The sequence below is a fragment of the Crocuta crocuta genome, unplaced genomic scaffold, assembly GCF_008692635.1.
Source record: "Crocuta crocuta isolate KB4526 unplaced genomic scaffold, BGI_CrCroc_1.0 scaffold96, whole genome shotgun sequence".
Lineage (NCBI taxonomy): Eukaryota > Metazoa > Chordata > Mammalia > Carnivora > Hyaenidae > Crocuta > Crocuta crocuta.
This window is the reverse complement of record NW_027531522.1, coordinates 8176959-8311816: the sequence shown is the minus strand read 5'-3', so window position 1 is coordinate 8311816 and position 134858 is coordinate 8176959. Positions and strand designations below refer to the sequence as shown.

Genomic DNA, 134858 nt, shown 5'->3' with positions numbered 1-134858 from the left:
ATGGGGGAGATACAGAGAGAGAGAGAAGAATCTGAAGCAGGCTCCAAGCTCTGAGCTGTCAGCACAGAGCCCCATGTGGGGCTGGAACTCATGAACGGCAAGATCATGACCTGAACTGAGGTCAAACCCTTAAACAACTGAGCCACCCAGGTGCCCCAACATTAGAAGTTCAGGTTATGAATATAACAGCAAATGCATTAGTGTTATATGTGATGATATATATTGAATACCTTGATGTAAAATAATTGGATGCATAATTATATAATTTGCCTTCACTACTTGGTGACACTTTTGGATACTCAGAGGCCGGAATGATTTGAGAGGCTTATGTGTGCAAAGTAATGTGTCAAACCAGCCAGTCTCTTCAATGATCTGTGGCCACAAGTACAGTAAGAATGGATAACTGAGCGTGCATGCCAGCCCTTGTTTCCATCAAAGTCCCCAATCTTGCGGATCCCCTATGCTTTATGGATTTTCCTCACACTCTAAGAGATCTGTTTACAGTTCTTAAAAGCTTAGCTCCTGGCTTTATGGCTTTGGGCAAGTTCTTTGGCCACTGTAAACCCTAGGTTCCACATCTAAAACATGAGCATAGCAATCGTACCTTAATAGGTTAGAGTTGTATTTTAATAGCTTGAGAGGATTACTTGAGATAGGAAATGCTCTCATCATATTGTCTGGCAAAAAATAATGACTTGATAAACTCTAAGTATTTTAAATGTACCAAATCATAGTAAAGCAAGTAGCTAAATGCACTGTTTTCATTTTCCTGTTTCATTCTTTGCTGTATTCCTTCATACTATCTGGGAATAAAAATTTTCACAATGCATTTAGGAAAAATAATATGTAAAATCTTAAGGTCACCTTATAATTTTTCACCAAGTGGCATTAGGTTCAAAAACAAGCAATCTACTGAATATATGGATTAAAATTGATGTGAGTATTCACTCCTCAGGCATTTGACTGTCCCTCCTGAGTTCTATAGACCCTAATCATAGCACTCTACTAAGACTTTATTGAAAAGTGGGGTGCCTGGGTGGCTCAGTTGGTCAGGCGTCTGATTTCAACTCAGGTCATGATCTCACAGTTCGTGGGTTCGAGCCCCACGTCGGGTTCTGTGCTGACAGCTTGGAGCCTGGAGCCTGCCTCTGATTGATTCTGTGTGTGTCTCTCTCTGCCCCTCCCCAGCTCACAATCTCACTCTCTCTCTCTCACTCGCTCACTCCAAAATAAACATACATTAAAAAATTTTTTTAAAGACTTTATTTATGGATTTACTTTTCTAAGTTCCCCATTAATGCTTAAATTCCTTAAAGGAAGTCCTGACGGTATCTTGTACCCTCTCTCCTCATCTGTCAATCCAACAGGCACTTACAATACTAATAACTATTAAAAAAATGGAGAATTCAAAGAATTTATTTCATATTATGCCATGATAATGTTTTTTTAATTAAGAAAATCTTGTAGTGAAGTAGTTGATTTGTAATTTTCTTAAATATGAAAACATTTTACATACATTTATATTTATATTGGATTTTATAGAGTGAACAGTGCTCAGACAAACTTGAAAGTATTACTTACTGGCATTTAGAATGCACTTTGTGTTTAATATTTGAATATGGCTATACCTGACCTATTGAGAAGTCACAATACTTTATACAAATAGTAAAGGGATGTACGTGTAGAGGAAAATTATTGAGTAACGAATTTTTTATTTCAAGAGTATACACATGTTTTTTAAGTTCAAGTCTATGATTTTCTTTCATGTCAAAGCCTTTCAGTATTTTTTAATTAGAACCTTTTTAAATTGAAGACGACATACAGTATTAATTTTAGGTATATAACATGGTAATTTTATATTTTACATACATTAAAAAACTATCACTATAATGAGTCTAGTTACCATTTGTCACCATGAATACAATATTACTGACTATATTCTCTATGCTATACTTTATATCCCCGTGACTTACTTGTTTTATAACTGGGAGTTTGTGCTTCTTAAACCCCTTCACCTGTTTCATTTCTTCCCTGTGTCCCCCCCACCCCACCCCCGGCAACCCCCAGTTTGTTCTCTATACCTAAGAGTCTGTTTCTGTTTTGTTTTATATGTTCACTTGCCTTGTTTTTTAGATTCCGCCTATAAGTGAAATCATATGGTATTTGTCCTCTGACTTATATCACTTAACATAATGCTGTCAAGTCCATCCATGTTGTTGCGAATGGCAAGATTTCATTCTTTTTATGGCCGAGTAATATTCCATTGTGTACATATTACTTTTTTTAACATATGACTTTTAAAAAGTTTATTCGTGTATTGATGGCCACTTAGACTGCTTCGTACCTTGTCTATTGTAAACAGTGCAGCAATGAACATAGCGTGCTGTTTGAATCAGTGTTTTCATTTTCTTCTGATAAAATCTGAGATGGAATTGCTGGGTTGTAGGGTAGCTCTATTTTTAATTTTTCAAGGAACCGCCATACTGTTTTCCATAATGGCTGCACAATATTACCTTCCCACCAACAGACGTGTAGGCTCCTGGTTTTCTACATTCATAGCAACATTTGTTATTTCTTGTCCTTTTGATACTAACCATTCTGATTGGTGTGAGGTAATATCTTAGTGTAGCTTTGATTTGCATTTCCCTGGTTATGTTCCCTAGTGATGTTGAGCATCATTTCATGGGTTGGCTTTTCATCTGTTTGCCATCTTTGGAGAATGCCTCTTCACCTCCCTCCTCTGCTCATTTTTTCATTTTTTTTTTTTTTTCTTTAATGTTGAGTTGTATAGGTTCTCTATATATCTTGGATATTAACCCCTCATCAGATACATCATTTTCAAATATCTTCTCCAATTCAGTAAGTTGCCTTTTCTTTTGTTGATGGATTTGTCCAAAAGCTTTTTAATTTGATAAAGTCCCATTTGTTTAGTTTTCTTTCTGTTGCCCTTGCCTAGGGAACACCCAGTGCTCATCCCAACAAGTGCCCTCCTCAGTGTCCATCACCCATTTCCCCTTCTCCTCCACCATCCCCCATGGATCCTCAGTTTTTTCTCTGTATTTAAGAGTCTCTTATGGTTTGCCTCCCTTCCTCTCTGTTTGTAACTATTTTTCCCTTTCCCTTCCCCCATGGTCTTCTGTTAAGTTTCTCAAGTTCCACATATGAGTGAAAACATAGGATATCTGTCTTTCTCTGACTGACTTATTTCACTTAGCATAATACCTTCCAGTTCCATCCATGTTGCTGCAAATGGCATGATTTTATTCTTTCTCATTGCCATGTAGTATTCCATTGTATATATAAACCACATCTTCTTGATCCTTGTCAGTTGATGGACATTTGGGCTCTTTCCATGATTTGGCTATTGTTGAAAGCACTGCTGTAAACATTGGGGTACATGTGCCCCTATGCATCAGCACTCCTGTATCCCTTGAGTAAATTCCTAGTAGTGCTATTGGTGGGTCGTAGGATAGTTCTATTTTTAATTTTTTTGAGGAAACTCCACACTGTTTTCCAGAATGGCTTCACAAGTTTGCATTCCCACCCAACAGTGCAAGGGAGATCCCGTTTCTCCACATCCTCACCAGCATCTGTTGATGCTGACCTGAGTTGTTAATTTTAGCCACTCTGACCAGTGTGAGGTGGTATCTCAGTGTGGTTTTGATTCATATTTTTCTGATGTTGAGTGACGTTGAGCATTTTTTCACGTGTCTGTTGGCCATCTGGGTATCATCTTTGGAAAAGTGTCTATTCATGTCTTCTGCTAATTTCTTCACTGGATTATTTATTTTTTGGGTGCGTAGTTTGGTAAGTTCTTTATAGATTTTGGATATTAGACCTTCACCTCAGGTGATCTTTTCCCATTCCATTGGTTGCCTTTTAGTTTTGTTGATTGTTTCCTTTGAACTGTAGAAGCTGTTTATCTTGATGAACTTGTAATAGTTCATTCTTGCTTTTAATTCCCTTGCCTTTGGAGATGTGTTGAGTAAGAAATTCCTGCTCTTCAGGTAAAGGAGGTTGTTTCCTGCTTTCTCCTCTAAGGTTTTGATGGTTTTCTGTCTCACATTTAGGTCCTTCATCCATTTTGAGTTTACTTTTGTGTATGGTGAAGTAAAGTGTTCTAGCTTCATTCTTCTGCATGTTGCTGTCCAGGTCTCTCAGCACCATTTGCTAAAGAGACTGTGTCTGTTTTTGTGCCAATACCATACGGTCTTGCTGATTACGGCTTTGTAGTAGAGGCTAACGTCTGGGATTGTAACGCCTCCTGCTTTAGTTTTCTTTTTCAATATTTAGCTATTTGGGGTCTTTTGTGGTTCCATACAAATTTTAGGATTGTTTGTTCTAGCTTCGAAAAGAATGCTGGTGTAATTTTGATTGGGATTGCATTGAATGTGTAGATTCCTTTGGGTAGTATTAACATTTTAACAGCATTTATTCTTCCAATCCATAGGCATGGAATGTTTTTCCATTTCTTCATGTCTTCTTCAATTTCCTTCATACGTTTTCTACACCATATCTTTCTGTTTGCGTCATCTTCAATTACTTTCATCAACATCTTATACTTTTCCGAATAGAGGTCTTTCACTTCCTTGGTTAAATAGGTATTTAAAAAAACCTATTCCTCAGTATTTTATTCTTTTTGGTGTAATTGTAAATGGGATTATTTTTCTTAACTTATCTCTCTGATAATTTATTATTAGTGTACAGAAATGCAACAGATCTGTGTATATTAATTTCATATCCTGCAACTTTACTGAATTCATTTATTAGATCCAGTAATTTTTTGAGTAAGTTTTTAGAATTTTCTCTGTATACTGTTATGTCACCTGCAAATAGTGACAGTTACAGCTCTTTACCAATTGGGATGCCTTTTATTTCTTTTTCCCATTTCATTGCTGTGGGTAGGACTTCTAGTGCTCTGTTGAATAAAAGTTCAAAGACTGGGCATCCTTGTTTTGTTCTGATCTTAGAGGAAAAGGTTGCAACTTTTCACCTTATAGTATGATGTTAGCTGTGGGTTTGTCCTTTATTATGTTGACATATGTTCTCTCTACCCACTTTGTTGAGAGTTTGAACTCCTAAATGGATATTGAATTTGGCCAATAGATGACGATGATATGATTTTTATCATCATTTTTGATTGACTTGCAGATATTGAAACATTCTTGCATCTTGGGAAAAATCTACCTGATCATAGTAAGATCTTTTTAATTTATTGTTGAAATCAGTGTGCTAATATTTGTTGAGGATTTTTGCATCGACATTCATTAAGGATATTGGCCTGTGATTTTTTTTCATATTATCTTTGTCTGGTTTTGATTTCAGGGTAATGCTGGACTCCTAGCATAAATTTGGAAGCATTCCTTTCTTTTCAGTTTTTTGGAGTAGTTTCAGAAAAATAGATGTCAATTCCTTTTTCAGTAGAATTCACCTATGAAGCCTGGATTTTGGTTTGTTGGGAGTTTTTTGATACCAATTCAATTTCCTTATTAGTACTTGATCTGTTTCAGGTTTACTATTTCTTTCTGTTTCAGTCTTGGAAGATTATGTATTTCTAGGATTTATCCATTTTCTTTGTGTTGTCCAGTTTGTTGTACACTAATTGCTCATATTTTTCTTATAATCTTTTGTGTTTCTGTGTTGTCTCTTGTAACTTTTCTTTCTGATTTTAGTTGCATCCTCTTCCTTTTTTGTTCTTTGAGTCTTGCTAAATGTTTATCAATTTTGTTAATTTTTTCAAGGAACCAGCTCTTAGTTTCATTGATCTTTTTTATTGTCATTTAGTCTCTGTTTCATTTATTGTTGCTTTTATCTTTATTATTTTCTTCTTTCTGCAACTTTGGCTCTTTCCTTTTTTTCCAGGTTCTTTGGTTGTAAGCTTGGACTGTATTTGAGATTTTTCTTGTTTTTTGAGGTAGGCTTATATTACTGTAAACTTCCCTTCTAGAACTGCTTTTGCTGTATCCCACAGATTTTGTTATGTTTTATTTTCATTTTCATTTATTTCAGGTATTTTTAAATTTCCTCCTTGATTTATTAATTGATCTATTGGTTGTTTAATAGCTTGTTGTTTAGCCTCCATGTGTTTGTGTTTTGCTAGTATTTTTTTTTATTGTAAATGATATCTAGTCATGCCATTGTGATCACAAAAGATGCTGATGTGGTTTCAGTTTTCTTAAATGTATTGAGACTTATTTTCTGGCCTAACATGTGATCTCTCCTGGAGAATGTTCCATGTGTACGTAGAGAGAATGTGTACTCTGATGTTTTTGGATGGAGTGCTCCATACAGATCTGGTAAGTACATCTGATCTAATGTGTCATTTAAGGTCACTGTTTTCTTAAAAATTTTCTGTCTGGATGAACTATGTATTGATGTAAGTGGGGTGTTAAATTTCCTTACTGTTACTGTATTACCTCTTTGGTCTCTTACTCTTTGCTATTATATATTTTGGTGCCTCTTCCTGGGTGAATACATATTTACAAGTGATATTATATCTTCTTATTAGGCAGATCCCTTTATCATTATGTCAGTGTTCATCTTTGTTTCTTGATACAGTCTTTGTTTTATTACTATCCAAGTTTTCTGTTTTCATTGGCATGGAATATCGCTTCCCATCATTTCACTTTCGGTCTGTAAGTGTCTTTAGATCCGAAATGAATCTCTTATAGATAATATATTGATGGGTCTTTTTTTTTTTTTTTTCATTCAATCACCGTGTCTTTTGATTGGAACATTTTAGTCCATTTACCATTAAAGTGATTATTGATATATAGGTACTTATTGCCATTTAAAAAATTGTTTTCTGGTTGTTTTTGTAGTTATTCTCTGTTCTTCTTAATCTTTTCACTTTGTTTTGATGATTTTTCTGTCACATTATAGTTGAAATTCTCTTTTTTGAGTGTCTATTATAGGGTTTTGGCTTATTGTTACCATGAGATTTACATTTAGCACCCTTTATTTATACAAGTCTATTTAAGTTGACGGACACTTAAGTTTGAACACATTCAAAAACAGTTACATTTTTACACCCTCCCCAGTGTTTTATGTATTTGATGCCATATTTTATATCTTTATTTATTTTATATATCCCTTAACTAATTATTGTAAATGTAGCTGATTTGACTACTTTTGTATTTTAACATTTATGCCAGCTTTATAAGTGGTTTATCTACTACCCAAACTGTACGTTTGCTTTACCAGCAAGATTTTTTTCTTTCATAATTTTCTTTCTTCTAGTTATGACCTTTTCTTTTCCACCTAAAAAATTTCCTTTAACATTTCTTGAAAGGCCAGTTTAGTGGTGATAAATTTAACTTTTGTTTCTTTGGAAAACTCTTTATCTCTCTTTTAATTCTGAATGGTTGGGTAGAGTATTTTTGGTGATAGGTTTTTTTCCTTTTCAGCACTTTATAACATGCCAGTCCATTTTGGACTGTAAAGTTTCTGCCGAAATATCAGTTGATAGTCTTCCCTTGTAAATGACAAGATGTTTTTCTCTTGCTACATTTAAGATTCTTCCTTCATCCTTAACTTTTGACATTTTAATTATTACATGTCTTGGTGTGAAAATTTTTGGGTTCATCTTGTTTGGGGCTCTCTGCTTTATGAAACCGAATGTCTGTTTCCTTTCCAAGATTTGGGAAGTTCTCAGCTATTATTTCTTCAAATGAGTTTTCTGCCCTTTCTCTCATATTTTTCTGGAACCCCTATAATAAGAATGTTAGTGTGATTGATATTATCCCAGAAGTTACTTAAACTATCCTCATTTAAAAAAATGTTTTTTAACATTTATTTATTTTTGAGAGACAGAGAGAGACAGAGCGTGATTGGGGGAGGAGCAGAGAGAAGGAGACACAGAATCTGAAGGAGGCTCTAGGCTCTGAGCTGTCAGCACAGAGCCCGACGTGAGGCCTGAACCCACAAACCTGACCATGAGCTGAAGTTGATCATGACCTGAGCCGAAGTTGGACACCGAATGGACTGAGCCACCCAGGTGTCCCTAAACTCATTTTTAATTTTCTTTTTTCTTGTTTGCTGTTCAGTTTGGATGATTTCAGCTACCCTGTCTTCCAGCTTACTGATCTGTTCTTCTGCATCCTATACTCTAATGTTGATTCCCTCTAGTGTATTTTTCATTTCATTTATTGTATTCTTTAATTCTTGATTGTGTTTTACACTTTTTGTCTCTTTATTGAAATTTTCACTGTGCTCCTTCATTCTATCCCTAGTTCGTGATCATGTTTATTGAAACTACCTGGAACTCTTTCTCAGGGTGATTGCTTATCTTTATTTCATTTAGTACTCTTTCTGTGGTTTTGTATTGTTCATTTGGAACATATTCCTCCATTTCCTCCTTTTGCCTGACTCTCTTGTTTCTATGTATTCGTTAGGTCAGCTACATCTCTTAGAAGAAGTGGCCTAATGTAGGAGATGCCCTGTGGGGCTCAGAAGTACAACCCTCCCAGTCACCAGAACTAAGTGCTCCCAAAGTCTCCACTGTATGGTCTGTGTGTCCCCTCCTGTTATAGCTGTGCTATGACTGGTGATAAGGATGGCCCCAGTGTGGTTGACCAAGAAGCCAGCTGTGGCTACTGTGGGCAGACTTGTGTTTGAAGCTCACTCCTAGTGTGGCTGATGGCAAAATCCAGATGCAACTATTGTGGGCCCACCGGGGGGCGGGTCCCACTGCCCAACATGCATTAGTAAGGTGTTTCAGTGTTTCACAAGGAAACATTAATTCATGAATTCTAAATCATGCTGCTCCATGTATTTTTCAGGACTGCCATGTATCGTTGTGGTAGTCTATGGAAAGGGCACGCCTTCTGATTGAGCAGTGCACAACCTGAACATCATTATGCAATGGTTGTGAGAAAAGAAACTGTTACACCAAAATGGGTTCCCCCCTTGGTGAGTGTTGAGCCAAAAGACAGCCAAGCCAAAGAATCAGGGATGGAAGGTTTTTACTTGCAATGAGTAAGGACAACACCAGGGTATTCCCCAAACAGTGTCTCCTCAAACAATAAGACTGGAGAAGTTTTAAGTTAAGAGTGCCTACATATTTATGAAAGGGCTTGTGAAATGGGGAATATAGCGTGGAATTGGACAAACATCATCTAAAGGTGACAGAATCCAGGCTGAAGTTATGAGGGCCAGCAAGGGTCACAGCTATCAATTCCAGTTGGTCCAGCATCTGATTGCTCAAAGAGGCTCAGACCCTGCAAAGATAACCCAAGTGCATCAGGTGAATCTTTTTGAGTCACCGCTGGGAGTCCTGCTATTGATTTATTGTTGCTAATATAATTAAGGTATCCCCTGGTCTGATAGTGGATTCTTTTGTTCCCTTAAAATCATTAACTCTTGAGGACTATTCCTCTGCAATTTTGACATATTCTGGAATTTCTACCAGAAATGTGCTTTGGTGTCAGTCAGTCAAGTAGTGTCAGTCAGGCATAGTTCCCAAGGTGGCTGGAACCCTAAAATGATTTGTAGTATGTCAAGAAAGTCATGCCTTGTCTTTCTTTTTGAGGGGACTACTAACTTTCTGCTTACAAAGCCAAAGCTTACAGACTGGAGTAACTATTATATTGTATGTTGTATGGTTTTTATGATTAAGTAATGCACACACACACACACCAAAGCCTTGGTAAAACTGACAAAATTAAAGAGTAGTTTAGGCTCCTTCCCATTTCTAGTTCTGCATTCAAGGAGCTTGGAAGTTGCCCGTCTGTCCTAACAATAAGTAAAAAGATTAACAGACTGGGAAAACCAGCTCTTCTGGGATTCATAAGAGAGGACGAGGTACCTGGCAAAATGCTGCCCCCAAGACTGGAAACACAGACAGGAAGTCACAGCTTCCTGGAGGAGAGATTCACCAGCACCCAGGTAGGAAAGCCTCAAGTATAAATGATCAGTTGTTGGAAGTTCTATGTAGATAACTTAGTTAAAAGTTCCTGAGGGACTCAGTCATAAGGGGTTCCCCATAACAAGTAAGAGTGTCTCCAGGAGCTTGACCAAGTTTCCATAGTAAATACTGGAGAAAAATCCCCTCATGCTTCCACCAGGGGGAGGGGAAAGTGAACCGTTCTGAAATAAGTAGAGCACTGTATTCATAACGTGCTAAATAAAGTCTGCTCTCAGGGGGAACTAGTTAACAAGAGCCCAATGTGCTGGGGTATTATGAGAGCCTAGCTGACCTGGGGAAAGGGAAGTACCCAATTCCAGCCCATTCTGTCTCGTCAACCTACAGACAAGGGAAGAATATAATATAGAAACCCTTGTGAGGTTCACAGTCCAGAGACATAGGTCCACTAAAGATGGAGACCTGGTCATAAATTATAAAATGCTTTCCTTTCCCCTCCTCCACACCACCACCATATTACAAAAGGCCTATTTACAGAAGTTCCTTTTAGCTGGTCTATCACGCCCAGCTATAAAGAAAAAATTAAAAGGCATATCAAAAGGCAAAAAAAAAAAATGTTAAGAGATAGAAAAATCAAAACCGGACATGTCAGGGATGTTGGAATCATCAAGCCAGGGATTTAAGACAACTAGAGTTAATATGATGATGGCTCAAATGGATAAAGTAGGCAGCATGCAGGAATAGATGGGGAACGTAAACAGAAAAATGGAAGTCCCAAGGAGGAACAAAAAGAAGTTCTAGAAAGAACCGTGTAGCAGAAATGAAAACTGCATTCCTTGGGCTTTTTAGTAGACTGGATAATCTCTGCATGAAAGGATATAGTAATAGAATATTTGAAAACAAAGGCTGAAAAAAATGGAACAGAATACCCAAGAACTTTGGGACTACTGCAAAAGGCATTAATCATGAGTATCCGGAATACTAGAAGCAGAAGAAGAGAGAAAGGAACAGAAGAAATATTTGAAACAACAATGACTAAGAATTTCCCCCAAATTAATGTCAAACAACAAACCCACAGATTCAGGAAGCTCAGAACTCACCAAGTGGGATAAATGGCAAAAGAATTCCACCTCAGCATATCATTTTCAAATTACAGAAATTGATAGACAAAATATCCTTAAAGAAGCCAAAGAAGAAAAAGGCCTTACCTGTAACATTCAACTTCTCATAAACCATGTACACAAGAAGAGAGAGCTCTGAGATATTTAAAGGGTTAAGAGAAAAAACTACCAACCTAGAATTCTGTATCCTGTGAAATCATTCTTCAAAGGTGAGGAGAAATAAAGACCTTCTCAGACTTATAAAAATTGGAAGAAGTTTTTTTGCCTATAGTCTTGTCTTTGAAAGAAATTCCTTAGGGAGAAGGGGAAAAAATATAGGTCAGAAACTAGGATGCATACAGAAAGCAAATGACTAGATGAAGGTAGATTAAAAACTATAAAAAAAAACTTAACTGATCTAATAGATAACAAAATAATAATAGCAACAATGTATTCAATTATGTATACCTAGCATATACATACACATTATACAACTACACATAGTGAAATGAATGGCAGCACTGATGTAAATGATGGGAGGAAGGAATTAGGATTTTTTTTATTATAAGATACATTCCTGTGAAGTGGTATAGCATTATCTGCAACTGTACTTGGATTAGCTGCAAATGTATGTTGCAAACTCTAGGACAACCACCAAAAGATTAAAAAAGGAAGTATAACAGATATGCTGAGAAAGGAGACAAAATAAACTCAGAAAATGCTCAGTTAATACCATAGAGGACAGAAAAAGACTGAAAGACAAAAACAGCAACAAAGAAAACGGTAATGCATATGACAGAACTGCTAAGAGAAATAGAGGGATCTCCTGTTAGAGTGAAAGACTGCAACACCCCCTCTGAGAAATAGACAGTCTCAGCAGGCAGAAGATCAGTACGGATGTAGTTCAACTCAACAACACTATCAATGAACTGGATATGATTGACATCTATAGACTATTTCATCCAACAACAGCATAATACACATGCTTCTCAAGCTCACATGAAACATTCACCAAGATAAACCACATTCTGGGCCATAAAACACACTATAATAAATTTATGGGAACAAAAATCATAAAATGTTTGTTCTCATAACACAAATGGAATTAAAGTAGAAATCAGTAACGAAAGAATAATAGGAAAATCTCACAACACACAGACATTAAACACACTTCTAAATAACACAGAGGTCAAAAAAGAAATCTCAAGATAAATTAAAATATTTTGGAGTAAATAAAAATGAAAACAACTTATCAAAATTTGTAGGATGCAGTAAAAACAGCATTTAGAGGGAAATTTATATCATTGAATGCATCTCTTAGAAGAGAAGAAAGATCTAAAATTGATAGCCTAAGTTTTCACCTTAGGAAACTAGAAAATGCAGGGCATGTTAAGTCCCAAGTAAGTAGAAGAAAAGAAATAATAAAAATTAGAGCAGAAATCAATGAAATTGTAAACAAGAAATCAATAGAAAAAATAAAAAGCTATTTTTGAAAAGATCAACAAATTTGATAAGCCTGTAGCCAGGCTAATTAAAAAAGAGAGAGAGAGAAGGCACAAATTAGTAATAGCAGAAAGAAAAGTGGGGACATCATTTCATATCCCAACGGAAGTAAAAGAATACTAAGAACAAGTCTACACCCACAGAGTTGATAACCTAGATGAAACAGTCCAATTCCTTGGAGAAAACAGTCTGTCAAAGCTCACACAAGAAGAAATAAATGATCTCAATAATCCCGTATCAAAGAAATTAAATCTATAACTAAGAATCTTCCAAAACTGAGGGGCACCTGGGTGACTCGGTTGAGTGTCCAACTTCTGCTCAGGTCATGATCTCACAGGTCATGGGTTCGAGCCCTAAGTGGGCCTGAGCTCTGTGTTGACAGCTCAGAGCCTGCAGCCTGCTTTGGATGCTGTATCTCCCTCTCTCTCTCTCTGCCCCTCCTCTGTTTATGCTCTGTCTCTCAAAAATGAATAAATGTTAAAAAAAAATTTTTTACTAAAATAAAATAATAATCTTCCAAAACTGAAAGCACAAGGCAATGATAGGTTTGTTGGTGAATTCTACCAAATATTTAAGGAAGAAATTAAAGAGATTGCAGATAATTGGTATAATTTCTCTTCAAGAGAATAGAAGTAAAGAAGGGTGCCTGGGTGGTTCAGTCGGTTGAGCATTCAACACTTGATTTCCACACAGGCCATGTTCTCAGGGTTTCATGGGTTCGAGCCCTGTGTCAAGTTCTGTGCACTGACTGCGTGGAATCTGGTTGGGATTCTCTCTCTCTCCCTCTCTCTGTCTGTCCCTCCTCTGCTTGTGCACTCTGTGTCTCTCAAATTAAATAAATAAATTTTAAAAAGAGAGAGAATAGAAGAAAACAGAAGACTTTTAAAGTAGTTCCATGATGCCAGCATTAAATTAAATAAAGAAATTTTAAAAAGAGAATAGAAGAAAACAGAAGACTTTTAAAGTAGTTCCATGATGCCAGCATTACCTTAACATAAAACCGAACACAGTTTTAAATCATGAAAAAAATCCAACACCTGTTCATGATTTAAAAAGAAAAACAACTCAGAAAATTAGAAATGGACAGGAACTGTCTCAACCAGATAAGTATTATCTGCAAAAAACTACAACTAGCATTATACTTAGTAATGATATATTCAAAGTTTTCCACTAAGGTCATGTACAAGGCATAGATGTCCCTTCTACTCTTGAACATCAGGTGCAAGGCAGTGATGTTTTCACTACTTTTCAACATTGTATTGGAATTCCTTGCCAACTCAATAGGACAAGTAAAGGAAATAAAAGGTATACAGATTAGGAAGAAAGACATAAAAATGTCTTTGTTCACAGATAATATGATCATCTATGTAGAAAACCCATAAGAACTGATAAAAAAAAAAAACCCTGGAGATAACTGATTATAGCAAGACTGCAGGACACAAAGTTAATATACAGAAATCAATTGCTTTCTTATATATCAGGAGCAAACCAGTGGAATTTAAAATTTAAAAAAACATTAATATTCACATTAGCACCCACCAAAATGAAATACTTAAATATAAATTTAACAAAATACATACAAGATCTATATGTATCGTGTTCATGAATAGGAAGACTCAGTATTGTCAAGATGTCAGTTCTTCACAACTAGATCTGGCGATTCAATGCAATCCAATCAAAAGTTCAGCGAGTTATTTTGTGGATACTGACAAACTGATTCTAAAGTTTATAAGGAGAGATAAATGGTCCAGAATAGCACAATACTGAAGAGGAAACGCTGTTAGAGAACTGATGCTACCTGACTTCAAGACTTACTACAAAGCTACAGTATGGTATTGACAGAGCAATAGACAGACAGATGCACAGAACAGAATAGAGAGACCAGGCATAAACCCACATAAAAAAAAAGATCAACTGATCTTTGAGAAAGGAATAAAATTAATAAAATAGAGGAAAAACAGTCTTTTCAACAAATGGTGTTGGAACTACTAGATATCCACATGCAAAAACATAAATCTGTGCCTAGAACTTACACCCTTCACAAATTAAGTCAAGATGAGTCATAGATCTATTTATTTATTTATTTTTATTTACATTCAAAGTAGTTAGCATAGAGTAGAATAATGATTTCAGGAGTAGATTCCAGTGATTCATCCCCTACGTATAACACCCAGTGCTCATCCCAACAAGTGTCCTCCTTAATGCGCCTGACCCCTTTAGCCCATCCCTTCACCCCCAACCTCTCCAGCAACCCTCAGTTTGTTCTCTGTATTTAAGTATCTTTTATGTTTTGTTCCCCTCCTTGTTTTTATATTATTTTTACTTCCCTTTCCTTATGTTCATCTCTTTAGTATCTTAAATTCCTCATGTGAGTGAAGTCATATGATAAGATGGATCATAGATCTAAATGGAAAATACAAAACTATAAAACTCCTGGAAGATAACATAGGAGAAAATCTAGATGACCTTGGGTCATCTGGGTATAGAGATGCCTTTTTAGGTATAACACCAGACATGATCCATACAGAAATAATTGACAAACTTATTCAATTAAATTAAAAAGACTTCTTTGTGAAAGATAGTATCAAAATTAGAAGACAAGCCACAGAGTAGGAGAAGATATTAGCAAAAGACATATTGATAAAGACTGCTATCCCAAATATACAAAGAACATAAAACTCAACACTAAGAAAACAAGCAACCCAATTTAAAAATGGACAAAGGACCTCACCAGATGAACAGACACCTCACACATGATAAGTTAGCATACAAAGAGATGTCCAGATCATATGTCATCAGGGACATGCAAATTAAAACAACAGTGAGATACCACTACATATCAGTTAGAATGGACCAAATCAAAACACTGGCAACACCAAATGCTGGTGAGACTGTGGAGCAGAAGAAATTCTCATTCATTACTGGTGGGAATGCAAAATGGTATAGACACTTTTTAAAAATGTTTATTTCTTGGGAGAGAGAGAGCGTGTGTGTGCACACAAGTCGGGAAGGGACAATGAGAGAAGGGGATGGAGGATCTGAAGTGGGCTCTGTGCTGACAGCAGCTAGCCCGATGTGAGGCTCGAACTCATGAACCATAAGATCATGACCTGGGCTGAATTCAGACGCTTAACCAACTGAGCCTCCCAGGAGCTCTGGTATAGACACTTTGGAAGATAGAGAGATGATTTCTTAGAAAACTAAACATACTCCTACCATACCATGCAGCAGTCATGATCCTTGGCATTTACCCAAAGGAGTTGGAAACTCACATCAACGCAGAAGTTTGAAAATGGATGTTTTTAGCAGCTTCATTCATAGTTGTCAAAAATTAGAACCAAGAAAGATGTCCTTCTGTAGGTAAACCGATAAATAAACTGGTAATTGCGGCGATGGAATATTACTCAGCACTAAAGAGAAAAGAGCCATCAAAAGATATGGAAGAAGCTTCTCGAATATTACTAAGCGTAAAATGCCAGTTTGAGATTACATATGGTATGATTCAAACTATATCACCTTCTAGAAAATGCAACACTACAGAGACAATAAAAAAAGATGAATAGAGTACAGAGGATGATTATAATGGAGAAGGCTGTGCACATATGAGAACAAGAGAGTATATGGGAAATTTCTGTACATTCTTCTCAAGTTTATTGTAAATTTAGAAGTGTTCTAAAAAATAATCTTTTGAAAGAAGTAGTGTAGTCTCAAATTTATCAAAAATGATTTGATACGTTTTGGGAATAATATTTACTATAGTAATATTTCATGTGGAAGTTTGCATATATACACACACAAATCCTAATTTCTCATGCATTGAAATTAAAATATTAATAAATTTTTCAGAAATGCTTTCTTTCTCTATAATGTATTTCTTTCTTTTTAAAAAAGATTTAGATACCTTAGAGAACAGGGTTTTCTGAGTATTTCAGTGAAGAGATAAAACACTTACATTCTGAAGTGCTAAAATTTATACGTAACCTTACACAGTTTGTAGCTATGGGGAAGAAATCTAATGTTTTTGTGTCTTGACTTCCATGTATAAGGTCTCGGTCATCTTCAGACCATAGAGTATGTTTTTCATCTTCTTAAAATTTTTTTTCACTTATTAAATGGGTCATATAACCTTCTAGTGAAATTATTTGGCAAAGCGAAATAAGGATATTATAAAGATGTGAGCAGTGCTGAACAACACAGAACGTAACACCGACTGGAGAACTGTAAACCTCATAGGCCCCTCAAATAGTCTGCATATATAGATTTTATATTACAGTCAATCTAAATAATCTATCTAAGAGAATTACCATTAAAGTCAGATTTTTAAAAAGTTTTTTTAAGGTTATTTATTTATTTTGAGAGAGTTAGAAACAGCATGAGCAGGGGAGGGGCAGAGAGAGAAAGAATCCCAAGCAGACACCACTGTCAGCACAGAGCCTAATGCGGGGCTTGAACTCATGAAACTGAGATCTGGAGCTGACACCAAGAGTTGGATGCTTAACCGACTGAGCCACCCAGGTGCCCCTAAAGTCAATTTTTAGATAAAGAACCCAGTACGAAGATTGTTTTATTGTCATAAGTCAGTCGTTTTCTGTTAAACTGAAAATGCAATATTGATGTTTTGACATATTTTGGTAAAGACTGGAAAATGAGAAGAATAAGAATATGAAGAAACAGCCTTCCATCCTTTTAAACTTTTAAGTTTGTATTCAGTGGCATCATCATCTTTTTTCTTCTGGGTCGAAATTACTGTGATTTCCTTTGCACAAACTTGCCCATCAAGGGATAGGCTTGCTTAAGCAAAACCAGCTTCTGAATCAGTCGCCAGTTTTGACCATGAGAAATGATAGAAGAGGTTACAAAAAGAATGGGTTGAGCTAATTTTCTTGGAACTGCTTCAGAGCAAAAGAGTCACCAAGGTCATGTTTTGTGGAATTGAGTGGGTGTGAAGTACCCAATGCTTGAGAAAGAGAATGTCTAGGAGGAAATGAAATAGTTCGGTGATTATCTTGCCAATTAAAAAGTAAAGGTTTCCTTAGTTTCAGCTTAAAGGAACTGCTAGTTAAAAGTTACACCAGCATCAACAGCTAAGCAAAAACCAGAACCAAACTTAATAGTATGTGATTAACAGTTGGATTTTATTTTAATAAAAAAATATATCTTATAATATATAAATACATACGTTATGCACTATATACATAACATAAAAATTTCCCACTTTAGCCATTTTTATGTGTACAATTCACTAGCTTCAAGTATGGTCACGATGTTGTAGAAGTAGCACCACTATTTTTAGAACATTTCATCATCCCAAACAGGAACTCTGTACCCACTAAATAATAACATCACTCTCCTCTCCTCACCAGCCCTTTGTAACTTCTCTTCTTTCTGTCTCTATGAATATGTACATCATGTAAGTGGACTCATACAACATATGTCCTTTTGTGTCTGGATTATTTCACTTAGCATAATGTTTTCAAGGTTATACATGTAGCAGGTATCAGATTCCTTTTTGTGGCTGAATAATATTCCTATATGTGTGTGTGTGAGAGAGAGAAAGAGAGAGAGAGAGAGAGAGATTCAATACATTTGGTTTTTGCTTTCATCTGCTAATAGACACTTGGCTTGCCTCTACCTTTTGGCTACTGTGAATAATGTTGGTTATGAACATTGGAGTACAAATATTTGTTTGAGTGTCTATTTTCATTTCTTTTGGGTATATACCTAGAAGTAGAATTGCTGGATCATACGGCAATTATGTGTTCAACTTTTTGAGAAACAGCCAAACCATTTTCCGCAGTGGCTATATCATTTTACATTCCCTCCAACGGTGCACAAGGGTCCAATTTCTCCATGACCTCACCAATACTTGTTATTTTCTGTTTGTTGTTTTCTTATAGTAGCCGCCCTAATGGGTGTGAAGTGATACAGCATTATGGTTTTGTTTGCACTTCCCTGATGACTAGTGATGTTGAGCCTCTTCTCATGCTTATTGGCTATTTGTGTATCTTTTTTAGAGAATTGTCTGCTCAACTTCATTGCCCATTTTTTTAATTGATTGTGTTTTGTTGCTGTTGAGTTGTGCTTCTTTATATTTTATGGATATTAATCCCTTATTGGATATATGATTTATTTACAAATATTGTCTCCCATTTTGTGGATCGTCTTCTCACTCTTTTGCTTGTGTCCTTCGATGTACAAAATTTTTTAATTGGAGGAATCCCAGTTTATCTATATTTTCTTTTGTTGTCTGTGCTTTTAGTGTCATATCCACTCCACCCCCAAATCATTGCCAAATCCAACGGCATAAAAATGTTTCCTGGTGTTTTCTTCTAAAAGTTTTATAGTTTTAGCTCTTAAGTTTAGGTTTTTGATTCATTTTGAGTTACTTTTTGTATATGGTTTAAGGTAAAAGTCCAATTTCATTCTTTTGTAATGTAGATACCCAGTTTTCCCAGCACCATTTGTTGAAAAGACTATTCTTTCTCCATTGAATAGTCTTGGCACCCTTGTAAAAAGTCAGTTGATCTCATGTGTAAGAGTTTATTTCTGGGCTATCATTCTATTCTATTGGTCTTTATGTTTCCCCTCTGCCAGCTTTGTGGTAAATTTTGAAATCATAAAGTATGTGTTGAGTTCTCCAACTTTATTTTTTTTCCAAGAGTGTTTTGCCTACGTAGGTTCTCTTTGGAACTCATGTCATTTTATGAAGGGTTTTTAAAATTTATACAAAAAATATCATTGGGATTTTTATAGGAATTGCATTGAATCTATAGAACTCTTTGGATAGTATTGTCATCTTAATGATATTAAGTCTTCCATTCTATGAACATGGATATCTTCTTGTTTATTTAGGTCTTCTTTAATTTCTCTCAGCTGTGTCATGTGGCCTTCATTGCACAACTCTTTTGTCTCCTTGGTTAAATTTACTCCTAAGTATTTTATTCTTTTTGATGCTGTTGGAAATAAAAATGTTTTTGTGCTCACTTCAGCAGCACATATACTAAAATTGGAACGATACAGAGAAGATTAGCATGGCCCCTGTGCAAGGATGACACGGAAATAAAAATGTTTTCATAATTTCCTTTTCAGAGTTTTCATTAACAGTATTTAGAAATGTAACTGGTTTTTGTGTTTTGATTTTGTATCTTTCAACTTTGTTGCGTTTATTTATTAGCTCTAACAGGATTGTGCGTGTGTGTGTGCACGTGTGTGTGTGTATGTGTGTGTGTGTGTAAGCTTTAGGGTTTTCTACATATAAAATCATGCCATCTGTCAAAAGAGATAGTTTTACTTCTTCTTGAGATAGTTTTACTTCTTCTTTCCAGTTTGGTACTTTTAATTGTTTTTGTTTCTTTTTTTTTTTTTCTTGCCCAATTGCTCTGGCTGGAATGTCTAATACTATGTTGAATAAAAGCGATGAAAGCAAATAAAAGCAGCAATCGGCCTTCAGAACTCATCACTCTGATATTCCGGAGGACAAGGCCCTGGCTTTAGCAAGCTGCACCAGAAACTCAGTCTGCTGCCCTCACGCTTCCAGCCACAAAGGTTGGAGACGGAAGATGTTGCCACTGCCACCAGGGAAGGTTTCCCCTAGAGTCTGGAGATCCAGAGTAGTTACTTCAGACCATACCTGCCAGTTCTGCAGGTGTTTAGGTGAAATGATGGAGTCCTAGAGCTTCCTGTTTTATTGTCTTCTGTGATGTCACTCTCCCAAAAGCTAGATTGATTGATTGATTGATTGATTGATTGATTTTTGCCTTGTTCACTCCTTCTCGCCTGGTAAATCTTTTTTTCAATAAGGTCAAGGTCTTGGGGTAAATTCTTTGTGGGACAGCTGGCTTCCTTTTGTTTCAAAGTCTTAGATTTACCACTGATCTTGCTGGGCTCTGTGACACTTTTGTATAAATCAAAAAACCATAAGGGTGAGTGTAGAGAGACTTTAATTATGTTTTCTTTGCATCTGAAATTTATATATGTCCAAGTTAGGCCAATTTTTGTGAACTTATAGAAACTATTTTCATGTAAAAGCCATGAACAACTCATTTAAAATATCTTTTTTTCATGAGAAGTTAATGAAACAGTGTTTTAGAAAGAAACATTTTGTTTCATCTGTACTGTTTCATATGAAGTTTTTTTTTTATCAGTCAAGTCTTAGCCTAATGGGAAAAAACAAAACAAAAAAACCTTGTCCTGTGTCCTACATTTTTAGCACCTTTCACATTCTGTTAGAATAATCTTAAATTTAGAATGTTTTTAAAAAAATCAGTAAGGGGACTATATCACATTTCTTATTAGGAAGCGAAGTTTATAACTTTATCACAAAGATGGTCAATCTTGGGGCTTTCCACTTGATGATAAACTATTCGTTTAAAATTAAAGAAACAGTGCAATGTTTCCAGCAGCTTCGTTTTTGTTTTTTTGGTTTTTTTAAATGTTTTGTTTATTTTTGAGAAAGAGACTGAGCACAAGCGGGGGAGGGGCAGAGAAAGCGAAAGGGACACAGAATCCGAAGCAAGCGCCAGGCTGAGCTGTCAGCACAGAGCCCAGTGCGGGGCTCGAACTTATGAGCTATGAGACCATGACCTCAATCAAAGTTGTGCATTTACCCACTGAGCCACCCAGGCGTCCCAAGTGGCTTCATTTTTGAATTATTAATCTTTACCACACTCCAGGTGCGGGTTGGCTAGCTAATTACTGATATCTGCATCAAGATATTCCTCATTCATGTTTTGCTTTTGAAAGATAACAAAAATAGATATTTAGGGGTTAATATTGTGTTTAATGAACATTTTTGGTTTTAAAGAAAGACTTCCACCCATCATGTAACAAATATACATCCTTTTTACCAAATGAACAGATTTTCTCTGACCAAGAGGACCCTTCCAAAGTTGAAGAGGTCCAGCGTGGTTGAGACAAGGCATCAAGGCTTTATTGTAAATCTTCTGTCGCTGTTTTCTCTGTTTTTCTAGAGAACTTGCTAGAGAAAGGCTTCTAGAACTTTCCTCCTCCTCAGCCCTGCTGAGTCTCTCACTTTTCCTCTGGCTTTTAAACCAACAAAGCTCTGTGAGAACTGTGTCTTTTGAATCTAAGAAAAAAGAGACTCTAAGCAATGAATGTAGAGAATGAGGGGGGACCTATTTCAGCCCTTACGAAAATGTCTCCAGCATCCAACTGTCCTTTTAAGTGCCTGCCATTTCTGTCACTTTAGGGTGGGGTTGTCTGCTGAGAGACCATGGGTCCAGCTGCTCCCCAGAGGGACCCCCAGCTTTCCAGCCCAGGTAATGGCCTCCTACCTGCTCCGAACTAGCCCCATCTGAGCCCCTCCCCCACCCTCCCCAAGCTGTTTCACTTCTCCTCTTCCCAGCACGCCCGCCTGGCTCCGCTTTCTCACCATCACCCTTTCACTGGCCCCCCCTTCCTCACCCTTCTCCCCCACCCGTCTCCCCCCTGCGTCCCTTTCTTCCCTCCCTCTGTGTCTGCTCTTCTCAGAAGTTAGCTTACAAAGCAAAGTTGTAACTTTGAATTCCTGTTTTTCCAACTACCCTCATGTGACAGGATATCTCCTTATTGGAGGTTTTCCCTAATTTCAGAAGCCCTTTAAAAGTGCGAGTTTCCTCCACACGTCTTTTCAGCAGGGCTGAACTCTGAGAACACGGTAGGGGAAGGGGTCATCGGGAGCCGGCATTGCTTGGCTTCCTACTTACCCCTCCTCTCCATCAGTGGAAGGAAAGGAGAAACTCTGGGCCATGAGGCTGTCCCTGCTCCTGATTTTCCTCTGTCTCATTCCGGTTGCTGTGCAGCTGTTGGGTAAGTTGACCGAGTGGCAGCTTTCTGACTCGGGGCCTAGAGGCACACCTTCCTTTTGGGTCAAGGTTAATGGGCTCCTTTCAAGGCCTTCGGTGAGGAGGGACGCAAAAGTCCCCTGTGCCACCAGCTCTGGGAGACCCCGGTCGCCTGCTCCTGGCTGCCGGGCCTGGGACCTGAAGCCCAGAGGTGGCTTCTTAGGCCAGAGGTGCCACCTGGCTCCACAGACCGCCCTGTCTCCTCCTGACCTCTCTCAGCGACCATGGTCCCTTCCCCGCTCTGCTCTCACAGGGACTTCCTTTGTGGTTTGTGGAGTCTGGCTTGCAGTTCTCAGTATTTCTGTCTAACCTGCAAGGAACAATCTGTTGAGTGTTTTTCGCTACAAGGGGGGTGGTGGTGGTGGTCCTGGTGTCTTTCCTCGTTGGGGAGTCTAAGGACCAGATCGTAGATTCCGGAAGATTTTCACCCTGCGTCTTTTTGCCCGTGAACAAACATTTTAATCATCCATAGTTTTTATAGCTACAAATTTCGTCCTTATCAGTTTTCTAAGTTGTTCAAACTGATTTATACTTGTTTTCTTCCTCCCCTTTTTTTTTTTTTCCTGGAGACTGGTGATTACTTAGGAGGAAGAGATTCACGGCCTTTCAAATTCGCAAAAACATTATCAAGTCTCTTTTCTATCTCCCTAGGCTCAACCTGTCTAAACTTTGGAATGAGAGTGCCTGCCCCTTAGAATTTGCATTCTCAGTTCCCTTTGGATCACCTTTGAAGTTTCGGTTCCCGATCTCGCTCTTTCTCCCAAATCAGCACACACGTCTGTGCGCCTTCTATGCCAATGACGCTCATGTTCTCCATGTACCCATGGGGGCAGAACTGGGAACACACGGATAACATGGACGCCCCAGCTGCCAGGGAGAGTGCTGACCACAGAAAATGTGAAATCATAAAGAGCATTAAGTAGCAGTGATTATAAAAGCACTAGTGAAGGCACCCTGCCCCTGGCGGGAAGCTACTTAATTACTCTGTGTTCTAGTTTCCCTGTTTATAAGATGGGGAGCATAATGGTACTTGGCCCTATGTTGTTGTTTTTTTCATTCATTAAATTTTTGAAAAGACATTAATTAATTAAATTTTTATTTTAGAGAGAGTGCATACACACGTGGGGGAAAGGGGCAGAGGGAGAGGAAGACAGAGAAGGAAGGAGAGAGAGAGAGAGAGAGAGAGAGAGGGAATCTTAAGCAGTCTCCATGCTCAGCGTGGAGCCTAATGCAAGACTCACTCCTATGACTTTGAGATCATGACCTGGGCTGCAATCAAGAGTCAGACCCTCAAATGACTGAGCCACCCAAGAGCCCTGTTGTTGTTGTTTTTAAGTGTATTTGTTTATTTAAGTAATCTCTGCACCCAAAGTGGGACTCAAACCCACGACCCGGAGATCACATGCTCTTCTGACTGAGCTAGCTGGGAGCCCCTATCTACCCCATGTTTTTGCAAGGATTCAGTGAGTTGCAAAATGTAATTTGTTTATTTTAATTTTTCTTTTTTTTTTTTTAAGAGAGAAAGGGGAGAAGGGCAGAGGAGAGAGAGAGAGAAAGAGAGGAGAGAGAATCTCGAGCAAACTCCATGCATGGAGCCCGATGTGGGGCTCAGTCCCACAACCCTGGGATCATGACCTGAGCCAAAGTCAAAAGCTGGATGCTCAACCAACTGAGCCACCCCAGGCACCCTTAAAATGTCTAGAACCTAGGATGGCCCATAGGAATTGCTTTGTAAGTGCTAGCTATTAAAAGTAGTAACTTCTTATTCCCACAGTAGTAATTACTTATCCAATAAAAGCCGTATATTAAGCATCTAAGAGAGAAATAACCCAAGAAACAATGCTGAGAGAGAGACTTGGAGCTTAAGAAGTTACTCTGCCTTATTCCTGGCTACAAAGCATATCTCTCCATGTGTAAGGGATGCCGGAGGAGGACATGGTTTGCCTAAGGGAGAGAGCACTATGGGTTGGGGTTAGACATCGTCACAGTATTCATTTTGCAAATCTGTCTTGTGGAAGAGGATTCATGTGTTCTTCATGACCCCAAAGGTTAAAACTAAAACCAGTGAAAAGCTCTTAAGACTTGTGCTATCTCAAATAGGGTAGTCTGCTTGGGCGTAAGTTCCCTGTCTCTGAAGGTCTTCAGTCGGAATCTGGATGAACAATTCAAGGGCTCTGTGTGTGAACTGGATTGCGAACCCAGGGCAGTCCAACAGAAGCCTCATTAGGCACGTTATGTAGCCACACTAGAAAAAGTGAAAAAGAAACAGGTGACGTTGATTTCATGAAGATATTTAATTTAACCCAAGATGTCCAAAATAGTGAACATGAATTGGGATACAGCATATAGGAATAGTTTTACACTCATTTTTTAAAAGTTAAATTTTCAAAATCCAGTATTTTATACTTACAGCAATGCATCAATTTAGACTGGCCTCATTCAACGGTAGATAGACCCTTGGGGACAATCACTACCATATAGGGCAGCATAGATACTAGTTTTCTTTATACTGACTCTTTTTTTTTTTTTTTTACAAATAATTTATTGTCAAATTAGTTTCCACACAACACCCAGTGCTCATCCCCACAAGTGCCCTCCTCCATGCCCATCCCCCCCTCCCCCCCACATCCATCAGTCCTCAGTTTTTGTCAGCATTCAGGAGTCTCTCATGGTTTGCCTCTCTCCCTCTCCCCCACCATTTCCCCCCTTCTTCTCCCCCTTGTTCCTCAGTTAAGTTCCTCCTAATCCTCCTATACATGCCTCTTAATGCTTTGGGGCAAGAAATGTTTCTCAATTTGTTGATGAGTTTTCCCCTCCTTGAGACAGCAGGATGCCTCACTCTGATGAATGTCTTCCTCTTCAGAGGCACAAACACAGGGGAAACAGGGAGGTGCTGAAGATGATTACTCAGAGATTAAGAAACAAACAAAAACATGGGTAAGGGAGCCCCTTACAGAATTTTTTTTAAACTTGAGAACGTATAATTCTGATTTTACCTTTTCTTTTGGCTCAGGCAGCACATGAACAGAGGTTAGTTGCGTCTTAGTTAGCAATAGAACAAAGGGCATATGAATTCCCGGCACCCCTTTCTGTACATCCCCTGGTTCCCTACCCATTAAGAAAATCCATGGATAGGGCTCCCTACGTTCTGTGTTTAATTCTCTTTTTCACCCCTGAACGCTTTGTCCCACCTCTGGAGAGCAGCCCACATCGTCAGCACCATGAGCAACCACATCATACCTTGAGGGGCAGGAGGCCAAGCTTGAGGTGGGGGAAGTCCTTACCCTTCTTGCCCTGATACCCATTTAGCAGGAAGAATGGCATTCTGCACCAATGTTTAGATCTCGGTGGGGATATAGTCACAGTAGTGATAGAGTAAAAGAGAGATGCTCAGACATGAAGGTTGGACCTTAGCAGAGCAGCTTCGCTCAAAACGGGATGGTCTGACTCATAAGCAATGGTGTGTTGATAAACTTAACAACCAGTTCTCAGAAGAAAAGCCCTGGTTTGTGGCACTTACTAATTTCCATGGGATACCATTCCTGCCATGGTTGATTTCAAACTACTGATGTAATGGCACCAGAGACAGAGCTGGAAAAGATGCCAAAATAGGATCTCACTAGCCAATGAGTGTAAAAAAAAAAAAAAAAATGCAGTGAATTTGATCCCTGGCACAGCCTTGTGCTGCCTTCAACCTCCTTGTTTTATAGATAAGAAAACTGAAGTCCCAACATGTTAAGTGATCTTTCCAGACTCTCACAACTAGTTAATGGCAAAACCTGTTTAGTGCTTAAGACTCCTGACTCCTATTCTTTCTGTTAAACAGCAGCAATGCATTTTTTGCTGAGTGAATGATTGGTTTGATACCAGTCTAGGATTTTCTCAAGAAATAGTTCCCCACTATTTCTTGGAACCAAATGTTCCTTTGGTCATTTTAATTTTCATAAAATTTTCTTTATAATATTTCTACTTTTCTTTATTTCTAGCCTCTTCATTTCTTCCTTTACCTATGACTTCTTTTAGATGCCAGATTTAAGACATACTTTCTAAAGTTACTGAGCAAAACCAAGTCCTTGTCCTATTTTTTCAACCCTTCTTATATTTGTCTATTTTACCCATTAGTGTTCCAAACTTCATCTGATCTTTCTGAAATCGAAAGGTGGAAGTTTGGGTGTGTAACATATTGCAGATATAGGTAAGATGACAATTGCAGTGTTACATGACAGTTCAGTGCCTTATGAGAGTGTTGAACTAAATTTCTAGGTAGGAAGGGTCATCATTAGTTAAATGTGACTTTCACAGAGTCATGTGTGTTCAACCTCAGTTGAAGACAAAGAGCCCTGTCTTCAGAAGGGAACTAGAGGGACACCTGAGTGGCTCACTTAGTTGAGCATCTCAACTTTGACTCAGGTCATGATCTTGTGGTTCGTGAGTTCGAAGCCCACATCAGGCTCACTGCTGTCAGCCTATCAGCTCAGAGTCTGCTTTAGATCCTTTGTCCCCCTCTCTCTGCCCCTTCACCACTTGCCCTTTCTCAGAAATAAATAAACATTAAAAAAAAAAAGGAACTAAAGATCATGGGCATCCTTTGACACTCACATCTGGTCTCTGAGACTGAATCCCAAGCAGCTAAGGGAGAACTAGGAAGTCACAGAGGCCACAAAAGGAGTTGAACGAAAGCAACGTAGCTTCTACTTCCTATGTGTATCTACATGGTGAAAAGGGAGTCAAAATGAGAACGGTAGTGTTTTCTTGCCTCTTGGCCACCATCAAGCATTGTTGGATGGAAAAGTCTTATGGTTAGTTTGATCTAGAAGAGTGTGGGGGAAATCACACAGAACAAAAGTGAGAGTCAAGGAGGTAAGAAAGCAAGCTCCCTTTCAAAAAGAATTGACACTGATTGACACTGTCTTGGCAAAGAAAAGAAAGCATTCTAACCAAATTTGTCCAATTACAAATCAAGTTAAGGTCACTCAAGTTAAGAGCACTTTCAGATCCCTCATCACATTAATTAATCCCTTTCAGATCCCTAATCAGATCCTTACAACAGCCCTGAGGGGTAAGACGGGCAAAGGTCAGTGGCCACTTGTTACTACATGAGGAAACAGGCTCAGAAGTCATCTAGCCATGAGGGACCAGAGTGGATTCTACACTAGTGCCTTCTGACTCTGCGACTAAGAAGTCGCCAGAATTTACCAGCTAGAGTGTGTCGGCCAGGAAAGACATACATGTGCTCAAAACAACAGTGTGCCAAAGAAAGACTTAGTCCTTCTAGTTGTACCAATTGTTTAGACTTTTCACCTGGGGCGGGGGGACGGAGGGGGTTAACACTAGAGTGTTCACTCTATGCAAAATGACATGCTGAGTGTTTTACATAAATTACCTCATTTAGAAGTTCATAGCAGCTCCCTCAAGGAGCATTATTATCCCTATTTTACAGATGAGGAAATCGAGGCTGGAATGATTAATTTAACTGGGGCAACACAACTAGGGAATGGTGGAGCCAGAAGTTGATAGCAGGTGTAATGACCCCAAAGAATAAACCTTTCTCTACCATGTCATGTGTCTCTTGAGTTTGGAAACTCTGGAGTCTCCATCATTTCTGTTCTTCTGTTCCTTTCTCTGGGCTGCTGCCACAGCTCTGTTTTCTCTAGTCTCATCCTGCTCTGAGCCATTTTCACACTGTCTTCAAGACTGATTTTCCAGGGCGCCTGGGTGGTTCAATCACTTAAACATCTGACTTCAGCTCAGGTCACGATCTCACGGTTTGTGGGTTCGAACCCCACGTCGGGCTCTGTGCTGACAGCTCGGAGCCTGGAGCCTGCTTTGGATTCTGTGTCTCCCTCTCTCTCTGCCTCTACCCCTGCTTGCATTCTCTGTCTCTCTCTGTCTCTCTGTCTCTGTCTCTGTCTCTCTCTCTCTCTCAAAAATAAACATTAAAGTTAAAAAAAAAAATAAAAAGACTGATTTTCCCAAGGTAATGACAATAGTTACCACATATCTAGCAATTTCTGTGTCAGGAGCTGTTCCCAGTATGTAGATGATCTCACTGAATTCTCACAACAGCGAGCAGGTTCTGTTACTTTCCCCTCATTTTTCAGATGGGGAAAAGAAAGACCAGCGGAGTTTAGGAACTTGACCAAAGTCACACAGCCAGTGAGCATTAGAGCTCTGATTACGTCATGACCGATTGATATGATACATAAGAATTAAATACTTAGCAAGGCTGTGAGGGGAAGAAGAAAGAGTGGTATAGTGTCAATGTCTTCCCTCCGGATTTCATTTGTCTGTCTTAGAATTGGGGGAGAGGCTGGCGTTCTGAGGTGGAGGACCCAGGAGGGAAAGGAAAGGAGAACGTGTTGGGAGGCAGAAGGGGACAGAATCCAGTACGCAAGTAGAGAGATCAGCAGACCGAAGGAGGCTGAACTCCCAGGAAGGAACTAGAATGAACTAGCCCAGGAAGGGCAAAGATAATCGTTGTCTTTAGGATAGGAGATAAGAAGTTGGAGGAATGTCTCGCTCTTGGCCTCTTCTTTCTCCTTGAGGTCATAACCCATATTGGATTCCTAGCTGCACCTCCCCAAATGGCCGAATGCAGTGACTTAAATTATTAGATTCTCTGAGTATTTGGCGAATAAGTGAAGGATCGAAGTGAAAAATAAAATTATTCTCAATTTTTCTTTATCTTTTTATTAATTTATTTAAAACAAGCTTTAATGTTTATTTATTTAGTGAGAGAGAGTGCACGCATGCATGCATACGAGAGGAGGAGGGCAGAGAGAGAGGGGGAGAGAAAAAAATCCCAAGTAGGCTCCGTGCAGGTTGTCAGCGCTAGAGCCCAAAGGGGCCTCGAACTCACCAACTGGAGACCATGACGTGAGCCGAGATCAAGAGTCAGATTCCTAACCAATTGAGCCATTCAGGCATCCCTCCTTTATTCTTTTGTTGAATATTCCTAAACGTAACACTGTAATCCTTAGTCTCCTTCCTGCCCCCAGCCCGTGGCATATATTACATGCACGATACGTATTCGCTTTTCGCTTAACTTCAGTTCTGGGAGGATACATATGTAGGTTTTACATTCATTTACTGAGGCTAATGGACAGATTTCTTTGTTTGGGTCGCTCAAGACACTATGTCTGACGGTGATTTGAGTGAAGTAGTTTACTTGGGTGACAATCCCAGGAAGCACAGGCAGAGGAGTGGGGAGCTGAGACCAGAGGGGGAGGGGCCAGTGACCACTGTGGGTTCGGCCCTGGTGGGGTCCTCTGGGTGACAGTGTAGAGTATGTGCCTTAGAATCATCCCACCTGACATGCCAGGGATTTGGGGTGTTTCTTCACCCATTGCCATCAGTCACTGATGAAGGGCTCTTCCTGGGGACCTTACTTCTCTGACATTTCTTGTCCTTGCCGTTTGTAGGCAGAGGGGGCTCTGATGAGCAGAATACGCCCGCCAGGCTCACAGATGTCTGTTGTGCTGGCATTGGGGGACGGGGCTGCCATGCACTGAAACTGCAAAAGGCAAGAAGAAATAGTAGTATCTGTTGCAAAACATCCACTTCTTTTCTTCTTATCCAGCTTCTCTGTCTTGCAAAAGATTGCTTTTCATGTTTGCACATCAGCATTTGATTTATCGCTAGTGGGGAAAGTCTACAAAAGTCTAGGGAAACATAGGATTTAATAGTTACATCTCTGGATAGTCCCACTTAATAACCTAATTTTCTTTGACTAGTAAGTTCAGAAATTTAATTATTTGTTCAATGTTATGGAAAAATTTAAAACTGTTAAAATACGCTTGAAAGAATACTCATACTCGTGTTACTGGGTATCTCATTCTCAGTTATGTTGACTTGAGATATTGAATTGAAACTTATGACTTCTTTCCTAAGTATAGTTTGACCTTTGAGGTTTCTGCCTGTGGGTTAACGTCAGGCGACACAAGCTTACTGTGGTAGGGAACTTGTCTCTGGTTTGTCCTTCGCAATGTCCCTTGCACGGTACCTGGCACATGTGTTGTACAATTAATATGAGGTTAGACAGATCAAGTTCAAGATGGAAGGAGGGTCTCTTCAATTCTGGAAGGAAATGTCTGATGTGTAAGTATTTAAAATGCAAAAAGTATTTAAAATGCAAAAAGAGGGGCGCCTGGGGGTCTCAGTCAGTTAAGTATGTGACTTCAGCTCAGGTCATGATCTCCTGGTCTGTGGATTCGAGCCCCATGTCAGGTTTTGCGCTGACGGCTCAGAGCCTGGAACCTGCTTCGGATTCTGTGTCTCCCTCTTTCTCTGGCCCTCCCTTTCTGTCTGGCCCTCCCTGTCTCGTTCTCTGTCTCTGTCTCTGTCTGTCTGCCTGTCTGTCTCTCAAAAGTGAAAAAACATTTAAAAAAATTAAAAAGCAGCACCTGGACGGCTTAGTCAGTTAAGCAGCTGTTTGGCTCAGGTCATGATCTCGCAGTTTGTGAGTTTGCGTCCCACATTGGGTCCTGTGCTCACAACTCAGGGACTGCAGCCTGCTTCATATTCTGTGTCTCCCTCTCTCTCTCTCTCTCTGCTCCTCCCCAGATCGCGCTCTGGCTCTGTCTTTCTCAAAAATAAATAATGGTTAAAAAAAGTTAAAACGCAAAAAGAAAAATAATCGATCCCAAAATTGAGATGGCAAAGAAATGAATGCATCAGTTCAGCTGTCCTCATGTGTTAGCTCTGCAGTGTTTGCATTACAATAACATAATTACTCTAGACAGAAAAAAAAAAAAAAAGAAAGTTTATACATAGAAAACACTGGTGTGGTTGATAGTGGCCAGAATGGCACAAGATGCCTCTTGGTCAAGGCCTTGAATCACTGTCAGCGGAAGAAATGTGATATTTTAAATCAGAGACATTGCACATAGAACCATGATAAAAGTACTCTGTGTTGACTAGTTGGGGAGAGGAATAGTGTATGACTGTGAAATCCTAAAGTGATAATTTTACATTTCCTTATATTGTCTAGCAAAAGCAATATCAAACTTGCACTGCTCCCTACTGTCAAAGATAAATAAAGGAAATCAGAATAGATAAGTTTGAATTGAAATAGAAGCTTTTCATTTCCAAGTACTCCTTTAACATTTTTTTTAATGTTTATTTATTTTGGGGGGAGGGGGAGAGAGAGAGAGAGACAGAGAAAGGACACGCCCATGAGCAGGGAAGGGCAGAGAGAGAGGGAGATACAGAATCCGAAGCAGGCTCCAGGCTCTGAGCTGTCAGCACAGAATCCTACGCGGGGCTTGAACCCATGAGCCATAAAATCATGATATCTGAGCCGAAGTCAGAAGCTTGACTGACTGAGCCACCCAGGTGCCCCTCCAAGTACTCCTTTTATAAAAATTTACAAATTTCTCTCAGTAAAAATAAACTTTCAGGGGGAAAAGTCATATTAAATATTCTCGTCATCATTAGTCAATTATTAAATAAAATAACCTATAAAATTAAATAAAATTTACTAGTCAAAATGCTTTAGACTTAATTAATAATTCTTTCATTCCTTCAACTATTATTTGTTGAGAGGCTAGTATGCTCCAAAAAGAGAGGATAGAGTACTGAGCCAGAAAGTACTAAGTCTTTCTGCTTGTGAAATTTACATTTCAGTAGTGGGACACAGACAAATATAATTAAATGGAATTTTTAAGTTTATATATTTATTTTGAGGAAAAAAGCACGTGTGGGAGGGGCACAGTGAGGGGGAAAGAGAGAGAATCCCAAGCAGGCTCTGCACTGTGAGCCCAGAGCCTGATGTGGGGCTTGAACTCACAAACTGTGAGATCATGACTTGAGCCAAAAACAAGAGTTGGATGCTTAACCGACTGAGCCACCCTGGCGTCCTGATAATGAAATGGATTTTTTTTTTTAAAAAAAGAATGTATTTTAAGATGTTGTGAATATTATATAGAAAATAAAAGAGCAAAATTAGGATAGTCTGGTCACTAAGGAGTTGACGCTTGACCTGGAACCTCAATGAGCCTTCCAAGAATAGGGAACTTGAAATATGAAGCTTCCAAAGTGGACGCGAAGTGTTTGAGGAACGGAAAGGCCTGTGGCTGGAAGGTGGTGGGTGAGAGCAGGCGCGGCAGGGCTGGATCGTGCTTCTCCTGGTGAGCTGCGATGGGGACGTTGCAGGTTTTCTCCCGTGCGCAGCCGCACACTCTCAAAGGGTTTAAATGGTTGGGAAAATGTAATTAAAAACAAAATCTCCTCTCAACCTGGAAAACCTTTCCACAAAGGTAGAAGAAAAAGAACAATTGTATGACTGAAGGAGCATTCGGCCAGAATGCAATGCACATCACAGGCAATCTGCTCCGGAGGCTGCAGAAGCAGAAAGAAGCCTGACTCCTTTATAGGGTGAAGTGGGAACAACCCATTACTGTAGGTAGGTTTTGCGATTTTGAGTCAGGTGGCAAATTAGGCCCTTCTCACCCAGGAAATGGGCAGATCAGGTGTTATCTTCTTTGCTAATTGCGTTTCAAAGAGAGGAAGACCAGAGTTTAGACTATGGTGGCATGGTCTAGGGCGGTGGCCATGGAGACAGACAGAAAAGAATGGATGAGAGTGTATGTATTAGTCAGGGTTCTCTGGCATCACCAAAAGGGTGTGTGTGTGTGTGTGTGTGTGTATCTCTATCAATCTACCTCCCTACCTACCCACCTACCTACCTATTATCTCTCTCTCTATCATCTATCTACCTATTATCTATCTATCCATCCATCCACCTATTATCTATCTATCCACCTATTATCTATCTATCCACCTATTATCTATCTATCCACTGTCTATCTGTCTATCTCTCTATCATCATCATCTTCTACCTATCTTTTGAGAAATATCTAAGGAATTGCCTCATGCAGTTGCGAAGACTGTCAAGACCAGAATCTACAAAGGCAGGCTGCCAGGCTGGAAACTCAAAAAAGACTTGATATTGCAGTTCAAGTCCAAAGGCAGTCTGGAGGTAGAATTGTTTCTTCTTCAGGGACCTCAGCCTGTTATCTCTAAAGCTTTTCGACTGACTGGAAGAGACCCACCTACAGTTTGGAGGGTAATCTACTTTACCGATTCACATGTTATTCTTATCAATCCAGCAAACAAACTTTCGCAGCAACGCCCAGACTGGTGTTTGAACAAACTTCTAGGCTCTGTGACCTAGCCAAGCTGACACATAAAATTACCTATCACAGTATATTTTTGGGTAGAGCCAAGAGATTCTTATAATTGATGGTGAGTCCTAGGTTTTCGGCTTATAGATATAAATGGAAGATGGTGCCATTAATGAAAAACAGAAGATTGGATGTTTGCTCATTCAATGCCGCCATATGTAGAGAAAAATTAAGATGGACCCACAGATAAAAATTAATGACATAAAATAAAAGTCAAATAAAAACCTCTGAAGGAAGAACACCATCTGTGCATAAAGATGTTCAAGCGCCTTAAATGGCTGGTTAAAAGCTGGCTGGGTGACTGAATTTAGGTGGCTAATAAATGCTGGCTGTTCTATAATGCTGAAATATGAGGTGGAAGATATTGTTGATGAGATAGATGTTACTCAGCAAAACTGTCTGAAGAGTGGAAGATATGTCAAGATAGGAAAACAACAGGTGAGATAGAAAACACAATTAAAGGTAAAGGGGGTAGAGTTGAGCTCACAGATCTATATGATAGAATTTTCAGACTTCATTACCATTTTATTTTTTTATTAAAAATTTTTTTAAGTATTATTTACTTTTAAGAGAGAGAGAGACAGAGACAGAGCATGAGCAAGGGAGGGGCAGAGAGAAAGGGAGACACAGAATCCAAAGCAGTGTCAGCTGTGCTGACAGCTCAGAGCCTGACATGGGGCTTGAACCCACAAGCCCTGAGATCATGACCTGAGTCGAAGTCGGATGCCCAACCGACTGAGCTGCCCAGGCGCCCCCAGACTTTGTCACCATTTTCAATTAGAGGAGCCTAGATTTACATCTGGATATGGTAAATTATCATAGGGACTGATGTTTAAACCTTTTGTCTTCCTATCTCCTGTGCTTTACCGTGAACAAAACACCGTATTATGAGTATTTTCATTTTCTTGGCAATGCAGAAAATTCCTCGACTTGTCACATAAGGACACGGGCAGCGATTAGATGAGGTCGATTCTGGGAAGGAGTTCGGCTGGATGGGAGGGGCTGCGGTTTGGGCATCGCGAGTTCCGTTGACAGATGTCAACTCCGGAGAAGCTGGCAGAAGCAGGTGTTCTGAACTGAGACACTCTATTGAGTCCCAGTTCCAAGAAATCAAACCAGCAGAAATGAGAAACCCAGCCAAGGAACCCCAGCTAAGGTTCACAGTGGCACCAAATTAGGAACCCAGACGGATTAGAGGGAGGAGGTCTCTCACAAGTGCGGGACCAGAGCAGATACGGGAGGGCGGCAGGGAAAAGAATCTTTTAAGGCAAACATCCATTGTAAGCCCTAAGTTGATGGTCCAAGAACAGACCTCAGAATGTAAGTGGCTCTAACCCCCCGGGGGGGTTGAGGACAGTAAATAGAATATGGCTTGTGAAAATGTTTTGTAAACTGCGGAGGACTCTGCTAGTGGTACTTTTATTACTCTGCTATATTTCACAAACAGTTTGATTAAAAATAATGAGCTAATTTGGTCAGCCCCTCAAACATCTGCAATACTAACTGGCTCGTTTTGAAAGAACACTTAAGTAGGAGGAATTTAGTAACACTTCAGAAGTAGGGTTTGATACTTCTGTCGTAAAACGAAAAGTCACTTCTTTCCGTTTGTCTATTCTTAAAAAGATAAACAAAAAAGAAAACCCTTTACCTGAATTCAATTTTGATGTAAGGGGAAAAATATGCTTACCAGATCCTTTTTTTCTGTTTTCTTTTTCTTTTTCTTCTTCTTCTTTTTTTTTGGCAAGAGGAAGTTCAGTTTTGCCAGCTAGCAGCTCTGTACTATAAGTATAAAACATCTACACATACTAATTTCAATCATCAGCCCCAAACTACAAGTATAGAACAACACCGTTATATGCAGTTATCCTCATAAATATTGCCTTGAATGATATAAAAATTTACATCTATTTAACTTTTACTGCTAACTTGACAGTTACATTGATACTGTCACAGGTATATTTTTGTATCTTTTTTTATACAAAGGCCGCCTTGAGTATGCCAATAAAATGAAAGAACTGTATAATAGAGACTAACTCACCTCTGGTTGCTAGATCTCTAAGCTCCCTATTGTTGCAAGAGAAAACAAAACAAAATAAAACAAAGGTCTTCTCGAGTAGGGCTCTCCAGAAAGTGCTTTGTTCAAAAATTTGCTGGATATAAAGGCAAAAACTTCCTAAAATAAAATCAGTTACTAAGTTTCAATGAACCTCCCTAATGTTATAATTCAAATGATTAGAGTTTCCTCTATCTTGAACAGAGTAGCGATGAATCAGACTTCAAAATTCTATTCCAGGGTACCCATGCACTTAATTTTATAGCTTATTGTATTCATATCTAATTTTTCTTTTCTCAGATGGGTATTATTTGTTTCTCTGTTATCTACGTTTTATGTTTACCGCACTACCATTTATGTGCATTTAAGGCAGGCCTTTTTGCAGTGCTCCCCATAGTGAAAACCGTTGTCTTGAGGATTTCCAGTCGATTGCTGGGGGATGGGACTGCCTCCCCACCCCCATCTCTCTCTCTCTCTCTCTCTCTCTCTAGCTTCAAGGACCCCCCCTCCCCCACAAGAGAGCTGAGCTGTCTCAAGCAGAATCCATATCACCCCTTCTCCTGCGATCAGTTTTATGGAGGAGACATTGGGAATTTTGACCTAAAATATTCTGTCACATGTATCCACTTAAGCATCTTTTCTTTCTTCTTCTTTTTTTTTAAGCAGACACAAGGCAATTTTTAATATATAATGAAGACCACAAGCGCTGCGTGGAAGTAGTAAGTCCCAGTGCGGTCCAAACAGCCATTTGCAATCAGGACAACGAAGCGCAGAAGTTCCGATGGGTGTCTGATTCCCGGATTATGAGTGTGGCATTTAAGTTATGTCTGGGGGTCCCATCAAAGACGGACTGGGTTGCTGTCACTCTGTATGCCTGTGATCCGAGGAGTGAATTTCAGAAATGGGAGTGCAAAAATGACACGCTTTTGGGGATCAAGGGAGAAGATTTATTTTTTAACTATGGCAACAAACAAGAGAAGAATATTATGCTTTACAAGGGCTCTGGCTTGTGGAGCCGATGGAAAATCTATGGATCCACAGATGATTTATGCGCCAGGGGTTACGAAGGTAAGAATTACGGATTGGCTTGCCTTCTTTCTGTCACATTTTTCTCATCTTCTTTGTTGGAACCTAATTGAAGAAAATAGGCATATTCTTGTCTAGTTTGTGGTAGAATTATTAATTGATGTTTGTGTTTTGAACTATTCTGTGTTTTATGGGAACATGACAGTGGATAAATATGGTAAAAAGTCCGGAATGATACTTTAGTGATTTATAATTAATGGAAGGACTGTGCTATTTGTTTTTTAATTGGCTAAGGTTTTTTTTTAAATGATAGATTACACTTTTTAGAAGTTTATTTTCACTATAATCTTTGACCCAAAGCCTCCTGTGTGACATTATATGGTTCCAGTGATAAATGAATTTAACCACACATTTCTTATACTTTGGTTTAAGTTATCCTTGGAGAAATGATCCACGGAAGAACGTTCTTTACCAAGTCAGATTGCCTGAAATGAAATCTTGGCATTCCTTGACCTTTTAGATTTCTGAATGTTTCTTTGGCACCTTACAGGTAGGGTAGTAAAAGGCTATGGTAATCGAAAGATTAAAAAAGCTGAGGAATTGGCTTGTACATTGACATATGACATATTTAGTTAGCTATTTTAGAAAGTGGTGTCACATGTGGGACAGAAAAGGCTTTTTTATGAGGTTGGTTCCTTAAGCTCTTGAAGGTTCAATAAAATCAGAGTATTTCGCGTTCTGTGATCTTGGCCAAATTTCATTCTCTGGTGGTTGCAGAGAAACAAAAAAACAAAGATAAAGCAGAACTTGAAGCCGTTTACAAAGCCTTCTGGAGTCAGATGATGTTATCACCACATTCCAGGTTTGGACACTTGATTATTTGGGAGTGTTATCTACAACAGCCTCAAGGTCAGAGGAAGAGCCTGCCTTTGGGGATAAGAGATTACCTGTTTCCAAAATTACTATGTTACTGGGGCTGCAAAGATTGCTTGAACCTGGTTATCATAGCTAATCAGAGCTCAGGAGTTCAGTCTTTGTGAGGCCATAATATTTCAACTTTCCATTTTCCTACTTAAAAACATTTTTTTAATGTTTATTTATTTTTAAAGGGGAGGGGCAGAGAGAGACAGAGACAGAGAGAGAGAGAGACAGAAAGGCTCCAGGCTCTGAGCTGTCAGTACAGAGCTCAACACAGGGTTCGAACACAGGAACTGTCAGATCATGACCTGAGCTGAAGTTGGACGCTTAACCAACTGAGCCACCCAGGCGCCCCATCCATTTTCTTTCTTTATAAAGAAGAGGGAGAGTAGACATTGAAGAAAAATGAGAACAAGGGCTCAGAAAGAGACTCTTCTGAGGCTTGAGTGAACATACTGAAGGTTTAGAAGTTCTAAGGGAGATAACATTTCAGGAGAAACTTGAATGAAAACTACAGCCAGGCAAGAGTGAACCAAAGTTGACTGAGTCAAATTCCACAGACCAGACAAGAGTCCTAACTGAGGGGTTCCAAACATGGAAGATTGGTGCTGAGACATGGGACTTCTTATCTTATTTAAAAATACATCACTGAGATTACATAGACCTGCCCATTACCCACCACCACCCTTTGTCTTCAGCTCAGTTTGAGAAAAATATGCATAGGGTTTAGGATAGCAGGTCTCAAACTTTAAATATGCTTAAGAATCACCAGGAAGCTTGTTACAAGTGAAGATAACAAGGTTCCCCACCTACCCAGACTCTAAATTAGCACATGAGGGGAAATATCTAAGAATCTATTGAATTACTTTTATGAACACCTGAGTGCTTGGATGAAGGTGGTCCATAGACCACACTGTCTGCTTTCCAATTCTCCCTGAATACTTAGGATCTTCCTTCTGGGAGATCCAGCCTTTCAGAATGATCTTGGGATGGACTCACAGGAGTACACATTCGATCTAAAGACAAGGCAGAGAGGGGGTATAGGTAGAGCCCATCTCTCTAAAGAAAACTTGGGGGAGACAACTCGCCGAGGTCAGGAATTACTTTTAATAACAGAATCAGAATTACAGACTTAGAAGAATCAAAGTGTTGTGTGGGAGTTTGGACCACAGTGGAAGAAACATTGACCACCATAACATGGCTTGCCAGTGAAAGGTGGCTGGACTAGAATGTGGTTCTTTTGGCTGTATCAGGGCATTCTTAAATACAACTGGCTAGTCTTGAAAAGTCGATTTCTGACTGATCTCCACATCCAGTACTGACAATTTCTTGGCCAATTTAATGAACGGTACAACCATTCCTGAGGTAGTCTTAAGAGATTTTCTTCATATGAAGGAACAGGAACTCCAGTGGTTAAGAGTGGCATAATTGTATCTAAATCTAGCATGTTCCCTATACGAGATGTGATTTGGAAACCTGGTCCTGGAACTTAATGGCACAAAAGCCAGAAGTGCATTTTGCAGTGCCTAACTACTAGATAATCAGCAAAAAAGTAATTTTGAGGTAAATGAAAATAAACCTAGCTTTGTCAGAAGGACTGGATAAGTACAGTGAGTCAGGGGAAAGGAAAGAGGGTAAGGAACTTACATGCATCATGATTTTAAGATATGTTAGGTATTGTGCTATATGTTTTACAAACTTTATATTGTCTAAGTGAATTTTGAGATATCTTTTTTTAAGTTTATTTATTGAGAGAGAGAGAGGGAGAGAGGAGAGAGTCAGCAGGGGAGGGGCAGAGAGAGAGGGAGGGAAGGAGAGAGAATCCCGAGCAGGTTCCATGCTGTCAGTACAGAGCCTGAAGCAGGACTTGAACCCACAAATTGTGCGATCATGACCTAATCAAGAGTCAGATGCTTAACCAACTGAGCCACGAAGGTGCCCTGAGATGTCTTTGAAGAACTGCTTAAAGGCATAGAATCTATAGAACTTAATTAAGGAAGGAGTATTTTTATCTAGGACAAATTCTGAATAACAGCTGGTGGCAAAAGGCTGAATACGTCGCTATAGAAGGTTGTTATTTCCCCAAAAGGTGTCTGTGCAAAGATAGAGACATTAAACAGATTAGAGCATGTAACGAGGGGCATGGAGTGGTTGTCAATGGAGATATGAGCTTCTTGAATCCTTTGGTGTAAGCCAAACCATAATCAACATTGAATTTGTGTTTATTTCCGTTTTCTTTTCTAGGTAAACCCAGAACTTCCCACTACATTGTGTTTGAATTCAGTTTTAAGAAAGCAAATACTGATCGTAAATGGTTCGGAGTGCTTTCTTTCCGCGATGGGGATTAGAGAGTTATGCCCAAATTCCAACCCTTTCTCATAGTCATTGTTCAGGGACTCCCGGGGAGGCTGGCCTGACAGGAAGTCGTAGGGGGGCATTTAAGTTTTGACTGTGCGTTTGAGTCACACAGTTATAAGGTTCTTTTTTAATCGAGAGATTCAATAATTCTGTGATTCCAAGCAAGAGGAAGGATGGCCTCTTCTCTGTTTTGGAGGGAATGCAGAAATCCAAGTAGGTGTCAGTACAGCTGACTACTTTTGCCTCACATGGGGAAAGAGGAAAATCTGTCCTAAAAGAGCAGCAATGAAGTGGTCCTAGAGCTGTTCCTATTAGAGTTTGCTGTGCATACTCAGCAAGAAGCTGGGGTAGAGACGGAAGGGAAATAGAAAGAAATTCCCTGTGTGGGGACATCAAAGGGGATCTTCTTTCGGCATCCTTCTCATTGGAAAGTCCACATTCAGAAGACGGACTGACATTCTAAGTGCAAGTCATTCTGTCTCTTCTAGACATGTACACGCTGCTCGGCAATGCCAATGGAGCAACTTGTGCGTTTCCATTCAAGTTTGAAAACAAGTGGTATGCAGATTGTACCAGTGCTGGGCGATCAGATGGATGGCTCTGGTGTGGGACCACCCCAGACTACGATACAGACAAGCTCTTTGGATATTGTCCATTGAAATGTAAGTAATGCTCCCATCAAGAAAATTTGGCACGTTTTAACGGGGCGACATAACGAGCCGATGTTGTGCTTGTTGAGAATATTTTCCCTTCCTTTTGTGTGTGTGTGTGTGTAAGAAATTTATTTATTTATTTATTTATTTATTTAATGTTTTATTTATTTATTTTTTACAAATAGTTTATTGTCAAGTTGGTTTCCATATAACACCCAGTGCTCATCCCCACAGTGCCCTCCTCCATGCCCATCTCTCCCCCGCCCCACACCCATCAGTCCTCACTTTGTTGAATGTTTTCCCTTCCAAAGCGATTTCCCTGTTATTATCTTGTCACACTCCACCACAACCCTGTACAGACGTCATTGTCCCCATTTTATAATGGAGAAAGTGATCCATATCGGCTGAAGACCGGAACGCAGGTCTTCTGACCCTCAGCCCTGGGCGGCATCACATGGGATCTTTATTCCCGCCAATTGTTTCTTCCCTTCACCTTCTCCTGTTCCTGGAAGTTATTTGTTAAGACTTTAGGGCAAATTGTCCTATAGACGATGTAATGTATACTTAATACTACTCTGCTTTATTAACCTTCAGATCAAAAATAAGCTTAAACAATGCCATGAGCATGTGGTTTGATGGAGAGAGAGAGAGAGGTGAGGGCTTCCTGACTTTTGTGTCTCTTTTCTGTGAAAGTGATAGTAATCATAGTAAATTTAACTTCATTTAAAAAGAGTATCATTTAATTTAACATAGCTCTGAATCAAATGGAAGAGGCTTATTTTTATGCTCAAAGGATTTTTAAAATGAAAATATAAGTATTATTGCAGGAATACAAAAACAAGTGTCTTTGCATGGTATCCGTGGGAGTGACCAGAACGTAAGAGTTCTTAGGATTCTCTCCATACTTGAGAAGCTGTAAAGAAACAATGTAGCAGGTCTAGGGGAGATGGAGGAGAGCATCAGCGTGGGGAGGCAGGGCTGGGGTGAAGAAGGAGACAAGGGCTGGGTTCTTTGCTTCACTTTTCCTTTTACCCCACATCTTCTACCTGCTGCTAGCTACCCCCTTCCTCTTCCATTCCCTAAATCTCGTACTCCCTGACCCCCTTGCTCCTTCAGACTCTCTGGTTTGCAGCAGCTCCCATTCTATGCTGTTGCCAAGAACAATCTCTCCTGCTGGCCTGCACAGGGGTGGGATCAGGGATAGAATCCGGGGGCACGCGCCATCTGGCCTGGCTGTGAGCCCACCTCAACTGCAATAGCGTTGCTACAGCTGAAGCTTTGGGACCGTGCCTCCCACCCAACAGTCACATTATTCTGAGCAATATTGTGAAATAATTCACAAAAATATTGTAGTTTTTCAAATTAAGGCCAGAATTCCAAGAACCATACTTCTTTATCTCTCCTGGGTGCTATCCCTCTGTTCTAGGTGAATATCAACAAAAACTCACAGGCTTCCCATTCACAGTGACACTGCTCTCCCGTTCCTGGGGGAAGTAATTGTACTCACATCTCTTAGGATAATTTTAGAGGTCTGATTCCCACGAAAGATTTCTAGATGTCTGATCTCTGTATTAGAAGTGTTTTTGTCTGAATCCAGCTATTTTTTGCCTAAGATAAAGCAATACTTGTTTTCCAAAGGTGAGGGGTGTCTTTCACCTTTACTTTAGTAGGAATGGTATTTTCTAAATCTGTTATCATGGAGTTTCTTGGAATGCGATTTCCATAGGCCTAACTATAGCATCTTGGACTTAAGTGGCATTGATGAAGGAGCATGACTTAATCAGTCATTAAATGGAAGACAAATGGTTAGTCACAAATCACACACAAAAACCCACACAAACACCTCGCAGCCTTGGGATAGATGTGTGTTGGATGGGTGCCCTGAGTATTCTCTTGAATACTTGTAATTTGTGTCGTAAAAATCCATGTATATATATTTTTTCTTGTTAAATGTAAAAATAAGATAGCTATAGGAAATAAATTGTTTGATTTCAACATGGATTCAAAATTTAAAGCACATTTTATACATCCTATGCCTTTCTTAAATGGCTTTGCAATTTCCCAGTCTACTTCATTTTCCTTGCTTTGGGTTCCTTTCCAAAGACCATTGTATTTTACGTTAGCCTCAAACTAGCAGGTTTAATACAGGAAGATGAGGTACCGGTTTTGACCTAGTGACACTTTCATATGTGCTTTTCATTGTCCTTTGCACTGTTTATTATAGTGTTTCCCTTCGGTTCAGACATCTATTTTAAAGTACCGGAAAAGGAAAAGACCCTTCCTCTGGATTCTCCATAGCTTGCATCTTTAGCTTGCCGCATCGGTTGGGCTGGTTAACTGTGGGAATTTGAACATTAGGGGAGATGTACAGTCAGCAAACCTATACCTTCAGTGAGAAATAGATTGCAATTCCTTGATCTCAAGAGCCAAATACACTTTTTTAAAAAATGAAGAGTCATATTGCTTTCCCTTCTACGATCATGTATATCCCCAGACATGAAAATAATCCCTCCTTTCTTTTAATGTCTCACATTCTCTACCATATCAGATCTCCACATTTCTAAAAATATGTATTTAAAACCTCTCCATCTTCAATTGAACTTCAAACCAGTCTGATTTGAATGGTCTCACTCCCATGGACAAGAATCCATTTGGATATGGAACTAGTAAGGTCTCAGCTCATGATCATTTAAATTTAACATTACCAATTCAAATGTATTTTATTTTGTATATATTTTTTAAAGTTTATTTATTAATTATTTTGAGAGAGAGAAGGACAAAGAATCCCAAGAATGCGCTATACTGTCAGCACAGAGTCCAATGCAGGGCTCAATCCTATAAATGGCAAGATCATGACCTGAGTCGAAATCAAGAGTCAGACACTCAACCACCTGAGGCAACCAGGGACCCCTCAAATTTATTTTTATATAAATATATAATAATTTTATAATGAATACTTCTTAGAAGTTTCTGTGTTGTTGCCTGAATGGAATTTTGATTTATTTTTCTTCCTCTTTGGTGTGCAATGGAACCACAAGTTTCATATCATACTCTGTGGTACGTGGATAAAAAAAGGTCACTTCCTTGTCACATATGAAGCTTCATGGCAGCACAGGCTACATGCTTATTGGAAACTGGTCAACATCCTGACAGGTTGAACACTTCTTAGAAAATTTGAAAAGTTACACAATTCCTTCTCTTTCTTACAGACAAGTGAAGAAATTCTTACCACCTATGATTTGTAGGTAGAAGTTTATATTATTAAAAAGAGAAGAGGGAAAATTTCATAACACAGAGCACAAAAAATATTTCATTTGTTGACTAATCCCTCCAACATCTTATATGTAGCACACTATAAATAATATTTATCTATACTATTGACCTTTCATAAGGTACAACAAAGTTTATAGAGCATATTGGGAATCCTAAAATGACAAAGGAAAAATAAGCTAAAAGAATTATTTTTTACTCTGAAGGAAGAAAAACTAACAATCAGCCTCTATTATTGCCTGGTGCTACCTAGATTTAAAATCTCCTAGAGATGGAAAAATGAGATTTCAGAGGTTTATGATTTAAGGACAAATCACTAGTGAGTTGACATGGCCTGAATGAAGGCCCAGGGCAGCCTGGCCCAAAGTCCATGACTTTGCCTTCTCATGCCTATGACTTTGGTCTAAAAAGACCAACTAGAATGTGCAGGCTGAATATTCACTTGCTGCGAGAAGACATATTTTCTCTTTTCCTTGTATTTTTTTCTAGACTAAAGAGTTTGAGCCGGCATCTGTATTCTTGCTTGTTTGCAACTCACCTGATCCCAACTCACCTGATCCCAAACCTCCGGATGGAAAAACAGGGAGATGATGCCTCTCTTTCCTCTCTTAGGCATAGGAAAAGAATGGATGTGGTCAGTTTTTTGGAAACTCCCCTCTTCACTAAAGGAGTGAGGAAAATTTCATAGCCACTTTAAAAATAAGGGAAAGGAAAGAAAGAAGCTTCAGGCAATAATGCTCAATATTGTTCCCCAAAAGTCTTTTCTGTGCCTAATGCAGCCAATTCCATTTGATTCTTTTACAGTTGAGGGCAGTGAAAGCTTATGGAACAAAGACCCGCTGACTAGCATCTCCTACCAGATAAACTCCAAATCGGCTCTAACTTGGCATCAGGCGAGGAGAAGTTGCCAACAACAAAATGCCGAGCTCTTGAGTATCACGGAAATCCATGAGCAAACATACCTGACAGGTAAGGACAGTAAAAGAAAAGGAAGTTGTAAGTAAGATCAGGATGGTTTTATTTCTCTCCAGGTTAGCCTAAGAGCCATCGGCACAGGGGATTATAGACAGACATCATGATGGAGTCAGTCCCAGGCAGGTTCCATCCCAGGGTCTGACACATTGGCCCCGGGTTGGCAAATGGCTTGTGTCTTATCAGCCAACTGTCCCCCATCCATTGTGACAGTCTCTCTAGAACGTGGGTTGAAAAGGATTCCGAGAGCTGGGCTGGGCTCAGAGTAGAAGACGTCTCCATCACTAGGGGATTCTTGGACACAGCAGGGGTACCAAGCTGGTCAAAAGCCCCAGGTCCAACCTTTGAAGCCAAAGGTTGTCTGTCAGCATCATGGCATTCAAAAGGTAAAATGAAGCAAGCGCTCCTGCCACAAGCTGGACAGGTCAAGGGTGGCTCTGAAACTCCGCGTCCTTTTTGCTTCCTGTCTCTCACACTCCCAGACCGTACTGGTTTTCAGGCCTTATTGGCATTCTTTCCACAGTGTGTTTGCTTTGGAAGCATTTGTTCTTGTAGGATTATGAAGATGAAAAGAGCTAATGTTTTCTTGAAAGTATTTGTGTTTGCTTCTGAAATCCACACTCGGGGAATGGAGAGATTAGGAGCAGAAACGAGTGGGGAGGAAAAGCATCCTTGATCCCCTGTTCCACATCTCCTCCCTCCAGGTCCCCCTGACATGCTACCAGATTAATGTATCTCTGAGCCTATGACCCCCGTGCTCAAAAAGCCCTAAGTGGCTTCCTATTTCCTATCAAGTAATTAACAAAACATCTTTCCCTGGCATTCAGAGGCCGTCATCTGCCCCCTGACAGATGCATTTTGCAGTCTTGACAGAAGGCTTTTGGGTTTCTCATCTTTATCTCATACTTTGTCACCACCACATCTTCAATCTCATGCCATTTCTTGTACCTGGGATTGCCAAAATTTTACACAGCTGAAATGCAATCTTATCCATTTCCGTCTAGATTTCTCTTCTTTGTTTAGTGCTTTGACTTATTTATTAAAAAAAATTTAATGTTTATTTTTGAGAGAGAGAGAGACAGACAGAGCACAAGCATGGGGAGGGGCAGAGAGAGAGGAAGACACAGAATCTGAAGAAGGCTCCAGGCTCCAAGCTGTCATACAGAGCCCGATGTGAGGCTCGAACCTGTGAACTGTAAGATCATGACCTGAGCCCATACCAAGAGTCAGATGCTTGACCGACTGAGCCACCCAGGTGCCCCTGCTTTTACTGCTTTTATAATAGCTACTTACATACATGTCATACTTCCCCTACAAGACTAGAAATACATTTATTTGTTATTTTTCATTCATTTATTCAACAAGGTGGCTGGTACCTGTGTGTGAGGTATTATGCTAGGTTATAGGGACACAGTGGTGATCAAAGCCAGTCATGTCCTGTCTACATGGAGCTTAAAGTCCAGTGGGCAGAAGAGACATAAACAAGAAAACAAACAGATAAATACATGTGACGTGTAAGTGCCACGAAGAAAGCAAACTGAAGGCTATGTGGAGAAAGGATAATAACAGCAAATGGCTGACAATGAGGAATGTCTCATGAGTATTTATGCCTCCCAACCCTCCAAGAGATTCACACAGAACCTTCCAAGGAAGGGAGTCTCAATGAATGTCTGCTGACCGACAAATGACGGTGTAGCACGCTGAAAATAATTATCTAGAAATCCAGCCTCGTGCTTGGACAGCCAGGCAGCTTATGGCAGAGACAGTGCAGTGGTTCGTAAACGTGAAGTTGCTTATTAATCACCAGGGAACTTTGTTAAAATAAAGCCGTGTGAGCACAAATTCCAGAGATGCTAGATCAGTAGGTACAGGGGCCAAGAATCGGCATATTCTCAGCCATCCAGCTGATCCTGGGGGTTATAAGTGAGACTGACAAGAGAAAAATAATCTGACCACACTGTGTATTCATAAGCTCAGGGAAGGAATCATGCCTCAGACTGCTCAATGGTTCTGTTTTGTGTAGTCTGGGGGGGCCTTTGTAGTGTTGGGGTGTTGTGTCGGAGTGACTAACGTTTACAACCATGTATAGCAATAAGGACAGAAAGCACAGAAAGAGACAAAACTAATTTCATGTAGATGATCAAGGACGAGGAGGGATGATTTAAGACAACCTGGTGCTATCTGTGTCTGCTGGCGTGGGTGACAGAAGTCTCTCGAAGTTGAAAAGGTTTCTAAACCAGTCAACGAAAGACAAATACCATATGATTTCACTCGTATGTGGAAGCTAAGAAACAAACTAAAGAGCAAAGGGGAAAAAGAGAGAGAGAGAGAGAAAGAGAGAGAGAGCATGCGCCCAAGAAAGAGACTCATAACTGTAGAAAATACACTGATGGTCACCAGAGGGGAGGCAGGTGGGGGATGGGTGAAATAGGCTATGAGATTAAGGAGCACACTTGTGAGGAAACCGGGGTGAGGTATTCTGGAATTAAAATAAAAACTTCAAAAAGAAATGGAAATTGTTTCAATTGGCTTTTCTTTTTTTTAAGGGATTCTGTGGGTTGTATTATCTGGGCTCTTCTGAGTTTTACCGGATTTCTGGCTTTCTGGAAGCTAAGGAACTGAGCACAGGTTACTTTTTCACTGCCTTCACCAGCTGCCTAGAGGGAAGGGGTGATGCCCTGATGCCTGCAGAGCAGCTCTGCCGGAAATGCTTTCCTAATCAGCCAGCGCTATTACTGTGTCCCCCAGGACAGCCAACAAGCCCGAAGAGATTCAGAGGCTCAGGTCACCTCAGATACTTATTTGAATCTTATCCAAGCCTCCGGAATTGTAGTCAGCAAATTTTAACTGAAATCTGGATAAGAGTGATTTCTTTAATGAAGTTTGGAGTATTTCCTGCTTTCCTTTAAGTCAAAAATATCATGCATTCAGGAGGGAAAAAAAGCCTGAAGGGGAATTCATAAAATAAAACACAATTTTGTGCTTGGGAGAGAAGGTATTCATGATATTCAGGATTTATTGGAATGTATTGGGGGAAGAATCTAGAAAATAATGGTGTGAGTGAAGGACTATGATCTATTGGGGGAAATAGGCCACTAAAAAAAAATACCCACAAATAGTTATACTCTTTTTAGATAGTGAGACTTTTGGGGCACCTGGGTGGCTCAGTCGGTTAAGCCTGACTTCGGCTCAGGTCATGATCTCACAGTTCGTGGGTTTGAGCCCCGCATCAGGATCTGTGCTGACAGGTCAGAGTCTGGAGCCTGTCTTCGGATTCTGTGTCTCCCTCTCTCTCTGACCCTCCCCTGCTGATGCTGTCTCTCTCTCTCTCTCAAAAATAAATAAAAACATTAAAAAATAAAAAAAAATAGACTCTTAAATAAGGTTTATTCTATGCAAGGATTGTGAGCAGTAAATATAATTTTTTTAAATGTCTACGTCATTTCTATGAGTCTCACATCCAGTGAGCTGCCATTTATTGAGCAGATGCTGTATTCCGGGTGCTGGGCTTTCTTTCTAAAGCTCACGCCTACCTCCTAAATGAATATTATTGTCTCCGCTTTATAGATGAAATAGCAGACTAGGCGGGAGAAGCTTGACACTTGCCCACTGCCTCCTGTTCAGAAAATAGTTGGGTTGGAACTGGGCACCATCTTTCCATTTCACTCTGCATGGGTCCTACTCACAAAATGAGCAAGGATCTGGCGGTCCCCGAGGCACTAAGGAGAACCCTAATTTAGCTGTGAACAGCTCCCTTGTCCAGTGAACTTAGTCTAAACTAAGTCTGATTTCCCTTTGCCCTCAGGGTTTAACCACTCTGCCCAGTGGTACTTTCTTTACATCATCCACACACATTGCATCATATCCTCACTTCCGTTTCTACCCCCCAAATGCTGGGACACTATTTAATCCTCAATTCCTGAACCAGAGTTCTAACCACATATGTGTAGGTTTAGGATTTACAGAACCGAGATAAGATGTAGGAACTGAAAGTTGGCTCCTTACCCTGATTGTTTTCAGGGCTGGCTGGAAAAAGAACTGAACCCCGATACAGAGCAGATGAAAGCCAAGTGTAACACTGGACATGAATACATCATCTGTTAGAAATAAGTGCCAAAGCAGGTGGATAACCATTTCAGACTATTGTGCAAAAAAATCAAGAATCGAAACATTCAGTGTGCGGAATTGATACTCTGTGTTGTAATGCTAACAAAGCCTTGGTCCCTCTATGAAATTAGAACAGCACATTCGAGAAAGACATTTGTGGATGACGACCGTCTGCTTTAAGTGACATATTTAACACAAAATTTGAATTTTGTTTCTAATCACACTTTGTGCCTTGTTTGATTCAACAAAGAGTAATAATAAGAAGAAGAAGACAGCTTACATTTATTGGGCAATTATTATGTGTTAGGCCCTGGTTTTGAGAAGTAATCGTTAATTTAATTTCTCAAAATAAGTCTACAAGTACCTACAGCAGATGTGGGATGTCAGAGAATAGACAATTCCCTTAAGAACCTATCATCTTTTCTTGGTATGCCCAACATAGTAATTTCAGCAGTCTCAGATGAAAATCGACTTTAGTTTTTCCTATAGTCAGTGAATTATTTATAGTTTTGAAAATGTACAAGTGTGTATTTTCTTAACTAATAAATTTTTTAAAACACCAGGGTATTTGACTTTGGGAAATAGCTGTATTTAATATTTGTGAAACGTTACTGTCAGCATCCTTTCCTCGAGTATACACCTCTGCAAGTCCAGAGATAATTATTATTCAAGTTACTGCAATTTTAAATAATTTATGAAAAAAATCATTCAGGGCTCAATGGTATTTAACAGAGCAATTATTAACATACAATGTAGTATCCATATGACACCATTTTTAAGGCATAGCCTGGTAGACAAGTGTTTCCTCTTGACATATTACAAGTTACCCATTACATAAATGAGGTAGGACACTATTTTTTAGTTGGTTTCTTTAACTTATCCTAAAGTTATATCCTTTATTTATATACATAAATAAAGTTATATAAGCAATAATATTGTACTCAAAATAGTTTTAATAACTATGTTTTTACTATCTGTAAAAATTATTAAGAAACTAAAAGGAAGCCATTGATAAGATGAATAGAACATTGATTTCACGTGAATAAATTGTTATCACTGTATTATTATTTTTTTAAATGAATGCAGTCGTACTTGATGTGCTCATCCCAGAGATTTAAGACTAAAGAAATATAAAGACTCCCTTTTTGATAATGTCATCCCCTTGGTATAGTGTACAGTAAACATTTCTAGTTTGGGGTAAGACTTCAACTTTGGAGAACCAGAAGTTGAGTCTTCACAGGTGACAAGAGTGAGTTCTGGCATGGGCTGTGGGCTGGGAAGGAATGACGTGTATCAGAAATATCTGTGTAGTTCACCATTGTTTATTTAAAGGTGCCCTAACATTGAGAGTTAGCTAGAAAGCATAAGATATCTAGAAAGGGTAGTAACTCATAGGTAAGTTTCATTTGAACAGGAATCAAATCCACTGGAGAAACCACATTGAACCCTGAGTTCCATTCCTGATCCACTAATCCTCTACTTCATTCCCCATGTATCTCAATGTCTGTGTCTCTGGTTTTTCCTCTATAAAATGAAAGAATTGGGCTAGATACTTCCCAGGGTACCTAAAGTACCTACATGTAAGAGCTGTGCTAACTCAAACTTTTCTTCCAGAACACTTGATAAAAACGAGGAAATCGGAATTAATTTTTACTGATTTTTACATTCCAGCATTTAATTTCATCCCATTGCTAGTTTATTATTTATTTACAGAAATCCCACCATAGGGTTTCTGTTTCAGTATTGACTCCAGGATTGAGTTCAGTTCTGTTTGTTAAACATCAGTCCACCTAATCACCATCAACCTAATCACGCTCAACTTGAGGATAATCAATACCCTCAAGTGGGTATTTTTCACCTCCCTTTGCAAGTACATCTCTGCCAGACGCGAAGTAAACTGAGTGCAACACTCAGGTCACATGACCTCTAAGACAGTCATTTGCACTTTTATGGAAGTGGATGTAATAAATGTGAGATATGATTATTTACTGAGTCACTGTAACTTCGATTCATTTGAGTTGGTGACACAAATGTGTGCCTAATGTGTGCTAATGAAAAATTGGGGAAAATGGTAGCGACGTTGAGAGAGCTCGGTTTGGTTACATCAGAACTATAGAGTCAGGGCTTCGGTGTCATGAGACATTATCATAGTTTGTGAGAAATACAGGGCTCAGAATAGAGTAAGTGATAATTCTCACCTTGACAAGAATACTCACCTAAGTTTGGTATTTTATGAAAGACAAAGGACAGTTTTGTGTTTGATAAACTCTTCAATCAACTAAAAAGAGAACAGAGAATTTGTTTTAAAAATGTTTAAAACAAAACATTACGTATGGGTGGCTCAGTCGGTTAAGCGTCCAACTTTGGCTCAGGTCATGATCTTGTAGTCGATGAGTTCGAACCCCGCGTTGGGCTCTGTGCTGACAGCTCAGAGCCTGGAGCCTGGTTCAGATTCTGTGTGTGTGTGTGTGTGTGTGTGTGTGTGTGTGTGTGTTTGTGTGTGTGTGTCTGTCCCTCCCCCACTCATGCTCTGTCTCTCTCTGACTCTCAAAAATAAATAAACATTAAAAAAAATAAGTTTAAAAACCTTTAGGTAGTAACAGATGAGAGTGTTTGACTCTGGAGGGCTGAGGTCCTTGTGGCTTGTTTTTTTATTCCATATCAGGCCTGACATAGAATTTGAATAATATAATTATGATTTTATGAAGTGCATAAGCAAAGAGTCATTCATGTTAGCCAAAGATTTTACTCTTAGAATTTAAGCAAAATCTTAATGAAAAGTGATTTTTAAAAATGTCATGAAATAAAATTCTTAGGGTAAGTTCTAGAATGTAAGACTGGGTAATAATTTATGAGACTGATAGATCGAACTGTTTATTAAACATTTTTATGGTAGAAAACTTTGAATTTTATCCAAAATAAACCTTGTGCTCTAAAATGAAGTCATGTTATTATTTGAGGATAGAGAAATGAAAAGCTAATTCACACCAGCATTTTCAAGGTGGTGGGGTTGAAGCCTGATCAGATCTGAGTTAGAAGCTCAGAAGGAATCTTAATAGATCTTAGTAAGAATCTTACACTCTCCCCTCCGTTTCTTTATCAGCCAATGGAAATAGTAGTTTACCTCAGGTTGTTAGGAGAATCAAAGGAGAAATGTTAGGCATGGTTTTTTATTACTTCCCTCAAATACATTTTGAGTCAAGTGCTTAAGTGCATTTGATTTCATTGTCTTTTCCAAATGTCAGTTTTGTTTTTGTTTTTTGCTTTTGTTCTATAGGATTAACCAGTTCCTTGACTTCAGGACTCTGGATTGGACTCAACAGCCTGAGTTTCAACAGTGGCTGGCAGTGGAGTGGTGGGAGCCCATTCCGATATTTGAATTGGCTACCAGGTAGGGTTCAGCTTGCCTATGGATAAACTCATCTAAATTCAGTTTATCTGGAGACCAGGGAGATCTTCATCATCTAGCATGTAGGGTTCAAAGGAAAGAATTTGAAGTTGCTTCGAAATCTGCCAACATGGTTTGTGTATACTAAAACCATAAGGGTATACTTGTGTCCCAGGATAGGGATTTGTCTGAGAGGATAAGCACACAGATCAATACAGGATTCTTTGAAAGTATACATTTTCTGAGTATCCTTCATTTGCTAGGTATTATATTCAAAATCACATTTTTGAATTTTACAGTGTTCCAGTTGAAAGTGCTTATGTATAAAATGTATATTTATGATATAGATATACTGTATAATTCTATATAGTATATTCAAGATTTCATATGTATTTATTTATAGACACACAAAGTATGAATTTAAGCAAATATGAATTATTGGGGGCTGGACAATTTTTCATTATTGTGAGCCCTGAGATATTTGTGATATATCTGTCATCATCATAATGATCTTAAGGTCTACATTAACATCATTTTCTCCAGTTGTTAATCTAATAGATTGGATTAAAATAATATTACAGCCACAGATGATGATATTCCATACTAGCATAATAATGCATTAGACTTTTGTTTGCAATTTGTAATTTAATTGTAAAACACACACACACACACACACACACACACACACACACACACACAGTTGGGTGATGATCAAGTCTTCAACAGCTTTCTAATTTTTTGGAGGACAGAAAATGCTCTGAACTACATGTCTACATTGTCTTAACATACAGGTAACAACATAAAGGAGACTAAATAACAAGTATGTTTTATACATACAGCAATTCTTTAGAGAAAACAAAAAGACCAAAGGTGATAAAAAAAACTTGTACCTTGTTGACCAATACCAACCATTATTAGAAGCTGCCCAAGGAACTCTGTTGAGTTTGATTCAATGCTCCCCACCTTGACCTCCACCCCTACCCCCTACTAATCTTGTTTTTTTAGCAGAGTGCAATTAATGATTACCAGTGTCTGCCATGGTTGTGGGAAAGGATGGGTCACATCTTCATTTGCTAGCTCTGCTCCGAGAAATATGTTTCTTCATATGGTCATACTTCTTTCTTAAAAGCTAATGAATGGGTTTTACATCTGGCTTAGGAAATTAAACTCTATTCTGTACTACTGACTGATGGTATTTAAAGGAAATAAAGTCTTTGAAAATAATAAATAAATAAATAAATAAATAAATAAATAAATAGTAAGAGACTATTCAGAATCGATGTCAAAACACAAAAGGGAATTTTTAGAGGATATATTTTGGTTTAAATTGATTTGCTTTAAATCTGAAATTCCACTTCCAATGCATTCCTTCCATGCATAGTTACAGGACTGTCACTAGAGTCCTCTCTATTTGTCCCTACAATATGGGACAGACATTGCAAGGCAATATCAGATGTCTGTTTTGTGGGTGAGGATTAATGTCCGATTAAATTGGAGAATGGCAGTTGGGCTCAATCAGATCATTAGATAATGATCTTTTTTTCTCTTTTTTCAGGAAATAGAATTTACTCTTTGTTGCTTAATTATCATACTTTGAGCAAGTCACTTTATTTATCCTGCACTTTTGGAGTGATTATTGTAATACTTAACCACGTGCATCCCTAGAGTTCAGTGAGAAAATAGGGGGGTTAACTTCGGTGAAAGTGAGGAGTGAAATTGGAATACTAATGAGAAAGGAAAAGGAAGTAAACCAAATTCCTGAGAAGTAGTAGGTGCAAGATTAAATCACCTTCTGAAATAATAGGAGAGTTTCTCCAAACTAAAATTAGAAACCATGTGGAATATCAGAAGCTTTTATTGCATACAGTATTTGATCAACCATTCAATTGAATCCTTACCAAGTAAAACATCGATGAAAACACATTCACATTTGAAGTGAGGGTGTTTTATACAAATGATGTAGAAGTCTGAATTAGAACACATGACTGTGGTAGCCATTTAATGACAACTAATTGCTGTATCAAAGTCCTTATCGCTAACAACAGTTTCCTTTGTGTGCTATTCCACTATTTTTTAAAAAAATTTTGACAAAAGCTTTGTGGAGCAGGTGATATGATTCCCATCTTGCAGGAAGGGAAAGTGAGGTCCAGGCCCACATTATATACATGTCACAGGTCACAAAGCAGCATCATTAATAAAATGTGGCTCATTGCCCGTATTCAGGTGTGAGATGGAGCTAGTTTTCAGAGTCCTGGTTTTAAAATCCTGTATTTACAAGCAGAAATGCATAAGAGTTGTGGGTACCACTGCATATGTATATTGCCTTCCCAAAGTTGACTTTATCTGGTTCTTTTATCAGTTTTCAGTAAGATACAGAGTGAGGGATTAGCAGTCAAAAATCTTCAGTAGGCTGGGTTGAAAATCTTGAGAAAGCTGTTTTGGGTTTACTCGATCGGCCTTTCTCGTGTCATGATGTTCCCCAAACTTTCCTTCTCTGGTCTTTCTCCTCTTCACTGTCTTCCTCTCCTGTCTCCTCTCCCTAATTGAAGAAAGTTTTCCCACATTCAGAAATTCTCTAGTTTGCTCCTCACGGTTAGCCTTACTTCACTTTTTGGGAGGTGTTCACAGTTTTTCATATGGCTGCTTTGGAACATCCTGTCTTTTGTATTTTGTTAGGTACCTCTCTGCTTTATATAACCAAGTGCTTTATATAACAAGCCCAGTGTGAAGACTGTTCAGGATCATAAGGTCTAGTCTTTATTGTTGATATGGTGAAAAAAAAAGTTATTTCAGAGAAGTGAACTTGTATAATCAACACTTTAGACCCTGAAATCATCCAACAACAAGAAAAGAAATAGACCTCTTTTGCTCTGCAGTCAGTAAAGATTTATTGGTGAATTTACAGCAGAAGACAGAATGGAGATCCATTAAAGTCCAAGGATGAAGATATGAGAGTTTAGGGGGGCTATTTACTTGTATTACCTATGATAATCCCACTGTGATTTTTTCCTTTTCCCCACAGGAAGTCCATCAACAGAACCTGGAAAAAGCTGCGTGTCATTAAATCCCGGGAAAAATGCTAAATGGGAAAATCTGGAATGTGTTCAGAAACTAGGCTATATTTGCAAAAAAGGCAACACAACTCTGAATTCTTTTGTGATTCCCTCCGGTAAGTGGTCCATTTGATCTGCAGTATATAAAATATTATCATTTAAAGAAGAAAATTATGGCTTACATAACTGCGTGAAATGGCAGGTTTTGTTGATAATTTATGGATTAAACATAATGATATTCCTGCAGAACCTCCTTTTCTTGGTTACTGGTAATGGTCGCTAACATTTCCGGAGTGTGCTCTAGTGCTCGGATCATGCACCAAGCCTTTAAAAGAACAGAAATAAGAATTCTGTCCTCATAGCAGCTCTGTGCGATAGGCATGATCGTTCACACATTCTAGATGAGGAGAAGGGTATTCAGAGGATATATGAAACTTGCACATGTGACAAAACTCGAACCCAAGCTAGGAAATACATATCTGAAAGGGACGTTATTATATTCTCACCACTTAAGGTTCCATATGAGCGCTAATGGTGTAAGTTTCACATCTCAAGTAGAAGTCTTCACAGAAATGGGAGAAGACATCCCAAAGGTATGAACTGAATTTTACATACCAGCTAGACTCTGGGAAAAGAATCCCATCATGCTCTCTCTTATAATTTTGTCGAAAAATTTAATTACTAAGGCGAGAATGCAGCCTCTTTTCAAATCAGCAAAAAGCAAACAACCTGCACTTTTTTCATTGCAAGCTGATATTGGAGAGATACTTACTGCTCTAAAGGGCTGCCTGGCTGGCTGGAAAGCTGGATGGATTCTTTGCAGAAATCTGACAGCGTGGCATTCTTGACTTTTCTCCTTGACTTTTAAAATCAATTTCATTGCGTGGCTGGAAAATCAAAAGGTACAAAATGGCAGAAAATAATAGTATTTTCCTTCCACCTCTATGCATTTCTCCTCCCTGGTAAAGAACTGTTTCTGGGTATTTACCCTCACCTGGGTATTTGATAAATATATAAACAAATATGCTAATAATTATTTTTGTCTGTTTTATACAAGTAGCAGCCTATGATACATACATTCTTTACTTTTTGCACTTAAAAATTTTGGACATCTTTCCTTATTAGACATTAATAGCCTCTTTGTTTCTATGGCTGCATTGCAGAGAGAGATCATCCATCTATTACTGGACCTTCAATTTACTTCCAGTTTTTTTTTATTATTACAAACAATCCCACAGCAACTAACTTTATACACATGTCATTTCATGCTTGTGATTATTCCTAGCAGTGGCATTGCTGGATCAGAGAGTGGGTGTGTTCGCAATTTTAATAGATACACATATGATCGAGATCTCCAATGGGTACAGTAAGGGTCGTGGTTCTTGGGTTTGATGATATTTGGTTCTTGGGTTTGATATTTACAGAGGCACCATTTTAACCTCAGTCGTTCTTGTACTTCATCTCCTCCATTCCTCCTGTAGGAGAAATAGGATTCTTCTTTTGTTTTGGAAAAGCTCATACAGTTCTTCGGAAGATTGGAATTGCCACTTTGGGGGAAAGGAGAATGGTTGTTTTATAGCTTCCTTGCTTCAGGAAGCAGAATTCTGGAACTTGACCTTGTTCCTTAATCCTCAGTTGTAGCTTCCTCATCTGTAAGGGAAATAATAATACCTGTTCTTCCTGTGAAAATTTGTTCATACCGTCAAGCATTCAGTAAATTATTCTTATCTGTCTACTTCTGTCTACTATGCCTCACCTTCACTTTGAATTTCTCTATTTTTCCTGGATTAATCGTTCTGTCTTATCTATAAGCTCAAAACAACCAAGGCTGGGAAAAGCATATGAGAGTGAAAATAATGCAGTGCCCATGATTGGTGACCCTCTTGGGCAGGAGTTCTGCCTTGTACCCCATTGGTCTTTTTTTTTTTTTTAATGTTTTTTATTTATTCTTGAGACACAGAGAGAAAGAGCATGAGCTGGGGAGGGGCAGAGAGAGAGGGAGACACAGAATCTGAAACAGGCTCCAGGCTCTGAGATGGCAGTCAGCCCAGAGCCCGATGTGGGGCTCGAACCCATGGACCGCAAGATCATGACCTGAGCTGGTCGGATGCTCAACTGACCGAGCCACCCAGGTGCCCCCCTCCCCCCCCACCTCGTTGTTCCTTCTAATGCTAGCTTGTTTGTTCACGAATCTTGGTTCTCTAGACCTGCATTGTCCAGTTCGGTAGCCACTGAGCCACAGTGGGAACTGAGAGCATGAAGCCTGGCTGGTCTGAACTGCCCTGAGCATAAAATACATACTGCACTTCCAAGACTTAGCATGCGAAAACGTAAAACATCTCATTATTTATTTGTTATCGATTATATGTTGAAATGATAATAGTTGGGATATACTGGGTTAAATAAAATACATCAGTAACATTAAATTTACCCATTTCTCTTTTTACTTTTATTTAACATGGCTACTAGCAAATTTAAAGGTATATATGTGGCACTCACTTGTGGCTTATGTTATGTCTCCGTTAGACAGTGTCGCTCTATAGGAGCAGATGATCTTTTGTGGCTGTCCCATGGCACTCATTTTCATTGGCAATCTTCATGTTTTTAGTTATTTTTAAAGGTCCTCTGTTCAGTTTTTGAGGTCCTCAGTATTTGCTGCATTATTTTCACTTTCCTAGTTAGCAAAATCAAAATACCCCACCAGAGGGCTCCAAAGCTATACTAAGTTTTTCTTCTTTCCTTCCTTCCTTCCTTCCTTCCTTCCTTCCTTCCTTCCTTCCTTCCTTCCTTCCTCTCTCTCTCTCTCTTTCTTTCTCTCTCTCTCTCTCCATTCCTCCCTCCCTCCCTTCCTTCCTCTCTTCCTTTGTAACATGACAGTGCACAATATCTCAATTGTATTGAGGGGCTAGAATTTTTAAGTATGTGCATTTTTTCCTGTTACAATAATGCAGTCATCATGGGTGACTGTTCACTTAAATGACTACTGTAAACAGAATCCTGGACTCAAAGTTGTGGCAGTCTTAGTCTTTAAGGAAAAATGGCTTGAAGGGATTCATGAATTGAAGAGCAAACATTCACTGTATTGAACATTTACTAAGGGAGCACTTCTGAGAACATTTACTACCAAACAAATATGCAAATTAACCTTCATTTGGTAATCTAGTCCCTCTTTAAGCAAGGTGCATTGCTAAATTGCAGTTTGAAAGAGTTTCTGTAAATGGTAATGCAAAGCTGCTGTGCATCACATATATCTTCAGTTCTTTTTCTCAACCACCACTCATCACACCTGCCCCATGCTGGTTCTAGGGCGTACAAGGAGGAATAATGTGGATCTCTGCCTACAAATATCTTTCCCTTCACTTTCCCCAGCTCGTTACTACTAGAGTACATTTTTTCTGCAACGTGAAACCAAGATTTATGAAATTTGCCCATAACTATTAGTAGTAATAATTAGGATATTGACCACTATTACACGTTGACTTAAATAATATTGTGTCGTATTTGCAGTTTATAGGAACATTATCTCAGATGCTTTCTGGTTCAGAAGAACGCAGTGAGGATGGGTAGTTTAATATTAGTATTAGTATTACTATTATGGAAGTGTTTATATATATATGGATACTTTGGTTCACGTGATGTGACTTGCCCAAGGTCACACAACTCGTGGCAAATTCAGGTGTTGCCTGAAGGGTTCTGAATCTAATTCCCTGTGATCTCCAGAGTATCATGTGCCATCTTGTGGGGGGCAAGCCAGAGGGAGTGGCCCTGGCAGCCAAATGCCGCCGTTGGGGTCCCTGTGGTTCCTTCTTGGCCTTTCTGCCCCCACCCATTCTATTCCCCACGTTAACACATTTTTTGTGCCTGTTTTGTGAGTATTCCCCTTCTTCTGAGCAGTGATTGGCTCCCTACTGTTCATAAAATAGCAGTAAACTGAAATCTTTCAAGGAGCGTATTGTCTGTCAAATCTTCTGTGCCTCGAGCATTTATGTAACATGCTTAGTACAGGTTTGCTGATGATAAAATGAGACAATCTATTGCATTTTTGTGTGGCTTTGCAGGTACAATTTTTTTAAAAGAATTTTCACACTTAGCTTTATTTTTTTAATATTTACTTTTGAGAGAGAGAGAGAGAGAGCACGAGTGAGGGAGAGGCAGAGAGAGAAGGAGACAGAGAACCCAAAGCAGGCTCTGCGCTGTCAGCGCAAAGCCTGACCTGGGGCATGATCCCACGAATCGTGAGATCATGACTTGTGCCGAAGTCATACTCTCAACCAACTGAGCCACCCAGGCACCCCTAGTTTTATTTTAAAATGAAAAATGGATTCATATAGTTTGTAGTCGAAAAGCAAACACAACCTGCTTTATCTTTTGTGAATATGCATGCCAAAAATGAAAAACAAATGTTACCTTTATTTGCTTATAACTATGAACTGCTTTTTTATATAGAATGATAGAAACTTCTGTTATATTTAAAACAATCTTCCCTTTTAAATGTTTTCCAAACTCTTTTCTCTCTAGAAAGTGATGTGCCCACTAACTGTCCAAGCCAGTGGTGGCCATATGTAGGTCACTGTTACAAGATTTACAGAGAGGAGAAGAAGATCCAAAGAGATGCCTTGACTGCATGTAGGAAGGAAGGTGGCGATCTAGCCAGTATCCACACCATCGAGGAATTTGACTTTATCTTCTCCCAGCTGGGATATGGTGAGAACCTTTAAATCCATAATATGCTGGCTCCTCCCACTCTCGACCCATCACTAGAAAATTTAATCATAAATATTAACTTTAATGATTTAAAATTAATAGATTATTTAATACAATAAATATTAATCACTCATAAAAAGTAAACATTGTTTAGACATTTAAAGAGTTGTTATCACAAAGAGAGAATTTGACTTATTTTTCTTTTAATATGTAATCAATTGATGGACAGTTTAAAAAAAATCCTTTTTGCCTATATAATCCAGATTCAGAGCAGCCTACCTTAAATTTGTCAATAATATTTCATTTATCCAAAGTATTTGTGTGTATGTATTTTCTTATTTTTGAGAGGGAGAGACAGGGCATGAGTAGGGGTGGGGGGCAAAGAGAGAAGACACAGAATCGGAAGCAGGCTCCAGGCTCTCAGCTGTTGGCACAGAGCCCAACACGGGGCTTGAACTTGGGAACGGGCAATCATGACCTAGACGAAGTTGGTTGCTTAACCAACTGAGCCATCCAGGCACCCCTGTATTTTCTTTCTTAATGCCCATGTTTTCTCTCACCAGAAACATCTCTAAATCCATACTTGGATTCTCTTTTCTTTTTTTTTTTTTTAAGTTTATTTATTTATTTTGAGGGAAAGAGAAAGCAAGCAGGGGGAGGGGCAGAGGGAGAGAGAATCCCAAGCAGGCTCTGCACTCCAACTCACCAACTGTGAGATCATGATCTGAGCCAAAATCAAGAGTCAGACTCTCAATGGACTGAGCCACCCAGCTGCCTTTATTTGCTTTGTTAACCTAGCTAGTGCTGTTGCAGTGTTGAGCAGAAAAAGAAACAGGATATTTTATTGGGGTGGTTGGGTATTGGCCTAAAACCTTAAAAAAAATGTATGCCTCAATTTTAGGTATGTAATTTAAAGATTATAGAGAAGACATACTAAAGCAAAATATTGTGAAGTTTTCAAAAGTTGGTTGTAGCAAAAAAACAAAAAACAAAAAAAACAAAACAAAACAAAACAAAACAACGATGGGGAAAATGAGCCAGAAATACTCATCCGGAAGCAGAGGCAGACTAGGAGGAGCCTGATGATAATGGGTGCTCGGCGGTACCTGCTGATTCAATGTTTATCATTTTCTGCTTCCACCCATGGGACTGCTGAACCGCCACAGCTGTCCATCCCCAGCCAGCACAACAGAGGAAATGGCTGGTGGCCGGGCGACGACTGCTTCCTGACACGTAGAGCTTGAAAACTGATAGGAGCCCGTGGCGAGGGGAAAAGACCAAACAGTTGACAAATAGACAGGAATTGGGAAAGTTGTCCCAGAGAGACACTGCTGAGACCCCCAGAGCACTGGGGCTTCTACCCCTGGGCCAAGTGGAATTCTTTCTGCTCTGCGCTTAATAGGCCCTGGTAATAGCCTACTGCCGCCTGTACGCAATTTCTCGGTATTGTATATTTACTCATTCTGGAGAAATCACGCTGGGTGATAATAATGGAATGAGGACTGATAGGTCTGAATAATATCATGACATACAAGTCAAGATACTTAGGGCAGCTGATAAAGTGTTACAAGTGAATCAGTGGGAAATGGATTGGTTAAGATGCCGTAGGGCCAAAGACCAAATTTTGCTCTACTTTATGTAGCATGATGCGGTAACGGAAGAAGCTTGTATGTTTATTGCTATTGTTATGTAGGCAAGCTGAGTGGCAAAGGTTGCGTTTATTTATTTATCAGTTTTTTATTGAAGTATAATTGACATACATTTTATTAGTTTCAGGTGTACAACATATTGATTGTACATGTGTATTCGTTGTGGCACGATCACCCCAATAAACCTGGTTACCAATATTGATTATGGTCACCATGCTGTGCATTACACTTCCATGACTTTTTAAATTTTTATACCTGGAAGTTTGTACCTCTTGAAGCCCTCACCCATCTCCCCCTCCCCCCAATCCTTTGCCTTTACTTCTGGCCACCACAAATCTATTCTTTGTATCTATAACTTTTGTTTTCTTTGTGCATTTGTTTTACTTTTTATTTAAGGAAACAAGCTTTTAAAAAATGTGTATTTAGTTTTCAGAGAGAGAGAAAGAGAGAGAGAGTGCAAGAGGGGGAGGGGCAGAGAGGGGGAGACATAGAATCTGAAGCAGGCTCCAGGCAGAGCCTGATGCGGGACTCAAACTCACAGACCGCCAGATCATGACCTGAGCTGAAGTCAGAGCTAAACTGACTGAACCACCCAGGTGCCCATTTGTTTTGCTTTTTAAATTTACATATAAGTGAGATCAAATGGTATTTGCCTCTCTCTGTCTGATTTATTTCACTTAGCATAATGCCCTCAAGGTCCATCTGTGTTGTCTGTGGTTGCAAATGAGAAGATTTTATTCTTTTTTTGAAACAATTTTTTGAATGTTTATTTTATTTATTTTTGAGAGAGGGGGAGGGTGCAAAGAAAGATGGAGAATACGAGTCACAGTAGGCTCTGCCCTGTCAGCCCAGAGCCTGACACAGGGCTGGATCTCGTGAACTGTGAGATCATGACCAGAGCTGAAATCAAGAGTCAGGTGTTTAACCAGCTGAGCCACCCAGGCGCCCCTAGACAGATTTTTCTTTTTTATGGCTTTGATAGTATTCTAGTGTGTGTGTGTGTGTGTGTGTGTGTGTGTGTGTGTGTACACCTACAATGGAATATACATATATACATACCATATCTTCTTTATTCATCCCTTGATAGACCCTTAGGCATTTCTCTATCTTGGTTATTATAGATAATGCTGCAATGAATATGGGGGTGCACGTATTTTTTGAGTTAGTGTTTGTGATTTTTTTGAAAAATGCCCAGAAGTGGAATTGCTATATCATATGGTAGTCCTGTTTTTAATTTGTTGAGGCACCTCCATACTGTTTTCCATAGAGGCTGCACTAATTTACATTCCCACTAATAGTGCATGAGGGTACTCGCCACATCCTTCTCTCCACATCTTCACCAACACTTGTTTTTCTTGTTCTTTTAAGAATAGTCATTCTAATAGGTGTTAGGTAATATCTCATAGGATTTTAATTTGCTTTCCCCTGATGAATGGTGATTTTGAGCTTCTTTTATTATGTGTCGTTGGCCACCTGTGTTTTCTGGGAAATTTCTATTCAGATCTTCTGCCTATTTTAAAATCAGATTATTTGTTTTTTTTTGTTACTGAACTGTATGATTTCTTCATATAGTTTACCTATAAACCCTTAATGAATATATGATTTTCAAAAGTGTTTTCCCATTCAGTAGGGTTGCGTTTTCATTTTGTTGATAATTTCCTTTGCTGTGCAGAAGCTTTTTAGTTTGATGCAGTCCCATTTGTTTATTTTTGCTTTTGTTGCCATTGCCTTTGGAGTCAGATCCAAAAAATATTACCAAGAGCAATGTCAAAGAGCTTACTGCTAATGTTTTCTTCTAGTAGTTTCATGGTTTCCAGACTTATATTTAAGTTTTTATTTTGAATTAATTTTTTGTGTATAGTATAAGATAGTGATCCTGTTTCATTCTTCTGTAAGTGGCTTCCAGTTTTCCTAAAACCATTTACTAAGGAGACTATGCTTTCTCCAATCCATGAGCATGGGCTATCTTTTTATTTGTGTCTTCTTCAATTTCTTTCATCACTATCTTATAATTTTCTTTTACCTTCTTGGTTAAATTATTCCCAGTATTTTATTCTTTTTGATGCAATTTAAAATGAGATTGTTTTCTTAATTTCTCTATCTTATAGTTCATTGTTAGAGTATACAAAAAGGCAACAGATTTTTATCAAATTGATTTGTATCCTGCAACTTTATTGAATTTATTAAATCTAACAGGTTTTTGGGGGTTTTTTTGGTTTTTGGGTTTTTTCTTTTGGTGGAGTCTTTGGTGTTGTCTAGAAGATCATGTCATCCCAAATAGTGATAGTTTTACCTCTTCCTTTCTAATTTAGATGCCTTTTATTTTTTAGTCCTGCCTAATTGCTTTGCATAGGACTTACAATGTTATGTTGAATAAAAGTGCAAAAGTGAGCACCTTCTCTCTTTTTATATGACTGAGTCTAGCTAAAGGTTTGTCAGTTTTGTTTATCTTTGCAAACAACCAGCTCTTAGTATCATTGATCTTTTTTGTTGTCTTTTTAGTCTTATTTGTTTTTGTTTTGATATTTTTTATTTCATTCCTTCCACTAACTTTGGGTTTTATTTGTTCTTCTTTTTCTAGTTCCTTTAGGTATAAAGTTAGATGTTAGGTTTCTTTTTGTAGTTGATTTCTGGTTTCATTCCATGATGTCCACCTTTGTAAATTTAATGACACTTACTCTGTGGCCTAGCATGTGGTCTGTCTTGTGTATTTGAGGAGAATGTTTATTCTGCTGTTTTTGGATGGAATGTTCTGTATATGTAAATTACTTATCTCCATTTTTTAAGTTTTTTTCTTGGGTTTTATCTTGCTTCTTTCTTTCTTTCTTTCTTTCTTTCTTTTTTTACTTATTTGGAACATATTCCTCTGTTTCTCTATTTTGTTTGACTCTCTATGTTTGATCCTGTGTATCAAATGAAACAACAATCTCTCTGTATTAAAGTGGTGGCCCTGTATGGGCATTATCCTTACCATTTAACTTTACTTTGCTCATTAGTTGTTTCTTGAACTTTCCCTCCAGTTGTTTCAGGCTTATGGAGCCCAAACACACAGTCCCTCTTTGCTACCAGAGCACAGGATTCCATGGGCATCTTTTATGCTGGCTGTGCATGCAAGGGCTGTGAAGAGGTGGAGTGCTGCCTGCTGTTTCTGGGACTGCAGTCGTGGGATGGGATTTGGGGGCCTCACCCCTGCTTCTGGAAGGGCTGCAGCATGGTGGTGGGGTGGGCACTGGCTGATCAGATGGATGGTGCAAAAATGGTGCCCACCAGTGCCAGCTCCAGCAAGGCAGAGGAAGAATGTAAAAATGGTCCCTGTCAGTTTCTTTTTCTCTGGAGAGAGTTCCAACAGACTTTTGCCTCTCTGGCAGAAGCTTTAGGATTAGCAAATGAATCTCCTTTGCATATGATCTAGGCTCTACTTTTTTCCTGTGCCCTGGGGTGGATAAGTCTGCATGCGACACCTTCACGAGTAGAATCTCTGTTCCCTACAGCCCTATGGTTCTCTTGGATTTAAGCCCCATTGGTCCAGATGTTTGGGGGGGCTCATCTCTCCAGTACACTCCTGAGAGTGGAGGTGCCTGGTGTGAGACACAAACCTCTTTGCCCCGAGGAGGAGTTCCATATCTGTGAGACCCTGCTGATGGTGGGTCTCTACACCCTGGTGGAGTTTTTGGCAAGACTAGGTCTCTGTTTCTCCTACCTGTCTCAATATGGCCTTTCAGTTTTTGTCAGAGAGCAGTTGTTCAACTAGTTCTTAGGTTCCTTCCAGAAGGAATTGTTCCAGATGTAGCTATAGATTTGTTGTACGCACGGGAGGACGCTAGTTCAGGATCCTCCCATGCTGCCATCTTGAACCGCCTCACACACAGGTTGCGTTTAAATTCAGCTGAGAAATTAATAAATTTTCACTAGGGAAATCTGCCCCCCCCCTTTTTTTTAAATCATGGATACAACTTCTTTCTTTTATTTTTTTAATGTTTTTTATTTATTTCTGAGAGAGAGAGAAAGACAGTGTGAGCAGGGGAGGGTCAGAGAGAGAGAGGGAGACACAGAATCTGAAGCAGGCTCCAGGCCCTGAGCTGGCTGTCAGCACAGAGTCGGACATGGGGCTTGAACCCACAAACCAGGAGATCCTGACCTGAGCCAAAGTCGGACGCTTAACCAACTGAGCCACTTAGGCGCCCCATGACTTCTTTATTTAAAACAGCAAAAATAATATTGATAAAAGTAAAGAAATGTTATAAAATTCTTATTTCTGAATCAAAAGCCTAGAAAAACTAGCTAGTTGAGAGAATATCTTTTTTTTTATGTTTTACTTATTTCTGAGAGAGAGAGAGAGAGAGAGAGCAGGGGAGGGTCAGAGAGAGAAGGAGACACAGAATCTGAAACAGGCTCCAGGCTCTGACTAGCTGTCAGCATAGAGCCCAATGCGGGGCTCGAACCCACAGACCATGAGATCATGACCTGAGCCGAAGTCATGATCAGAGGGCATAATCGGCTTAATCAACTGAGCTTAATTGGATGCTTAATCGACTGAGCCACCCAAGCGCCCTGAGAATATTTTTTTTATTTTTTTTTTTAAATTTTTTAAATTTATTTCTAGGAGAGAGAGAGCGTGAGCAGGGGAGGGTCAGAGAGAGAGGGAGTCACAGACCGAAACAGGCTCCAGGCTCTGAGCCGGCAGTCAGCACAGAGCCGGACGCGGGGCCTGAACCCAGGAACCGCGAGATCATGACCTAAGCGAAAGTCAGACGCCCAACCGACTAAGCCACCCAGGCGCCCCTCAATATTTTTTATATTGATTGTGGAAATGGACTGGAGAAATTGGGACTCACAGACCTAAGTTATGACTGCCTCAACTAAGGCAACTTCCCTTACAGATTCATAACCTTTGGTTTAACAACTTTTTACACTTGTGTATTATATATTTTTACAGAGTGTAGGCCATGCTTAGGAATTATAAAAGCTAGAGGGGGGTGCACAATTTAGTGAGAACTCAACACTTTATTTTAATTGTGGGACTTGGAAGTTTCGGGTTTTATTTTTATTTTATTTATGTATTTATGGGAGGGGGAGCTTAGGTTTTTATTAGTTTTGAACCTAAATCCTGAAAGGAAAGGTCATATGAGGTCATTTTAAGCCTCTATTTGCTGCCCAGAAGATCACGATCTGCCAAATTAAGTGAAAGGAAAAGGGGATCGTTCTGGCACGGTCATCCATGCCTCATGGTGCTGGAAACATCTGCTGGGGCTGGCAATGGGCCAATCAGGGACTTCTCCAAAAGCAAGTTGAGAGACAACTTTTAGGAGGAAGAGACCAAACCATTTAGGGAAATTCCTATACAGTGTGGCACTTTTCTCATTTTCTACTACAACATCATCTTTAGAGCCCTTTGGCAAGTAATTTTATTTTTACCGCCTAAAGAACAAAAGTCATGTATTCATGATGAAATTTCCAGTAGTACAAGTTAAACAGATATTGAATTGTGCATTCATTAATTTTTTTAATTTGCAAATGTATATGTTTCTAGGCATGAAGACTTAGGCCTTACGTGTCGTTCCATTTTAGTTATAATATGTAGAATTTTTAGAATTATAACTACAGATAAGATCAATAATGTTCATAGAATTTTAAAGCAAAATGATGACATTTTATGTCTGTACCTGGTTGGGTTTTTTAAATGTTTATTTGTTATTTAGTTGAGTCTTTCTGGTATTTTGTGGTCAAAATGATTGCAGATTCATTTATATTTATAGACTAATAAATAAGTCCTAAATGTCAGGAGAGACAGCTCAACTCCTCAGTTTATGTATCTTCTCACTCCTAGGATAGTTATGAAGAGTTAGTGAAAACATCCAGAATGTTCTTAATAACAACAAAGTAAAATAGAAGTGGTTTTTAGTAGTACTTTAAAACATTCATGAGGGGTGTCTGGGTGGCTCAGTCTGTTAAGCATCCAGCTTTGGCTCAGGACATGATCTCACAGTTCGTGGGTTCGAGCCCCGCGTCAGGCTCTTTGCTGACAGCTAGCTCAGAGCCTGGAGCCTGCTTCAGATTCTGTGTCTCCCTCTCTCTCTGATCTTCTCCTGCTCACACTCTCTCTCTCTCCTTCTCTCTCTGTTTCTCAGAAATAAATAAAATATTAAAAAAAAATAAAACATTCATGAGATTTAATAATACTCAAATAGATTAATATGTAAGTAAGCTGTCATGTTTCCAATATGATGAGTGCAGTTTGTATGGAAAGTTATTTTTAACAAAAAAGTAGCTTCACAGACTAGAGGGTAATGATGAACAAAGCTCATTTTAGCAAGTCCCAGGAGATATAAGTCACACTTGTACAATAAAAGATGCACTTTGCTTCCACAATGTAAAGAATACACTTGACAACATAAAGTGCAGTTGACATCTCAGATTAACACTCAAGAGGATGATCTTTTATCTGTTATAATATTAAGGGAATAGAGCTTTTGTTAATAAAGCAGGGAGCCTTCCTTTCTGCTAATCTCCTGATTTTAGGAAAGAAAACATGTGTACATTGCTTCTGTGTTTTTCTTCCTGTTTAGAGCAAGATGATGAGTTATGGATTGGCTTAAATGACATCAAGATCCAAATGTATTTTGAGTGGAGTGATGGCACCCCAGTAACATTTACTAAATGGCTTCGGGGGGAACCAAGCCATGAAAACAACAGGCAGGAAGATTGTGTTGTAATGAAAGGCAAGGTAAGGCACATTTATCTGCTGATACCTAGCAAAAGCCACAGGGTATTTTCTGTTCTGCCTCACTTATTCCATATTATTGTTCAGGTTGTTTCTAGTCTAGGTGATCTATCTACGTATATTTCAATTGTTTAGCAAAGTCAAATTTTCAAGGGGACTAGAAAAGCAGCAGGTGGACACTTTGGGTGCAAGGATGAAATTAACCAGTAACCAGTATTCATACCGTTCTTGCGGGAGTTCTAAATGGCGATTCGTACAACTTGACTGATCACATTAGAGCTTTGGCTTGATTTTTGACTGCTTGCTCTGAGTAGATGCACTTAGATCTGGGTTTCACGGTCTGCAGTCTGTACTTGGAGAGCTACATTTGTTCTTTTAGGGGACATGGAGATGTCAAATATGAGACGATTGCTTCCACGTCCTAAATAGGACGTTAGTGACTGAAGAATATCATCAAATTATCTTTTATTAATGGATGATGAGCACAGTGGTTAAGAGACTGGGTCTGGATACCTAGCTTATTTTCTCATTTATAAAAAGGGCATACTAATTGTACCCTGCTTGACGGTGAGTCTAAAGATTTAATGGGTTAATGCATATAACAAGCACCATGACTGATCCAAACCAATTGTTCAATAAGTATTAGCTGCTGTTTTGTCACTGTGGTTGTTTTCATTGTGATTGTTTTTAAATGTTTATTTTTGAGAGAGACAGAGAGATAGAGTCTGAGCAGGGAAGGGGCAGAGAGAGAGAGAGGGAGACACAGAATCCGAAGCAGGCTCCAGGCTCCTAGCTAGCTGTCAGCACAGAACCTGATGCAAAGCTCAAATTCACGAATCGTGAGATCATGACCGGAGCCAAAGTCAGACACTTAACCAGCTGAGGCACCCAGGCGCCCCTCATTGTGAGTAATTGAAAGCCCAAGAAGAGGGTAGATATAAACTACTGAAAGGAGAGACAGAAGTGTGTCCTGGGAAGAGGAAACCAGAAAGCCTCATTCTTAGGAAGAACTGAAGGAGAATATGGCTGAAAGCATGGAGTTAGAGGTGGATGGGCAGGTAGGAAGGCTATGGAGTGTTGAGGTTGAGAAAATATGACTTAGTTCAGGAGTGGCAAGACCGAATTTTCAGTTTATAGCTAATACTTTGGCTGAAGGTTGAGTACCAGATGGCAGTGGGTTGCAACTGAGTGAGAAATGAGGAATTAGAGGCAGACAGTAGAGAAGACATTTTTCCAGGGGGCTAGCAGTTACCTGAAGGAGGGAGAGGGGAGGTCATTTTGATATGAAGTCCTTGAGGAAGGGGGAGAAGGTGGAATTTGAAGCAGGGTGGGAAGTGGAGCCATAGACTCGCAAGGACGCTCCTCACTACAAATTGGAAAAAGGAGGAGAGATGATCGGTTTCAAGGTGTGTTTCCAAGTTTGGCGTGTTGGGTGAGGGAGTTTCTCTGGACGGCTTTCTCTGTACTTGGTTAACTTAAAAACAGCTGACGGGGGATGCTTCATGTAGACCTTCCGTTGGCATAATCACTTCGGGGCTTACGAGCATTCTTAGTTTCTCTCTAGATCCTTCTACACAGCGGCACAGACAGCCACAGTATCAAAACATATTGGGGCTCCCATCTCTTTTTACATCTTTGTAGCCAGAGTCAAATTTGCTGTTTACTTATAACATGTCAATTCGCCTTTCCTTTTCAGAGATGCCATTTTTCTCTTAAGAATCTCGAATCTTTGTTTTTCCTTCCCGAGACACCAGGACCAGAAAATGGCCTCAGAGTCAAACAGCCGATAATCATCCATTTTTCCTCTTTGCTTTCTGTAGGATGGGTACTGGGCAGATAGGGCCTGTGAGCGGCCTCTTGACTACATCTGTAAGATGAAATCGCAAACCCAACCTTCTGGAACAATAGAAGTAGAAAGAGGCTGCCGGAAAGTGAGTATACAACATATGCAGTTATTTCAGACCAGCAAATATTCCGTGATATCTTGGCTTTATTTTTTGCCTGGGAAAGTGCTGTATTACTGTCGTAGGGAGCCAAATGTTCTAACTGTTTAAACGTTCGACAGTTTATTGGCAGATTTTGGTATTTGTTGTCCGTGAAGCCTTCTTCATGTGCTCTCTATAGCTAATCTGGGTGCATGTGATCAGCGACAGCTTTCCGAACGTCGCCAGAATTCTCCCACCCCAAATGGGGGAGCGAGAACAGAGAATACAACCACACACCTATGGAGTCTTGTGAGGGTAACGAGAGTCGGATGGGTTCTGGTCCTGGAAAGAAGGTCACTGAGGTGTTGGTAGTCGATGATCCTATAGGTTGTAGGAACATTTCCAGAAGATAACCTTGAATTTCAGACAACCAACTCTCCTGTCATTTTTCTCCATTTATAATATTTTTGAAAAGGCTGCATCTAATGGGGATACTTCCCAGTAGATCGCTGCAGTGGGAGGCGGGAGACCCAGGAGCCTGTAGCTTCCGGCAGTCATCAGTTAAAGTGGATAAAGCCTGGCCATCTTACTGCACATCACCCTCACCTGTGTCGCAGTTGGTGTTACACTTCCCTGTAACTCTTCTAGTTCTTTGAGGTTGAAGCAAATGATCTCTGTGAAACAGTGTCTAAACACATAAAGAAACTACAAAATACAGAGTGCATGGTTATCATTTTCCTGTTTAACTGCTGAATTGTGTGTCTTCCTCTTTTTTTTCCCTTTCTCACTTCTCTTGGATAAAAATAAAGTAGAAACTGATTTTCTTTCCAAGCATGTCATGTTGTGATCAGATCATCTTATAACAAACACCAGACGGCTGAGAGTTCATGAAACAGAATTCAGTACTGTCCAAATAAACCAGAAAGAAACATTGAGCAGGGGCGCCTGGACGGCTCAGTCAGTGAAGCGTCCGACTTTGGCTCAGGTCATGATCTCATGGCTGGGGAGTTCGAGCCCTGTGTTGGGCTCTGTGCTGACAGCTCAGAGCCTGGAGCCTGCTTTGGATTCTGTGTCTTTCTCTCTCTGCTCCTCCCCACCTCCCTCTCTCTCAGAAATAAATAAACATTTAAAAATTTAAGAAAAACATTGAGTGGATACAGAAAACCAGAGACTGTTAGAGACATAAAGGATCTTTGTGGTGATCCAAATCCTGCCTTTAATTTTTATGTTCTGGATATTCAGCCCTGAGAAGCTTGGACTTGCTAAGAGTGCCTGAAGCAAGGCTAGAACCCCAGCACCTTGACTTCAGGTCTCTACACTTAGACTACCTGGTTCACTACCGGTGCACTTATGTAGTCTTTGCCTAATCATATGCACAGGTGTTTATGTGTGTATTGTAATTTTCTAGAAATAATACATAGTCCTTCACTTTTATTACTTCTATACAATTAATCAAAGTTTATCTATGTAGCAGAGTTTGTATATGTAGTCTAGTAATTGTCATATCTACAACATGTAATAAAATTCAATTTCATCATTAGGGCAGTAATAAGATATATTAAAAAAATACCCACAAGTGTTTGTTGAGTGTGGTTATTCGGTCAATGATCTGAAAGGATAAATGCTATGCTCCTGATTAGACAAAAGAGAAAACTGAAGCTCAGAGATATTAAATCATTTGGCCAGTTTAAAAATACCTGCTGAAGGCAGTGACTTCTTCAGAGAGCTAGGAAGAGTAGAAAAATAAAAATCCACTCACCGGCAAAGAAAGAAAGACAGCAAGATTTTTTCTTTTTTTTTTTTCTGGGCTGGGGCTGATCTCCGGTTCGTTTTTCAATTCATTGCTACCTTTGTGGGAAATCTAGTACAAAGGGGCCCTGAGTTGTGGATATTCCTGGATGTCTGACAGAGGCAAATGTGAAGTTTCTTTACACAGAAGTTCCCTTTTCCAGGCTGACGAGGAATCTCTCAGATGAGTTTGAAACCCGAAATTATAAAATCTGCTACCAGGAGCTTTAGGTGGTAGAATTAATGGATATGCCATTCAAATGAGTGTTTTTCCTTTAATGTGTATTTATTTATTTTGAGGGAGGGGAAGGGGCAGAGAGGAGAGAGCATGCCAAGCAGGCCCCTTGCCGTCAACACTGAGCCTGACTTGGTGCTTAATCCCATGAACCATGAGAGCATAACCTGAGCCAAAATCAAGAGTTGGGTGTTTAACTGACTATGAATATGTTTTAAATATTTGCAGAAATAAAAAAAAGTGAATTTAAAACATTGGACCAACCAAGATTTTTTTATCTAGTGCTTTCATTATGATTTGCTTCCAAATATTTTTTACTTCCATTAAGATTTCTTTGATCCTTGAATTATTTAGAAGAGCGTGTGTGTGTTGGTGCGGGGGGGGAGTCGGTTGGTGGTAGTGATGGTAGGGATTTTGTTTGATTTTTAGTTTTTAAATAGAAACTCTTGATTTTAATTTCACTGCATTGTGGTCATATAAAGTTTTGGTTGTTGTTACTTGTTGAGACTTTATGATCTAGTTAGTAGTCAGATGTTGTAAATATTCAGTGTGTACTTGAACAGAATGATCTTTGATTGTTGCATTTGGGGATCTTTCTATGTTGACTAGATCAACTGTAGCAATTTATATTATTCAGATGTTCTGCATTCCTAGTATTTTGCCTCCTTGACAAAATATTCTCTTTACCAGTCCTGTCAGTCTTTCTTTTATATACTTTGTACTGCGTTATATCCTCTTGATGCATCAGCTCTTGATAGTGTAATGACTTTCCTTATTCATACTAGTGCTTCTTTTAACCAGAAAGTCCATTTTAAATTAATTGCCACAGAAGCTATCTTTTGCTTGGGATTTTTCTAGAATCTCTTTTTTTCTGACTGATTGCTTTCAATAGTTCTATATCATTGAATGGCTCTTTTAAAAATATATCTGCATTTTTATTTTTTATCTCTTTTGAGGAACTCTTGGTTTTTTACTGGCAAACGTGAGTTTAGATTTTTGTTTTGCACATTTATATATTTGTGTTTGTTTTTACCATCTTATTTTGAGCTTTATTTTGTTCACTGTTCTGTGTTCTCTCCTGTCTTGTTTGTCTTTTCTTGCATTCCATTAGTTCTCTTGAATATTTTTATCCCATTTTTCTACTCTATGGGTTTGGGGATGATTCTATTTCTATTTTTTTTAATGGTTAACCTTATGTTTTTAACACGCATTTCTGACTTGAAGTTAATCAACATCTCTCTCTGCTTCCTGGACAAAATAAAGTTTATTATTTATTTAAACATTAAAAATTTTTAAATTTTTTAAATATTTATTTATTTTTGAGAGAGAGAGAGAGAAAGACAGAGTGTGAGTGGGGAGAGGCAGAGAGAGAGACATGCACAGAATCCAAAGCAGGCTCTAGGCTCTGAGCTGTCAGCACAGAGGCTGAAGCAGGGCTTGAACTCACAAACTGTGAGATCATGCCTTGAGCCGAAGTCGGATGCTTAACCAACTGAGCCACCCAGTTGCCCCTAAAATATTTTTTAAACTTGTAAATCATGTTAAACTCTCAAGAAACTGGAAAACAGAGTACAGAGAATTCCCTCTGTGACCTCTGGTGAGAACTTCTCATGTGAGGAGTAAAATGTTAAAGCTAGGTGATACATGGATACATTATATTAACTAAACTACACATCTTCTGTTTGTTTTTTTAATAGGAACATTAATGTGTATTTATCTCACAGGATTCTTGTAAGAATTAAACATGTAATACTGATAAACCTCTATTTTTAAAGTCTATCTCTAATTTTATTTTATTTTTTTAGAGTATATTTTTAAAATTTTATTTCAAGTCAGTTAACATATAGTGCAATAATGGTTTCAGGTATAGAATTCAGTGATTCATCACTTACATACAACACCCAGTGCTCATTCCAACAAGTGCCCTCCTTAATGCCCATCACCCATTTAGCCCAGCCCCCCACCCAAGTCTCCTCCAGCAACCCTCAGTTTGTTCTCTGGATTTAAGAGTCTCTTATGGTTTGTCTCCCGTTCTGTTTTGATCTTATTTTTCCTTCCCTTTCCCTATATTCATCTGTTTTGTTTCTTAAGTTTCACATATGAGTGAAGTCATATGATACTGATCTTTCTCTGATTGACTTATTTTGCTTAAACTACACATCTTGTTAATTTCCCATTCTTTAACTTACCATCTGGAAATAGTTATCATTGCTGTTAGTACAGGCATTTAGACCTGGACTCACTAAGACATTTACTGGTTCTTTTGCTCAGTGTAGGCTTTTAGCCCTCTTGTTTCTCCTAATTTAAAATTCCTTCTTGACAGATAAAACTTTCAGTGATTCACTGGTGATTTGGGAGTGGAAAACTCTCTGTCTTTATCTGAAAATGCCTTGATCCACTCTCACCTTGCATAGTAACTTGGGGAGATTGTTTTAAAATGCTGTGTGTGTGTATGTTTGTGTGTGTGTGTGTGTGTGTGTGTGTGTATGTGTATGTGTGTATATGTATATACACTTCTGTATATGTGTGTGTATATATATAGTACATGTATATACTTTAAAGTGGGCTCCACACCCAGCGTGGAGCCCAACATAGGGTTTGAACTCGACCTGAGCTGAGATCAAGAGTCAAATGCTTAACTTACCGAATGACTCAGGATTATTTCATTTTCTCCTGGCCTTTATTTTTGCCATTGGAATTTCTATTATTAGACTAATTCTTCTTTTTCACTTTCTTATTAAAATTTTTTTAATGTTTATTCATTTTTGAGAGAGAGACAGAGACAGATAGAACACAAGTAGGGGAAGAGCAGAGAAAGGGAGACACAGAATCCAAAGTAGGTTCCAGGCTCCCAACTGTCAGCACAAAGCCCAGTGAGGGGTTCAAATCCACAAACCACAAGATCATGACCTGAGCCAAAACCGAGAGTTGGACGCTTAATGGACTGAGCCACCCAGGCGCCCCAAAAATTGGGATGCTTGACCAACTAAGCCACCCAGGCGTCCCTAGTTCTTCTTTTAAAAAAAAGGTTACTTGTATTTTCTCTCTGAATGATTTTAAGATGTACTCATTGTCTTTGCCATTCTGCAGGCTTTTAGTACAGTATGTTGAGATTTAGATTAATTTTCTTCTTTTTGGTACTCAGTGTGCTTCTTCATTTTCAGAATTTATCTCTTTCTTTTTAAATCTTGAAAATTATTGGGGTACCTGGGTGGCTCAGTTGGTTGAGCTTCCACCTTTGGCTCAGGTCATGATATCCTGGTTCATGGGTTCGAGCCCAGTGTCATGCTCTGTGCTGACAGGTCAGAGCTTGGAGTCTCCTTAGGATTTTGTGTCTCCCTCTCTCTCTGCATCTCCCCCTTCATGTTCTGTCTCTCTGTATCTCTCAAAAATGAATAAATGTTTAAAAAATTTAATTATAAATCTGGAAAATGATCAGTCATTAATTTTATTTGGTGATTCAATGTTTCTTAGGTTGATTTTCCACCTTCTCATTCTATTCTGTGTTTTCTCTCTGTGTTCTTAAATTGCTTTTCATAAGTTCATCACTCTGCTACATTCATTCAATTGACTAATCTTTCTAAAACCACATTTCTATATTTAATCTGGCCACTGAGTTTTTAACTTTATGGTTTTCTTTTCTAGAAATTCTGTTTGTTATGTCTTCACATTCTCTTCTTCTCTGTTCATAACGTTTTGTTCTTTCATTATTCGTTCTGCTTCTTTGTCTTCTTTTGTTTTCTTTTGTTATAGCATCTGAAGCATGCTTACTTTTATATTTTTTTTCCAGAAAGTCAACTACTGACTTTCCCTGAACGTGAGCCTCACATGGTTTGCAATTTTTGGTTCAATCAGTGCCCATCCCCTCCCCCCCCCAAGCCTTAAAAGCCATAGTCTTACATGACCTCTATTGTGGAAATATTTCTCTTGTGTGTTTCTGCATTTGACTTCTCTGAATGACTAGGAATTTCTCCTTTTGTAGACTGAGATTTATTTTATGTTTTTGGCTGTGGCTTTCAATGCGATGCGAATAGTGTCGAGTTGGGACACTCCCATCTCTGGCACAGAATTGGTAGTTCTTTTTAACAGAAGAATTTTTTTCCCTGCCCCAAGAACCCCAGGAAGATGACAAGAAACTGTCATTTCTTGGTTCAGTGAGTAGAGTGTTTCACTGTCCTTTTTTCGGTGGGGCTCCCCTTAGTGGGTACCATCTTTATGTAAGGACTTCAGTCCCACTCCCCTGCCTCAGGGGGGCTGATGGCCAAATACACTCATTTGTGTGGAGATTAGTACCCCTGTCCCAGACCCTAGTACCTTAATCTGAGTTTGGTGCACGGCAGGGCAAGTACAGCGTCAGCTTGAGTATTTCCCATTCTAGTGTTTTAGCTTTCTATAGATTTTTGGTTCCTAGAGATATCCTCTTCTTTGTCTTGAACTCTAGTATGGAAGCTTTTTCTTTATTGTTTTTCTTTTAAATTTATTTATTTATTTTGAGAGAGGCACACAGAGAGAGAGAGGGAGAGAGAGAATCCCAAGCAGGTTCCATGCTATCAGCACAGAGCTGGAAGAGGGGCTCAATCTCACAAACTGTGAGATTGTGACCTGAGCTAAAATCAAGAGTCAAGATGCTTAACCCAGTGAGCCACCCAGGTGCCCCTATTGTTATGTTTTTATTTAGCATTTCTGTGTGTTTTATGGATGGGAAAGGAGCCATGCCAAATCGTGTTGCCAGAAGTTTGATAAGTATTCTTCCAGGACCAGAAGATACAGTTTTATAGTCATCATCTTNTCAGTAGGCAACTAGGCTTGCTACTCTACAATTACTTCCTGTGGTTACCTATTCTGATACTGAAATCTTGGGTATTCTGTTCCGTTTCCCCAGTAAGCATTTCACAAATTGCTGTTTTTAGACAATATCTCAGAAGTGGAGAGAATGAATGCCCTGCCCCTAGTTTTGTGTCATAATTTGTCATATGAAGAACAATACACTTCTACTCTTTTCTTTATTCACATAAATAATTGTCATTGCATCTCGAACTTTTCAGATTTGTGCTCTTTAGATACCTTTGTTATTTGACAATTTATGTTTCATGATGGGGGAGTTATTAAAATAATTTTATTTAGTAAATATCCATGATAATCTGCTTGATAACATTAATAGGGCTGGAAAAGACATGGCTTCTACTGCTATTTGATTGGACACACACTGTCAACATTTACAGAAGCAAACCAAACCTGTGTAAATGAGAAGGCTTACTTAACAACTGTTGAAGACAGGTATGCAACTGTTTTAATTCTATTTTAATGCATGTCAAATAATGAAATGTTCCCAGAGAAGCCTAAGTATCAACACGCTCTAAATTTCTGTAAATTACATATGATCTTGAGGTATGATTTGCAGAAGTAGTAGCATTGAAAATTATGCTACATCCAAAGAATCCGTATTTAGCTTCTTCATTGTAAGTACTATAAAATATTTTGCTCCTTTTAGAACTCAAAAGCAATATTCAGTCACATAATTTCATTATGTTATTATATGAATTATATAATTTCATTATAATTTCATTTCAGAAAAGTAATATTCTAGTAAACATAGTTTATGGACCTAACTTTTTTCTGATCTAGTATATATCAAATTTCTGAAAGCAGAAAAACTAGAATTTATTGGTTCAGAAATGCCACTTTCTATCTTTACCACTCTCTCCACCAAAAAAGAGGGTAGAGAGATTCAGTGAATATTTTATTATTCCCTTACATTCTTCTATTCTTTTTCTTTACTTTGCTTTTCTCTTCTTTTCTTTGCTAGTTTTGCTAGACTGATAGGTCCAGAAAAATCACATAGATGTAGAGTATTTTATATAACTTTTGACCTCTAGAGTACCAGACATCTTTGAGGTTTTAGTTTTTACTTTTCTCTTAATCTTTGCAAAGCACTAGATTAGGCACAGAAGAAACTTAGAAAAAATTATTTTTTAATGTTTATTTATTTTGGAGAGAGAGACAGAGAGAAACAGAGCATGAGAGAGGGGAGGGGCAGAGAAAGAAGAAGACAAAGAATCAGAAGCAGGCTTCAGGTTCTCAGGTGTCAGCACAGAGCCCTACTCAGGGCTCCAACTCACAAACCACAAGATCATGGCCTGAGCCGAAGTGGGATGCTCAACCAACTGAGCCACCCAGGCGCCCCAAGAAATTTGAAGATGTGCATTTGTCATAAAAAGGTGAAAACACATTGAGTTTTAATACAATAAGTTATATACATTGGCCTTTCAAGGCACACCTGATAAAATGTAAAGAATGCTATTGTTCTGATCTGCACTATGTGCAGATTAATCTTGACTGATCAACGAATCAGTTGGTTTATTGATTTTTTGCTTTATTGGAGCAGAGATTTCCCTATATTTTAGGTTTGTTTTCCCTCACATTTTCTATAGTTCTCTTCAGGAGCTCGCTAACTGTACTTAAATTTGGTTTCTAGACATTTGGGAGAAATTGAGCTTAGGACTTTAAACATTTTTTGTTTGTTCAATTGAGAGAATGAAATTATTCAGATTAGAGTCAAGTAAACATTCCATTACTATAACCTCTACATTTCCTCTCTGCATTCTCTGGAGTCACACACCTCTCTTTGTTCCTAGACACTGTGAACATCACTTTTTCACTTTTTTTTTTCTCCAAAGAAAGATTTTTGCCTACATTGTGGCCTCATTACTTAATGTTTATCAGTGAAGGCCAACTTTGGTTGCTTTATGAACCAAATTGTATCATTGGCAGATTATGCCAAACACATGGATGAGATCCAAAGAGGAAATGTGGGAATTTGTGATTCTTCTCCCAGTTCTTTCTAGAGATCGAATCTCTGCTTCTCTATTATTTCTCAATAATTTTCCCTTCTGTGTCAGACCTGAGGAAGACAATAAAATGTGAGGGGGAAATCCACCCAGATTTTTCTGTCTGTATCATCCTTGATAATGTTATGACCCCAGAATTGACTTGACCAAAAACTGTTTAGGGCATTTGAAGTATTTGGAAAGTGGGCTAATTTTTTAAACAATGTGTTTTAGAATGCTGTAGTTTGCCTTTGCAGAATTCTTTTAGGGGAAGGCCTGGTGAGGAATAGACAGACACGGTTTGAGTATATTTAATTTTATTCAGTCAGCTCTGTGATATTTCCCTCTCATTTCCTTAGTAGAAATTTGTATAATTTAAATGACATATAATTTAAAACACAATATGTTTGAAGTACCAACTAAATCACAGCTCCAACACCTACTTAGGATGTTTTGTATGTTGCTCTTTGGAAAAAATCACATTTCTAAAATGTAGTTAATTTTTTTTCTTTTAAGATATGAACAAGCATATCTAACTAGTTTGGTTGGATTGAGGCCTGAAAGATATTTTTGGACAGGACTTTCAGATGTACAAAACAAAGGCACCTTTCAGTGGACCATTGAGGAAAACGTTCAGTTTACCCACTGGAATTCAGATATGCCAGGTATGTACAGTGCTCGGGGCTGAGGTTTTCACTCACCCTACAAGTGCGTTGGGCAAAGCCTAGTATCCCTCCGTGTACCTTTCCAAAGACACCACGTAAATTAATTGTGCTTGCGGCATTTTATATTTCATTCTTTTTAAAAATTTTCTAATTAGTTCACAGCGGTCAAAAAAACAGGGAAGGTAAACTACTAGTTGTCTGGTATTGCTCTGTTTGAAAAATATTTATGAAATCCTAAATAAGCACAGATGTTTCAGATAGTTAACTTATTTTTGTAAACTTAAAACTATATTAAAGAGATTTAAAATTTGGTACTGCAGAGGTGAGTGGAAATATTAGTATGTTTCAGGGGTGGGGCAGGGAATCATGATTACACTGTCTTGTGTATGCTGCCCTTCTTTGCCCTTTATATATCTTGGATTTTGTTTTATCCTTAGAAGAAACCTCTAAGGCAAATTAAGGTATGTGGAAACTGGAACTCAGAAAATTTATGTGACTAGAAATATTCCAAGCCTGGATTTAGACTCGCCGGTGTAATTCCCAAATCTGTGCTATTTGCACGAACACCACCATGCCTCCCTGTCAATTTCGATTTGTCTTCCCTAGTCAGTGGTTCTGGAAACAGCCTCTGAAGGACTGTTTGCCTTCTTTATACGCTGGTATCCTAGCATATGACATTATTCAGTGGGACACCGTGCAGAACCTCCATGTCCTTTACAGCAAATGTTTGGTTGTGTCCAGGCTAAACGCTAAAGCAAGACTGTGTGCTGAAGTGCATGGATTTACTACTTGGCTTAGTAAGTCCTGATCTTCAGAAGTTCTTTTAATTTGTATTCTCAAATTATTGACAAATAAAGAAAATCAGTAATTTGGATAGCGCGATTTTGGGTGAATTATTAAGTGTTCTGAAAACCTGTATGATTTCAGTTTATTTTTAAATTGGGCAGGAGAATAAGAGCTGATTATATACTTTTTTTAAGTATCAGTAGGAGTGGTGATGTTAATTTTTATTTCTTTTAAAAATTTTTTTAACATTTATTATAAGATCAGAGATCTTAGAGAAAATGTTTTGAAAAAGGTGTGCCTCCCCAGAACTTTGAGATTTATCTCTAGACACTTAATGTCCCTTAAGGGGCACCTGAGTAGCTCAGTCAGTCAAGCCAGGTCATGATCTCACAGTTTGTGGGTTCAAGCTCCCTATAGGGCTCCGTGCTGACAGCTCAGAGCCTGGAGCCTGCTTCAGATTCTGTGTCTCCTTCTTTCTCTCTGACCCTCCCCTATCCATGCTCTGTCTCTCAAAAATAAATAAACATTAAAATAAATCTAAAAAAAAAGAGTAATAATAAGAAAATATCTCATTCTAACAAAGACTCCTACTGTCTTCAAAGTTCTCTCAGAATGAATTAATATTTGGAAATAACAACAACTGTAAAACAGATTTATAAATTATTGAGCTCATTATAGTCCTTATTTTCTATGCTTTTTTTTTTTTTAATCCATGAAAGCTGGCATTCATCACTACTCTGTAAGGTAGAGCTAGTGATATTGCATTGTAAGATGAGGAAGCAAGTTCGAGGGTAGTTGAGTATTCAGTCAGTAACTAAAATCTCTAGCTCAGTTGTATCTCTCTTTGAAGTATGTGAAGAATTTCTGTTCTGAGAGAACTCCAAACCTGTGGGGGTGGGGGGGGAAGAGTTCTTAAAAAAGTTTATTTAAAAAAAGAAAAAACCTCCATGAAACCACTATTTTGCCATTATGGTCAATTTTGTTGTACTAAAATTATTGTATCATTAAATATATACGTGGAGGGGGCACCCTGCCAGATGTTAGGAATGCAAAATATTGAGGCGCCGCCTGGGTGGCTTAGTCGGTTAAGCGTCCGACTTTCGCTTAGGTCATGATCTCGCGGTTCGTGGGTTCGAGCCCCGCGTTGGGCTCTGTGCTGACTGCCAGCTCAGAGCCTGGAGCCTGTTTCAATCTGTGACTCCCTCTCTCTCTGACCCTCCCCTGTTCACGCTCTCTCTCTCTCTCTCTCTCCTAGAAATAAATAAAGCATTAAAAAAAAAAAAGGAATGCAAAATATTATCAAAACCCTGACATTTGAGCTCATAATTCTGTTAGTGATTTTGGCCACACAAATAAAAGGTCAATAATAGTTCAAAAATAGTACAAATGAGTTGCCAAATGCTGCAGGAATTTCTCCTCTGTGTACTCTCTTCCCATGAAGATTGTACCGCACTGGTTGACCCTTGGGTTTGAACCGCGAGCAGGGCCAGCCGTCAGTAGCTCCTGCTAAGTGAATTTTCCTTTATGTGTTGAATACAGGGCGAAAAGCAGGATGTGTGGCCATGAGAACCGGAGTTGCTGGGGGCTTGTGGGATGTTTTGAGATGTGAAGAAAAAGCAAAATTTGTGTGCAAACACTGGGCAGAAGGAGTAACTCGCCCGCCAGAGCCCACAACAACTCCCGAACCGAAATGTCCTGAGGAATGGGGCGCCAGCAGTAAATCGAGCTTGTGTTTCAAGGTGACTATCAATTGCTAAGTGAATAAAGCATGTGGACTGTGTGTCAGTCTCAGGAATCACACGAGGAATGCAAACGGACCCCACAGACCACAGCACTCAGGCTCTACCTGTAGAAGTTCTGACGCTACGAATCTGGAAGGGGCCCCGGAGTTCAGTGTTTTGAAAAGCTCTCCTTGGGTGCATGCTAATGACCATTGCATTTAGACCCTTGAACACTGCTCACAACAGCTTTCCTCACTCGCTCTGCTTCACCACCCCCTCACTGCCCCTCCTAGGCTTCCTTACCCTTGTCTGAGCTTGCACTTGGCACAAAAATTTCTGTCTCCCCTCATCTGGCTCATTTTACCCTATTCTTAGAGCCCAAGCTTTTAGGTGACTGCACTGATAAATGAGCTAACAGTAATGCCACGGAGGCATCTCAGAGGTAATGCTCCACTGTTCTGATTTAGCCCCTGGTTGTTATGCCCGATGGGCAATGAGGGCATGACTCAGTACGGGCATATGGCTGTTCAGTGTCCTTTAAATGACGATTTGATATTTCATTATCGTTTATTACATTCCAAGTTCACACCATCCATTTTCTCCTTATGCGGTCAAGTTGAGCAAAACAAAGAGACAAAAACCTCAGTGAATTATGCATTTGGGTCTTTTTTCACTCTTGTAAGTCATATCCTTTCCCAAGAAAGTTAGACTTAGTCAAATACGGAAATGTGCTTATCTACCACTTAATGATATTATTCTCTAGCACCCCACTCCCAGGACCTCTTTTATTCAGGCCCTTTGGTGGCATGTGGCCATGGTGTACCTTGTAAGACAGCTAGGTAAGGCTGAGGGAAAACTTGAATTACTAATGTGTATCAGAACGAGACTATTCAGTCTTCTGTAGCTCAAGGGGTACAGGTGGTTGGGTTACTCATTCCCACTCCTAGCAGTAGATGTTGCTAAACTGTTCAATCCTGACTGGCCAGTCAGGACTAAATGCATAATTTACACAGAAGGGAACGTATTGGGCCAAGACAGGAGAGGATTGAAAGAAAATCAGGTGTTTATTATTGCATCTGGATACTTTTGAATTACTACACAAAGACCAAGTTTATCCTATACACAGCCATTCATCTGGGGGTGATAGGTTATGGAGATCTATAGGAGGATTTTGAGAGAAGTGGTAGAATTCTCCAGATCTGGGAAGTGAGTTCTGGTAGAGATGTTATCCAGTGGACATTCAACACATTGAAATATGTACTTCATTAGAAAATTATATAGTTTTAGGGGTGCTTACATAGGTTTGTTTGGAAATATATAGACCATCTTTGTACATATTAAGATGTGGGAATTATTATTAAAATTTAGGTGATAGTAAATTTATTTAAGAAAATGAAGTCTAACAATCTAGCAGGTTGGAATGCCCACAGAAGTGTTGGGAGTTCATGATGTGAAAGCTCGCTCAAAGCACTTTTGTCCAGATAGCTCAGGTTAGGGTCAAGATGAAGATTGCCTTGGGTTGCTTGGTGACAGCTGGGCAGTCTTAGTCCATCAGAAGCAAATCCCATTTTGCACAAGCCTGTGATGGTGCGGGACATGACTTGTGAGAAATAGTGAATGAAAATCACAAAACTCTTGGATACAGCGGACTCCTATACTATTTGCATACTGATCGGTGTTTCCCAGTCTGGGATTCCATTTCACTGTAGCCCTCTGGATAATTCAAGATATTCCCTAAATCATATAATCTATTAAAATTTAGTTCAGTTTATAACCCATCTTTTTGGAAGCTTGGCCAAGTAAGTGTCTTTTGTGATGTGTGCTCCAATGGTTGTTAAAATATGCAATTGTAAGGAAAAAAACCAAAACAGTTGCAAAAGACACTGGCAATGAAAGACTGAAAGACTGTCAGGTGTTTTTGTTCAAACTAGACAGGGTAACAAACTATGCCACAATTTTTGTTTTCTTTGAGGTTTTCCTTACTCGTTTACTTTCTCTGTATCAAGTGTTCTTCTCTTTCTTATCTCGATGCTACTTTTCCCAACTAACCAAATTAATCCTGTCTTCTACAATGAGCTGTATACCTAACCATATGCCTATAACTTCCAAGATTTTTATCTAATTACCCCTGCGCTATGAAATACTTTTATTTTCTAATCTCTTCTCAATGAAACCATCCTATCTGGTTTATTACCCAAATACTCCTAAACTGATTTTCAACCAAGAGAATTACATTGTTTTACACCACTGCAATGTCTTTCTATCTATAAAATGAAATCTCATCGAAAGTAAATAATTATTTATTTGATAAGCTATGAAGTATAAAATAACTTCTGAAACTATATCGTCTTTAGCTGTTTGCAAAAGGAAAACATGAGAAGAAAACATGGTTTGAATCTCGAGATTTTTGTAAAGCTCTGGGCGGTGACCTAGCCAGTATCAATAACAAAGAGGAACAGCAAACAATATGGAGACTAATAGCGTAAGTGTCTTTTTTATGTAATATTCCTTTTACCTATTTGATGCTATGGTGTTGAGAAAATTCTATTTCAGAAATTGTTGGCTCATGATGCTACATTGAGTGGCTGTACTGTATCCCAAATCCATAGGACCTTTTAAATCTAGTTTCACTTACAAATGCTTAATTTTATAGATAGAAATCCTGTGATAAATTACTCTATAGAAGTACAAGACACTCAATACATGTTATTAAATGAATAAATGAATGACTTTCTTTCAATGTTTTATAATTATATATTCTCGAATAGTGGTTCCCTTTGAGGATATTTCAGGGCTCTCCCAAAATGCACAGTTGCATAATGCTTATAGTCACTGAATCTTTTTACCTGTGTACTCATTTAGGTTTTGAAGATAACTTTCAAATTTGATTAGCTCTCATATTTGTCTCATTAGGTTACCATACAAATCTCTTTAAGTAACCAGACTTATTTCATCCAATAGTATGAGCTCTCTTTATGTCTTGTTAATTGCAGGGCTACCGGAACTTACCATGAACTGTTCTGGTTGGGACTCACATATGGAAGTCCTTCAGAGGGTTTTACTTGGAGTGATGGCTCTCCTGTGAGTAATTTATTGATTTGACATATTATTTTTTTACTTTATCATGTATTTATTTTGATGTTACCCTTTGGCTTAATCTAAATTTTTGGTAAAACAGGTTATTAGGATAGCTAGAAACATTTTTCTATGCAAAAATAATTCCTTTTTTAGGATTATTATTCTGCCCTTGTCCTAATTTAGTTCTGTTCACCCAAGGTATAAGCATAGCTGACTAGATTAAAAAAAAATTAGAAAACTCATTGATCTAGGTTAAATAAAATAATGTTTTCATTCTGTCATGTGAACTTGGTGTGCAAGTAGTTACAGTTCTTAAAATTTTTTAAGTATTTTTAAATTTTTATTAAATTTTTATTTTTTTAGTGAGAGAGTGAGAGCATGAGTGGGGGAGAGGGGCAGAGAGAGAGAGAATCTTAAGCATGCTGAGCATGAAGCCCGATATGGGGCCCAATCTCATGACTCCGGGATTATGACCTGAGCCAAAATCAAAAGTCAGACACTCAACCAACTGGCACCCAAGTATCCCAAAAGTTGAGTTCTAAACACGTGTTGGTGAGGCTGTGGAGAAAAAGAAACCCTTGTGCACAGTTGGTAGGAAGGCAAACTGATGTAGCCACCGTGGAAGACAGTATGGAGGATCCTCAAAATGTTAAAAATAGGGACACCCCGGTGGCTCAGTCAGTTGAGTGTGTGTTGGACTTTGGCTCAGGTCGTGATCTTGCATTTTTTGAGTTTGAGCACCACATCAGGCTCGCTGCTGTCAGCACAGAGCCTGCTTTGGATCCTCTGTCCCCCCCTCTCTGTCCCTCCCTGGCTTGCGCTCTCCCAAGTAAGTATTTTTAAAAAAAAACTTAAAAATAGAACTACCATATAAACCAGTAATAGCACTACTGGGTATTTAACTCCAAAATACAAAAACAGTAATTCATAGGTGTACATGTACCTCTGTGTTTGTTGCAGCATTGTTTACAACAGCTAACTATGGAAGCGGCCCATGTGTCCATCAATACTTATGTTTATTCAGCCATAAAAATCCAGAATATTATTCAGCCATAAAAGTGAATGAAATCTTGCCATTTGTAACAACATGGATGGAGCTAGAGAATATAATTCTGACTGAAATAAGTCAGTCAGAAAAAGACATATATCATATGATTTCACTCATATGTGGAATTTAAGAAACAAAACAGATAAGCAGAGGAAAAAAGAGAGAGGCAAATCAAGAAATGGACACCTAACTATAGAGAACAAACTGGTGGTTCACAAAGGGGCAGGAGGGAGGTGAAATAGGTGAAGGGGATTAAAAGTACACTTAACCATCAGGAACACTGAGGAATGTATATGGAATTGTTGAACTGCTATCTTGTATACCTGAAACAAACGTAACACTGTAGGTTAACTATATTGGAATTAAAATTTATTTTATTATTTTTTTAACATAGTTTATTGTCAAGTTGGTTTCCACATAACATCCAGTGCTCATCCCCACAAGTGCCCTCCTCCATACCCATCACCCCCCTTTCACTCCCCCCCACCCCATCTGCCCTCAGTTTGTTCTGGCATTCAAGAGTCTCTCATGGTTTGCCTCCCTCCCCCTTCCCCACTATTTTTCCCTTTCTTCTCCCCCATGGTCCTCTGTTAAGTTCCTCCTAATCCTCCTATACGTGCAAACATATGGTAGCTGTCCTTCTCTGCCTGACTTATTTCACTCAGCATAACACCCTCAAGGTCCATCCATGTTGCTACACATGGCCAGATTGCATTCTTTCTCATTGCCATGTAGTATTCCATCGTATAGCTAAAACCACATCTTCTTGATCCATTCGTCTGTTGATGGACACTTAGGCTCTTTCCATGTTTTGGCTATTGTGGAGAGTGCTGCTATGAACATTGGCATACGTGTGCTCCTATGCATCAGCATTTCTGTATCCCTTGGGTAAATTCCTAGCAGTGCTATTGCTGGGTCATAGGGGAGTTCTATTGTTCGTTTCCTGAGGAACCTCCACACTGTTTTCCAGAGGGGCTGTACCAGTTTACATTCCCACCAAAGTGTAGGAGGGTGCCCGTTTCTCCACATCTTCACCAGCATCTAGAGGCCTCTGATTTGCTCATTTTAGCCTCTCTGACTGGCATGAGGTGGTATCTCAGTGTGGTTTTGATTTGTATTGGAATTAAAATTTAAAACTTAATATAAAAAATTGAGTGGTTTATAGCATCTTATAGAGCAGGAGATCTGGAAACAGTTTTTGAGAATCCATTAATAACCATTGGACCTTGTCAGCCTTCCCCATTCCTAAGAATGGGGAAGTGTGAGGCTATGACACGTGGTGGCAGTATTTAGTGGTCTGGTCATCGCAGGAAGTGATTTTGTGTAATTTCATTTCTACCTCCTCTTAGAGCCCATCAGCAACTTTTCAAGGCACTTGAGGAAAGTGATTTATTTGATAGCTCCTCTGACACTTGGGCTTCATATTGATATCTCTGGAAAATGCTTAGTCTAAACTCTGTTGGTGATGATTCTACACTGAAAACTTCAAAGGGGTTCTACACCCACCCAGCCCTCCATTTATTTCCACTGTTCTTTTAGGTGAAGTTATGGAGTTCTATTAGCAGCATTTTGTTAAGTCTTTTTCTTTTATTAGAAAAACAAATTCTATTTCTCTCTCCTACCTAATAAAGAGAAAATTTCCAACATCCCACTGAAATGTTACCACTTAAGAATGGGTTAGAGATTTAGGAACACCCAATAATGACAAATAGAACTTTTTCACCAGGTTTTTCCCATATAGATATCCACTTTCCAGGCCCTGGATCCATTCATCAGAAAGACCAAAGAAAATTTTATAATAATAGCATATTCTAGTCAACTTTGAAAGTTTCCATGTAATGAAAGCTATTTCTTTCCCACCCATTTTCATAAACCTTGCTTTCAAAACAAAGCTATTGCAAAAAAAAGTGAATGGATTAAAAAATGTTGCTATGCCTTTCCTTTGTTTCCTGTGCTTAGATAAATGATTGGCAATGGCCTGATTTAAATGACTTAAATGATGAATGGTTGCAATGTAATGTTTCTGACATAGGTTTCATATGAAAATTGGGCTTATGGAGAACCTAATAATTATCAAAATGTTGAATACTGTGGTGAGTTGAAAGGTGACTCTAGTATGTCCTGGAATGATATTAACTGTGAACATCTTAACAACTGGATTTGCCAGATACAAAAAGGTATGGTACCTGTCCTCTATTTTATGTCACATTGGAGAACTAACCTCCTGATATCCCAGGATTTTCCTTTTATTAGCAGAACCAAACAGACAAAATAACCAAATAAGGGAAATGACAGGGCCATCATTTCACAGGATAAGAATGAAGTCACTGGGCACAGATAAATGTTCCAAAGGAACAGAAGATCAAAAGGCCACCTGCAATCCTGGATGACAGTCACGTCCTCTAAAATAGTTCCCACGAGCTGTGATTCTATAGGGATGGGAGTGGGTGGGCGTTCTACTCTGTAGGTAGAGTAATCCGCATGCTATTTCTTCTTTGGAATATTCATCCTCTGACCTATGTGAGCCATCCAGTAGGTAAAAGTTTCCCAATGTCCGAATATTCTAAATGTTGATTTCTTAAATAAATATTCAACACAAAGAACAAACACCATTTTGAGGCCCCCGATGCTGTCATAGCCACTAAGTTTATGATGGTCAAAAGAGTATTAGTGCACACTGTAAGTCATGATCTGGCACTCAGAAAGTCCCACATACCCAAGTCAGGTGTTGAGGTCAGAGGATCCAGGTTCTTCTGTTAAGATAAAGGAACAAACAGACAGTCCCTTGAACCACAATATACAGAATCTTCCTCATTTTGTATATAGCTTGTGGGACCACACTGCCCTCTGCTGTTGCGGGACTTTGGCTACTGCCCCAAATCCACTACTAGAGACATTGGGTTGCTCTCGTGTTGTGTCTGCTTGTTTTCCTCTCTCGTGCATAGATTAGTGCTTTCAGAGTTTTCAGAGTGGAGGAATAAATAGTGGCCAGATTTTCCTTAGAGGTCTCCTAGTTACCAACAACTTATACATCATTAGTAACTCTCTTCTTCCAGATGTTAAGTACTTAAGCCAAAGGCTGGGTAACCTGAGTCCTTTTATCAGATTCCAACAAAGTCCAGATATATCATTAACTCCTTGGAAAGAAAAATTTTTCATTTAACTTTGAGGATAAGATACATTTAACAAAAATCAGATTCTTGGAAAAATATTTTATCAATAAAGAGTTCGTCTTTAGTGGTTTCCAATCGTGAAGTTTTAAGTTCACAGCTCCTTATGAGATGTATAACTGTCGACCTAACATTTATTGAGTATCTTCTGCATACCGATAGTGCACATAATTTACCCTACCTCTTTACACATGTTACTAACTTCTTTTAGCAGCTGACAGAATTGAAGGTAGGTGATTTAAACCCCAGTCTGGGATTTGAAACTAGGCTTTCTGATTCCAAAACTTATGTTCCTTTCTATGACACACTTTGTTGGGTCTGAAAAGTGTCTTCCAATTTCTGGTGGCCGTTACTGTACTCTTACCCTTCATGCTCCTCCTCCACAACATGGTAGGAGAATTGAGGAGTGGAAGAGAGGGAGAGAAAGAGAGAACAGCTACATTTTTAGCTGTTTCGACCCATGTAAATTGTAAAATTAGAAGGACATGTGATTGCAGAAGTTCAAGCACACTTTATAATCTGATTTTCTTTTGCTCTCCAGGTCAAACACCAAAGCCTGAGCCCACACCAGCTCCTCAAGACAGTAGGTGTTTCCTTATTTCGTGATCTCCACACTGATGGGTTCTTTTGCTCTTTCCATTCTCCATGAAAAATACTTCACCTAGGAAGAGCGGAGTTCTTAATATCTCTGAGGATGTTGTGAAAGTCTGCATCTTTTCCTCCAGAACAGATGCTAACATGCACAAAAACAAAGCATTTTAAAACAGTGTGTCAAGGGCTCTTGGATCAAATCCAAGGGCCCAGGTTTTCTCTTTAGTACTGTCTTCGTTTCCCATGGCTGCTGTAACAAATGACCACAAAGTTGGTGACTTAAAGCAAAGCACATTTATTCCCTTATAGATGTGAAGATCAGAAATAGGAACTCAGCTTCACTGGGTCAAAATCGGCAGGGCCCTTCTTCCTCCAGAATCTGATCCCTTGCCTTTACTAACTTCTCGAACTACCTCCCTTGCAGTTAGTTTGTGGCCCCCTCCTCCATCCTGAAAAACCATCAGCGTAGCAATCTTGCTTCCTTTTTCCTTTATCATCCTTTTCTTCTTCTGTAGTCGGATCTCCCACTTTAAGGATCCTTGTGATTACATGAGGACCCACCCAGATAATCTAGGATAATGACTTCCTCCAAGGATCCTTAATTTAATCGCGCACACAAAGTGCCTTTTTCCATGTAAGGTAACAGATTCCAGAGCTTAGGACATGGATATCTTTGGGGGCTCTTACTCAGCCTACTAGAGCACAGAACTGTAGAATACCACGGTTTCAGAGAAGGCTTAGGAGCCCTCCTGGAATGTCAGTTCATTGGTTCTCAGTTATACACTAAAGCACCCAAGTCCATTGTTACAGACTCTTCCTTAGATTGAGATGAAAGCTGATTTCTCACAGCTTTCACTTCTTGAACTCAGAACATCATGGGTGCAGGTATGTAAGTCCTGTCCGCTATGTGATCCCTTTGATGGAAGTTACACTGGGAGTTCTTTTACCCAATGATGACACATGGAACTTAACTGAGAAGATAAAGTTCCAGATTTGGTGCAGAGTGGATACCTGGCTTTAGGCAATTCAGTCTGTGTTTGGAGTAAACATCCTGCTTACTCTGGGCTCTTGGACGTGCTGATCGCTCTGATAAAGCTACTCTGGCCTTTTCGCTTATGTGCGCCACACGTACCAGATGCCTGAATTTATCTGAGTAAAATTCACCACCCTTTTTCATTAATTTTTCAGATCCACCAGTCACTGAAGATGGGTGGGTTATTTACAAGGATTACCAGTATTATTTTAGCAAAGAGAAGGAAACCATGGACAACGCCCGAGCATTTTGCAAAAAGAACTTTGGTGATCTTGTTTCTATTCAGAGTGAAAGTAAAAAGAAGTTTCTATGGAAATATGTAAGAATATCATTATTTAAGAATGAAACAGGGATATGTGATAGGCAAAGATAATGTCTTCTACTGGCACAATTTCAAATGAGGTGCTAAATTTGAATTTTCTAAGGTCAGAGGAAAGATGTGAATGCCAGAGGAGAAGTGGGTGGTGGCCATAACAGAAACGAATGACCTCATTGCTTAGATATTCAATGCAGAGTCACAGAATCCAGAAATGGTTTTCAGTCTATGCTTTTTGAGGACCCATATGTGATGGCTTTGAGTTCACAAATTAGATTTTCAAAGATTATAATTCTTAACTAGTTGTTATGTATCAATCCTGGACCATTTGATTTAGTTTAAGTTGATTGTTAATTTAAAAATCCGGGGCACCTGGGTGGCTCAGTTGTTTGAGTGTCTGACTTTGGCTCATGTCATGATCTCACAGCTTGTGAGTTCAAGCCCCGCATTGGGCTCTGTGCTGATGGTTCAGAGTATGGGGCTGACTTGGATTCTGTGTCTCCCTCTCTCTCTCTCTGCCCCTCTCCTGCTCATGCACTGTCTCTTTCTTTCTCTCTCTCTCAAAATAAATAATAAAATATTTTTTTAAATTTTTAAAAATCTATCTTAGTTGGACCACATTGTTGGCTAAACATATAAAACATATAAAAATCTTTCTTCGTTGTACCAAAAGTATCAAATAACAGTGAATCTGTCGTTTTTTTTTTCAAAGATATTGACTTAATATTTCTTTTTACAAATCTTCATGGCATCCTTTTGCTTGCCAGAAGGGAGATAAGAGGGAGAGCAGAAAAAAATAAGTTGAACGTAATGAAAGAATAAAAATTAATTTGCTTACAAAAGTATTTGAGGGTAGTCCGATCTTTCTGCATCTTTGTGGATATATTTTGGTTTGAAATACTTAGGATATTTCCTAATGTTGCACAAATATATATGTGGACAAAGTCTTTCCTTTGCAAAATATTAAATGCAAAATATTAAATGGTTACTTTGTGTTAAAGAGTATCTTCAACAACCTAATAACTGCAGGCATTTGCTCTTGTAGAGAATGACTGAAGGTATTTATTTTATAAATTCAGGTTCATATATAGTATGTATATTTTTCTTTTTCTCTTTTTAAAAAAGTTTATTTAAAGGGTGCCTGGGTGGCTCAGTTGGTTAGGCGACCAACTTTGACCCATGTCATGTTCTCGCAGCTCGTGGGTTCAAGCTCTGTGTCGGGCTCTGTGCTCACAGCTCAGAGCCTGGAGCTTCCTTCACATTCTCTGTCTCCCTCTCTCTCTGCCCCTCCCCTCCTCACACTCTGTCTCTCTGTCTCTCAAAAATAAATAAACATTAAAAAACACTTAAATAAAAAGTTTGTTTAAGTCATCTTTACCCCCAATTTGGGGTACAAACTCAGGATCCCAAGATCAAGAGTCACATGCTCTTCTGACTGAGCCAGCCAAGTGCCCCAATATTTTTATTTCTATGAAAAACATAACTTTGCACCCCAAAATTTCTGCATTAATCCCTCCTTAGAATACATCCCAAATAGACTGCCTCATTAATAAGTAGGTTTTGTTTAAGAATTTTCTTATTACATGAGTACGGATTGAACTATGTGTAAACTTCCATCTTTTAGGTAAACAAGAATGATGCACAGCCCGCATATTTTATTGGCCTATTGATCAGCTTGGATAAAAAGTTTATGTAAGTACATCAAAATAGAAACAACTTTGCTTCAGAAAGGGATCTGATAAACATCTCACAGTTATTTTGAGACTTCAGTTCTGCTGGACACATTTTAAAAAATCCTGCTGAGTTCTCAATCTAAGAAAGCATCTTTGAAAAAAAAGCAAAAGGAGTTTTAAAAATCCTGTTACGTATTTCGAACATCATGATTCTCAAATACATGGTTCAAAGTCTGATTTAATCTGCAGAAACTCCACCTAGTTTTGCTTTAGGATGCCATCACGTGATCATAAATCATCTGCTCAGAAGGTGCGTGATACACATAGGAATTCCGAATTTATTTTTAAAAGTCGATCCCCATTTGGACCGTCCTTGGTGCACAGAATTAAAGGATTCTTTTACATTGCCCCACTCACTGCTTTAAGGACACTACTTTGAAATACCCTTTCAACTGCATCAAGTGCTTTCATTTCAAAGGAATGACTGTACTGTTTTCCATTAGATACAGGGGCCAGAAAAAGCTACAGGAGGGAGGAAATTAGCACATTTTTGGGGTTTCTTTCCTTGTTCATTAATACACATCTTCTCCTAAGTTTGAGGAACGGATACGCCTTCCTGGCTCATGTGCAGACGTGTGAGACACATGTGTTCTGCTTGGCCGTTATTGTTGTTTTTGAGCAATAGAGACCAAAACTCAGACTCCTTAATTTGAAAGATCAGAAATGTTTGATGCTTCTTTGGACCAGCACCCATTTTAATCATCTCTAAAATGAGAGGGTCGGACTCGATGATCTCTAGCTGTCTTTCCAGCCAACAGTCTCTGAATTTCTGTAATTTATAAAAAATAACCACTGGCCCACCAACCCTGGGAGAACCCTAGAGTAAACATGAAAATCACAGAATGGGCTTTAATGAGAAATTCTCCCCATCCTCTGTCTCTCTCTACGGGTGGTTTTGTTTTGTGGGAATCCTGTCTAATCAGCACTGAGAGAGGATGTTCACCTCTGGCTCACTTCCAGAGCAACTGGGATCTCCATTTCCTCTCTCACTTCAAGACTAAAGGTGGCTTCTTCCAGGGAAAGAATAGAAGACAGACTGGCCAAAGCCTTGGGTTGCTGCAGAGGAAGGAGCACAGTGGCCGAGAAGCACCAGCTCCTCGGAGTTTTCCTACAGTCTCTTGAGAATCTTCTCTTCTGTTTGCTTCAGATCTTGTGCTCTGTTCATCTTCATTGATTTATCTGTTCCCTCGCACTAGGCTGTTACCAGTTATCCTCATGTTTGGGTTGTTATAGCTAAGTACCTGACTTTTCTCTTCCAGTTGGATGGACGGAAGCAAAGTGGATTATGTGGCTTGGGCCACAGGTGAACCGAATTTTGCAAATGATGATGAAAATTGTGTGACCATGTATTCAAATTCAGGTAGACAACAGAAACATCATCTTGAATCTGCCTCTGTCGTTTGCTACATTACTAGCCTAAGAGTAGCGAGTTGTATACTTACATCAGGCAAGAAAAGCAGAAGAAATAAAGACTTTAAGTTTCAGTGGTGTAACTGTTCAGTGTGTGAGAAAAATGTGTGCTTCACATGTGCTCTAAGGAAGGACACAATCTTCTCACTTATTTTAGGAAACATTTTTTTATGTTTTGATTTGAGCAAACTATCCAGAATGTTTATCTGTCTCCTTTATCTCTCTCCACATCTTTGTCTGTAAAATGAGAATAGTGACCGGAACTTATGTGTTGTTGAGAGAATTTAAGACGATATTTCTGAACCACTAAACAATGCTTCATATCTATAAGTTTAGATACTATTAGATTATTATCTTTAGCTGTTAATGGCTGTTTAGATAATACATCTACAATACCAGGTTAATTCTGGGTTCATAGAAAGTTCTCTATAAAGTTGAAGTACTATTGGGACGCCTGGATGGGTCAGTCAGTTAAGTGTCTGACTCTTGATTTTGAGTTAGGTCATGATCCCAGGGTTGTAGGATTGAGCCCCACATCAGGCTCCATGCTGAGTGTGTAGCCTGCTTAAGATTCTCTCTCTCTCTCTCTCTCTCTCTCTCTGTCTCTGTCTCTCTCTCTCCTTCTGCCCCTCTCCCCCACTTGTGCTCTCTCTCTCTCTAAAATAAAGAAAGAAATAAAGTTGAACTATTATTAGTTTAAGTGAAAGAACAAAAGGGTATGACATAGTTCTTTCTAGTTACTTGTGTAAACGTGATGTTGTAGTCTATGCCATTTCTGAGAATCCTTATGAAACAGAAATGTGCTTTATTTTAAAAAGAGTTTTTTAAATGCAAATATGTAAATCTAATTTAGCTATTTTGTCCCTTGCCAGGGTTTTGGAATGACATTAATTGTGGTTATCCAAATGCCTTCATTTGCCAGAGGCACAACAGCAGCATCAATGCCACGGTCATTCCCACGGTGCCCGCAGTCCCAGGAGGCTGTAAGGAAGGCTGGAATTTTTACAATAATAAGGTACTAAACAAATTAGTGGCAGTCTTGGCATCGATCGATTCGGAGAGCGACAATGCAAACTCTTCAGCTTAAAGTTAACTTACGCTTACCTAGTCACTTTAGAAAATGTTAGGCAAGGCTAGATGGAGGCTCTCTGTCAAATTCCCTGTGGAAATGGAGAGTATACTTGAAGATATTATCCCAGTAGATGTGCCCTTTGTTACCAGGAAGAAAAAATACTTTGCAGAGGAAGTCTGTGGGTGATAAAACTAAGTTAACCTTTTGGATTTGGAGAAAATTTATATTTGGCTATCATCTGCATGAACAATTTAAACGTCTTCAGGGCGAACACTATTATCTTTACTTAGCCCCCATTTTTTTTCTTCCATCCAAGTGTTACAAAATCTTCGGATTTGTTGAAGAAGAAAGAAAAAATTGGCAAGAGGCACGAAAAGCTTGCATAGGATTTGGGGGAAATCTGGTATCGATCCGCAATGAAAAAGAGCAAGGTATGCAGACCATTGTATAATCACTGATGCACTTAAATATGTAACCTTTCCCCCCTGATGATAGTAAATGATATTTTGGGTTTTAATTAGGCAGGGGAGAAAAGCCAAACACATATGGAGAACTATTTTGTAATTATAGGCGCCATGCTGGGCATTTAACATAGAAAGTCCCCTTGGGGGCAACTGGGTGGCTCAGTCCGTTGAGCGTCTGACTCTTGATTTTGGCTCAGGTCATGATCCCAAGGTTGTGGGATTGAGTGCAAGATCAGGCTGCAGTAATGAGTAACTGGTGTTCAGGGAGCCTGCTGGTAGGCAGGAGGGTTGGAAATCAAACCTGGCTCTTCCCACTTAAATTCCATTCTGTTTCCACCAAGCCAGTTTATTCCTCAAAGAACCAAAGTAGAGAGTAGTTCTAGGAGTGAAATGGAAAATTAACAATTTTAAATTAAATCGAACACCTACTGGCTGTTCGGTAAGATCTTGGACAAGCACCGGCAGGTGGAGAATGCCATGCCACCGCCTCTGGCCAAAGCCATTGGCTGGGAGATCAAGCGCTGTATGTTGGCCAAAGCTCGAGAGAGTGCCTCAGTGAAAATTAAAGAGGAGGAAACTACCAGCGACTAGTTTGGGCTTCTCGTCACCCTTCTTTATGGCACCAGGGATGCCCAACATGCACTGATGTTGTATCTTTAACATGTCAAAATCTGTCAGTTCAAACGTGTCGTACATGGTGTTTGTGGCCTTGGCTGACATGAAGCTGTTCTGTGAGGTTTGCTTATCAACTAATGACTCAGTGATCAAACTGTGTAGTACTGTGTGCATTCTGGATTTTAAAAGTTTTTTAAAGCATGTGTTATATCAAATGTACCACTGTATGAGTAGGAATTAAGACTCTATGTAGTTTTTATATGTTGTAATATTTCTTCAAATCAAACTCTCCTATAAATCAAAAAAATTAAATTTAAAATTGTTAATTTTCCATTTCACTCCTAGAACTACTCTCCACTTTTATTCCTAGAACTACCCCCAGAGCAGTAAATTGGAAATTAGCAAATTTCCAATTTGCTGCTCTTCTCGTCACTTGATTGTATAATTTAAGATGCACAAAAACTGGGGTACCTGGGTCGCTCAGTTGTTTGAGCATTCGACTTCAGCTCAGGTCATGAACTCACAGGTCATGAGTTCGAGCCCCACATCGGGCTCTGTGCTGATAGCGCAGAGCCTGGAACCTGCTTCAGATTCTGTATCTCCCTCTCTCTCTCTGCCCCTCCCCCACTCACACTCTATCTCTATCTGTCTCAAAAATAAATAAACATTAATAAAAAAAATCTTAAGGCACTAAAACTAATTTTTAGATATGAACTTTGAACAAATTGAGGAAAAATTTTTAATAAAACATCTGGATAAACCAAAGCTTTGAAGAACAATGAAGGGGAAAACTCACCTTATCTGTATAGCAGATTGTAAAACTTGTTATGTTGTTGATAAGACCATTCTTGAGAGCTTGTTTGGAGGTTCTAGCAGAGGAAAGCAGCTTCTCTTATACCCTTGACCAAAGAATGGTCCTCCTCTATTGGGGAAGGTCGTCCTCTTCAACCGAGCGCACAGCTTCCGGAGGGACACACATGGAGCGATGAGGGAGGAAGGGGACACCCACCTATCCAGCCAGATCAGCCGAATCAACCCTGGCGATCGATGGGGTGACAGATGTCGCAGCCAGGTCGCCCTCACATCTGACAAGACCATTCTTTTGCACGGTCTCTTCATGGCCACCTTACCTGAAATAGATATTAAGTTAAATTAGTGAGTCATCACTTTAAGGAGGATGCTGGCCACGTACAGGCCAGCCAAATGAAGAAACCAAATTGATGGAGGGTTTGGAAGCCTCAGCAGGCAGTGAGTGAGGCATGTTTGAAAGACTTTCAGCTTTCACAGCCTGGATAAGACAGGATATGGACCTGAGTGGTTTTAGAAGGAAGACTTGATACCAATGAATGGCAGAAATAATCTTAAGCTCAAAATTGGGAGGCCATTCTAAGAATTAGAACTGATTAGGGAGGGGCACCTGGGTGGCTCAGCTGGTTGAGCATCAGACTTCAGCTTGGGTCGTGATCTCAAGCTTCATGGGTCCAAGCCCCACATTGGGCTCACTGCTGTCAGTGCAGAACCTGCTTCAGATCCTTTGTCCCTCCTTTTCTCTGCCCCTCTCCTGCTCACTCTGTCTCTCAAAAATAAATGAACATTAAAAAAAAAAAAAAAGGAGCTGGTTAAATGAGCTGCTTTGTGAGTTCTCTAAAAGACCATGAAAATGCTTACATTGGAAAGTTCTCAGTTGGATGCTATGGACTATAGCATACATTATACATACTGACTGGTACTTAGCATGAAAGATGTTCAGTAAATGTATGGATGAATTTATGTGGGATGTTAAGGGGGAGATGAGGAATTAGATAATATCTCAGTTCCCTTTTGGTTCTGAAATTCTTTGACTTCCAAAATCATGGTACATCTCAGAAAATATAAGAAAGAAGAAAGACCCAGAAACCCCATCTGGCATTCTCTCAAGTGTTTACTTTATTCCGTGAAGGCCACCATGTGCTGTCTTGGAACACATTATACAATAAATCAACCAAGGTTTCACTGAGCCCCTTAGTCAAGGGCAGCAACTTGCCAGACGCGGAAAGAAAAGGGTCAAACCATAGCACACAATAAAAACATGTTAAGGATATAATATTCATATTTCTGTAACTGGCCTACCACATTTTGGGCTTAGCTACCCAGCAGAGAAACACAATAATTGACTTCTTCCCTTAACCACAAAGTGCTGATTCCTGGCATAACAGAATTAGAACCTGGGTAATAGAGATGTGCAGAAGGAAACAATTTTCAGATAAAATAACATTATTCCTGGCAAAACAGGCACACGTTGTTGAATTCTTATTTGCGGTTGTTGGCAGAAAAAAAGTCAGGGCTAAAATATTGGCAGGTAGTGCTTTTGCACATTATTTCAAGCTGGGGTTGGAGGAGGTTATGATCTTGTTTAGGAAATAAAAATAAAACCAAAATAAATATCTGGCCATGCTCTCTTCTCTCTCTGAAAAATTTTGGAAGGAAATAATTTTTTTTTACCTTTAGTTGAGAAATAAGCAAATCTCTGAGCCGAGTGGTCACTTCCTCTGCTACTCAGTTGAATACCCATGTAACAGTGGCCCTTCCATGGAATTATTTGTTTATGAATAAACAGATAATTGCATCTCTTTGTGCTTCTCTCTATTTTGCTTTTTTTTTTTTTTTTTTTTTTTTTAAGTAAAACCCCAGTGCATAGTCATTCAGTATCCTCTTTGCATTCAGGAGTCATGTTCAAGCATAAGGGTTTGGAAATTATTCTGTAGGGTCCATACTGGTCCAACTGGGCATCCACGGCTCCTGGCCAGGGAAATTGCTAGCTGTGGAAGGCAGCCGTGTGGTGTGGGGGGCGTGAGGAAGGGCNGGGTCCATACTGGTCCAACTGGGCATCCACGGCTCCTGGCCAGGGAAATTGCTAGTGTGGAAGGCAGCCGTGTGGTGTGGGGGGTGTGAGGAAGGGTGAGTGGGCAGGGGTCGGGAACCTGTACATTTCAGCCTTTTACAGCTTCTGAGTATTTGCCACCATCCTCTCTCTCTGCCCCAGAATTGGCAAGGAAGCAAAAGGCCACGTTTGTTCTGCATTCTCTGAATTTTTCTAGATCTTCTCTCCTAATGACACGAATCCTTAGCATCAGGATGTCCCCCCTTGGGTCCAAGCACACTTAGCGGATGGCCACCGACCCTTAGCAGTTGCCTCCCAGAAGAAGTTCCAGCTGGGTAGCTCTTTGGGCTTGGAAACCCAAAGTCATTGAGAATTCGACAGCCTGATGCTTCTCGTTTTGACAAGGAGTTCTCATTTTCAGAAATTTTCTGGATTAAGAGCCCTCTTTGCCCCCTAGTTATTATAATCAGATTATCTTATTAAAAAAAATCAGAGCACCTGGTCACTCACAGGATGACTGTGTATGAATTAGACACAGTACCTCTTCTTGCAGAAAGACAGGCAACCGCACTCAGATGAGGGTGTATGAAAAGGAGAGCTGGGAATGGGACAGGCTTGAGCTGCCCTTTCCTCTTGGGCAGGGCACAGCCTGTCCGCTATCCACACTGGCCCGGGTAAAAAATCTAGACTTGTATTATGCAAACCTTGACGAAGTACAAACCTGACGTGATAGAGTGATGTTTTTAAAAAAAAAATGTAATGTTTATTTATTTTTGAGAGACAGAGCAGTAGAGAAAGAGAGGGAGACACAGAATCCAAAGCAGGCTCCAGGCTCTGAGCTGTCAGCACAGAGCCCGAGGCGGGGCTCAAACTCACTAACTGTGAGATCATGACCCGAGCCCAAGTTGGACGCTTAACCGACTGAGCCACCCAGGTGCCCCAATAGTGTGATTTTAAGGTTAGAATGTGTTTGTTTTCATGGTAAGTGCTTTTAAATAATAATAAAGACATTAATCGTGGACTCAGTATTTTAAAATTATGTACTTTGACTGCTTTCCGTATTTTGAGTATTTCCCCCTAAAGTTTTAAATTATCTTGTGGAACGTTTCTTTCAGCATTTCTCACCTATCATATGAAGGACTCCACTTTTAATGCCTGGACGGGGCTGAATGATGTGAATTCCGAGCACACGTTCCTGTGGACGGATGGCCGAGGAGTTCATTATACCAACTGGGGGAAAGGTTTCCCTGGTGGGAGAAGGAGCAGTCTGTCCTATGAAGATGTAAATATCCGTTTCAGGTCACCTCTTCGCCTACTGTCAGCCTGCTTCATCGTATTAGCAATCAGTCATCTCTGAAAAATCCATCAGAGTTCTCCTCGATCCGGTTCATTCTTGCAGATTTTAAGTGTGTCAGACTGAGCCAGCCTTGAGGGAAGAGGCATAAATTCAATTAAGAACACTTCAGCTCGTGGGGCAGCTGGTGGGGGTGCCAAGGAATGGGAAAGCCAGCTCCCCTCTGCGTCTCTGCTGTAGTCATGATGTGTACTTAAGCCCAGAGTTACCAACTCTATTTGCACCAGCTGCCTCTAAACTCTTGAAGCTTGTAGTGTTGACCGTGTATATCCTGCAGCTACTACTACTAATGATCCCATCCTCATTGTTATCATTACTGAGCTGCCGTTCGTAGAGTGCTTGCTGCTAGCCAAACAGTGTCCTAGGTGCTCTTATATATTAGCCTCAGAGATGGATGATTGTTTCTTTATTTCAATGCCTTTAGTCTTGTATCACTGAACAATCAAGGGGTCAATATTAAACAACACACTAGGCACTGAGAAAAACAGGAAGAAACAAAAGACTTTGTTCTTACCTTAAAGAAGCTTGCACTTATGTTAGACCGCAAGTCTTTCTTTTGTTAATTTTTTTAAATCATTTTTTGAGAGACAGAGATAGAGCACCTGTGGGGGAAGGACAGAGAGAGAGGGAGACATAGAATCCAAAGCTGGCTGCAGGCTCTGAGCTGTCAGCACAGAGCCCAACGCTGGGTTCGAAGCCAGCAACCATGAGATCATGACCTGAGCTGAAGTCGGATACTTCACCGACTGAGCCACCCTGGTGCCCCTTAGACCACAAGTCTTATATGGAAAAGAAGACAGTAAGGAATGCAAGTGTATAATGTGAGGATCAGTTATGAAACCCTATCTCAGTTAGCAGGAAAGAACTTCCTATGGGACGGAATGATCTAATCAGACAACGATTATATAGGGAGACTTTCATCTGATGCAGAGAAGGAGCGTGAGAAAGAATTCCTGAGGGGTCTTTTCCTTAAGAGGTTTAAAACAATGATGGGGAAGTTGGGTGAGGGGTGGGGAAGGCTATGCTAAGTGAGTAAGGCAAATACACTCTTCAAGAAAAAGGCACCATGTGGATTTGGGCAGGAGTGAATAGCTTTTGGTAGAGCAGGGCTTTTATACAGAAAAAAGGTAAGACAAAACTTTGAAAGGTTGAAAGCAGAATTTAGAGAAATTTAAATGCCCTGGGAATGAGTGTGCACTTCGTCAGATAGGCATCGAGAAAAGGTTAGAGCAGAAAAGTGATCTAATCAAGATGGTGTGTTTGTGATAATTAATTTGGTAGCTCTGTGTAGGGTACATACATTTTGGTGATGGACTAGTGATTTTCTGTGGAGAAATTCTTTGAATCTTCATTACATACACGAGGGCTAAAAACTTACTGAAGAAGTTGAAGTAGAATGGAGTGAGAGGAGATTTTCTGTAAAAAGTTTCTGGATGAGAGGTGAATTTTGTGTGAAGCCAAAAAAAAAATCATTATTGCCCAAGCTTCTTTTTTGTCTTGAGAACGTAAAGACAAGCAGAAACAAAAAAATAAATTTGTCATCTCACCACCCAGGAAAAACACCATTAATCTTTTGCCGAATTTGTTTCTAGACTTTTTCTTAGTGCAACATATAAAGTTTATTTCACACAAATGGAATCAAAACACACAGACTGTGTTGTTACAATTTCAGGAACTTGAGACGCAAAGAGGATTAAATACAGTGTGATAAAGAGGGTGGGAGAGAACTTTTCGTGTGTATTTTGTGGTGGAAGCAGGCTTGCTCTGTCCAAGTTCCGGAGCAGAGCACAGGCTGTACGCCAGGGTAACGAAAGATAAGAATAGCTAAGGAGGAAGATGGGAATGATAGCACATCTACATGTACGATAGGGAGTTCCTGAGAGTCAAAGCTCGTGGGGATTAAATGCAGAATGAGGTTGGAGGCAGGGAGGTTTCGAAGGCAGCTCTGGCAGCAGTCATAGCTGTGGATCAGGGAATGGAATAAAGCTAAAGATTCAGGTTTTCTCTATTTCTCTGCTCTGCATCATCGGCATGCTGGCCTAGCTCTTCACTGTTGCACCGTAGACAAATTCTAGTCCTTCTATCCATTCAAGAGAATATCCAATCTTCCCTTCCTTTGTGGCTATCAACAAAAACCCTTCCTAGAGATTACTTCTTTCCCCAGCATGCTTGGCATTCCTCACCTGTTGAGGAGGAAGATGGAGTAGTTAAGGTCTCTGCCAGGAGCCTGAATGCCCGTGGCTTGAATCCCACCTCTTACTTATTAGCTGTGTAACCTTGGGCAAGTCCACCTGTGCCTCAGTTCTCTCATCTGTGAAATGGGCATACACATAGTACCAATCTCAGAATGGATGTGAGCAACAGGAATTAATACATGTAGAGTACTCAGAACAACGTCAGCTAGTATAAGTAAAAGCTATAATTATTCGAACTGATAGATTAAAGAAGCCCAACATATAAGTCACAATCTTGACACAGGACGAAAACTTTGGCAGATGCATGTTTCATGACTTTATTGCTTGCTTTGGCTCATAGACTATCCTAGGGAAGCTAGGTACTGCAAACATAGTCAGAACACAAAATAGAAAACCCTTTCCAGCCTGGCATACTTTCCTGTAAGATCGCAAATAAGATGTGAAACTTTCTAGCCACATAGCAGCAATTTGCTCTGAATCCATAATGAATTAAATTAGCAATGAAAAATATAGATGATACTTATTTCCCTTTAACAGCAGGACACCTATGCTGGAGCTTGAATCAGGAGAATTTATATGGAGAAGATATTGTATTCTAACATTTCGTTGTGAAATTTTGATAGAGATTAATACGGTTTCTGAGAGCAAAATTTCTCAGACCTATCTCCAAAATTATCAAAGTCTGTTGGGTTTTTATTTAAAAACAACAAGAGTTCACTGTGAAAGATCCATGTGGAAAGTGCGAGCAGGGGCATGGAAAGTACAGATGGATTGAATGTACTGTGAATGAAATATGATTAAATTTGAAGGTTAGGAATGAAGGATCTTTTTTTGGCTCATTAGTGAATTGATTTAAACAATCATTGTTTCACACTGCCTTTTTCCCCCCCTTTCTCCATAAATGTGCAGGCTGATTGCGTTGTTATTATTGGCGGGAAATCAAGGGATGCAGGAAAATGGATGGATGACACATGTGACAGTAAGCGGGGCTACATCTGCCAGACACTTCCTGGTAAGTTCTACCAAACCTCGACTGCCCGTAAGAGCGGGGAGTTATGTAATAGCTTTTAAGAAATGACCTTTCTCTCAATTTTGCGGTGAACTCTCTAGACTGCTCTAAAAACATAAAGTTTTATTTAAAGAATGGCCATTCCCTGGCACATTGACAGGTTTGTTTCTCACCTCAATCCATGTGTGCCTGTGACAGATGAAAAGGGTGACATTTTCTATAAACTATTCACGAGTGTGCCCCTTCATCCATTACCAAAAAGTTTTATGCAGATTACACTTGGAGCTGGAACTTTTTCTAACTTTGTTAGGAATTTAGAATATTTGCCTACCTGTGCCTGTTTTTAAAATGTCACAGTAAGAATTCCTCAGTTGTGCTCGTATAACTTGAGAACCACTGGTATAGAACACCGTATATGCCTCATTGGTTTTATATCCTCTGCCTTTAAAAATGTAGATCTCCGGGTGCCTGGGTAGCTTAGTTAGTTGGTTAAGTGTGTGACTCTTCACTTGGTTTGGGTCATGATCTCATGGTTCATGAGATCGAGCCCCATGTCAGGCTCGGCGCTGATAGCACGGAGTCTGCTTGGGATTCCCTCTTTTTCCTTTTCTCTCTGTTCTACCACTGCTCATGCTTTCTCTCTCGCTCCCTCTCAAAATAAATAAACCTTAAAAGAAACATAGATCTCTCTTTTTTTTAAGATTTCATTTTTAAGTAATCTCTGCACCCAACGTGGGGCTCAAACTCACAACCCCAAGATCACGAGTTATATTCTTTACCGACTGAGCCATCCAGGCACCCCTAAAAATGCAGATATCTGGTTTGTGTTTCATTGTTTATCCTAGGAAGCCCTACTATCGTTGAATGACAATAAAACAGAAAATGTACATATTTCCTGAGAATCAAGAAGATGGTTGTATGTACTTTGGTGTCCAGTGAAACAAGAACACAATTGTCTAGCTACACAGAAAGAAGGCCAGAAACACAAGGCGGTTTAGAGATGAGGGTTGGGGTGGGGTGGGCTGCTGTCATCCCGAGAACAATTCTTAGGGCTTGAATTAGAAGGTGTTTGTTCTTCCACATCAAATGAATTTTTCCACACTTTCTCCGGGATCAGGGAACTACGACCAGCCCATGACAGTGAGTGAAAAATCACTTAAGGTACTTTGAGGTGACTGAAAAGCACCGCAGAAATTCTGAACTTTGATCAAGTCAGGAGCTTTTCCCTCTCTGCTGTGTCCTTTGGGCCCAGAATCTTGGGCCACTAGAAATGCCAAACATGTCATCTGTGTCTCTGTCGAGGACAGGAGGGACACTCCTTTCAGGAGTGAATGATGGCTTACAAGCTTTTAAAAAATCTTTTCCTTCTTATTATAAGCACAAATGATAGACTATTTGCCCCTAATAAAAACTTATTACAAGATAAAAAATATTTATAATCATATTCACATACACATTCATGTTTTTATTCACATATATGAATAAAAACCCACTGTTACAAAAAATAGGTAATACATGTTCTTTGCTGACATTTTAGCAAATGCAGAAAGGCATAAAGAAGGGAAAAAATTCCCCGCAATCCAACCACCTGAAAATAACCTCCCGATATTTTAATTTCTCCTTATAATTGTTTTATGAATGTTTTCAGAAACCAGCAAGTTGGACCGATGAGCTATTTCCTAGTTGCACATCGCCTTCCATGAAACTTTTTTTTCAGCTTCCCCTCAAGCCTCATTTGCCACTTTTAGTGGTCCTAAAATTTTTTGGTGATATTAAGACAAACCCAGAACTCCTCTCGCTGGGAAACAGGAAGAATGTTCAGTCTCTCCTGGCTGTAACATTGGACGGTGCTGACCTGGGTCTCTTGGTTTAATGATATTCTTCCACCAACACAAGGTAGCAGCAACAGCAGAAGAAAGGTAGACCTGCCCTTGCTGATCTAAAGTCACCATACCAGGCGTAATCAGAACGTTTGGTATTGGTACAGTGACAGAACAAGGCAGATGGTGAATTAGGTTGGTATATAGAGGAACACATCTGAGAAATAGCCCAGGCAAAATGGGTAGGCAAGGACATCTAGACCCCTAGACCAGGGGCTGACAATTTTTTTTTTTTCTGTAAAGAGACAGATTGTAAATATTTTAGGCTGTAAATATATATTCTCTGTTGCTAGAACTCTGCCATGATACTAGACCATCACAGACAACACGTAAACAAATGAACATCATTGTGTTCCAGTAAAACTTTGTGGACACAAATCTGAATCTCTTTTTTTTTTTAATTTTTTTTATGTTTTATTTATTTCTAGGAGAGAGAGAGAGACAGCGTGAGCAGGGGAGGGTCAGAGAGAGAGGGAGTCACAGACTGAAACAGGCTCCAGGCTCTGAGCTGGCAGTCAGCACAGAGCCCGACGCGGGGCTCGAACCCATGAACCGCGAGATCATGACCCAAGCGAAAGTAGGACGCTCAACCGACTAAGCCACCCAGGCACCCCACAAATCTGAATCTCATATAATGTTTACATGTCACAAAATATTGTTCTTTGATTTTTTGTTTAAATTTGTCACCCATTTAAAAGCCATTCTTAGCTCATGGGCTACCATTCTAACATACAACAGGCTGACACTCACTAAACTCTAACTCTAGGGCATCTACTAAGGGACACAGAAAGCAGCTCTTTTGGGGGAGGGGGGCTATACAGTAAGTGGCACGAAGAATGGGTTGGCCTAAAACAGTGATTAGAAATACATGCTGGAAGGGGTACCTGGGTGGCTCAGACAGTTTAGCATTTGACTCAATTTTGGCTCAGATCATGACCTTGTAGTTCATAGGTTTGAGCCCCGTGTCGGGCTCTGTGCTGACAGCTCAGAGCCTGCTTGGAATTCTCTGTTTCCCTCTCTCTCTGCCCTTTTCCTGCTCTCTCTTTCTCTCTCTCAAAAATAAATAAACATTGAAAACAACAACAACAACAAAAACATTTAGAAATCCATGCTGGAAGACTGAAGGAAAAGGTTCAGAAAGCTAAAGGGACTGTGGCTTAGAAGAGCTCCAGCCACTGAGTTGGTTTGGTCAAGACATGGGGGTGGGTGAAGGGCATATAGGCAATCATCAGTGGGGATAAAGCGTGATGGTGGGATAGGGGTTAAATGAACCCGGGACAAGTATCTGACTTTGTGCCAGAACTTCAAACAGTCTCTTGAAGGTGCCTTACTAACAGGTGGAGTCAAATAGACACAGATAGATGCCAATTCATGGATAGGGTGGAGCAGATGGAGGAGGGGAAGGAAGACTGTTGGTGACCTTGAAATTTGACCAAGATGGTAAGGTAAAAATTAGTAATAACAGGATGATAGATACTCCTTAATTTATGGGATTAAACTGTGTCATTTCTTTTGCTCAGATTCTAGATATCATTGAATTTGCAAGCCTTTTTTTTTTTTAGTTTAAAAACTTAATTATGTATCTATATTATTGATCTGCATACTGTTTGGAAATTATTTAAGTCAACCAGGCAGGCTGATGAAAAATCAGAGCTTTGGTTTTTGATGTAAAATGACTTAGGAAATCTTTTTAACGCCTGGTGGTTTGGATTTATGCTATTCTGATTGTTTGTATAAGNAATTTGCAAGCCTTTTTTTTTTTAGTTTAAAAACTTAATTATGTATCTATATTATTGATCTGCATACTGTTTGGAAATTATTTAAGTCAACCAGGCAGGCTGATGAAAAATCAGAGCTTTGGTTTTTGATGTAAAATGACTTAGGAAATATTTTTAACGCCTGGTGGTTTGGATTTATGCTATTCTGATTGTATAACGTAATGAGATATGGTAGTGAATATAGTGTATCAGTTACTCTCTAAATAATGCTTATTGCTAATGCTAATAAAAGATACTCTTTATTCCAGACTCTTCCTTGCCTCATTCTCCAACAACAATTCCAACAGACGGCTTTATTCAATATGGTGAAAGTAACTATTCATTCGTGAAATTAAAGTTACCATGGCAAGAGGCAGAGAATTATTGCAAGCTCCACAATTCCCTTATTGCTAGCATTCTAGATCCCTATAGTAATGCATTTGCATTGATGCAAATGCAAAAGTTTAATGAGCCTGTATGGATCGCCCTGAACAGTAACTTGGTAAGATGCTGGGAGCATGTGTGACTTGACATGATTGATAAATTGCGAGGAAATGGGATTCTCTTTCTGTTTATTCTGCTGAGCATTTGTTATATGTAAGACGCTGTGCCAGGCAATGTGAATGACACTAACATAAATTTAGACTCCATCTTTCAAGGATCCAGTGCCTTCAAGGATCTAGCAAGCTAGTGATATGTGTTCAGAGATCAAATTAAATTTACATAACTTACATTAACTTTCATACTGCTTTTGAATATTAAAAGAGATTCTGCATCTCAAAACCCTTATTTATTAACTGATTTCTGTCTAGTGTCATGATTACAATGATGCCATGGGAATTAAGAAGGCAGATCGGGGGCATGGTTCCGGGGTGATGAGGGTACTTTTTTATTTTTTGTGGCAAGTCATTCTAGAGTTGTGAGTCCTGAAGTTGTGAAGCTTCTGTCCATGTGTGAAGAATGTGACTGCAGTCATTTCTTTTATTCCATAATAGAAAAGGGCAGGTCGCCAGTGGCAGAGAATTGGTGTGGGGGGCACAGAAATAAGAGTGGTCATGGAGTTGCCAAAATATTCCTAAAATGAGTCTTCCCTGATGCCCTGTGATCCATCTATCTTTTTTTTTTTTTAATTTTATTTTTGAGAGAGAGGGAGGGAGAGAGTGCAAGTGGGAGAGGAACAGAGAGAGAGACACACACAGAATCTGAAGCAGGATCCAGGTTCTGAGCAGTCAGCACAGAGCCCGACATGGGGCTCAAACTCATGAATCATGAGATCATGACCTGAGCTGAAGTCGGATGCTCAACCAACTGAGCCACCCAGGCGCCCCTGTGATCCATCTACCTTCCATCCTTTTAGCTAGTCAACCAGCAAACTTCCCAGTAAAAGAAATAGAAATATCAATAAGTTACTAGGAGACAAAGCCATAAATAATAAAGAGAGGTATCTACAAGTGCTTGCTACAGGAGAGAAAATGGATCAGTTGAGCCAGGGGAGAGGGCCATGAAGCTTTCTGCGAGAAAGTGGTCTTTATTGATGTGGCCTAGGATGCTGGAACATAAGGAAGTGGGTACCAGGAAGAGAGAACTGCACAGAAGGAGATAAAACTGGAAAGTAGGTTGGTGTCAGATTTTAGAGATTTCCTAATGCTGTGCTATGGAGATCAAAATGTACACTTCACCCAAAGAATATTTCCTAAGTAGGCAAGTGAGTACTTAAAAGTAAGTAGTTCCATACTGATTTCTGTGATTAAACTTAGGCAAGACATTTTTATGTCTGTGTTGACTCTCTTTTTTAGTAATTAATTGGTTTGTTAGTTCATTCATTTCCTTCTTAAGGACATGGTCACAATTCTCTCCTGAGTTTAAAATAAGCTTTTATTATTTTTAGAAAGATGAAGTAGCTTTTCCACTATACCGACGTTTCTAATGTAAACAGTACTATTATCTTCCTTACATCTATAGAATTAAGGACTATGTAAGCATTATTTGACTAAATGTGGTAGAATCCTGCAAAATTCCAACTTGAGATAATACATGGTTTTGATTTTGTCATTAAATCTTTGGTAATTAGTTTGGGAAATTACATAATGCAGTTAAAATGGGACCCATTATTTGAATGATTTCAAAATTCATTTATTTCATTAATATTATATACCATCTGTTTTTAGACATTACCTGCAAAATCTTTTAGACTGTTAAAAGGATATTATTGATAAGTACTCTTTTTGATGTTAACTATTTTACATGTGATCATAAATTTGTTCCACTAAATTCAGTAAGAAATGAAGTGTGCAAAGTGAATAAAACAATCTACTTCTTAAAAAATACCAGGGGCTCCTGGGTGGCTCAGTCGGTTAAGCATCTAACTTTAGCTCAGGACATGATCTCACGGTTTGTGAGTTCAAGCCCCGCATCGGGCTCTGTGCTGACAGTTTGGAGCCTGTTTCCCATTCTTTGTCTCCAGTGGTCTCTGCTCTACCCTGCTCACGCTCTGTCTCTCAAAAACATTAATAAAACATAAAAAAGTTAAAAAAAAAAAAAGGATGATTTGTTATAGTTGAAAGACCATCATCATGGAAAGCAAGGTACCTAGGCTCCTCTGTTATCTCTCTATGGGATCTTGCCTAAGTCATTTGTCACATGTGCTTTTTCAACAACTGAACAATGAGACGATTAGAAGGCTTAGCCTTTCTCTCCAAGGTCTACAAATTCAGTGAAAATTACTTAATTTTATTATCATTTTAATGTTGATGTAATGAATATTTGTTCTGAAAACAAAATTTGTATTCACACTGAAAACCTGCAAATGAAGTTTCATAGAATAAGACATAGGTTTTTAAGTCCGTGTTTTTCAAATTAGCTTTCAAGGATGTATTTATGGGGATCCCCAAGAGTCTTTCTAAAAGAAAGGGCTGCATTTACCACTGCATTGGTAGGAGTGATTTATAATGTTCTTTTTATTCTCAAATGTTGAAGATTGTTTGTCAAATCACAGTCTTGAATATACCTTTACTTCTCAATTGGTTCTTTTGGTGTTTTCCAAATGAAGTGAGACTGCATGTTAATTATTGTTTTTGTCCTTGCAGACCAATAATGAATATGCGTGGACTGATAGATGGAGGATGAGGTATACTAACTGGGCTGCTGATGAACCCAGACTGAAATCAGCATGCGTTTACCTGGATCTCGATGGCTACTGGAAGACAGCATCTTGCAATGAAAGTTTTTATTCTCTCTGCAAAAGATCAGATGGTAATTGAATACACAAAAGCAGTCAAGGGATTTGAAATGTTCTCAATAAATGAATATATATGACTGTTGACATTGTTAAACAGTCACATCTCCTGATTAACTTAAGAATAAGATAATAAAGGGCACCTGGGTGGCTCGGTTGGTTAAGCATTGGCTCTTGGTTGTGGCTCAGGCCATGATCCCGAGGTTTCGTGGGTTCAAGCCCTGCATTGGGCTCTGTGCTGGTGACATGGAGCTTGCTTGGGATTCCCTCTCCCTCTCTCCTTCTCCCTCTCTCCCTTTCTTTTTGCTCCTCCCTCATTCTCACTGTGTCTTTCTCAAAAGAAATAAATGAACTTAAAAAAATAGTATTAAAGAATAAGGTATAAAACCTCTTCCTTCACATAACAGAAGACTGACTTGGCAATAAGCAAACATATATAGATCCAAGTAATAAGGATACAAATTTTTCTTCATTGCTAGATTTTATTGGCACTTTATAAACTCTTGAATTTTTATTTTGAGATTATATGATGTCAGATTTGTCAGGAAAATTATGATTAGTTTTTATGCTGACAGCACATCTGTATCAATATAATTTTATCAGAATACATACAGATTAATGAGAGACAGTGATATTAAGGTGATAATTTTTCTAGAATACAGTGAAGGGGGACTCCCTTTGCAAATTATTTTTCCATAACTTTTTTAAGGAACTTAACATCTTTGTAAATATTTATAGATTTGCATTCGTCATTATGATGGTTGATTTCTATTCTACCAGAGGACAGTCTATTGAAATATATTTAAAATGCAAAGAAAAAAGTTCAACTAAAAAGAACACCCCATAACAAAAATGGCGGGCCCAAATGATTACCATTAGAACTTTTTAAAAAATATTTTTATTTATTTCTGAGAGAGAGAGAGAGAGAGAGCCAGTGTGAGCAGTGGAGGGTCAGAGAGAGAGGGAGACACAGAATCCGAAGTAGGCTCCAGGCTCTGAGCTATCAGCACAGAGCCCGATGTGGGGCTCGAATCCACAGACCATGAGATCATGAACTGAGGCAAAGTCAGACACTTAACCGACTGAGCCACCCTCAGGTACCCCAGAACTTTTTAAAAATTAGAGACAGGTGATGAAATTTTCCTTAGCTGCTAGTATTTTATTTTACATAGTAGAGAAACTTCAGGTTTTGCTTTGTTTGAAATGTCTTTTTATTGACAGAAATCCCGGCCACTGAACCTCCACAACTGCCTGGCAGATGCCCAGAGTCTGAGCACACAGCATGGATTCCTTTCCATGGTCACTGCTACTATATCGAATCTTCCTATACAAGAAACTGGGGGCAAGCTTCTCTGGAATGTCTCCGAATGGGTAAGTGCTGTGTTCACTGTAAGAAAAATCTCATCATCATCTAGTCTGGACTCCCATGGTCCTTAACAAGGCTGTACATTAAAATCCTGTGGAATGTAAGAACACGTGTTTATTCTTCTCGGTAATTTCTATCATGACAGGATGGTCAGCATCATGCCTTCCCATGTCATTTGTAACATGATAGCCTCAAAATTGGAAAGAATTACAGCAGAAAACAATCATTTGCTGAAAAGTCTTTTTTTACTTTCTGCCCTAATATCCTTTTTTTTTTTTTAATGTTTATTTACTTTAAGAGAGAGAGGGGAGGGCAAGTGGCTTAGCATGGAGCCCATTGTGGGGCTTGATCCTACAACCATGAGATCATGACCTGCGCTGAAATCAAGCCTCAGACGCTTAACTGACTGAGGCACCCAGGCATCCTGCTCTAATATTTTAAATCATTAGGATTGTCATTCTGATTTATCTAGAGTGTCACGTACTGCCTTCTGACCTCCACGGTTTCTGTTGAGAAATCATTGCCAAGGCCTGGGAGGATCTCTTGTACATGATGAGTCACTTCTCTCTTGCTGGTTTAAGAATCTCTATCTTTTGACAGTTTGATTGTGATGTGGATTTCCTTGCAATTATCTTTTTTTTTTTTAATTTTTTTAGCATTTATTCAGATTTGAGAGACAGAGAATGAGTGGGGAAGGGGCAGAGAGAGAGGGAGACACACCGAATCTGAAACAGGCTGAGCTGTCAGCGCAGAGCCTGATGCGGGGCTCGAACCCACAAACTGTGAGATCATGACCTGAGCTGAAGTCGGACGCTTAACCGACTGAGCCACCCAGGCGCCCCTCCTTGCAATTATCTTACATGGAGGTCAGATAGCTGCGGAGCTTGCGAGATGCATGCATTAATGCTGTCCATCAAATTTCGGAATTTTTTGGCCATGATTTCAAGTATTCTTTTTGATTCTTTCTCTCTCTTTTCTTTCTTGGACATTCATTATGTATATTTTGATATACTTGGGGATGGCCCGCAAACCTCGGAGGCTCTGTAAATTTTTCATATTTTTCCTCCATTATTCCAACTGGATAATTTTTTCCTCCATTATTCCGACTGGATAATTACACCTTACCTGTTTTCATGGTTTTTTATTTTTTGGTTATTTCTTTTACTTCATCAAATCTGCTGTGAAGCTGCTCTAGTAAATTTTTCCTTTTGATTATTATAATTTTCAACTCCAGAATTTTAAGAAATAATCTCTATCTCTCTCTTGATGTCCTCTATTTGGTAAGACATATCTCATATGCTTTTTTTGCACTTTAAACATGTTTTCCTTTAGTGCTTTAACATAGCTGATCTCGTCTTTGGTATGTCGAAGGTGCGAGTCTCTCAGGAACAGTTGGTATTAACTGCTTCTTTTCCTGGGTATGGGCCATACTTCCTTGTTTTTTTGTATTTCCTGTAGACTTTTTGTTGAAAATTAGACATTTTAAATAATAGGATGTACAAATCTGGAAATGGGTTTCTTTTCATAACACAGAGTGTGTAGTTGTTGGTGTTTCTTGGGTTTTTTTTTTTCATGTTCCATGATGTTCCTTCATAATTTTGTAGTCTGTTTTCTTCTTCATGTGTCATCACTGTAGTCGCTGCTTAGTTAGTGTAGGGGGTCAGCTAATGATAGCTTACATACATTGTATGATAGCACTCATACAATAGCTTAAAACTCTGCCTTAGTGGGACCCCTGGGTGGCTTATTTGGTTGAGCATCTGGCTCTTGATTTCGGCTTGAGTCATGATCCCAGGGTCATGGGATGGAGGGTGTGGGAGCCCTGCATCTGTCAACTTGAAGCCTGCTTAAGATTCTCATTCTCTCTCTCTCTCTCTCTGCCCCTCTCCCCAGCTCACGCACACACTCTCTCTAAAACAAAACAAAAACCCCCAACAACTCTGCCTTAGCGCTCACATCCTTCTTGCAGATCCTCAAGGTTAGCCAGAAGTGCGTGCTAAGAAATCTCTCAGATTTTTCGTAAATATGCTCATGGACATGCCCCAGTGTATGGCTGTGGCCTTCTCGATTCTCAAGAATGGATCAAAGATTTTTGGAGCTCACCGTGAACATCTTATTCCCATTTTTCCTTTTAAGTTTTTTTTTGCTTGCTTGTTATTCTTTTTTCTTCACCAGTTATCCCTGCCTCAGGCATCTATGATGTTGATAATTGCCATGAATACCTTCAGGGAGAAGGCTGTTAACATTGGAAGGGGCTCTGAATTAGGGCAAAGAAAGCCAAAGTTTGCAAGTCAGACTTTCCAGGGAACTGTCAGAGAGAGAAAGTCACAGAAATTCCTTGAAATGGGACTCTGAAAGAGCTCCAACACCATTTTGATTATTCTAGTGGTTTCTAGAATATTCTAGTGTCTGCTAGCTTTCACTGTGATTTGGGGGCTGTTTGTTTTTACGTTAAACAGAGAGCTGAGGGTAGTGCCGTGAAATTAGAGCAAGTTAAAACATCATGAAGCTCACTCTTCACACAAAAACGAAATTTTAAAAAATAAGTATTCCTGGATTGGTACAAGTGGTTTATTAATTTTTAGTGTTCTGAAATTTGTCAGTCTTCTTTGCTTTTGTAGAGGAGAAGATTTTCAGGGACACTTACGCTGCCATTCCTTCAGGTGTCACTGAAGTCTGTTTTGGAATTTTTTAATTAAAAAATATTTTCCTTCATGTTGTTAAGTGCTTTTAAAAGAATTTGCAAGGGGTGCCTGTGTGGCTCTGTCAGTTAAGCATCCGACTTTGGCTCAGGTTATGATCTCACAGTTCCTGGGTTCAAGCCCCGTGTCGGGCTCTGTGCTGACAGCTCAGAGCCTGGAGCCTGCTTCAGATTCTGCGTCTCCCTCCCTCTCTGCTCCTCCCCCACTTGCGCTCTGTCTCTCCCTCTCTCTCAAAAATAAGCATTAAAAAAAAGAATTTGCAAAAGGGGTATCTGGGTGGCTCAATAGGTTAAGCGTCTAACTTTTGCTCAGGTCATGATCTCACAGTTTGTGAGTCTGAGCCCCAGGTTGGGCTCTCTGCTGTCAGCGCTGAGCTCACTCTGGATCGTCAGTATCCCTCTCTCTCTGCCCCTCTCCCACTCTTGCACTCTCTTGCTCTCTCTCAAAATAAATAAATACTTAAATAAATAAATAAAATTTAAAAATTGCAATGAATATGGAGAAACTGTTTTCAGTTTCAGATGACTGTTTTCCTGTAAATAAAACATATGACTTCCACTCATCAAAATATGTCACAAATATTTTGAAATGGTTATTATCCATGAACTATATCAAACAATGGAATATGTAACTGTGCAATAAAAACAATAATCAAGGGGCCAATCCAGGACCCAGTAACATGGGAGGCGGGCCTGTGGTTACGTGTAGGTTTTTGAGATTCACAATGCCTGGATCATTCCATGACCCTGCCCTCTACTATCCTCTGGATCTTGACAAATTTTTTACCTTCTGTACTTCTGGCTCCTTATCTATAAACTGGGGATAACAGTAGTGCTCATTCGATAAGGTTGTTGTAAAAGTTTAGTGAGATCATATTTGTAAAGCACAAAGCAAACTGTCTTGCATGAAGTGCTTAAAATATATTAGTTATTATTATTAGAACGCTATAGAATTTTATTCTAAGCTCTAATGCTGACACTGAATCAAAACTAATATAGTGTGAGATGTTGATGCCATGGTAATGTAACCAGTCTGTTGATTCCCTATCTCATTTTACTTTGTACAATCCTATACCTAGAAGAGTAACACTGCATCATTCTACTGCCTGAAAAAACTAAGTGCTCTTTATCACTACCCTAAATACCAATCTCTTGCCCTCTACTGTGATGCCTGACCCACGTCTTTTTTCTACCTGTTGATCAGATTAGTGCAGCCAGACTGAGCCATCTATTAACACTCTAGGTTCCTCCCAGTAGGTAAATCTATCTACCCATCTATCCTTTATCTAACTTCTTTCATCATAAACCAGCTGTGGGAGAGGCCATATATCTGTGTGCCATGTTCCTGAGTAAGCACGACGCTTCCCTCGCTGTCTTTTCTCTTATTCCTTCTCTTCTTGGAATTATTTTCTATTCTTCTTACTTGAAATCCTATGCTTCTTATATCTTAAATTCTATTTTCTCCATGTTCCTCTTTAGTTGCTTCACCTAAAACAAATCAAATCTTCCTATTTGACATGTCAATTTCATATCATACTTCTTTTCTTTTTTTTTTAATAGTTTATTGTCAAGTTGGTGCCATATAACACCCAGTGTTCATCCCCACAAATGCCCTCCTCCATGCCCATCATCCCCCTTCCCCTCCCCCATCCCATCCACCCGCAGATTGTTCTTGGCGTTCAAGAGTCTCTCATGGTTTGCCTCTCTCCCTCTGCTCCACTATTTCCCCCCTTCTTCTCCCCCCCCCAGTCCTCCATTAAGTTCCTCCTAATCCTCCTATATGTGCAAACATATGGTATCTGTCCTTCTCTTCTAATGCATCTATCTACCTACCTACCTACCTACCTATGTACCTACCACCTACCTATCCGTAGTGTCTCCTGAACCATGACCTTGTTAAGACATATTCTATGAAAACCTGAATAGACATTTTTTTTCCAAAGAAGACATGCAGATGGCCAACAGACACATGAAACGATGCTCGACATCACTCGTCATTGTGGAAATAATAATCAAAACTACAGTAAGATGGAGAATGGCTAAAACCTATCAGAATGGCTAAAATCAAAAAGAAAAGAAATAACAAGTGTTGGCAAAGATGTGAAGGAGAAGGAACCCACATGTGTTGCTGGTGGGAATGCAGTAGCTACAGCCACTGTGGGAAACAGTATGGAAATTCCTCAAAAAGTTAAAAATAGAAATGTATCATCCAATAATTCCACTATTGGGTATTTGCCCCAGGAAAACCAAAACGCTACCTCAAAAAGATATAGGCACCTTTATTTTTATTGTAGCAGTATTTATAACTATCAAGACTTAGAAGTGTCCATCAATAGATGATTGGATAAGGAAAATGTGTACACACACACACACACACACACACACACACACACACACTGGAATGTTACATAGCCATAAAAAGGACTAGATGGTGCTTTTTTTTTTGAGTCAACGTGGATGGACCTAGAGGGTATTTTTCCAAGTGAAACAATTCTAAGAAAGAGAAATACCGTATTATCCTACTCAGAAATGGAATCTAAAAGAAGAAGAAGAAGAAGAAGATGAAGAAGGAGAAGAAGAAGAAGAAGAAGAAGAAGAAGAAGAAGAAGAAGCAGCAGCAGCAGCAGCAGCAGCAGCAGCAGCAAAGAAATAGCAAGATCAGAATTATAAATACAGAGAACAAATTGATGGCTGGCAGAGGGGAGGGAGGTTGAAGGCTGGGCAAAATGGCTGAAGGAGAGAGAGATACAGGCCTCCAGTTACGGAATGAATAGCAGCAGACAGATGTGACAAGACAAATATTTAAAGAGTAAAATCAACAGGATTTGGGATTGGTGTTAGAAAGGGTGGAAGTCAAGAGTGAATCTCAGGTTCAGGCTTGAGCAGTGGGAAGATGATGATGCTACTTGCCAACATGTAAACAGTTCAGGAGAAATAAGATTTCTAGGAGAGAATTTTATGAGTTTTGTTTTGTACACATTGAGCTTGAAGTGTCCCTGAAATATTAAAGCAGACTTTTCAAAAAAAGAGAAAAGACACATTTTCCTACTTGTCTTCGCCTGTCCTTCAGCAACTCATTCAGTGCTTGTAACGTAAAACATCATATTTTCAGAATGGAAACTGAAATTCTTAGAAGTTAAATATCCATTCTTTGAAATTCTTTCCCTTGGGGTGCCTGGATGGCTCAGTCGGTTAAGCATCCAACTTCAGCTCACATCATGATCTCACAGTTCGTGGGTTCGAGCCCTGCATCAGGTTCTGTGCTGACAGTTCAGAGCCTGGAGCCTGTTTCAGATTCTGTATCTCCCTTTCTCTCCACCTCTCCCCCACTCATCCTCTGTCTCTGTCTCAAAAATAAATAAACTATAAAAAAATAAATGAAATTCTTTCTCTTAAGTGGAGATGTCGGGGTGATTTTTATTGCTTTTAACATCAGTACTGTCATTATGGAAATATTTTTAGCTGTTTAAATGTAGTTCCATCATATTGTGTATGTGTTTGTGTTTTATACTTTACAGGCTCTTCTTTAGTTTCCATTGAAAGTGCTGCTGAATCAAGTTTTCTGTCATATCGAGTTGAACCACTTCAAAGCAAAACCAATTTTTGGGTAGGATTGTTCAGAAATGTTGAAGGTAATTTTTGCAACATAAGTATTTAGTTACAAATATTTCACAATGGTGTTTGCAAAACAAATTTTCAGCTCCAGAAAGTCTTGCCTTAAATATGATTAATTGGTGAAGAATTTGAAACTTCAAACTCATATTTTCACTTAAGATAAGAACTGAAATTTTAAATGACTCACTTATTATGCTATCTTGAAAGCTGTCAATTAAAAGGGTGTTTTCTGTAGCTAAGTTAATTTAAGAAGCTTTAAAAAGTATTTTCTTTAAAAAAATTTTTTTTAATGTTTATTTATTTTTGAGACAGAGAGAGACAGAGTGCGAGCAGGGGAAGAGCAGAGAGAGAGGGAAAGACACAGAACCTGAAACAGACTCCAGGCTCTGAGCTGTCTGCACAGAGCCTGACACAGGGCTTGAACTCACGAACTGCAAGATCATGACCTGAGCCAAAGTCAGACGCTTAACTGACTAAGCCACCCAGCTGCCCCAAAAGTATTTTCTATCTTCAGAAAAAAATTAGGGGAGGATAAGTATACATATTTGTACTAATTAGGAATAAATGTTCAGCTAAAGCTGTACAAGAAACATTCTTTTCAGTTTTTTTCCTCCTATAATAATTGGTCATTATAATCTTGCAAACTCAAAGTCTGGTTGTAAACAACTATTGATTATAGTATAAAATAATACGCTTAGAAATTTTGTACGAATAGGTAGAATTTAAGATGGGTGATTTTGGGGGGTGCCTAAATGGCTCAGCCATTTAAGCATCTGACTCTTGATCTCAGCTCAGATCTTGATCTCAGGGTCGTGCGTTCAAACCCCGTGGTTGCACTCCCTGCATTGAAGCCTATTCGAAAAAAAATAAAAGGGTGATTTTTAACTTCTATTTTTATTGACTTTATTTGATAACCAGGAATGTGGATGTGGATAAACAACAATCCAGTTTCCTTTGTCAACTGGAACACGGGAGATCCTTCTGGTGAACGAAACGATTGTGTAGCTTTATCTGCGGCGTCTGGATTTTGGAATAATATTCACTGTTCTTCCTACAAAGGGTATATTTGCAAACGACCAAAAAGTAAGTAAGGATGTTCCTTGTGGCACATATGTTCACGGGCCATCATTTCTTTCCAATATCAAGATGTCGTATGTGGGATTATAATGTAATTATAGGTCCCTTGCAAGCTCTACTCCTGTGGAAGTGAAACCACCCAAAACCTGGTGATCAGCTCTCTGCAGCTCTGAGTAAGCAGAGACTACTCTGTCTGCTTAGCTGACGTAATGACACAGCCAAATGACTGTGAGGTAGCGAGCGGTTTGGAGAGCCCATTGACAAAGTTTTATGGCATGAAAGGAAATGGGGTGAGGTAGTCATCCCCACCAAGTGGATGGGGTCAAAGTTCTAGAGAGTTATGAGCATTTCAATATGGAATAAATCATGGAAGACCAATTAGATCTCCTTCTGAAAATGAGTGCCAGACCCTGGTAAGACAGACTTTGGGGGGATTATTAGTGTGCCTATGATGTGGTACTACCTACTAAACTTTAATAATGTTTTCAGGCCAGTCCACTTTACATAACATCCTTCCCAAGAGATAAAATTATTAATTAGATAATATATATTTTTTAATATTTTATTTATTTCTGAGAGAGACCACATGAGTAGGGGAGGGTCAGAGAGAGAGGCAGACCCTCTCACAGGGCGCCTGGTGGCTCGTTGGTTAAGTGTCCGACTTCAGCTCAGGTCATGGTCTCAGTTTGTAGGTTCGATCCCCACGTCAGGCTCTGTGCTGACAGCTAGCTCAGAGACTGGAGCCTGTTTCAGATTCTATATCTCCCTCTCTCTCTGCCCCTCCCCTGCTCATGCTGTCTCTCTCTCTCAGAAATAAAAATAAAACATTAAAAATTTTTTTTAAATAAATGAATTAGGTAAATTAACACTCTGTCCCTAGTGGATCTTATTATTCTGGAATTGCGTAATTCTTCAGTCTTTTAAAACTGTTCTGAGATACCACACTCTTTGATGAAGTGTTGAAATCTTATTTTATTTTTCATTTCAATGCCCTGTGGTAACTTAGGCTGCAATGGGCCAATTTCAAAAGAGCTATCCTAGAATACATTATTATTAGGTAGATTGGGTAGATTTTGAAGGTCAATATCAGTGGCTCAAATGCAAATCACTGGATTGTATTTTCAGAATTTCCATTGTATTCAAACTCCTCTTACAGCTGTAGAATGCTGATATAGTATAGATAGATAGATCATACATACATACATACATAAGTCTTTTAGCCTCTATTTATCATCTATCTATATTATATCGTATCATATCATATATCACCATAAACAAAATATGGAGGACTCCATGTAACTGTGAGCCAAATAATACTCATTATCTACATGCAATTATTATGGGTTTTTATAAGTATTTAATTTCTTATTTCACAGTTGTTGATGCTGAACCTACTCATGCATTAATTACCACTAAAGGTAAGACCCTTATGAAATTATAAGCTCTGTATTAGTAACGTACGCATACGGTTTGCTTGTTTCAACAACCAGGATAGTCCCTTCCCACACCCCTGTACTGTCAGTAGAACTGCTTGGAATACATTATTAGCCTTTGCCATTACGTCATCACCCTCCCTCGAATCACGATCTAGAAAAGCAGATCATGTCAGGTCAGGGTTTTTAGCATAGATATTATTGAAGGTACCGCTGTGTTACAGAGTTACCTTTTGGAACCCAGGGGAGAAATTTCTCTCGGGAATCTTGTGGGTTTTTTATTTTCATTTTTTTGAATCAACGTTTTAAATTTTAATTTTATAGACAACTTGATGAGGTAACCAATTTATTTCACTAATTTTGTTGGCAGCTAAAACAAACTCGCAGATTTATGGTCTGCCTGCAACCTCCTAATTCACTTTATGGGTATTATTTGTTTAATTATACACATGATTTCAAATTTCCACTCTTCAGATTTTCTCTTTTCCCTATTTTTTTCTTGCTTTTTAACAACCATCATTATTATCACTAGTCTCTTTATCTTCATCTGATGTATTTGTCAGCAGCCTTAAATGCTTTTCAAACAGCGATAAATATTTTAAAACATTGGTTAACTCAGAGATGAAATACCCTTGCAACTAAATGCTAATCTTAACATTTAAAAGAATCCTTTATGTCACCCAGACTCCTGTGTCCGTGTCCTGCATTTCTGTCTGACAGATGTCGAAGAGCATCTGACATGAAAGAATATACATTGAGTTTAGTTTTTCCAAAGAGAAACTTGTATTGTTCTTCGTATAGCGCTCCATCTTTTGCCTCCGCCCACTGGTATCCTGATGAGTTTGTTTATTTCCAGCTGACCCGAGGAAGATGGACCCTTCCAAACCAGCTTCCAACGCGGCCGGAGTTGTAGTCATTGTTGCCCTCCTGATCGTAACAGGTGCTGGCCTCGCCGCGTATTTCTTTTATAAGAAGAGACGTGTGCACTTACCTCAAGAGAACACTTTTGAAAACACTCTCTATTTTAACAGTAGGTCAAGTCCGGGAACCAGCGATACGAAAGATCTCGTGGGCAACATCGAACAGAACGAACATGCAGGCATCTAGTCTCACCATGTGATTTCGATATATTTGAATTTCATAACATTATAACTAAAATGTTAAGGTTCTTTAATTCAATGTGATTGTCTCTTTTACGATTAGTACTGTATTGCACTGGCCTGTCCTTTTCCTTTGCCTAATTGAAGAAGTAATCGCTCGTTTCCTAGCCTGGCAAGGTATTTTCGTGAAAGAGAGGTAATGATATTGGTGATCACTTCTAAAAATATCTCGGGTGAACACACAGCACCAGAATGCCAGCATTTGAGCCTCGCGTGTGTGTAGGTCATGTTGACTGCATGTGACAGAGCGCTTAGAAGAAGCCCAAATGCCTAAGCTTCCCAAAATAGTTGAAGGCACTCCCAAAGAAATGTTACCTATTGAATTGTAATTTGGTCCTTAGAAGACCGTTTTGAACATGGAGTACAAATAACTGGTTCTTTGTTATTTCGGGTGGCATAAAAATTTAGTCACATTTTCCTCCTACCAAATCCTGACTTTTAAGTCAGTTATTTAGAGTTGCATTTGTACATGTGCAGGAAGATGAGGCAGCTGAGAACCTGTTTTCCCTGAGCAGGGTGTTCAAGGCTGAATGTTGCAGATGTGTTCTTTGTCCTGTTATATGTATATCAGGAATGCAAAGATGTGAAATACACATGTAAATTTGCATAACTGAGTGTACTTAGATAATGTGAAATAAACATCAAAGACAAGGTCTATTTATAATATATTTGTGTTTTGGTGTTCTTCGTAAAGATAAATTTTCTTTTAACTGTGACTTATTTATTTATTTCCTTTATATTTAACTTTCCCCTGAAAATAACCAATTTAATTTATTAGTAGGTAAATTCTTTAAAGTAGGAAAAGACATGTTGCTAAAGCACTATGTACCCAATGAATTTTTTCTCTTAGTGACTTACATAATCTCCCCAGATCTTCCACTGTAAAAGTGGATGCCACTCCAAAGTCCACAATCAGAATCTCTAAATATCTTTTTGTCACTTTGATAATTCCTTTTTGCTTTTAAAAATTTTACCTTAGGGATCACCTGGGCAGCTCAGCTGGTTGAGCATCCAACTCTTGATTTCAGCTCAGGTCATGATCCCAGGGTCATGGGATTGAGCCCCATGTCAGGCTCTGTGCTGAGTATGGAGCCTCCTTGGGATTCATTCTCTCTCTCTCTCTCTCCCTCCCTCCGACCTCTGCCTCCCTCTCCCTCTCACCCCTGCCTCCCTCTGCCCCTCCCTGGCTCACACATGCACGCTCTCTCTATCTTCCTAAAAAAAAGTGAAGGAAAAGAAAAGTTTGCCTTACATAAAGCTTCATGTACATGGTACAATACTTGGAGATTTTGCATCTCACACAGGGACTACACTATCAGCTCATCCTTGTCTTCCTCAAGGGTCCGCTCACAGGTGGGAGTTCCTCACCTGAGGTCTCTGGATGGGACTCCTTGGATGGCATTAAGAGGTCTATGAATGTGCAAAAAAATCGCATTGTGCCAATTTGTGTTTGTGCCTTCTTTTTTTCTGGGAAGAAAATAGCATATTTTCAGGTAAGTCTATAGTTCAGAAAAGATTAAGAAGCAGAACATTGGGTAGGGATAGAGTGGGGTTTAATACCCCAACTAAGATGCATAACAGATGGAAAGAGATAGGAAGTGAGAGGGAGACAATTGTGGAAAAGGTTGCTGAGCACAAACAATTCCCTTTCATCCCTGAAACACTAGAAAACAGATTGCTTTTCATTTCTTGGTAAGAACAAACGAGATTCCACTTGAAGAAGTTCCAACAGAGATGATGGCTGTACTGGCACAGCTGTGTGTAGTGAACTATCCTACAGAAATGCCTTTCATATATATGCATATATATATATATATATATGTTACACACATACATATTACATACGTTATATAAGCTATGAATGTTAGTGTATATATATATTAGTATATATATGAGGAATGCTATATACCTACAATATATAATATTCTATATATATAAAAAGCTATATGTAGAAATACTATATGTTCCTAATATATATACTAATATATTCCTAATATATATACTATATATTCTCTCTCTCTATATATATCCCTTTCCTAATACACGTATTTTCCTCCTCAAGATACAAGAGGCAATTAGAAATACAGAATAAGGAGAAGTATATAAGTGTGTGTGATTTAAAGATTGTTTACACGAGTCATTTTCATTATAACTGAGAGCTGCATCTTCACAGGAAACATTTTGGGTTGCAAACACGTATCTCAGACTTGAATGTTTTCCCTTTGCAAGAAACATTCCGTATTTGGCAGAATGTTGAGCATTATACATCACACTCACATTATCCACTCAATCATAAATAGTTAGGCCATTTGTGTCTACACATGGACCGAAACACAATACTAAACTATCAAGGGCATTTTGGGGGTGAGGGGAGAGCAGTATAGGGGGGAGAAGAGTAGTTTTATGCAGTTTGGGTTTTGGTTATTATAACTGAGCTGTTTTGTGTCTTAACCAGAATTTCTATCTGGCGGTAGATGTTTAAATGTTCTTGGTGGCTTTGTACTTGCTTTAGGTTGGCATCAGGATCCAGCAGGTGGAAGATTCTTAAGGGTATTGTTTTTCCCCAGTTGAGCGCAGGCAATGCAACTAGTCTGTAACTTGAACTCTAAAAATAAAGCTGATGTCCGTAGAGACTGGCAGATTTTTAATTCACTTTTCAGTATTTGCTAGTGCATCTGTCTGAATATTTGCCCGTTCACCTGACAGATATTTCTGGAGCACCTCTTACACGTGCCAGGCATCGAGCTGACTCTTGGAGATTCAAATCTGGTTAAGGACCAGTGCTAGACACAGATCATTTTCCAGCGATGTGGGGATGACTTGGTAGAAATATGCTGAAGATACTTTTTCAGCTTTATTGAGATAGAGTTGACATATAACATCATGTAAGTTTAAGACGCACAACATAATAACTTGATATATGTACGTGTTATAACATGATGACTTCAGCAAGGTTAGGTAACACATCCATCCCTTCACATAATGACACTTTGAAATACACCAAAGATAATTGAACAGGGACAGATGCAGACATGGTATCAGCAGTGTGACAGCCAGGTTTTGTGGGCCTGGGGAGTTAACTTGGGAGGGACGGGGCACTTTGGAAGAAAAATAATACAAAAAAGCACAAAAGTGAAAAATCATTCAAAATGAGAAAAGAAGTGAGAAATTAAAAATTTTGTAAAGTCGGCACATACAGCAAACATTATAAGTTCAGAATAATTGTACTTTGTTTTTAATAATTAACTGCCTGAGCTACTTTTTGTTCATTTTCTAGGATCCACCATGAGAGAATACTACAGACTGGTACTTAAGCAATGGAAGTTTGTTTTCTTTCAGAGTTCCTACAGCTTACAGTTCTGGATGCTGGAAGTCCAAGGTCACGGTTCTGGTGGGGTGGTTTTCTCTGCTCCCTCTCTCTCTGGCTTACACATGGCTGTCCCTCTATGTGTAGGAGTCCTCGGTATCTCTCTGTGTGTCCTACCTGCTCTTATAAAGATACCGGTTAGATTGGACCAAGTCACACCTTAAAAATCATATTTAAAATTTTTTAATGTTTATTTGTTAAGAGAGATGGAATGTGAGTGGGGGAGAGGCAGAGAGAGAGCGAGACAGAATCTGAAGCAAGCTCCAGGCTCTGAGCTGTCAGCACACTGCTCAAAGCTGGGCTTGAACAGCACAAGATCCTGACCTGAGTCGAAGTTGGATGCTTAACCGACTGAGCCACCCAGGCTCCCCAATAAAGACCTTATTTTTAACTTAATACCCTCCTTAAATATCCTATCTCCACAGTCATACTCTGAGGGTCCTAGAGGTTAGAGTTTCAACATTTGAATTTGGGGTAGGTAGTGGGGCCTCATTTTAGCCTATAACATTTTTAATTGTCCCTTGTATTTTGCAGAGTTTTCCAGAGAAACAGAGCCAATAGGATATTCCTGTCTGTCTTTCTATTTATCTATCCATCCATCCATCCATCCATCCATCCATCCATCTATCACCTGTCTACTTATCATCTATCTAAATGGAGAAAGATATATTTAAGGAAATGGCTCGTGCAATTGTGGAAGGCTGGTAAGTCCAAAATGTACTGGATTAAGCAAGCTGAAGACCCAGGGAAGAGTTACAGTTTGAGTCCGAAGGCAATCTGCTGACAGAATTCCTCTCACTCAAAGAAGGTCAGTCTTTGTTCTATCAAGGCCTTCAACTGATTAGACAAGCCTCATCTGCACTAGGGAGGGCAATCTGCTTTACTCAAAGTCCACTGATTTAAATGTTAATCTCATTCACAATAACTCCTTCATAGGAACATCCCAAATAATGCTTGAGCAAATATCAGGGCCCCATGGCCCAGCCAAGTGGACACATGAAATTAAACATCACACACCCTTTATATGGCCATAGTTTTGCAATATTTTTTATATAGGGAATCAAAAGATAATAGAAGACAAGTCTTCAGCACAATAGAGCAGAATTTTAAAAAATTCTTTGATAGTTTCTTTATATAACTTGTTGATAATATAGTATAAACTTAAGGGTTATAGTCAAATATGGGAAACCTCTGGAATTTCATTCATATATAAGCACTAATACTCAAAGTATTTGTTTTGAGTGTGTGTATGTGTGTGCATGACAAGTAACAGTAAATACCTTTGAATCTGATGATAATCACTAATCAGTTTGTTGACATTCTTTATAATGTCATATTATAAAGTTTTCCATCCTTCTATTATCTATCATAATAATATTTCCTACTGGTTTTCTTTCTTTGGCTGAACCCTGACTGATACACCATTTCTATACGTGACAACCACATAAATATATTATTCCATTAAACCAAGCCAATGTGTTCCAAACTCAATGCCCCTTTACCCTGATTCCCCCAAATGCTCACAGTCACTTCCATACTACCAGACACAAGAAGAAAGTCCATTGGAAGGGTAGTTGAAGTGGAGAGTCTGAAATAATTAGGGCTAGAATATCTTACTTCTACACATCTTATTTTAGAAACACATCTTCATTTTGAAAATGCTACTAAGGCCTGGTCCACTGGCTTGTGAGGGACCCATGCAAGCGAGGGCCCCCAAACTTAAGTTTCGCTTGAAAGCCTCACTAGAGAACCCATTCTGAATGTCAGGAGTAGTTTCTGAGAGAGGTGCCACTGGGGTGAAGCCTGAGCACAATCTCATAAGATGAGATCAGGTCATGATCTCAGGGTTGTCAGATCGAGCCCTGGGTTGGACTCCACACGGAGTGTGGAGCCTACTTAAGATTCTCTCTCTCTCCCTTTGCCCCTCCCTTGTGCCTGCACATGCAGATACCCTCTCTCTCTCTCTCTCTCTCTCTCTCTCTCTCTCTTTCTCTCTCTCTCTCAAAAAAAAATGAGAAAAAAGAATATCTTAGTGGAGAGGGAGGAAGGTAGGAATGGACACCAGACAGAGGAAAACTTGAGCAAAACCACGGAAATGAGAAACCACTGGTTGTAGATACAGAGTAAAGCGGGATGAATGTTAGGAGGGACTGGAATTTAGGGATCATACCCTCAAGTACTGAGAGCAGGCAGTCTTCTGTCTGGTCCTCTCCTTCCTTCATGTGCATTCAGTGTACCTGGATGTGTCAGTTTCTGCCTGGGTGACCCACCCGAGGAGACAACACATATTACTAGTTCATTGCCTAAACACACATAATCAAAGCCGCATATGTAACCTGGCCTAACCTCAGGAGGCCCTCAGAAATAACACCCCCTTTCACTCAGAGTTACTGTAGTGGACTCAGGAAGAATTAGGCTTACAGACTCCTGGAGACTGAGAACACAGAGCTATGGGAGGCATGGAACAGTTGACTTGTTTCCGTAACAAAACCAGAGGTGGAAAATCCTACCTTAATTTAGAAACCCTTGAATTGTGAAGAATGTAAGTCATCTGTATCAGTGAGCATTTGTTTTCCGCTAACATCTTAGGGAAAACCTACTGCATCGGCTGCAAATGGATGTCTCAACCCTCGTTGCACGTTTTAATAACCTGGGCCTCATCTCAGACCCATGAAAGGAGACTCTGGGAGCGGTACTCAGACACTGACAGCTTGACAAGCAGAACAGTTTACACACAAACTTCCTGGGTGACTTTATGAACCGGGTAAATGAAGAAATCGTGTTAAATAGTACAAGTTTGATGGTGTTCATTATTCTTCAGGGTGCCCTAGTAGGTCAGTATTCTTGAGAGCATGAATACATCTTTGTCAAGATTAGCAGAGGGTGGTGGGTGAATTTGCTGTTGTAGAATGGCTGCCCTTAATATAATATTTTTTTAACTTAAAAGAAGACCTCACCAAAAATAGTAATATTGTAATATGCCTTTTCACACTTCTGGTTTTTCTTAGAGGATTCATATTGGGTCCAAATAACGAATAAGAAAATGTCCTTAAAACGTTGTTTTTGGTCAAGCCTAAATAGACGTTATCATAAGAATGTTTCAGGAGATTCCTTCCACTGGTGATTTTGTCCAAACCGGTGCAATATGTATTTTGGTATTAGAATTTCTTTAGCATTCTAGAAATAATGTTTTGGATTTGGAAAGGCCCCCGGACAGGGAGCTGCTTTAATCAAAAGGTGACACTGACTATGGAAAGGCTCCCTGAGTTAGCTGGAGATCCTGGCTGTGCTGTGGGGGCTTTTAAATGTTAGAGTTACTCATGGCAGCTCTGCACAATTAGATTTTGGCAAAGAGGATTGATCTCATTCAGCTAGCTCTGTGGGTTGAGTGCAAAACCTTCCTATCACATCTTTCTCCTTATGGGTCTGATTACAGCTGATGTACACGCAATTCTCTACGAGTTTTAGAGAACCCCACAAAGCCACCAAGCTCTCTTTTCTGTTGACTTGACTTCTTTTTTCTTTAAGGGCAAGAAAGTTCAAGACTCTGGGCTGGCACCTGATGTGGGGTTTTGGCAGTGAGTTCTCAACCTTTGATGGGTGCAAGACCCCCCCATAGAGAGTTTAGTCAAAATACAGCTTCCTTAAGGCCCATGTATCTGATCCTGATTAAGTAGAGCTGAGTGGGAGTCCTGGAATCTGCATTTCAGCAAGAATTCCAGGGAATTCGGATACCCTTGGGCTATAATTTTGATGAGCGCTCTATTTCAGAATCATTTTGCATTGAGACAGCATTTTCTCAAAGCTGTTAGAAATCTCACATAATCTGCGAGATAAAAAGCAGGATAGCCCAACAGTATGAGAGGTAACCAAAGCTGCGGTTTTTCCATTCTTTCTGCAAATGAACCAAGAACTCTAGATGCTAGAAATTTTCTGCACTGCCTTTCGTAAACTCCCTCATACTCTCTGCTCGCTACTGAGTGTTTGCGTACCATTCCCCCAAATCCATAGGTTGAGACCCACTTCCCAAGATGATGGTATTAGGAGGTGGAGCCTTTGGGAGGTGATTAGATGATGAAAGTAGAGCCCTTGTGAATGGAATTCGTGCCCTTATAAAAGAGACCCCAGAGAGCTCCTCAGCCCTTCCATCATGAAGACTGCTGTCTATGAAACAGGTTCTCACCAGGCACTGAGTCTGCTGGCATCTTGATCTTGGACTTCCCAGCCTCCAGATCTTAGAGCAGCCCGAATGGTCTAAGACATTGACCCAGTGCATCCCCTTTTACAATTCCTACATCCCCTTTACAATCGCCATTAATGAGTACCTATGAGTTGATGATTTGTCTCTCTTATCCAATCTTGGAGTCTAAACTCAAGGAAGGGAAAAGCTAGCCACTATGTGGTCCTGGACAGAACCCTAGCTCTTTGTGAAAAGAACTGTTGCTCTTTGCCGTGGGTGGTAACTGAAAATTAGCATTGTAGAGACACCCAGCTCAGGGAAAGGTCAGTTGTTGTGGGTCACGGTTTGCTCATGTCAGAAAAGGAAGTAAACAGAAACCTTCTAATGCTCTGACCATCATAACTCTGTAATTCACCTTTATCTTCTTGAGAAGTAAGAGGGAAAAGAAACCTCACCAGCTTCTTTGATAAAAATTGCAATAAATATTTCAAAGAAGATTCTGTCTCTTATTTCCAAACCTCAGTTTTCTGGAAATCAGAGAAGCTCTTGGCTATGAAGGTAATAGGGAAACTGATTAAGTTCCTATAATGCTAGACACAGTGGCATGTAATCGAGTGAATTCCACATAGTCCTGACGTGTGTTCTACTGATTGCTATGCGCCACCCTAGGGGTTAATTCCAAAACCCAAAGGTCCTGGCTGTTGAGCTATGGGGACAGAGGAGGAGACTTGAAACTTCTAACAGAGAAGAAGGAAGAATGTGGAGTTGATAGTCTCTAGGTACCCACTTCTCTGAAAATGGCAGTTCGTTTATCAGGCAAGATTCGGCTCCTTTGAGGAAATACCAGGTTAAGAGATGAGCAAAATCTCTACAGTCTCTGTGTGAGTTTTGTGTTCTTGATCTTGGATCTTTTTTTTTTTTTTTAAATGTTTTTATTTATTTCTAGGAGAGAGAGAGAGAGACAGTGTGAGCAGGGGAGGGTCAGAGAGAGAGGGAGTCACAGACTGAAACAGGCTCCAGGCTCTGAGCTGGCAGTCAGCACAGAGCCCGATGCGGGGCTCGAACCCACGAACTGCGAGATCATGACTAAAGTGAAAGTCGGACGCTTAACCGACTAAGCCACCCAGGCGCCCCTCTTGATCTTGGATCTTAATAAGAAGTCCTGATTTTTTCTTGGAGCATCCAGACTTCTCTCTGGGCCTTTGCTCCCACGTATCAATAGACTCTAACCAGACATGTGTTATGCAAGAATTGCTTTTGACAGAAGGGTCCGTTTCCATACCCTGTGGACCCCATCAGGGCCCTGACTCTGCTGGGGGCCACCTCCCCAGCTGGACCACAGCCCTGCTGGAAACGACTGTCTGGCCTCCAGCGTGTGTGGTGTGTATCCCACAAAGCTGGTAGGACTCCCCCCTTTCCCAACCACAGGGCCACTGCTCACCTAGTGAGGACCCCCAGGCCAGGCTTGCAGAGTAGGAAGAAGGAAGCAGATCCAGTTTGGGGCCTTTGCCTGAGCAGCTGACAGAGAGTCTACTGCCAAGCGACAGAGAATCTGGCATTATCTCTGAAGAGCCTCAGCCAACTGGAACTTCGGAAACCACAGCTTTCCTCCGCGCTCCCCCTCAAGATGTGTATAGTCATTGTGCCTGTTTCACTTCCTCCCCCGTTCTTGTTTAAAAGTCAGAATTCTTTCCCGACAGACAGCAACAGCTCAGTGCCCAGGGATTTCTGTGAGGGCAGAGAACAAGGCTGGGGAGGCCAGGACGGTATCAGGTAACCCTTCCTGAAGTTGATTTTTAGAGTATCCAAGCCACTGTGTTCTTTTGGACTGTCTTCAACCAAGCATATTCCACAGTTGCCAAGCCTCAGGATATCAAAGAACTGCTTACAAAATACTCTCTCTCTCGTAAGAAATGATTTAGCTAAAAGGAATTTCTGCCAATACATATCCCATGGACTGAGACAATAAAAAAAAAAAAACAGATTTTTTTTAAATGCCTGAAGAGAATGAGAGTATGTTCTTGGTGGAAAGAACCCAGCCACTCTTCTTCCAAGAGTTCTTATGATCAGCCAACCTAAGCTACTTTGGAAGCCACCACCAACCCTCTGGCACTTGAAAAGACTAAGGCAATGGAAAATGTAGTGCTTCGATGACTATTATAGATACCTGGGTAGCCGGCAACATCCGTAATCATGCATTTTGTTTGTTTGTTTGTTTTGTTTTTTTAGCTTTTACTTTGTTCTCTACATTTAATATTTCAGCTTCTGTTGTATCTGACAGTAACGTAACCAGTAGTAAAATGCTATAAAAAGCCAAAATAGAAAAATGACAACAATGTATAAGCTACATACTCAAGAGCTGTTGCTGGGACCTAGCCAGGAGCAAATGGTGAAATATACACACTATGTTCTTCTGAACACACCAATCATAACATTACAATTTCCCCAAATATTTGACGAATCTGCAAAGGATATCACCCCAGAGATTTCAGCAGACCGTTCTGTAGTTAGCACAAAGCAGAGCTACATCTATTTGGTGGAGTTTTGAGGCCAAAACAACCACCACAGGGATGATCAACACCATCATCCCTAAGGATTCATGTCTCCGGCATCAGTAATCACATCAAGGCATGAAGGGCTGAGTCAGAAATGAAGGTACCATCCATACTGACCATGGAGATGAGGGCCACACCCAATATCACATTCACATTATGAACTTACAGCTTTGAAAAAGGAAGCTGAGATATTGTACAGATGACTGATGACAGAAATATTGGGAGTTGAGGTCACAGTCAGTAGTGTCCTGACAGAGCTTATAAAAACATCAAAGATGCCAATGACAAACTCAAGACAGCACAGATCCATTGGATAATATGTGCTTGTTGTTATAAAGTTTCTGAATGGTAAACAGATTCTTCGCTTTGTGGCCCTTTTTAACTTCTCTTGCCATATTTACCTCTAAAAGCTACAAGCAGTACTACACCCAGCAAAGTATTTAATTAATAGACTTTAGACAGATTATGAAGGAATTATTGAAAGGGCATTCACACAAAGAACTACTTCTGTATTTAGTGTGCTTGGAAATCTGGGGGACATTTCTCCTTCCTGTTCATAGTTCTGTTAAGTCTAAATAAGGTATTATTTTGTACATAATTTTGATGCAATTTGAAATAAATGCCAGATGCTTAGATTTGCTATGAAATTAATTTATTACAAAAACTTTCTCCTCCTTTTGAAATAAAAAAAGTCATGTTATGGGGCACCTGGGTGGCTCAGTTGGTTAAGCGTCTGACTTCAGCTCAGGTCATGATCTCACGGTTTGTGGGTTCGAGCCCCGCATCGGGCTCTGTGCTGACAGCCAGCTCAGAGCCTGGAGCCTGTTTCAGATTCTGTATCTCCCTCTCTCTCTGATCCTCCCCTGCTCATGCTGTCTCTCTGTCTCTCAGAAATAAATACAACATTAAAAAAAAAAAGTCATGTTAGGGACCGGGAAAAGGTGTTAACTGTCAACATAAGTGTAACTGATCCTAAATTCATTATGGACTTAGTTTATTGGGTCATTTTAAAACTTGATCAGCTCTAAAGAGAATTCTTGTGGATCTTGACTTTTTTCTCCCTTTTGATATAGTGTTATTTTTATAACCCATTCTAGTTAGGACTGCTGTGAAATGTATGGTGAGTAATGGATTTTGTTTTTGTAAACAGCCATTTAATGAAAAGAAAAATAAGATCCTAGAAAAAGAAGTAAACATGAGAATGAATAAATTACCATATTCGTGCTAATAAATCTCAAATTTAGAGGTGCCTGGGTGGCTCAGTAGGTTAAGCGACTGACTTCAGTTTAGGTCATGATCTTGCAGTTCGTGGGTTTGAGCCCTGCGTCGGGCTCTATGCTGACAGCTCATATCCTGAAGCCTGCTTCAGAATCTGGGTCTCCTTCTCTCTCTGCCCGTCCCCGACTTGTGCTCTGTCTCTCAAAAATAAATGTAAAAAAAAAATCTCAAATTTATATCTTTAGCTTAACTTCTGCTTGGAACTTTTTAACTTGCCTACTTGACTGCTCTACTTGAATGTTCCACGGATATCTCAAATTTAACCAAATAGAACACAGCCTTCCTCTCCCCCCCCACCCCGCCCTGCCATGCTGTCACCACTGTGTTCTCCGTTACGTGAATGGCAACATGAGCTATCCAGCCATTCAGTCTAGACCATGAGAGACTCTTGAATGCTGGGAACAAACTGAGGACTGATGGGTGTGGGGGGGGTGGAGGGGGGAGATGGGCACAGAGGAGGGCACTTGTGGGGATGAGCACTGGGTGTTATATGGAAACCAACTTGACAATAAACTATTTGTAAAAAAAAAAAATAGACAACTTGAAGCCATTCTTACTTCATCTCTTTTCCTCGCCCTCTATATCTGTCACCGAGTCCATTCAATTCTACTCCCCAAATAAGCTCTTGGACTTGTCCATCTCTCCCTCTTTCTATGGCTGCTCCTTAGTCCAACCACCATTATCTCTTGCCTGAAATACAAAAATAGCCTGCTTCCTGATCTCCCTATTTCTGCTTCTCTTGTTCTCGATTTGTCCTCCAATGTGCAGCAAGTGACCTTACTAAAGTGTGGGTCATATGTCATTCCACCACTCAATGCCTTTCAATAGCTTTTAATTTCATTTAGAAGACTACTCAACCTTCTTCCCATGATCAATGGGACCCACGTGATCTGCCCCTGTCTTGCCACATGCTCACTGCCCATACTCCAGCCAACTAATCTTCTCTCAGCATGTCAGAAAGTAGGACTCTCTTACCTCAGGGCCTTTGCATGTGCTA

General features: G+C 39.4%; 1 protein-coding gene and 1 non-coding gene across 4 annotated transcripts; both read left to right on the top strand.

The window, feature by feature from the left end:
* Positions 1 to 19441: 19441 nt before the first annotated feature.
* On the top strand, positions 19442 to 19548 carry LOC144238654 (U6 spliceosomal RNA). The gene has a single exon (XR_013337178.1). It is a non-coding gene; the product is annotated as a U6 spliceosomal RNA (small nuclear RNA).
* A 2574-nt stretch (positions 19549 to 22122) lies between these two features.
* Positions 22123 to 123147, top strand: MRC1 (mannose receptor C-type 1). 3 transcript variants are annotated; one of them, XM_077772459.1, is made up of 30 exons: positions 22123 to 22272; positions 36210 to 36611; positions 40334 to 40507; positions 44573 to 44737; positions 52125 to 52238; positions 55258 to 55404; positions 59807 to 59992; positions 68208 to 68365; positions 70183 to 70293; positions 77472 to 77587; positions 79654 to 79802; positions 82128 to 82327; positions 84664 to 84791; positions 85303 to 85390; positions 88468 to 88612; positions 90147 to 90188; positions 91385 to 91548; positions 93170 to 93237; positions 94538 to 94638; positions 95561 to 95703; positions 96077 to 96191; positions 100815 to 100981; positions 104158 to 104260; positions 108164 to 108396; positions 110981 to 111146; positions 112351 to 112500; positions 118715 to 118828; positions 119730 to 119894; positions 121265 to 121306; positions 122178 to 123147. In XM_077772459.1, exons 1-30 carry the CDS (start codon positions 22212 to 22214, stop codon positions 122426 to 122428), a joined length of 4368 nt encoding a protein of 1455 aa, XP_077628585.1. In that variant the 5' UTR covers positions 22123 to 22211; the 3' UTR covers positions 122429 to 123147. The 3 variants fall into 3 exon arrangements, with proteins under 3 accessions (XP_077628585.1, XP_077628584.1, XP_077628586.1); XM_077772458.1 differs by having other exon boundaries at positions 36207 to 36611; XM_077772460.1 differs by lacking the exon at positions 22123 to 22272 and adding an exon at positions 25201 to 25244.
* The last annotated feature ends 11711 nt before the right edge of the window (positions 123148 to 134858 follow it).

Bases quoted from the DNA above. Each gene is read 5' to 3' on its own strand.
- MRC1 (XM_077772458.1), top strand. From the start codon at position 22,212: ATGAGGCTGTCCCTGCTCCTGATTTTCCTCTGTCTCATTCCGGTTGCT. The intron at 88,613-90,146 runs GTATGGTACCTG...TTTGCTCTCCAG, and splicing joins GATTTGCCAGATACAAAAAG to GTCAAACACCAAAGCCTGAG. The intron at 93,238-94,537 runs GTAAGTACATCA...TTTCTCTTCCAG, and splicing joins AGCTTGGATAAAAAGTTTAT to TTGGATGGACGGAAGCAAAG.